The following is a 144179-nucleotide window of genomic DNA, read 5'->3' as shown; positions in this document are numbered from 1 at the left end:
AAGGGGCGACGCGCCTTCTTTACCGTGAGGACTGTGAATTTATGGAACGGTCTACCTCAGGAACTGGTCACAGCAGGAACAATTAACAGCTTTAAAACAGGGTTAGATACATTCCTGGAACAAAATAACATTAATGCTTATGCAGAATTATAAAACTACATCCATTCCCCTTATCCCCTTACACCCTTCACTTCAAATCCCTGGTTGGACTTGATGGACGTATGTCTTTTTTTCAACCATACTATGTAACTATGGTAAGTGAGGCGGCACAGGCACAGAGGTGGAGGGCCAGGAAGTGACGATTGTCATAACGTTTCAGAGCCTTGGGCACCCTTTGAAAAGACTCTTCCAATGAGAGAAATGCATGATGTATTTTGCATGGCACAATGTTCAAAACTGTACATAGATAGCCCTATGAGTGTTTCTAAAAACAGCCGAAGGGTGTTCTGTGCTGTACTAGCTTTGATGTAACCTGTAAATCCCTACCTGTCAGAACTAATAGCTTCTCATATTGATATGCTGTACCTTACTGCAGTGGAAAAGCCTGAAATCTTAAGACAATGTTTCCCAACCAGGGTGCCTCCAGCTGTTGCAAAACTACAACTCCCAGCATGCCCGGACAGCCAACGGCTGTCCGGGCATGCTGGGAGTTGTAGTTTTGCAACAGCTGGAGGCACACTGGTTGAGAAACACTGTCTTAAGATATGGAAAGTATACTACGTTTTGAGGTCCAGTCAGAAAACCGGATACGGGTAAAAAATGAGCCGACCGGAGTAAAACGGTGACTCCAGTCGGCTCATTAAAGTCAATGGATTAGGGCATCGGTCCGGCTGGGATACGGGAGCGCACGGTTTTCCCCTCCCCTAGCCGGATCCGGCACCCGTAGAGTGAAAACGTGGTGTGCATGCACCCTAAAAAAGGTAATGTACAGCCATCACTAATATCTTCCTGTACAAACATCTGAAGTTTTGATGTGTAAAATTCAGGATTTGATACTTTTTTTTTATACATTGATGTCCAAGACCACCTTCTAACAAACGTACCTATTACTAGGAGCCCCTCTCCTTCAGAAATGTTGTGGCCGGGGGCTGGAGGTAATACGTGATCACTCTCCTGTCATGCTGAGCCACATGGCTGTTCACGTGTGCTTGCCTTACACACCAGGGAAAAGAACAGGGCTCAAGTCCTGCAGGAATGCATGGGAACTGAGTTCCTGCACTTTTTCCACAGCAGGAACACCGTTCCCATTAGTAGGAGTCCTGCAAGACCAACCCTTATGTAGAAGAGTTCCCACTCCTTTTTTTTTTTTTCTAGGACTTGACCCTGGAAAGAATGTTCACTCTCAATGATGGATTAAGACTAGAGATGAGCGAACTTACAGTAAATTTGATTCGTAACGAACTTCTCGGCTCGGCAGTTGATGACTTTTCCTGCATGAATTAGTTCAGCTTTCCGGTGCTCCGGTGGGCTGGAAAAGGTGGATACAGTCCTAGGAGACTCTTTCCTAGAAATGTATCCACCTTTTCCAGCCCACCGGAGCACCTGAAGGCTGAACTAATTTACGCAGGAAAAGTGATCAACTGCCGAGCTGAGAAGTTCGTGACGAATCGAATTTACTGTAAGTTCGCTCATCTCTAATTAAGACCTTACTTGTTCTCCTATGTCTCTAGAGGTTTTCTTCTTCAGAAAGACAAGCACCTTCAACAGAAATTTTGAGGAATGTTTTATTTAGCATGTTTGCCTTTTATTTTTGCTTTTATTTGTCGTTTGACTTTATTTCATGTGTCTAATGTAGTTTGTTCCTTACTACAGCTTGTGCCCTATGAACAGTCTTCCCTTCTGGAACTTATCAGAACAGAAAATAAGGTAATAAAAATATATTGCTTGAGGTGAATTCGCCTAGTTATACTGTAATGTTTTACTGGGCAGTATAGCATTTCTTTAGTCAGATAATATAATGCATAGAATGAATAAAATGTGTATAGTGATTTAAAGTGAACCTTTTTTTTGTTTTGTTTATCATCCTTGCCTTTTTTATATATATATCACTCAATGGTATTATTTTAGGGTACCTATAACTCGCTAATTAACATTTATTTATTTGTCGGGAGTGTTTAGTCATTCTGCCATATGTTTTGTGTTTTATACACAGTTGTATGCTGGGCATCATATTTATACATACTACTAGTGCTGTGTTTGTTTATGCCAATGCCAGATATGTATATATATATTTTTTAATGTATTTTACTACATTACATAGTAAAATCATTCTTTATGGCAAACAAAAAGGGCTTTGCCACTTTTTGAGAGCCATACCTTTTTACACATACCATCTCCCTATACATTGTTTAAAGCGTACCCGTCAGATCCAACAAAAAAACATTTTTTTAATATATCACTCAGTACCTAATCCTGACCATGTACATCTCATTTTTATATGTCTAGCACCTTTATTTATTTTTTTATTACACTTATAATTTAGCTCACTAGTCTGAATTCCTCTCAAAGGGAGGGGGTGTGGCCTCACTGTGCAGGTCTCCGCCCCCTCCCTCAGTATGCTGTCTGCTCACATCTCCCTTAGCATTAGCAAAACTACAACTCCCAGCTTGTCCTCACTGACAGTAGTGGGACACAAGCTGACAGTGGGAGGATTTTTCCTCCAGCTATGAGCCCTGCACTCACAGCTGTCAATCAAGGAAGTGTGTCCATGACATAGGTGATGATGCATGGACACAGCAGGACTAGTATGTGTCCAAGCAGGCAGGGGGGCAGTTGTTTGACTGGCTTTTTCAGGATGAAATACTGAAAATTTTCTAATGAAAGCAATTGCAAAACCTATTGGTTTTACATGCTTTACTACATGTCAAAAGTTTTGTATCTGACAGTGCCCATTTAAGACTAAGCACAGCCTTTCCTGATGGCAGTATTTCCTAATAGCAGTGGTAATGCTCCCTGACACACTGCAAAAATTGTTCAGAAATGGTTCAAGACAAAAAGTGACAGTTTTTTCTAAGTGACAGTGACACTGGCATTAAAGTGGCATTAAATGGGCACTGTGTCTCAGAACTTTTGACATGTCACATTTTCTGATCTGTGTGTGGCAGATACCACAGGACACTTTCAGATGTCTTGTAGAGTCCATGTCTCAGAGGATTAGAGTTCCTTTGGTGGCACAAGAAAACCTACAAAATATTAGGCAGGTGGTTTCAATATTATAGCTAATCTTTGTATATTTCAATTGTATATGTGTATGTTATGTATGTGGTTTTAGATTTTTCTTCCCTGACATGTTTGTATTTTTATTCATTAGGTTTTAAATAAAGTAATAACTGTGTATGCCGCCTTGTGCTGTGAGATTAAGAAACTGAAGTATGAGGTAAGTCTTTTTCCTGCCATGACCTATTCTTGTTTTCATTGGTCATCTGTGGCTTGTGTTCTGCCAAGAAACTTTTTTCCTTCCTATATACAGACTGCAGTAACATGATCTTCTCAAGACGGGGGAGTAAACTAAAAACTGCAGAATCTTAAGAACTCCAAACTTGTTTTTAAGATGAAGCAGCCAAACATGCATTTGCTGCCTGCCCTGTCTGAACTCTGTGCGCTAAAACTGTAGGTCTTAAGTTATGGCAGCCAAGCTTTAGATCATCGGAATGTATCATGAAATGCATTTGTGTCTTGTGTGTGCCTCAGGAGAGACTTAAAGCAGAGAGCTGCTAGACTAGTTTTTTCCAACCAGGGTGCCTCCAGCTGTTGCAAAACTATAACCCCCAGTTGGGAATTGTAGTTTTGCAACAGCTGGAGGCACCTTGGTTGGGGAACACTGCCCTCTACAGTCACATAACTATTCTAATGCCAAGTCACAATGAGGATCACAATGTTGTTACATATGCCTGGGGGGGGGGGGGGGTGTGGGTGTAACAGTAAAAAAAATAATAATAAAAAAAAAAAAGGATACCCACCTACCTTGATTCCCGAAGCTACCACGCTGATGCTTTTAGGCATCTAGGCTACTTCCTAATTTCTGATGATGTTTGCCCTGCTCAGACAAGGTGTGACACTGTTGCGGACAGTGAGCTGGGCAGTTCATATGGGGGTGACGTGTCATCAGCAACCAAGAAGTTGCCGAGAGGACAGGGCAACAAGAGTGTCAGCATTGCAGCTTCGGGGAATCCAGGTAGGGGAGTATTCTTTATTTTTTTACTTTTACACTTCAAGGCATTTGCAAAAAAAATAAAAATTTGATCTCTAGACAACCCCCTCTAAAAGGTTTATCTGTTCACTATAGCCGGACTTCCTAGACTCTTTATACTGGGCTTCACCAACCAGAACATGTTGATGCCAAGGGACTTACTAACCATGTTCAAAGTACATAAACATTTGTCGAAACAGGACTCCCATTGAGCCCATTAAATCTGCAATGTCTGATGCAAAAACTTTTGATATATTGTACAGCTTGGCAAAGCATTAACCTTTCTAATATACTTCATAAGAAAATTTTATTTCCTTTTTTATAGAAATCATGGCTTATAAAATCATGGCTTTGTCCAAGCTGACGCACAGGCATAGACAAAGTCCAGTTAGTGAGGTGGGCTAGCAACTCCCCTGTGCTCTCTCCTATCTGATAGCACTCCTCTGTGATCTCTCCTGTCTGATAGGACTCCTCTGTGATCTCTCCTGTCTGATAGCACTCCTCTGTGCTCTCTCCTGTCTGATAGCACTCCTCTGTGCTCTCTCCTGTGTGATAGGACTCCTCTGTGATCTCTCCTGTCTGATAGCACTCCTCTGTGATCTCTCCTATCTGATAGCACTCCTCTATGCTCTCTCCTGTCTGATAGTACTCCACTGTGCTCTCTCCTGTCTGATAGTACTCCACTGTGCTCTCTCCTGTCTGATAGCACTCCTCTGGGCTCTCTCCTGTCTGATAGGACTCCTCTGGGCTCTCTCCTGTCTGATAGGACTCCTCTGGGCTCTCTCCTGTCTGATAGCACTCCCCTGGACTCTCTCCTGTCTGATAGCACTCCTCTGGGCTATCTCTTGTCTGATGGCACTCCTCTGTGCTCTCTCCTGTCTGATGGCACTCCTCTGTGCTCTCTCCTGTCTGATAGGACTCCTCTGTGCTCTCCCCTGTCTGATAGGACTCCTCTGTGCTCTCTCTCCTGTCTGATAGGACTCCTTGGGCACTCTCTCCTGTCTGATAACACTCCTCTGTGCTCTCTTCTGTCCTATCAGACACCCTCACTTACTGGACTTTGTCCATGCCCGTGCTTCAGCTTGGACAAAGCAATTGTTTTATAAGCCATTATTTCAATAAAAAGGAAACAAAATGTTCTTATATTAGAAAGGTTAATGTTTGGCCAAGATGTACAACATATCAAAAGTTTTTTTTTATTATTATGTTACTAAACTAGAAAATGGTGCAGTCAGAGACTGCTTGACTTATAACTGAGGGGCGCTGTACAGTTTTACAAACTGGTCTATGGCCTAGAGTTCTGTTCAGCACTACTATATCAGTCATATATTCTTTTATTGCCAGAGTGTATTGTGATAATTCAGGATATTTTTATCATTTTGTAGCTTGTTCCTTGTGTAATTCTATACATTTTTTTTATTTCTGGAAAATAGGCAGAAACAAAATTCTATAATGGACTTTTATTCTACGGGGAAGGAGGTAAGCCATTCTTTCTTTTAATAGATTTACTAGCAGGCTGTAGATGTACACAGGTAGTTATCCCTTAACATTTCTAGGATGTGACATCCATGTGTGTTCCCTGGAGGTCTGAAAGCTTCTATGCAAAGTTTTTACTGGATTGTATGTTTTGCAAGATACTGACCCTCGCCTGATATTGAGTTTGCAAACGCCTGTGGTACCTGAAGTGCCCGCTGTGGATCTTTGTGCTATCTTACTTGGAGATGTCTGGACGGTGTACCACGTGTGGTGTTCCTCTCTTCTGGTGCCCTACATTACTCTATTTACCCTGATGAGTAACTGTGTGCTGCTATGGGTGGTTCAGGAGGCCGATCCAAACGCAATAAATCAAGAGGTGGGATGGATCGCCCTTCATCGGATGATGATGTCTCCTCTGAGGACAGAGACTCTGTGACTAGCGGACGTCCGCAGGGTGACTCTGTGGCTCAAACGCCTCTCTCTACCAAAGTGGCGGCTAATGCTGCTAAGGCGTTGAGTCAATTCTCCAGATCTGTGGATCCTTCGGGCAATTCCTCGCCTGGTCAGTCCGTGCCCTTGGCGGATCATTCTCCTGGTCCATCACCTCTTCCCTCTGGAGAAAGTATGCCATTTGATGGGGCCACCATAGACCTCCGCTTTACTTATACTTTGTCTACTATAACCTCCTGCCATACTTCCATGATCTCTTAAGTGGTTGAGCTTAGACAGGAATTTGTTATCCTGCGACACAAGACTCAGAAGTTGAGAGAGCGCACCACAGAGGTGGAACACAAAGTTTCTGCAGTAGAGGATACTCTTCGCCTTGTCCCTCAACAAATAGCCGATCTACAGCGTCAGTTTAGAGGAAGGGTGGACAGAGCTGATGACTTTGAAAATAGCCTCCGGTGCAATAATGTTCGGCTGGTGGGCCTTCCTGAAAAGGCGGAAGGCGCTGATCCTGTGGCATTCCTTGAGATCGTGCCTGTGGATACCTTCTTTCCCTTCTTCTCGGTGGAGAGGGTCCATAGGGTTCCTGCCAGACCTCCTGTCCCTGGGGTGCTCCCCGGCCCTTCCTGGCAAAGATTCTACATTTCAAAGACAGGGACTCTATCCTGCGGGCGGTGAGGATTAAAGGTGAAGTTATCTTCGGAGACAGTAGGGTCTCTTTCTACCCAGACTTCTCTGTGGAATTACGTAAACAACGCACCCAATTTACTTAAATTAGAGCCAAACTTCACTCCAAAGGATATAGATATGCCATGCTATACCCGGCTTGTCTGAGGGTGGTGGATGGATGCACCACTAAATTCTTCACTTCACCTACTGAGGCGTTGCAGTGGGCGGAGGCTGCCCCTCGGGCTGCTCAGCCGCTGGACTGATTTCTCTGCTGGACTGCCTGCTCCCTTCTTAGTTAGTGGTTTAGGAATGGATTTGTAGTTGTCCGAGGTACGAGTTTCCCTTAGGTCCTTTCCTTGATAGTGTGATAGGGGGTTGTTACCTTTAGTTCTACTGGGATAGCGGGAGGTGGTGGTTAGGTGGATTGTTTGTAACTCTCGCACTCGCCTTACAGTTTTTTTTGTTTTGTTTGGGGTACAGTTCTGCACTGGTTTAGTTATTGTTAGACAGGGAATTGTTTTACAGTTTTCATCGTTTTTTGTTGTTCTGTGTTGTGATATCCTTGTTGTTTGTCTTTGTTTTATGGGTGTGTGTGTGGTGTGCCTGTGCTAGTTTTAAGCTGTACCATTTTTGTATTGATTGGACTTTTTGATCGCTTTTTATTCATTTTTTTTTTCATGATATAAAAAGTGACCAAAAATATGCAATTTTCGACTTTGGAATTTTTTTGCGTGTACGCCATTGACCGTGCAATTTAATTAATCATATATTTTTATAATTTGGACATTTCCGCACTCGGCGATACCACATTTTTATTTACAGTTTTATTTTTTTATTTTTTTATTGGAAAAGGGGGCGATTCAAACTTTTATTAGGGAATGGGTCAAATGATCTTTATTAACTTTTTTTTTTTTTTTTTTGCAATGTTCTAGCCCCCATAGGGGGCTATAATGCTGCACACACTGATCTTTTACATTGACCAATGGTTTCTCATAGGAAACTATTGATTGATGATTCTGCCGTTTGACTGCTCATGCCTGGACACCAGGAGGCAGGTAAGGGGACCCTCCCCGTGTCCTACAGCCATTTGGTATGCTGCGATTTCACAGCGGCGGTCCCGAACAGCCCCCTGAGCTAGCCTGGGGTAGTTTAGTTTTACTTTAGACGCTGCAATCAACTTTGAACGCCGCGTCTAAAGGATTAATAGCGAGCGGCACCGCGATTAGCCACAAGTCGTTGTTAGAGGTCGGGCCCGACCCGCTATGACGCCGTGGCCCCGCGTTATAGAAAGGGAAAGGACCCAGGACGTACAGGTACGCCCTTGGTCCTTAACAGGTTAAATACTCAGTTGGAATGTCCAAGGCCTTAATTCCAAATTCAAAAGAGCACTGTGCCTAGATTTTGTAAAGAGACATTCTCCACATATCATTTGTTTACAAGAAACTCCCCTTACAGGTCAGAAAGTGTTGTCCCTCAAGAGGGCATGGGTTGCAAGGGGATATCATTCTTCTTATTCGTCATTAGCTAGAGGGGTTTCGGTCCTGGTGTCTAAATCCCTGCCTTTGGTGGTCTCCCAGGTTTCCTATGACCAGTTTGGTAGATATGTGATCTTACACTGTTCGTTGTCCTCCTTTTGTTTCACACTGGTCTCTTTGTATGTGCTTCCTCCTTTTCATGTTGCCTTGTTAGACTCGTTTACGGATAAACTGACTTCTTTCCCTACTGACCCTGTTCTTTTTATAGGAGACTTCAATGTTGTTCCTGATTCCCCGGCTTGATTGCACCAGTGCTGCAGACCCCGGCTCATCTGCATTGGCTTCTTGGTGTCTGGGGCTAGGTCTTACTAAACTCTGGAGATGGAAATATCCGGACCACTATGTTTTCTCCATTTTATTGACATTTTCTCTCATATTGATCTCGCCTTTGCTTCGGCTGACCTATTGCCAGCGGTGAGTGAAGTGTGTTATACCAGTAGAGGGATCTCAGATCATTCTGCCTTGATAGTTACATTGTCTCTGGGTCCTCTTCCCTCCTCTCAGTTGTGGAGAATGCACCCGCTTCAGGTGGAGGAGGTTTCTTCTGCTCTAAAGGTTGCACATACTGATTATTGGACACATAATGCCTCCCATCCGGATGTCTTGATCCAATTGGATGCCTATAAGGCAACTATTCGGGGAGTGTAAGTGGCCGGTGTGGCGGGTAGGAGAGCGGAGTTGGGTGCCCAAGAGAGGAACTTAGTCTGAAAAAGGGGTCCTTGAGGCCGCAGTGGTTAGGGATCCTACACCGGAGGCAGAAAGGGGCGTGGACCAGGGCGCAGCGGTCTCTTCTGATTGTACAGAAGGATCGTGTACACCTGAAAATGGCGGATAAGGAAGCAGCCATTTTTGAATTTGGGGATAAAGATGGTAAACTGTTAGCTTACTTGTCCAGGGAGAGCCGTCCTGTAGCTTCAGTACCCTCTATACGTACTCGGGATGGGACTCTTAGCTCTGACCTGATGATTATTAATGGGATCTTTCACTCCTTTAATAGTTCCCTCTACTCCTCATCCTCTAGGATGTCCCCTGAGACTATACTGTCCTTTCTGGAAGAGTTGCCCTTTAGTCCCTTGACCTCACTTCAGTCCTCAGCCCTTGAGGCCCCTTTGACAGCTGAGGAGGTGTCAAGGGTTATAAAAGACTTACTCTCTGGGAAGACTCTGGGATTAGATGGACTGGTGGGGGATTGGTACAGGGTGAACGAGGAAAGATTGATTCCTATCCTGCTTAATCTCTATGCGAAGGCCTTGGAGTCTGGGGCCCTGCCTGACTCTATGAGAGAGGCCCTTATAGTAGTACTTCTCAAGCCTGGAAACGATCCGACTTTGCTGGACTCTTATCACCCCATATCCCTTCTTAATGTTGATTTTTAAATTCTGGCAAAGTTACTGGCAAACATGCTTAGTGGAGTCATTTCTTCAGTGGTTCACCCTGACGATACTGGGTTTATGCCAGGGAGGGCCACAGGTATTAATGTCAAGAGATTACAGCTAAACATCTCTGCAGCGGAGGAGGACGTTTATCCTGGTTATGTAGTTAGCCTTGATGTATATAAGTTGAATGGCACTATATTTGGTGCCTGCTGTGAGTCCTCTGCTTTGGACCTGTTCTTAGGGCATGGGTTCGCTTACTATATGATACCCCTATGCCCATACGTACCAATTTAGAGATATATCTGACTCATTTCCTTTGGGCAGGGGCACGAGGCAGAGGTGCCCTTTATCTCCCTTTCTCTTTGCTTTGGCCGTTGAGCCTCTGGAGGCAGCTGTTCGTGCCTCCCACTTCCATTAAGGGAATTTCTAGAGGACCCCTGACCGAGAAGATCGTCATGTATGCCGATGACACCCTGGTATATTTAGCTGATCTGGAGGACTCCCTGTGTGCTCTGTTTGATCTTCTGGATAGATTTGGAGAGGTTATGGGCCTTAGAGTTAATTGGGCTAAATCGTCTATTATGTCCTTGTTCTGCCTTCTACATTGCCCAATGGTCTACAGGCTGTATCTCGATTTAGGTATTTGGGATTGGAGGGGTCTTCTTGTAATTCTGAGTTTATGACCCTTAATTTAGACCCTCTTCTGGAAAACACAATTACACGTCTACAGGCATGGGACTCCTTGCCCTTATCGGGTATGATTAATATTTTCAAGATTATATTCCTCCCGAAATTTCTATCTTTTTCATTTGTCATCTATTGTTCCCCCTCGGGTTTTTTTTGTTCAACTGACCGGAGCTCTGAGATCCTTCTATTGGCATGGTAAACCTCCGAGATTGGGACAGGCACTGCTCCAGGCGCCAAAACAGCAGGGAGGCCTTGCTGCTCCTAATATGCATAACTATTTTCTAGCTTCACAGCAGGTGTATGCGGCCTGGTGGATCGACCTGGATCTCTCTAATGCTTTCACGGCCCTGGCAGGGGCTCTCATGGGTTCCTATGAGACACTGACTAATGTAATGTACAGGTATGTTTCCTCTTCATCATTGTTGACTCCTATTAAGACGGTGGTGGCGGTTTGGTCGGTGGTTTCCTAGCGCTTTCCTCAGATGGTAGATTCTCCCCGAGCACCCCTGTGGGGTGACCCTCATTTGGACCACCTGCTGGAGTTGGAGGCAGCCAGGTTTTGGAGCTCCCATGGAATCAAATTCGCTATGCATTTGTTTGGAGATGACTGTGTCTTTCCTTCATTTGCAGACTTGAGAGATCTTTTTCATGTCCCTCAGGATGCCCGTTACAGGTATCTTCAGTTCTGACATGCGATTTCTGCACAGTTTGATTCCTTGGAAATTACCCCTGTGTTTAAAGGGTTACTCCGCTCCCCAGCGTCCGGAACATTGAGTTCCTGAACGCTGTGTGCGGGCTTCCATGTTCACACCCGCCCCCTCGTGACTTCCCGATCTGCCCCCTCAATAAAAGTCTATGGGAAGGGGGCGCGATGGCCTTCACGCCCCCTCCCATAGACTTGCATTGAAGGGGCGGGACGTGATGTCACGAGGGGGTGGGCGTGAACTCGGAGGCCCGCACACAGCCTTCAGGAACTCAATGTTCCGGACGCTGGGGAGCGGAGTAACCCTTTAGTGATTTGGAGTAGCTCCTGGGGACTGTTGACCTGTCTAAGTCCCTCAATTCGATTTATGCCTTGTTGCAATTGGTGGGTCCAGATCCGTTTGCTATTGCGCAACTAAAGTGGGTCAATGATATTCCTAGTCTCTCGGAGGAAATGGGGAAAGAGGTGGTTAAGACATATTATTCTACGGTGGTTAGTGCCCGAGACATGCTCATTCAGTCTAGGTTTGTTCTCCGCTTATATTATACTCCCGTTAGACTACACCGTATGGGGGTCTCGGGTTCGGATGTTTGTTTCAGGTGTGGGAGAGAGAGGCGCACTTTTTTGACTGCGGTGTGGCATTGTTTTTGTGTTATGTCCTTTTGGAGAAAGGTGTTACAATTCCTATCTGATCATCTGGAGTTTCCATTAGTTTTAACACCGGAAGTTTGCTTGTTGGGAGCTATTATTGGTTTAGTGAGGGGCTCTTATAGGCGAGTATTAATTAGTTTTTTCCTGTTTTGTGCATGTAAAGTTATAGTGATGGCCTGGAAGGGCGGGTCTACCCCTCCTATATCCTGATGGATTGTCCTGGCAAATAAATATGTTCCCCTCTATCATGCCCTGTACGTGACTCGTAGATGTCCCAAGAAATTCGTGTGGGTGCCGTGGATAATGTTAGATGTCTCTATAGATCCTCCGATTCGTGAGGCCTTCCAGTCTTAGTGTAATTAATGGGATGAATGGTGAGCTCCTAGGATGTGTTCTGGTGTTTGTGTGTGATCGGTTGTGTCTATGGTTGTGGTGTTGGTTGTTCTCAGAGGGGATACCTCTGAGAACAGACAGGAACAATGCAAGCTATCCTCAGACCTATTGCTAAGTTGTGTTTTTGATTCTTTTACAGCGCCGGAGTCAAGTATTGTGGAGGGAGATTCCCAAATACAAATGGGAAGGTTTGTCTCATTCCTGCAGGTAAAATTTGCTCCAGAGAGGGAATGGTCCATATCACTGTTTTATGCTCTGTGCCATTGTTGTGGATTGTCTAGATCAGTGGTCTCTAAGTTGTGGAAATCTAGATGTTGCAAAACCAAAACTCTCAGCATGCCTGGACCACCGATGGCTGTCCGTGCATCCTGGGAGTTGTAGTTTTGCAACATCTGGAGGTCCATAATTTGGAGAACACTGGTCTACACCATTTAAAGGGGTACTCTGCCCGTAGACATCTTATTCCCTATCCAAAGGATGGGGGATAAGATGTCTGATCGCGGGGGTCCCGCCGCTGGCACCCCAGACCTCGCTCCGTGCCGGATGACTGGCGATGTGGGGCGGAGGCTCGTGACATCATGGCCACGCCACCTATGGGAGGGGTCGTGACGGCCGTTACCCATAGACTTGCATTGAGGGTGTGTGGCCGTGACGTGACGACCCTCCGGCGCTACACTCTAAATGAACTCCGTGTGCAGCAGGGAGATCATGTGGGTCTCCATCGGCGGGACCCACGCTATTAGACATCTTATCCTCTATCCTTTGGATAAGGGATAAGAGGTCTAAGTGCGGAGTACCCCTTTAAGACATTTGGCTCATGTCTGCAACTCAATGGTAAATTATGTATGCACAGAATTTTGGATTGTGGATTCTTTGTAGCACTTTTTGGCATCTGTCACATTATTATTAACCACTTAGGGACCCAGGGCGTACAGGGACGCCCTGGCACTTAAGGACCCAGGGCGTACCTGTACGGGGACCGGACCGTGGTGACTGCTGATATCTATCAACAAGCGCCCTGTGCAAACCCCTGGGGGGGCCCCCATGGACCCCCCCATGTTGGCGATCAGACCGGCGATTTGCGGCGATTTCGGTCAATCTCGTCTCTGGTGACCCGGAAATAAAAGGGTGAATGGGCCTGTCCGACACAGCCCCATTCACACTTACCCAGCAGGAGTGAAGTGTCACGGGTGCCACCTCACGATCACGTGATTGATCGGTCGAAACGACTTACCAATCACTGTCCTGCTGGGCGGTGATCGGGGCAGAGATCGGGGCCGGCGGGGGTCTCTTACCTCTCCCTGGTCCGGCGGGGGTCCCCTCAGGAGCGGCGGCGGCGGTCCTGGTGGCAGGAGCGGTGGCGGTCCCGGCGGCAGAATACAGCAGGAGCTAAGGCCTGTTCACCTCCTGCTGTTGCTTAGCAACAACTCTCAGCATGCTCAGCCAAAGGGCATGCTGGGAGTTGGTTTCGCAACAGCTGGAGTTCCAATTACAACTCCCAGCATACCCTTTGGTAGTCTGTGCATTCTGGGGGTTGTAGTTATGCAACAGCTGGAGGCACATTTTTTTTATGAAAAAGTGTGCATCCAGCTGTTGCATAACTACAACTCCCAGCAGGCACAGACTACCAAAGGGCATGCTGGGAGTTGTTGCAGTGTGTGCCTCCAGCTGTTGCAAAACTACAACTCTGCATGCATTGACAGTCGAAGGGCATGCTGAGAGTGTTGCAGTTTTGCAACAGCTGGAGACACATTGGTTGTGAAACAGAGTTTGTGTCCTAACTCAGTGTTTCGCAATGAGTGTGCCTCCAGCTGTGTCAAAAATACAACTCCCAGCATGCACTGAGAGACTGTACATGCTGGGAGTTCTAGTTTTGCAACAGCTGGAGGCACACTGGTAGCGAAACACTAAGTAACAAACTCTGTTGCGCAACCAATGTGCCTCCAGCTGTTGCATAACTACAACTCCCAGCCTGTATGGCCTGTCAGTGCATGCTGGGAGTTGTAGTTTTGCAACAGCTGGAGGTTTGCCCCCCCCCCCCCCCTATGTGAATGTACAGGGTACATTCACGCGGGTGGGTTTACAGCGAGTTTTCTGCTGCAGGTTTGAGATGCGGCAAATTTTCCGCCGCAGCTCAAACTCCTAGCGAGAAACTCACTGTAAACCCCTGACTGTGTGAATGTACCCTAAAAAACACTACTCTACACTATACAAAATAAAAAGTAAAATACTACATATACACATACCCCTTACAGTGCCCCACGTAAAAAAAAAATAAAAAATCTTGTATGGCACTGTTTCCAAAACGGAGCCTCCAGCTGTTGAAAAACAACAGCTCCAAGTATTACCGGACAGCCACTGAGCACCCTGTTTGGGAAACACTGCTGTAGGGTATTTTGGTGGCGGATGCAAATCCCCAAAATAGGCCTCAAATGCGCATGGCACTCTCTTGCTTTGGAGCCCTGTCTTATTTCAAGGCAACAGTTTAGTGCCACATATGGGTTGTTTCCGTACTCAGGAGAAATTGCGTTACAAATTTTTGGGGGCTTTTTCTCCTTTTACCCCTTAGGAAAAGGTAAAGTTGGGGGCTACACTAATATGCTGGTGTTGCCCCATACTTTTCATTTTCACAAGCGGTAAAAGGTAAAAAAGACCCCCAAAATTTGTAACACAATTTTCTCCTGAGTACGGAAATACCCCATATGTGGGTGTAAAATGCTCTGCGGGCGCACAACAAGGCTCAGGAGTGAGAGCGCACTATGTACATTTGATTTGGTGATTTGCACAGGGGTGGCTGATTTTACAGTGGTTCTGACATAAACGCAAAACAATAAATACCCACATGCGACCCCATTTTGGAAACTACATCCCTCACAGAATGTAACAAGGGGTATAGTGAGCCTTAACACCCCACAGGTGTTTGACAAATTTTCGTTAGTTAGATGTGAAAATGAAGAAAAATTGTTTTTTTTCACTAAAATGCTACTGTTACCCTAAATTTTTCATTTTAACAAGGGAAAATAGGAAAAAAGACCACCAAAATTTGTAACCCCATTTCTTCTGAGTAAGAACATACCCCATATGTGGATGAAACGTGCTCTGCGGGTGAACTACAATGCTCAGAAGAGAAGGAGCGCCATTGAGCTTTTCAGAGAATGTGTCTGGAATTGAAGGTCATGTGTGTTTACAAAGCCCCCATAGTGCCAGAACAAGGGACCCCCACACGTGACCCCATTTTGGAAACTACACCCCTTTATTAAGGGGTACAGTGAGCATTTACACCTTAAAGGTGTCTGACAGATTTTTGGAACAGTGGTCCGTGAAAATAAAAAAATTTATTTTTCATTTGCACAGCCCACTGTTCCAAAGATCTGTAAAACGCCAGTGGGGTGTAAATGCTCACTGCACCCCTTATTAAATTCTGTGAGGGGTGTAGTTTCCAAAATGGGGTCACATGTGGGGGGCTTTGTAAATGCACATGGCCCCCGACTTCTATTCCAATCAAATTCTCTCTCCAAAAGTTCAGTGGCGCTCTTTCTCTTCTGAGCATTGTATTCACCCGCAGAGCACTTTACATACACAAAAGGGGTATTTCCATACTCAGAAGAAATGGGGTTAAAAATGTTGGGAGGCTTTTTCTCCTGTTACCCCTCGTGAAAATGAAAAATTTGGGTTAACACCAGCATTTTAGTGAAAAAAAATAAAAATTTTCGTTTTCACGTCCGACTTTAGCAAAAATTGGTCAAACACCTGTGGGGTGTAAAGGCTCACTGTACCCCCTGTTACGTTCCTTGAGGGGTGTAGTTTCCAAAATAGTATGCCATGTGGGGTTTTTTGCTCTTCTGGCACCATAGGGGCTTCCTAAATGCGACATGCCCCCCAAAAACCATTTCAGAAAAACTCACTCTTCAAAATCCCACTGTCGCTCCTTCCCTTCTGAGCCCTCTAGTGCACCCACAGAGCACTTTACATCCACATATGAGGTATTTCCTTACTGGAGAGAAATTGGGTTACAAATTTCAGGAAGATTTCTCTCCTTTTACCCCTTGTAAAAATTCAAAAACTGGGTCTACAAGAAGATGCGAGTATTAAAAAAAATGTAGATTTTGAATTTTCTCCTTCAATTTGCTGCTATTCCTGTTAAACACCTAAAGGGTTAACACACTTTCTGAATGCCATTTTAAATACTTTGAGGGTTGCAGTTTGTATAATGGGGTCATTTATGGGGTATTTCTAATATGAAGTCCCCTCAAATCCACTTCAAACCTGAACTGGTCCCTGAAAAATTTCGATTTTGAAAATTTTGTGAAAAATTGTAAAATTGCTGCTGAACTTTGAAGCCCTCTGGTGTCTTCCAAAAGTTAAAACATGTCAACTTTATGATGCAAACATAAAGTGGACATATTGTATTTGTGAATCAATATATAATCAATATATGCCGGTGGTCGGATGAATCAGCCAATCACCAGCCGCAGCGCAGTCCGACTCGGTCGGCGATAGGCTGAGCGGCAGTGTGAAAACGCTTCAGGAAACAAAATTCTTCACTACACTGGCACCTGCGGCCGGGGCCGAAAACATCACACTGCCGCTCAGCCTATCGCTGGCCGAGTCGGACTGCGCTGCGGCTGGTGATTAGCTGATTCATCCGACCACCGGTAACCAGGAAGTGGATTGCGGCGGAGACTGGAGCCGGTTACCGGAGGCCCCGGGGGAGTGGAGGAAGGTATGTACATCTTTAATTTTTTTACTGCTGGCACTATGGGGGACAATTTTTATGGTCTGGAGTTCTCCTTTAATTATTTGGGATGTCCATTTTCCTTATAAGCAGAGAGCTTCAAAGTTAAAAATAAATAAAAATGCTAAATTTTTTATTTTTTCATCAAATTTGGAATTTTTCACCAAGAAATGATGCAAGTATCGACAAAAATTTACCACTGACATAACGTAGAATATGTCACCAAAAAACAATCTCGGAATCAGAATGAAAAGTAAAAGCTTCCCAGAGTTATTAATGCTTAAAGTGACAGTGGTCAGATGTGCAAAAAATGGCCGGGTCCTTAACCCCTTAAGGACGCAGCCCTTTTCACCTTAAGGACTGATCCCTTTTTCGCAATTCAGACCCCCGTCACTTTACGAATTAATAACGCGAAAACACTTTTACCGAATATTCTGATTCTGAGATAGTTTTTTTTCGTGCCATATTCTACTTTATTTTGGTGGTAAATTTTCAGCATTAATTGCATCCTTTTTTGGTGAAAAATCCCCAAATTCATGAAAATTTTGAAAATGTTGCATTTTTCTAACTTTGAAGCTCTCTACTTGTAAGGAAAATGGATATTCCAAATAAATTTTATTTTTCTTCACAAATACAATATGTCCACTTTATGTTGGCATCATAAATGGACATATTTTTGCTTTTTGAAAAAATTAGAGGGCTTCAAAGTAGAGCAGCAATTTTCAAAAATTTCATGAAAATTGTTAAATCTGAAGGGACAGATGTTACAGAACTACAACTCCCAGCATGCCTGGGCAGTCGAGGCATGCTGAGAGTTGTAGTTTGGCAACATCTGGAGGGCTACTGTTTGGGCACCACTGTAACAGTGGTCTCCAAACTGTGACCCTCCAGATGTTGCAAAACTACAACTCCCAGCATGCTCAGACAGCCTTTGGCTGTCTGGGCATGCTGGTAGTTGCAGTTTTGCCTTCCTAGTGGTTGCCACAGTAAAGATCGTTTTACTTTCACTTTCAATTACCCCCCAGGTATGGCCTCCATCTTCTTCCCAGATCCCCTCAACATCCAGGGGCGCGCAGAACGGGGGGTTGCCATGGTAACCCCCTGTCCAGCGTTGCCATTGGTCAGAACTCCGTTCTGACTAATGGCAGGGGATAGGAGGCGATCGCAGCTCTGCGACCTCACTCCTATCCCTTAGGCTGATCAGGGCTGTTGCTGACAACTCCGATCAGCCCTATTTTCCGGGTGATCGGGTCACCAGAAACCCGATCAGTCCGGAATTGGAGAAAATCGCATGTCTGAATTGACATGCGATTTTCTCCGATTGCCGACATGGGGTGGTCTCAGGATCCCCCTGGGTGATGTGCCAGGGTGCCTGCTGAATGATTTCAGCAGGCATCCGGCTCCGGTACCCAACTGGCTAGCGGTGGGGACGGGATTTCCCACGGGCGTATGGATACGCCCTCGGTCCTTAAGGACTCAGAATGCGGGGCGTATCCATACGCCCTGTGTCCTGAAGAGGTTAAGGTGAAAATGGGCTGGGTCCTTAAGGGGTTAAAATGCACCATGCTCCAGGTATTGCATTTTTCTCTGTTGGCTTTGTTATAGAACTTCCAAAATGCCAATTAATATGCACATACAAGATGACACCAAAATGCTACCAAACACCACCATATTAAAGCATAGTGTTGTTTTTTTAAAGCAAGCATGTGGTAGGGCCTAAGGGTCCCTTTTGACTTCGCCGAGAAGGTTTTGGTGATCCAATAATTTAGGTTTCCTAGTTGACATATAATAGTTATATGGTTGAAAAAAGGAAAACCTTGGTTAAATGTTCATAGGGACAGAGGGAGTCACTAAGGAGGCCTCCTAGGGTTTGTTTCCACGTGGCATATGTGCTGCAGCCTCTACCTTCTGATTGTACGTGCAGAAAATCTGCGGCACTTACATAAGCGGTAAAGTGAAAGAGTTTAAAAATCTTTACTTTATACTTCCTATAATTTTTAATACATTTCTGCTTTTGGCTTAAAAAAAAATTGAATGAAAAAAAATTGCCGCTAAATCTGCATGTGAAATTTCCCTGTAGCTTAACACGCTCTGGTAAAGTGAAAACGAAACCATCATTGGTTGTTGTGAGAAAATCTCTCCAGTATTCCTCACACATTTAGATAAATCAGGGCCATTTTCTTAGGTTATTATGGACTGTTTTCATCATGGACGGTAGTTTTTCTATGACCGTCCGTTTATCCAGAATATTCGAAAAACCTGTTGAATTCTACTGTATGTCTACATACAATATCACAGATTAATATTGTGTGAAGTAGGATTTAATGTGTTTTCTGCACTGTTGTTATTTTCTTGTAGGAGCTGTCCTGTTTTGTCACAAGGTGCTATGAGGTGGTGATAAATGTTGTACATCAGCTGGCTGCCTTGTATACTAGCAACAGGTAAGAGTCTCATGTGTTTTTACACTTCAAAATCAGAGGCAATTCTGCATAATATAAAGCAGGCCTTGGAATGTATTTTCTGCCATATGAGAATGGTATAGACATGTGTCATCTATTGAGGGTTTTCATGTGAAATCCACACTGAAAAACCTCACAAATTCCACTGTATCTGAACGGAACCTAATGTAACTGTAAACTGTCTAATGAATCACTAACTATTATTTATTCTTATATTTCAGGAATGAATCCAAGATAATTGAGACTTCTGGAGTTCATTTCCTGGTGAGATACTTGTCTGTGTTTTTCTCAATGATTAATTTTATTTGATTTTTTTAATTTTTTATGTGTGAATGCCTCTAACTGTAATGTTAAAACCTGTGTTACTCTTATCTAGACTATGTATGAGCACCTGGGCGAGCTGCTTACTGTTCTGTTAACCTTGGATGAAATCATAGAAAACCATGCCACTCTGAAGGATCATTGGACTATGTATAAAAGGTAGGAAAAGTCAGGATGTGCAAATTGCCTGACATATTTAAGCTGTCTGCATAGACCTGTAATACTCATTCTTTATCATGACACCTGAGAGTCCAGCATCATGCGGTTTCTACATGCCTAGATATCAGATTTTTCCTGTCGTTACTATTAGAGATGAGCGAACTTACAGTAATTCGATTCGCCACAAACTTCTCTGCTCGGCAGTTGCTGACTTTATCCTGCATAAATGAGTTCAGCTTTCAGGTGCACCGGTGGGCTGGAAAAGGTGGATACAGTCTTAGGACAGTCTCCAGCCCACCGGAGCACCTGAAAGCTGAACTAATTTATGCAGGATAAAGTCAGCAACCGCTGAGCCGAGAAGTTTGTAACAAATCGAATCACTGTAAATTCGCTCATCTCTAGTTACTATAAATGTGATGGTGCAGTATGTAAAATATTTACAGTTTTAAGGCATCTTACAAACTTTTTAGCCGTTGTTTACCATTATACTTTACTTCTGTAAAATTTTGGTTTTATTGTACTAGTACAGCTTTTCTTACCAAATGTGTCAATTTATCCTGAAGGTTATTAAAGTCAGTGCATCATAACCCAGGGAAGTTTGGGATTCGAGAAGACAAACTAAAACCCTTTGAGAAGCTGCTTTTAAAACTAGAAAGCCAGTTACTTGATGGCATGCTGTTCCAGGTACTGAGAGAGCAAGGAAACCTGTGGTTGTGTATATATTACATTAAGCATGGTCCTGTAATAGTATTGTGAGTGCATTTACCATGTGTGCAATATTTCTGCAATATTTCCTTCTTCTGCTTTACAGGGTTGTGTTGAACAGCAGTTTGACTCTACCAATGGAGGTGTATCCGTCTCAAAGAATGGGATTTTTGCAGATGAGTTTGCACATAATATTCGCACAATATTTTCTAATGTAGAAGTAAAACTTGGTATGTCAGTTTTATATTATCAGTATAGATTGTCAGCTTCTTGTATGAGTATTGACTATTGTGTGTTCTCTGATCTCAAGGAGAAGCCTCTGAAATTGATCAACGAGAGAGATACGTGGGTCTTTGTGGACTGTTTGTCCTTTACTTCCATATCTTCCGTACAGTGGACAAGAAATTTTATAAATCTCTCCTAGACGTGTGCAAAAAGGTACATACTAGATACTTTGAGATACTTTGTTTGAAAATATAAAGATTTAGGTGACAGGCAGTACTGCCTGACCACAATTCCATCTGAAGCACAGGACAAGGGACCTCTATTCTCACGATCCCTACTGATCTGACACTTATCACCTATCCACAGGATCAGGGATGAGTATTTGTGGGAGAAACTAGCACAGTGGTCAGGCAGGAAAACAATATCCTTATAGTTTTATTCAAAGTCCTAAATTGGGCTACTCTATCAAAGAGTTCTACAAGTATTGCATTGCTTTAATATATGTTGGACTATTGAAAGTGTTAGTCATACTCCTTGCATGGCATCAGAGGATTTCAGATTTCTCACCTTGACTCAAAGGATCTGTCAGTAGACTGCAACACGCTGTTTCTCGGTCGCTCTTCATTGGGGGACACCTATACTGATGGGTATATGCTCTTGCCACTAGGAGGCGCTGACACTAGGAAGAAAAAAAGTCGGCTCCTCCCTGGCAAGATATACCCGCCCTCTGGAAGTGAGGTAATCCGTTTTAGCCAGTAGGAGGCAAGACACATGTCTGGAAGCTCCCCAGACCTGGTATTTTTTCTTATTTTCTAGTAAGGGCTGTATAGTTCGGTTTTTATCTCCTTTATCTTTTGTTTCCCTTTTTCAGTGGGGGTTAAGGAGCATGGCGCTACCTGTTCTCCCATATGCGACAAACCCCCTTATCACCAACGGCCAGTGCCTGGAGGTTGTACCCTGAGTCCGGGTCCCCCACTTGCCCCTGCTCGCCCCGCTATCTTAGCCTGGTATGATGCAGTGTGGCCATAAGTTGGTTGAAGTCTTCAGGGTGAGTATAAGAAGATGGAGCTGGGGGTGAGTATGTACTACACGTTATCTTCCTACCGGCCGGAGACTCTATGCTGATGCCCCAGTTTCAGTCTCTGGGGCAGCGGGTCTCCGGTCCGGCACTGCCATCCACTTCCCCAACGGGGGCATTATCTGCCCGCTTACTACCTTTTGCGGCCAGGCACAGTGTCCTGGCTGCATTCTTTATAGGCTGACCGGAGACCTATAGCTGCAGGCAGCGGGTCTCCCCTCCCACCCGGCTGCCCACGTTCTCAGTGCGGTCACACCAGCCTGCTTACTCCTATCTGCTATGGCCAGGTGCCTGGCCGCGTTCTTACAGGCTGACCGGAGACTTACAGCTGCAGGCAGCGGGTCTCTGGTCCCAGGCTTACTCCTATCCTTTGCGGCCAAGCACAGTGTCCTGGCCGCATTCTTTATGGGCTGACCGGAGACCTACAGCCGCAGGCAGCGGGTCTCCGGTCCCACGTGGCCGACTGCCCTCAGTGCTCCCATGCGGCCTGGCGCTTCCCCCAAGGGAGCAACCAGCTGCGTCTTTCACGCAGTTCCCCAGCCCCCTTGCTGTAATGGGCGCAGATCATGCGGCCGGCGCCCCGTTCATGCAGCCGGGTGCCGCATCTTACCACAAGTGCCCCTCGTGCTTCTAGTCTGAGGCCGGCTTCAGGGGGCGGTGTTCTTCTAGCGCGCCCTCCCTTCCCGGTGGGCTGCGCTGTCTGTTAAAGTTAAAAATAAATAAAAATACACCACTGGTCTTTCAGACCATTTGGTGGTGTTTGGAGCTCTCTTGCGGCCATCAATTGTTTTGCGTTATGGATTTTTCATTACTTCTTGAGCTCCCCCTTTTATCAGTTTAGGGTCCTTTTTCTAGGGACAAAATCAGGGGCCCACTTTATTCCTTCAGTCACCCTGTATGGTGGCCTGCCTTAGACTATTTACATTGCCAGTTGAGGTATGCTTCTGACTTATCTATTTTCTGCAGGGTTCTCACTCTGAACATATGCGCACCGACATGGCGGGTTACTGCCAGGGATTTCTCGATCCCTTGGAAACTGTCGGGGATATATTGTGTCTACCACTGAGTGCCATGCCATATCATGCCCGTCGTGCCCACGGCTGAATTCCAGTCCCTTCCTACCGAGGCAAGACACTGGTCGGGTGCCCTTGCAAGAGTTTTCTTCTTTTTTTTTTTTTCATTCCTGGCGGACGCTAAGGGCTCTCTGTCAGGTCTGCCGGTCACCCATCAAGGGAGTGTTCTGGCGTGTCATACAATATGATTCCCTCCTCTACAGGCTGCCGCATCCACGACTAGGGCTCTGGATCTGCGCCTTTTAATGCAAGGCCTCCGTGGAAGTGTCCCTGTGTGGGTATGGATTGGTCCTGATGTCGATATGCCGGACAGTAGTCTCACCTGTCACTCATCTCTCAGCTGCCGCGGCTGCCACTTCGGTTCTCCACTGCTGATGCAAGGTTCTTTGGGCCTTAGTGATGGTTGTGATCTCGGGCAGGTTAGCTCTCCTGCCCCGACTTTTCTGCGGTCCCGTTTGTAAGGTGGTCTTTCAGTACCACACTTCTTCTTGTCTTGGCGTGGAAATTTGTCACCTGGAGCGTTTCGTGGACGTTTGGTTTACAGCTATATGTCTTCCAGGGGACTTGGGAACCTCAGTTTCCCATGTCGGCTGCTCCAGTGTTCCAGGATGCTCCTTTTCGCCATTTATTTTTACATGTACGTCTTCCAGGTGATCTGGGTACCTCCAGTTCCCATGTCTGATGCTCCGGTGTTCCGGGATGCCCCTTTTCAGGGCATTGTGCTCCTTTTTGGCCTTATTCCTTCCGTCTCCTCCTTCGTGGGTCAATGTACTCCCAGGGCGATGGTTGTTCCGGTCATCCGGATTACTCTACTCAAGCTTATTTTGTCTGCCAGGTGCTCGCGGCGAGCCCCTGGGACGGAGGTTTTTGATCTGCAGCTGTTCTAGTCATCGATTTTCTGCACCAGGCCTCTCCAGTCTCTATCCTTCTGTCTTTTTTCCAGTGTTTTTCTGTTCTCCTCCTTCCGTACTCACCTTCTGCTCAGGCATACGCTGCTCTCACCTTCTGTTCAGGCATTCCGCCATGTTCTATTGACATGGTTGACTCTGGATGGGGTTCTCTTGTTTGTGCCTTTTCCATTTTTGTTTCCCAGCCGGGTTAGCCCTCTGTCTGGTTCTGTATTCCTTGGGGTTGATTCCTACCTCCTCCCGCGATGGTTCCGGCCCTTCTGGTTCCTAGTCTACCTTTTCTTGTCTCTCTTTATGGACCATGGCTTTGGAGTCTCTACATAGGACAGTCTCTTCCTTAGCATCCTAGTCCTTCTCCATGGACAGGGGTTCTGCTGGGAGCTCAGTTTGTGGGCCTCGGTTGTCTCTGCCCTGGATCTCATCCGCAGGCCTTACGGTTGAGTGGGTTCGGTCTCTGGACTGATTCCTCTTTTGCTGTTTGTTTTTCTCTCACTAGGGGACTACTTTGGTATGTCCCATCAGTATAGGTCCCCCCCCAAAAAGAGTGACCGAGAAAAGGTGATTTCTTTGTTCTCACCGTAATAACTCTTTCTTGTAGGCTTCATTGGGGGACACCGCACCCACCCATTTCTTCATTCTTTGTCCGGATTTTCTTTTCCGGTTTTAATTTTTTTTTTATCTGGGATTCCTTTCTAGGGTCCTTTGGACATATTCCTTTGTTGCCTTCTCCTACTGCTTGGTGAAGAAACTGATTACCTCACTTCCAGTGGGCGGGTATATCCTGCTAGGGAGGAGCCGACTTTTTCTTTACCTAGTGTCAGCGCCACCTAGTGGCAAGAGCATATAACCATCAGTATAGGTGTCCCCCAATGAAGGCTATGAGAAAGAGATTTTACTGTGAGTACAAAAAATCTCCTTTTTCTTATGGTTTTTCTTTTATCTGTGTTGCAGGTACCAGCAATCACATTAACAGCCAATGTAATTTGGTATGCCGACAGTTTTCTGATCCAAAAGGTCCCGGCTGCTGCCAAATTAATTGACCGGAAGAGTTTACATTCCATAAAAAGTCAGAGGGAAAGTTACCTTCAAACCAAGGCCCAGTCTTTAACCAAGTAGGTCTACTTAAACACCAAAAAGTATTTAATTTATAAAAGCATGTGTTGTGTTCTAGCCTTTATCAGTAGACCTTGTCCTATGTTCCTTTACCATAAGTTTCATTGTGTTCATGTTACCATTTTCTATTGTCTAAACCTGTTCAGGACGCAGGGCGTATCCATACGCCCTGCATCCCGAGTCCTTAAGGACTGAGGGCGTATGGATACTCCCGTGGGAATTCCGGTCCCCGCTGCTAGCCGGTTGGGGACCGGATCAGGGTGTCTGCTGAAATCATTCAGCAGGCACCCCGGCACATCGCCCAGGGGGGTCCTGAGACCCCCCCCCATGTCGGCGATTGGAGAAAATCGCATGTCAATTCAGACATGCGATTTTCTCCAATTCCGGGCTGATCGGGTCTCTGTTGACCCGATCACCCGTAAAATAGGGATGATCGGAGTTGTCAGAGACAGCCTCGATCAGCCCTAAGGGATAGGAGTGAGGTCGCAGTGCTGCGATCTCCTCCTATCCCCTGCCATTAGTCAGAACTGAGTTCTGACCAATGGCAGCGCAGGACAGGGGGTTGCCATGAAAACCCGCCGTTCTGCCCCTGGATGTCGGGTAGAACGGGGGGGGGGGGGGGAGAAGATGGAGGCCTTTACCTGAGGAGAAGATGCCTGGAGCCCGGCGATCATCGGAGACATCAGCAGAGATCACGGCTCAGGTAGGGAATCCTCGTTGGGGGAGAGAAATGAAAGTGAAAGTAATGTGATCTTTACTGTGGCAACCACTAGGAAGGCCGGACTGCAACTCCCAGCATGCCCAGACAGCCAAAGACTGCAACATCTGGAGGGTCTCAGTTTGGAGACCGCTGTTACAGTGGTGCCCAAACGGTAGCCCTCCAGATGTTGCCAAACTACAACTCTCAGCATGCTGGGAGTTGTAGTTTTGTAACATCTGTCCCTTCAGATTTAGCAATTTTCATGACATTTTTGAAAATTGATGCTCTACTTTGAAGCCCTCTAATTTTTTCAAAAAGCTAAAATATGTCCATTTTATGATGCCAACATAAAGTAGACATATTATATTTGTGAATAAAAATAAAATTTATTGTGAATATCCATTTTCCTTACAAGCAGAGAGCTTCAAAGTTAGAAAAATAAATTTTCAAAATTTTCATGACATTTTGGGATTTTTCACCAAAAAAGGACGCAAGTAACGCCGAAAATTTACCACCAAAATAAAGTAGAATATGTCACGAAAAAACAGTCTCAGAATCAGAATATTCAGTAAAAGCGTTTTCGCGTTAATTCGTAAAGCGACGGTGGTCAGAATTGCGAAAAAGGGCTCAGTCCTTAAGGTGAAAAGGGGCTGCGTCCTTAAGGGGTTAAAGGGGTAGTCCAGTGGTGAAAAACTTATCCCCTATCCTAAGGATACGGGATAAGTTTCAGATGGGGGGGTCCGACCGCTGGGGCCCCCGTGATCTCTCTGTACGGGGCCCCAGCTCGCTGGCCAGATAGCGCGTGTTGCCCACTGCACGAAGTGGCGGCCAACACGCCCCCTAAATACATCGCTATGGCAGAGCCGGAGATTGCCGAAGGCAGTGCTCCGGCTCTGCCATAGGGCTGTATTGAGGGGCGTGTCAGCCGCCGCTTTGTGCGGTGGTCAACACGCCCCCTTCCTGCGACCTGTCGGAGCCCCGTACAGGAGATCGCGGGGGCCCCAGTGGTCGAACCCCCTGTGATCTGAAACTTATCCCCTATCCTTAGAATAGGGGATACGTTTTTCACCACTGGATATCTCCTTTAACTACAATCTATAGGTTACTGAGAAAGTGTATATATTGATATAGCCCTATTCATTTGGATAGGAATGAGCTGTAACATCGGACAGTTCTTTTCTAATCCTAGACCGTATTGATATTCTCATCAGGAACATTTATGGCATGCATGTAACTGCTATAAAAACACCTTGCATTAAAGGCATTGTGTCAAGGTGCCTTAAAAAATATACATATTCTCCTGCCCGATCCCTTCCTGCTGGGACCCAAGTCCTGTTGCTCAATGTTTTCTGGTGATGTTTTGACATGTAGAAAGTGCCTGCTAAGCCAACAACTGAGCACAGCAATAATCGCGTCAGTCATTGACTGGCAGAGAATGCATTTCCTCCTTGTCAAATTGTCACCAGAAAACAGTGAGCAGGGGGATCTTGGCACCATTGGAACAATAGAGGATTGTGCAGACTATCCCTTATTTTTTATTTGTAAGGCACCCTGACCCTGTCTGTCTTTCATGACCCCTTCAAATAAACATATACACTTGGAAGGAGTGACCATGGCAAGTGATAGATAGATGGATGGATTGATACGTATAGATAGAGATAAGATCAGAAACCACAAGGAAAAAATAGTTATTTTTATGAAGAAAAAATAACTATATACCACTTTTCCAACATTAAAAAGTTATTTTATTGTTAATCCTTAAAAAATTATTTAAAAAATGCTGTCAACATAAGTTCCATACAGTGTTTGAGAAAGGTATCCTGTCTCCATGACCCTTGGAGGCGCCTTTTCAGGGCCTTGAATAAACATAGGATTTTGGGTTTAGAGTCTTTTACTTGTTTGTGTCGCTTTATGGTACTAATATAGAAATGTCTGCTTCCCTTTAGAGACGTGCAGTCATACTACGTTTTTGTAAGTTCTTGGATGATGAAAATGGAAGCCATTCTGTCAAAAGAGCAAAAAGCTGAAAAATTTGCAGAAGATCTGACCAACAGATGTAACATATTTGTACAGGTATTTACTAGTAGCTTATTGTTTAAGTGTACTGCAAAATTATCTTAGACTGAGGCCACAGCTGTATTGTGAAAAGTATTTTACATCAGAATTTTTAGGACAAAAACAGGTGGGAAACCTGATGATAGAAATAATATGGGAAGAAATACATTGAAATGATGTCTTGGTTTCACCTACATCCTTCTGTGTGTGACTACATTGGAACCGTTTAATGCCATACTTGACTGTTGATCTTGGGTATGTATGTGATCTGCTCGGGCTTAGCCGCACCGTATTATTGCTTTCAGGTATCTGGAGGGGTTTCATCTCTTCGATGCGGTCTTGCTATATAGAATGGATAAATCATCCCTTTTTGAATCTCATCTATGAAATGAAAATTGATATATCTCTTAAAATCTACCTTTCCTTTATGTGCCTGTGTGTTTTTCAGGGTTTTCTATATGCCTGTGGCCTTAGCAACATCATTAGAACAACAATGAACTTGTATATGTCTATGCAGAAACCAATGACAAAGACATCAGTTAAAGCACTGTGCAGACTCGTAGAGCTTCTCAAGGTTAGCTTTTTTTTCTTATATTTTTTCTTTGCATTTTGTTGTTCAGTGTAGTGTTCTTTACAAAGGTGATATGGGGGTAATGAGTTTGTCCATTTCGGACCATCCCTTATTGTTAGGTTTCCTTAAAAATAAACTGATCACAGATTCTTCTGCTGTTGGAGCGGTCCTCTCATCAAGTGTCCAGCTACTTTGTAAGGAAAAGCAAGGTAATTCTGCTCAACCCTCCATACGATGTACATCAAGTCAGATCCAGCCAGATCCACGAGAGCATTGCAGCCGATTGCAGGAATTCTATAGCACGCAGCAAACCTTGGACAAGGTAAAAATCCCCAGCACTTCAAACAGGATATTCCATAAAACACACAATTTTATTTCAGCTTCTTAAAAATCCATAAAAACAAACAGACAACCAACGATGTTTCGGGGGTTAACCTTTTTTCAAGGTCTTGATACAAACACCATTATGAATAAATACAAAAGTATCAAAAGGTCCCTTCCACAGTTCATTGCCAACTGCTAACAAATTAACTCATTCACCACTGAAGTTAACACACAGTGTGAACGTGTACATAGATAAGACACAATAGCAGGATCCACAAAATAGGAAAAATACAAATAAGGGATACAAATCCCAATAAAGAATTTTTTGGCCTGCCTAAAAGAATAACATAATATCTGTTCTATAATTTAATCCTTGTGGGGAACGCAATCTCATTGTAATATAACAATTGGGACAACACACATGGAAGATTCACTCCCATTGTGTGTGTCCCGAAAATGCCTCGACGTGCCAGAAAGCGTTCTAGTCTGAAACTCTAGCACCAGCTACATGTTCTGCAATTTTGTTTCAATTTCGTTGTTGTGGATCCCACATATTGTTTTTTACAAATTGAAGATGATGCAATAGACCACAAAATCTGTCTCTCATGATATAGAAGTATTGATTTAAAAAAAATTGACCATTAGATTCTGATCTAACGTCATTGGTCTTCACCATAAATTTGAATACTGAACATCTTGTACCTCCTCACTGTAGTGAACCTCTATATTTAAGCCAGGTAGATTTATTTCTGTTATTATTTCTATTAGTACTGTCAAAAAAGCTAGGTGACATCATGTTACCCACTGTACGATTCCGCTTTGCCACATAACGACACCCAGACCGTAGAATGCTATCCAGCACACAATCCTGTTTCAAAATATTAAGATAATGGGTAACATAATAATGTTCTTAATCTGTGAAAACGGTACTCTAAACCCTGTTGTGGAATCCTTATGAGAATTAGGTTTGCCAGTGTAGAGATCGTCAGATCCACCCTTAGATCTGACAATGCCCTCCGCTCTAGATACAAGGTGATGCTTATTACATTTTATCAGTAGAGCATGACCTCCTAGAATCAATTCACCTATGGGAAGATTGTTTTATGGTGCGTTTCTCGTGGCAACTATCCGCATGCAATAAAGAATTGCCTAAAAAATAGCTTTCCTCTGTAACTTGGACTGAATACATCCTTAAAAAGGATCTGACCTGAAATGAACATCCAAGAACACCATTTCTGTTGTGCTATAATTGAACGTAAAAACGAAATCCTCATCATTGGAATTCAAATACTGCGGAAATGAAAACCTGTATTGCTCGTGAATGGGTCCCTGCCACACCGCCGAAATGTCATCAATATAAAGTCTATACCAGGCGATGTGGCAGAGAAATGGGTAGATGGATCTTTCCTCCCACTAGGCCATGTATAGGCTGACTCCACGTTCCATGTCATATTTTATACAGAATTCAAAAGCTCCTTGGTATCCTTTATGTAACCTGGGATAGAAGTTACTAGAGATTGTAGAAGATTGTCCAGCCACATGGAGATTGTCTTACATACAGACCTTATTCCCGCCACAATTGGTCACAAAAGGAGCTTTTGAACTCTTTACAAAATATGACATGGAACTCTGAGTCAGCCTGGGTGTCGTGAGATGTCATGTCTTTATACAGCATTATTTCTCATGGGTGGCTCTCGAGTCCCTTCTCACAAAGTACAGTCATTACTCTCCTATTTTGATACAGTACATGTTGGATGTTACCCGGTTTCTGTTGTCCCACAATTATTTTTCATGTAATAGATCTTTCCTACTCCAGGTATATGGTTGTCCAATGGGGGGTGAAACTCTCTCCCTCATTGGCCATCCTATACATGGCCTAGTAGGAGGAAAGATCCATCTACACTTCCGGTAAACCATTTCTCTGCCACATCGCCTGGTATGGTCTTCATATTGATAACATTAGCAGGGACCCATTGATGAGCAATACATGTTTTTGTTTTCGCAGTATTTGAATTCCAATGATATTGAATTAGTTTTTAAGTTCACTTACAGCACAACAGAAACGGTGTTATTGGATCTTCATTTCGTGTCAGACTCTCTTAAGGGATGTATTCAGTCCAAGTTACACAGGAAAGCTTTTTCAGGCAATTCTTTATTGCATGCAGATAGTTGCCACAAGAAACGCAACGTAAAAAATCTTCCTGTAGGGGAATTGATGAGTGCTAGGAGGCCATGCTCAACTGATAAAATGTTTTAATAATGAGTGTTGCATCATAAGGAGGAGATTACATAACAGAGGTCAGAAGCATCACCCTGTATCTAGAGCGGAGGGCATTGTCAGATCTAAGGGTGGATCAGACTATATCTACACTGGCAAACCTAATTCTCATAAGGATTCCACAACAGGGTTTCGAGTACCGTTTTCTAGACAGTATGTTTTCTAGACAGTTTTCACAGATTAAGAACATTATTATGAATAATCTTAATATTTTGAAACAGGATTGTATGCTGGATAGCATTCCACGGTCTGGGTGTTATGTGGCAAAGCTGAATCGTACAGTGGGTAACATGCTGTCGCCTAGCTTTTTTGACAGTACAGTGGTCCCTCAAGTTACAATATTAATTGGTTCTGGGATGACCATTGTATGTTGAGACCAGAACTCTATGGAAACCTGGTAATTGGTTCTAAAGATCCAAAATGTCATTCAAAAATAGGAAAAAGTGAGAATTAAAGAAAAATAAGTAGATAACTAATATAGATAAAGCAAATCCTAACATATAAAAGTAAGAAAGATCTGCTGGGAGCTGTAAATCACTGTTTGTCAGTGTTTCCCAAGCAGGGAGCCTCCAGCTGTTGCAAAACTACAACTCCCAGCATGCCCGGACAGCCGAAGGCTGTCCGAGCATGCTGGGAGTTGTAGTTTTGCAACAGCTGGGGGCACTCTGCTTGGGAAACACTGGTCTATGTAGAGGACAGGAGCTTCTTCAGGGTCCTGTAAAATACATGCAATGTCCTAAAAAAAGTAACATGGAGTCGCCCTCACCTGGTGTCCAGAGGAGCAGGTAACCCTGGTACAGGTAAAGTGTACAGAACATGTAATACCTCCCTGTACTCTATGGGGTGCTACCAGACACCAGTCAGTGCAAACGCTTCAGGTGTTTTCCAGTAAATTGCCCATTCTGATTGGTCACGTCTTCTGGCCATTGACACATTTCACAGATCTGGACTGTCTGTACATTGTATGTTGAGTCTGGTTTCAACTTACAATGGTCCAGAAAAGACCATTGTATGTTGAAACTATTGTATGTTGAGGCCATTGTAAGTTGAGGGATCGCTGTACTAAAAGAAATAATGACAGAAAGAAATCTACCTGGCTTATAAATATAGAGGTTCACTACAGTGTGGAGGTTCGGTATGCAAATTTATGGTGAAGACCAATGACGTTAGATCAGAATCTAATGGTCAATTTTTTCAAATCAATACTTATTTATCACGTGAGACAGATTGTGTGGTCTATTGTATCAAGTTCAATTTGTAAGAAACAATATGTGGGATCCACAACAAGGACATTGAAACAAAGAATTGCAGAACATGTAGCTGGTGCTAGAGTTTCAGACCTTGTTCAGACTAGAACGCTTTCTTGCATGTCGAGGCATTTTCGGGACGCACACAATGGGATTGTATCTTCCGTGTGTGTTGTCACAATTGAACAAGTTTCCAAACTTCTCCGAGGTGGGGGACACGCAAAGAAAACTGAAGCTTTTTGCATTATTGAAATGGAATCATGTTTCCCACAAGGATTAAATTATACAACCGATATTATGTTACTCTATTAGGCAGGCCAAAAAATTCTTAATTGGGATATGTATCCCTTATTATTTGTATTTTTCCTATTTTGTGGATCCTGCTTTTGTGTCTCATCTATGTACATGTTCAGACTCTGTGTTTTTTGCATATTAAAGGGGTATTCCAGGAAAAAACTTTTTTTTTTTTTTATATATCAACTGGCTCCAGAAAGTTAAACAGATTTGTAAATTACTTCTATTAAAAAATCTTAATCCTTTCAGTACTTATGAGCTTCTGAAGTTAAGGTTGTTCTTTTCTGTCTAAGTAATCTCTGATGACACGTGTCTCGGGAAACGCCCAGTCTAGAAGCAAATTCCCATAGCAAACCTCTTCTAAACTGGGCGGTTCCCGAGACACGTGTCATCAGAGATTACTTAGACAGAAAAAAACAACCTAAACTTCAGAAGCTCATAAGTACTGAAAAGATTAAGATTTTTTAATAGAAGTAATTTACAAATCTGTTTAACTTTCTGGAGCCAGTTGATAGATATATATATATATATATATATATATATATATAATATATATATAATATAATTCCTGGATAACCCCTTTAAGTTCAGTGGTGAATGGGTTAATTTGTTAGCAGGTGGCAATAAACTGTGGGAGGGACCTTTTGATATTTTTGTATTTATTCGGTGAAGAATGGCACAAGACCTTGAAGAAGGGTAACCCTGGAACGTCATTGCTTTTCTGTTTGTTTTTATTGATTCTCCCCCTTTATGGATTTTTAAGAAGCTTAAATAAAATTGGGTGTTTTACGGAATATCCTGCTTGAAGTTCTGGGGATTTTTACCTTGTCCAAGGTTTCCTTAGCACCATCAAACAGTAAACATTGCATGTCCCCCCAATAAAAAAAATAAATCAATGGACTATATGATGTTCTTTGTTTCTGCTGTTTGTAATTTATGGGGATTATGAAAGGGGAACTCCATCCTAATAGGCCACTTCCACATCAGCATATTTGGCGTCTGTATTATATCCATATTTTGTGGACTCACAGAGCTAATGTTTTCCTGTAGTGCTAAACTAATCTGATCTACTGCATTTACTCACCGCTCTGTGCCCTACATAATGGACACTGGGTATTGGGGTCATTGGTCAAGTTATGAAATGGGCCAGTTATGATATTTCTGTGTTGAGTTTTTCTGAAATATAATTTTTATTATTTACTGACTTACATAGCTTCTTTGGTTGCACCCTTCTTAGCTTGTAGTATGATTCTCTTTATCATGCATTCTAGAATTATTCTTATCACTCTCGGCTGCACTGTCTTTATTCCAGGCTATAGAGCACACATTCCATAGAAGAAGTATGGTGGTCGCTGATTCTGTATCTCACATTGCTCAGCACCTTCAGTATCAAGCACTTACTGCCATCGCTGTTGCAAAGGTAAAAACTTCAAAACTCCTCTTTCCTAAGGCTGCTTTATATGTCCGCTCCTTGGCAGTCTTTTTCTGTGTAGTTACTTTGTAGCTTATAGTAGCCTGTATGTGCTGCAAAATAAATCTGCTGACAATGCACTAACTTTCTGGTGAGTCCAGGTCCCTGAGGCCTCACACTCAGGCCCATGATATGAAGGGTCACCAGAAGTGTTCCAACGCTGTTCTTAGCTCCCTTCAATGCCGAATACAGCTGAACACAAAGTTTACTGGCTGCCAACGGTGATTGGTTATACATTACCTTCGCTGCACCTTATTCCCACCCAGATAGTGGTGATTGACAGCTTGAGTGCAGGGAAAAACTCCATGCTTATACTGTCAATTAAAGGGGTACTCCGCCCCTAGACATCTTATCCCCTATCCAAAGGATAGGGAATAAGATGTCTGATCACAGGGGTCCCACTGCTGGGGACCCCCGCGAACTCTGCTGCATCACCCCAGACATCCGGTGCACGGAGCAAAGTTTGCTCTGTGCCAGATGACTGGCGATGCGAGACAGAGGGTCGTGACATCACAGTCACACCCTGCTTGTGTTGTCATGGCCATGCCCCCTCAGAGCAAGTATATGCATTGAGGGGGTGGCCATGACGTCACAAGTGGGCCGCGGCCGTGACAGCATAAGCCAACGGAGCTGAACCTGAACGCTTTAAACGAATACCAGATGCAGCAGGGAGATCGTGTGGGTCCCCAGTGGCGGGGCCCCCGCAATCAGCCATCTTATCCCCTAACTTTTGGATGAAGGATAAGATGTTTAGGGGCGGAGTACCCCTTTAAGCCTGATTTTAGGGTGGGGGGGGCATGGTAAGCTGACTATATCTGCTCGCCATAACTATACATTCAGTCACGACTGTTGTCAATTAAAGTTTAGCTTTCAGCTCTTTGGGGTATTGCAGAGGACTAAGTCATGTGATGACCACAAGTGCACTTTATATAACATTTTTAATGTACCTCTGACTCGGAGGCCAGATCTCCGGCAGTTAGTAAGAGGATTTACCTGTGGTTGGTATTGCATTCTTCAATTATTGTTGGGATCATTATTTTCTAGCAATAATACATATTTCTCACAATGCTCACTTGACATGTATCCGTATTTCTTGTGTTTTGTAAATGTAGAAGAGAGTTATATCTGACAAGAAATACAGCGAACAACGCCTGGATGTTCTATCGGCCCTGGTCTTAGCTGAGAACACCTTAAATGGTCCTAGTACAAGGCAGAGGAGACTTGTAGTGGCCCTGGCATTGAGCGTTGGCACACAGATGGTAAGAGTCCTGTGCTTCAATAGTACACGTAATCCTGGAATGAGCTTGTCTCTCATGATAAAGCTGTATTACTTGTTTTCTCTTATAGAAAACCTTTAAGGATGAGGAGCTTTTACCTCTGCAACTTGTGATGAAGAAGCTCGACCTCATAAGTGAACTGAGAGAAAGGTATTTGCCATTCTTTGTGTTTTCCGTAGCTGTGCTACCATAACAGGTTTGCATTACCAGTACAGGAGTGATGGATGCCGAGTCTATGAAATACAGCTGTCTGATGGTTGTTTATTTCTCTGTTTTATAGAGTCCGAGCCCAGTGTGACTGCTGTTTCCTTTATTGGCATAGAGCAGTGTTTCCAATTTATCTAGATGATGTGTACGAAAATGCAGTAGATGCATCCAGGTTACATGTGAGTACCTACTTACTATAGCTTTATTACAGTATACTGTCAGTAGAGCATGGCATAGACCAGTGGTCTTCAACCTCCAGACCTCCAGATGTTGCAAAACTACAGCTCCCAGCATGCCCGGACAGCCGTTGGCTGTCCGGGCATGCTGGGAGTTGTAGTTTTGCAACATCTGGAGGTCCGCAGGTTGAAGACCACTGGCATAGACAGTGAAGTATTATCACAGGTTTTTTTGTTATCCATAAATCTTTGTCATAAAAAGTGACTCAACACATCCTATGTCTTAAATGCATTTATCTTCATCACAAAGAGTCGACCATAGTTATCTCATAATACTAAAAAGGATTTCCTATGACATCCTCTACTATATCCCCTTGCCCCCAACCAAAATAAATAAATACATCTATATCTATATATATATATATATACAGCAACAGGAGAATACCGCTGCACACTGCTAGCACAAAGATATAGATGAAACATGAGTATATAGATGTTACATGAGTATATAGATAGAAAATGAAAAGCTATACAGCTGTAATGCAATAAATGAAGATATGAAACTATGAAATTATGAGGTACTTAGCTTGCAAATTTGGCGCCAAATAGCGTGGACCGTCCCACCACGGTAAGGTGACCTCATTCTGGGACGGACCCTACACTGTGAATATGCCTCTGTGTGAACAGTACAGCAGGCATGCAAGGTCTGAAACATCCAAGGCACCTTATATACACCTAATAGAGGTGGGTGGGGTGCAGGAGCCAACATGAAGGTAGCCACTCCCTCGTATGTGTAATACAACCAAAGAATAAGTTGGCCAGCACTATTAATTCCAAACTATTGTAAAAACCTGGCCTACAGGTGCAAGCCGCTGGGCTAAATATACAGCAACAGGAGAATACAACAGCACACTGCTAGCACAAAGATACAGATGAAACATGAGTATATAGATAAAACATGAGTATATAGATAGAACATGAAAAATATACAGCTGTAATGCAATAAATGAAGATATGAAACTATGAAATTATTTGGTTGTGTATATATATATACATACAGGTTCTTCTAAAAAAAATTAGCATATTGTGCTAAAGTTCATTATTTTCCATAATGTAATGATAAAAATTAAACTTTCATATATTTTAGATTCATTGCACACCAACTGAAATATTTCAGGTCTTTTATTGTCTTAATACTGATGATTTTGGCATACAGCTCATGAAAACCCAAAATTACTATCTCAAAAAATTTGCATATTTCATCCGACCAATAAAAGAAAAGTGTTTTTAATACAAAAAAAGTCAACCTTGAAATAATGATGTTCAGTTATGCATTCAATACTTGGTCAGGAATCCTTTTGCAGAAATGACTGCTTCAATGCGGCGTGGCATGGAGGCAATAAGCCTGTGGCACTGCTGAGGTGTTATGGAGGCCCAGGATGCTTCGATAGCGGCCTTAAGCTCATCCAGAGTGTTGGGTCTTGCGTCTCTAGACTTTCTCTTCACAATATCCCACAGATTCTCTATGGGGTTCGGGTCAGGAGAGTTGGCAGGCCAATTGAGCACAGTAATACCATGGTCAGTAAACCATTTACCAGTGGTTTTGGCACTGTGAGCAGGTGCCAGGTCGTGCTAAAAAATGAAATCATCTCCATAAAGCTTTTCAGCAGATGGAAGCATGAAGTGCTCCATAATCTCCTGATAGCAGCTGCATTGACCCTGCCCTTAATAAAACACAGTGGACCAACACCAGCAGCTGACATGGCATGTTCACAAGTGGCAGCTGACATGTTTCTGGTTCACAAGTGGCAGCTGACATGTTTCTGGTTCACAAGTGGCAGCTGACATGTTTCTGGTTCAAAAGTGGCTTGACCTGGGGAATGCGGCCCCTGTAGCCCATTTCCTGCACACGCCTGTGCACGGTGGCTCTGGATGTTTCTACTCTAGACTCAGTCCACTGCTTCTGCAGGTCCCCCAAGGTCTGGAATCGGTCCTTCTCCACAATCTTCCTCAGGGTCCGGTCACCTCTTCTCGTTGTGGAGCGTTTTCTGCCACATTTTTTCCTTCCCACAGACTTCCCACTGAGGTGCCTTGATACAGCACTCTGGGAACAGCCTATTTGTTCAGAAATGTCTTTCTGTGTCTTGAGGGTGTCAATGATGGCCTTCTGGACAGCAGTCAGGTCGGCAGTCTTACCCATGATTGCGGTTTTGAGTAATGAACCAGGTTGGGAGTTTTTAAAAGCCTCAGGAATCTTTTTCAGTTGTTTAAAGTTAATTACCGTATTTATCGGGGTATACCACGCACCGGCCTATAACACGCACCCTCATTTTACCACGGATATTTGGGTAAAAAAAGTTTTTTACCCAAATATCCATGAAAAAATGAGGGTGCGTGTGTGCGCGTGTATACCCCGATATACCCCCAGGAAAGGCAGGGGGAGAGAGGCCGTCGCTGCCCGCTTCTCTCCCCCTGCCTTTCCTGGGGTCTAGAGCGCTGCTGTCGGCCCTTCTCACCCCCTGGTTATCGGCGCCGCTGCCCGTTCTGTCCCCCTGACTATCGGTGCCGGCGCCGATAGCCAGGGAGAGAGAAGCGGCGCCGACAGCCAGGGGGAGAGAAGGGGCAGCGGCACCCATTGCCGGCGCCGCTGCCCCGTTGCCTCCCCCCATCCCCGGTGGCATAATTACCTGAGTCCGGTCCGCGCTGCTCCAGGCCTCCGTCGTGCGTCCCCGGCGTCATTGCTATGCACGGCGCGGCGCATGACGTCAGAGCGCCGCGCCGTTCAGCGCATAGCAATGACGCCGGGGACGCACGACGGAGGCCTGGAGCAGCGGAGCAGCGTGGACCGGACTCAGGTAATTATGCCACCGGGGATGGGGGGAGGCAACGGGGCAGCGGCGCCGGCAATGGGTGCCGCTGCCCCTTCTCTCCCCCTGGCTGTCGGCGCCGCTTCTCTCTCCCTGGCTATCGGCGCCGGCACCAATAGTCAGGGGGACAGAACGGGCAGCGGCGCCGATAACCAGGGGGTGAAAAGGGCCGACAGCAGCGCTCTAGACCCCAGGAAAGGCAGGGGGAGAGAAGCGGGCAGCGACGGCCTCTCTCCCCCTGCCTTTCCTGGGGGTGTATCGGCGTATAACACGCACACAGACTTTAGGCTAAAAATTTTAGCCTAAAAAGTGCGTGTTATACGCCGATAAATACGGTAGTTGATTGAGATGATTAGGTTAATAGTTCGTTTAGAGAACCTTTTCATGATATGCTAATTTTTTGAGATAGGAATTTTGGGTTTTCATGAGCTGTATGCCAAAATCATCAGCATTAAAACAATAAAAGACCTGAAATATTTCAGTTGGTGTGCAATGAATCTAAAATATATGAAAGTTTAATCTTTATCATTACATTATGGAAAATAGTGAACTTTAGCACAATATGCTAATTTTTTGAGAAGAACCTGTGTGTGTGTGTGTGTGTGTGTGTGTGTATGTATATATGTGTATATATATATATAAACAATTATTCCCCAGTGTGTCTGAAAAACTGTAGACTGGAGCAAGTATGTGATGCCTTGTTCCAATAACGTATTTACACTCTCTTCATCTTTCGTTCAGTATATGTTCAGTGCATTATGGAGCTGTGTTCCGGCAATGATGCATGCTAGACACTTGGAGTCTTATGACATATTACTGAAGTGCTATGACAAGGAAATTATGGAGGTTTTGACAGAGGTATGTATGTACAGCTCACATAGTGAAATTTGGTTGTTGTTTGTTTTTTTAGGGGCAACACTGTTATTTTTGTCGGACAATTTAAGATGAATTGATATTTTCTATTCTAGTTTGGTTATCCCAGTGTGAAATGTTATGGAGAATGCTTTCAGGGGTTTTCTGGCTTCATAAAAAATTTGTAAGGACAGGTAGTGGTAAAATAATAAAAGAGCTTACAACGCGCTCCAGGGACTGATTTTAACGGGGTGCGGCGTGCAAGATCACGGGGGTCCCCAGCGGCGGAACCCTCGCGATCAGGCATCTTATCCCCTATCCTTTGGATAAGCGCCGGAGTACACCTTTAAGTTTCTCACAGTGGCTGCATATGTGTTTATTACATATTGCACGTTGTATGTAGACATGAAGGCACAGATAGGGTATGTGGTCTTGTTATTATGGCATGATTCTTTAAAGTAAGACTGTCATCTCTGTACAGGGTAATGAGATGAAGACACCATCAGTAAGGGCATTAGTAGAAGCAACATAAGGTACTTTTACTTACTTTGCCCGAGGTTTGTAAACTTATATTCAGGCTGTTGAAGGGGCCAGTCGACTCTTCCAGTGGCACGCCTCCTTTCCACATGATTTACATACAGGGCTCCAACAAGTTGGCCGCCCCTTCCGATTGTTTACCTGAATCCCCAGACAGCCTAAATGTAAGTTCACAAACAATGGCAAAGTAAGTAAAAGTGCCTGCACCCTCTATACCTCGTATGGCGGCAACAGTTGCACTTTAAGTTGCGTTTCCAAAATTGTTAAGGGTTTTGCTAGATGTGAAAAATTCCCCTTTTTATTGATTTCTTCTTTTACATTTTTTAGCATTTGTTAGACAAGCTATGTAAAGAAATAGAGAAGGACCTCCGTCTGTCCGTTCACACTCACCTTCAGTTGGATGAAAGAAATCCATTTAAAACTGGTATGAAGGACTTGGCCCATTTCTTCTCTCTGACACCCATCCGTTTCTTTGACCGATGTATTGACATCAAAGGTAATGTCTTGTTAACCCAATGTATTAAACACTAGTGATATCATGATACGTTTTAACTTTGCTGAAAAGATTAGTTGTGCACTTACATATAGTTGGCTTTTGTTCATAAATTCCCCTTTAAGGTAGGGTCACTCGTAACGGATCCGCAGCGTATTTCACGCAGCAGATCCACCAGGGACCCGACCCATTTTATGCCTCCAGCTGTTGCCACCCCCCCTTCCCCTGCCCTGCTAGCAGCGACAATCTGCCGCTACGAGCAGCCACACAGGGGGCCTTTGAGTCACTTAGTCCACTCTGCCATTGGGGAGCAGCTGTGATGTTTGAGTAAACAGCACATGCGCAGTGCACTCAGACATTGCGGCTGCTCCGTGATGTCAGATTGGACTCACAGGCCCCCTGTGTGGCTGCTCGTAGCGGCGGATTGTCGCTGCGAGCAGGCCAGGGGTGGGGGAGGGGGGGTGGCAACAGCTGGAGGCACAAAATGGGTCTGGTCCCTGGCAGATCTGCAGCGTATTTCTGTTACGTGTGACCCTACCCTTATAGTAACCACTTATATACCTTCAGGCAATGAACAGAAATGTACAGTTGACAAAGACCTTTGTAAAAATTTAAAGGATCGATCTGTTTGGTTGCTATGGGCAACTGGTGAACTTTTCCTCTTCACAGGTTTTGATAAATCTCCCCCCCCCCCCCCCCCCCCCCCCACTGTATCTTTGCACCGTGCCAGTTACATGCAGCATTGCAGAATAACAGAAGTTTGTCCCTTATTTTCCAGCCTTCGTGACACATTATCTAGATAAAACTTTCTATAATTTGACAACAGTAGCACTTCATGACTGGGCCACATATAGTGAGATGCGCAATTTGGCCACCCAGCGCTACGGTTTAACTATGACTGAACCTCATTTACCAAGCCAGACATTGGAACAGGTAAGTGTGTGTTGATAATTGTGAGCCTCATGACGTCATAGAAGACCATAATATAAGTAGCTTGTATAATAGACATAGTTAAGAAAATGAAATATTTACCCCTGTTCTTTTTAAGAACGGAGTAGATCTCAGAATGGAGTCAGCCCCAGCATGCATCACTGCACAGTGAAGAGCCAAAATTTTACACCGGGCGATTATCGGCTGAATGGGCTGATCATTGTTATTTGGATGCACTTCTCCCAGTGTAAATGGGATGTGCAGTTGACAAATATGGAAGTGAAGGACCCCACAAATTATTAGCTAATGCGGCCCTGTGCTGACAAAAATGTAGTCATATGAAAGCTACTGTTATCAAGTGCACTCTGCCAGTCTAAGGGTATGTTCACACTACGGATTGTGAACGGAATTTCCGCTTGCAGAATTCTGCGAGCAGAGATTCCATTCTGACGGCCGCCTCCAAAATGCGCTGTTACCATTGACAGCTATGCAGTGTTCACGGACTTCCACGCAAAGAATAAACATGTTCTTTCTTTGCGCGGAGCAATTTCAGCGGCGGAATTGTCCACCGCTGAAATTCCGCAGTGTGAACGGGTCTCGCGGAAACCCATTTACACTGATGTTTATGTTCTCAGCACGTAATTCCGGGAATTACGTCGTGTGAACATCCCCTTAGAGGAGACTTCCTGCATTAGAGCTGGGAACAGACTGTGTCGGGGAGCCTTTCTTGTAAGGCAGCAGACCGGTCATCACTGGGACTTTCTACAGTTATGTGGACACAGGCTTAGACTTAGCTTAAGGGCAGGTAGTGTTACCTGAGCACCAGATAACATTGTTAGACAAAATCTTATGTTCTTATATGTCCCGATTCCTATGTTAATCTGAGAAGTGATAGGTACTCTTTAGCTGTCCAAAATTGCTATCTCTGGATATTGACCTGTTTCTTTAATTGTAGGGTTTGGATGTTTTGGAGATCATGAGGAACATTCATGTGTTTGTATCACGCTACCTGTACAACCTCAATAACCAGGTATGAGGGATTCCTGGGTGTTATTTTTATTTTTTTTTACATTTTTATTTACTTAATAGACATAACTATTTATAATTGCATAACTATTCTGGTATCTGAAAATGTTATTCAAATAATTTATTCACTCCAAGATATATAACTTACTGATATTACTAATTGTTATTACTAATTATTGTACTGGCTTCTGCATGATTTACCCCTGACAAAAGGTTGTGTAGTCCTTTCATTTTTAGTGGCGTATTGTCTCCAGCTCCCTTGCTCCTTCCTCTCTCCCAAGGCAATGCCTCATCCTCTGCTGTCTCAGGAAGTGTGGCTGGATCTTAAATCTGAGCTCTAGCACACCTCCTCTGTCACCACCTCTGATCAGTCCCTACATCACCATCTCCCTGTCAAATACACGTATACATATAGATCTTTTGGGACATTTAGGGGAGAATGAGGTGTATTTATGCAATGGTACCTTGTGCTGAATAATGCCACAGGCAAAGGAGCAGACAGGGAATGAGCATGACGGGTTCTGTTCTGCAGACTGTTGGATTCTGATTTAAGAACTATCCCAATACTACTCTGCTAAGCTGTAAGTCATTTGTTTGACAATAAATGTCTCAACTACTATTATTAGTATCTGCCATCATTTTGGGTTCTGCTGTGGGCTGTAATACAGAAGCAATAAAGTAAGGGTTATTTTGTGGAATTTAAGATTTTAAATAGACTTATTCTTCTTATAAATTGTAAAATGTTCATTAGTGAATGTACACATATAGAACTTTACATGATAATTAAGACTTCTCTTCTTCTTGTACCATTTTCTTTGCAGATCTTTGTAGAGCGGACCAGTAACAATAAACACCTGAACACTATAAATATCCGGCACATTGCTAACTCTATTCGAACACATGGCACTGGGATCATGAGTACGACGGTAAGAATTTTTATAGTCCGCTTTAGCATTATTATGTATTATGGTGGCAAACTTTAGCTCTTTGACATAGCTTCAAAATACCATTATGTACCCTGAGGTGATGGAAATCTACTCTAGATTACATGATATTTTCTGTGATATTTAATTGTATTGTGCACTGAGAAAAGCAGGTCAGATTAATAAGGGCCAGAAAAGAATCTGCCAGAGAAGTCCCGTTTGTTTGCTGCAGGATTCAGGCAGTCTCGGCCGATATGTACAATCACCCCTGTTCGGTGAACTGCTAAGGGACTTCCATACATTGCCCTAATTTAAAATCTCCTGCTGCTTGCACCTGAATACCAATCTCAGCCGCTGACCCTCTGCAGGGCCTCTCAGATGTATGCCAATAGCCATCCTCCCTGAGGCTGCCAGCGAATGATGATGGTGGTGGTAATGCATGCTGAGGACAGCTCTCGGCATGGATCTGAAGTGACCTGCAGAGGTTCAGCGGCTCTTATTGGCATGGGGCAGCAGGAGAATTTAGCCAAGATGGTAGCCACCGTAGTGGTTCACCAGACAGGTGTTATTGTAGATGCTGGCTCAGATTGCCTGGAAGACTGCAGCAATCACCCCCATTTGCTGGTTATCTCTGGGAGCTGCTCGACATCATTCAGGATTTAAATCTCCAACACCCGGCATTCCTGCCGACAAGCTGTTTGCCAGGGCCGCGGTGCCTGCATACACCGTAAATAGAGCAGAAAGCAGTCAGCTCTGTATATTTTGCAGTGGAAACAGGTATCAAGTTTTGATCAGTGGGGGTCTCTGTGCTGGGACGAGTGAATCCTAGGTAAGGTGCGGGGCAGCACGCTTCATTCCCTGGCTCGGTGGCGGTGGTCAATGCAGGAGACGGGCTTATTATAGGCTATGGAGTCCGTCACTTGCAACGACTCTTAGCCAGGGAGAAAAGCATGCTTCCTCACACTTAACTCAGCTGTATCTAGCGATCGTAAAAGGGGGGGGGGGGGGGGGGGGCGGGGGCGTTGGTGTCTCAGCATCAAAATGTTTAACATGTCTGTATGACATGTCAATACTTTTTGTATAATGACCGTAACACTTTAGGGCGCCTAAGTTATTCATCATCTACATTTACTTGAGACCTAAATTCAAAATTTACATTGAACTGACATTTTTTTTTTTTTTTTAATTTAAATGTAATTGTTGGGTTAAGACAATGTGGACCGCTTGGCTTTAAAAATTTATTCCAACATACTGATAAATGGAAAGGACAGAGTGTGCTATTGAGTGCCACAGTCTATAAGATTATATACTCAATGGGGGAGATTTATCAAAACCTGTCCAGAGAAAAAGTTGCCCATAGCAACCAATCAGCTCGCTTCTTTCATTTTTAACAAGGCCTCTGCAAAATGAAAGAAGTGATCTGATTGGTTGCTATGGGTAACTCAGCAACTTTTCCTCTGGACAGGTTTTGATAAATCTCCCCCAATGTTTTTACTTTGGCTGCAGCTCAATAGTTGCAATTAGTTATCACTGCCAAATGCCACATTGTAGCCCTGACCATAAAGAAGCATTTTATGTAAAATGTATACACTGTACATACCTAGTGTATGAATTGTGGGTGCAATAAGTGAACCCTGAACAGAGCATCCGTATGTCATGCATTGTCCTTTAGGGCTCTGCACTAGATGTATCTGTGTCTTAGTTTTGCCCAGTATGTTTCTTTTGAAGTCATCAGCTTTTTTGGCTCCTTTCAGGTAAATTTTACATACCAGTTTCTACGGAAGAAGTTTTATATATTTAGCCAGTTTATGTACGATGAGCACATCAAGTCCAGATTGATCAAAGATATTCGCTATTTCAGAGAAGTTAAGGACCAAAATGATCAGAAGGTAGGAGGTCCTGCAGTAGGACATCTGTTCCTGCTATTCTATGAAGAGAGATTCTATTGTCCAGCTTATGTTGATTATTTGCAGCTAGTTTTCCTGAGTTCTTTTTGTGATCTGCTTTCTAACAGTATCCTTTCGAGAGGGCAGAAAAGTTTAACCGTGGGATCCGAAAGCTTGGCCTCACTCCGGATGGACAAAGCTACCTGGACCAGTTTAGGCAACTTATTAGCCAGATCGGTGAGCTAGAATGTTTAACAACAAACTGAAATACAACTCAGTGGAATAGTATATGTTTATTTCTGCTGTTTGGATCATTTTTATTATCAAACAAAAAATGTTGAGTATTGTTGATTTCTAGCTCCTGGATAGTGGCAGCAGTGCTTTCTTGTCTTGCTTTTTCCTTGGCTGCTTGATGCTGATCAATACTATTTTGTTTTCAGGGAATGCAATGGGCTATGTCAGGATGATACGGTCAGGTGGCCTTCACTGCTGTAGTAATGCCATCAGGTATATATACTAATGTTCAGTTCCTGGAAATGTAGCATTTAGTAAGATTACTTTCTAGTCAGTAGGCAGGTGTAATGCACATAAATCTGTACAGAACATGAAAGGTTCCACTGTATGTAGACCATTTGCAACCTCCAATGCAACTTTGCAAATGGTCTCAAACACTATATATAATTTATTATTATTTTTTTTTTTTACTTTGTTCTGCTCTGCACTCCTCCTTTACCCATACTGCAGAACACTGTGGCCTTAGTATGTGCATTGGCATTACTTGTTCCATAAGTACATGCTTGTGTAATGTACTTTTGTGTGTGTGTGAGGCCAGACTTTCCGTGCCGGATTCTGCTGCAGCAGAGTCCCGTTGAATTCTACTGTGTTGTACACATGCAGGAATTTTATGCAGGCGTTGGCAGTTTGTGTTGTGTGAACATAGCCTATGTGATCTTTATTATTTTGTTTTTCTTTTTTTTTTCCTTAGATTTGTACCAGATTTAGAAGACATAGTCAATTTTGAAGAACTGGTAAAAGAGGAGGGTTTGTCAGAAGAAACTCTGAAGGCTGCAAGGTGCGTTTTTCCTATGACCACTTTCAGTAAAATAACTTCAAATCACACTATGTGAATACGTTTTGTTATATTAGTATTATTGAGCTAAAAGCTGAAATGTATTTAATACTTAATGTTCCTTTTATAGGCAGCTCGATTTTGTGCTTGGTGACCTAACCAGAAATTCAGCAGAAGGAACAGAATACTTCAAAATGTTGGTGGATGTGTTTTCTCCTGAATTCCGTAGTGCAAAGAATATTCACCTCCGAAACTTCTACATAATCGTCCCCCCTTTGGTATGTTACAGCTCTTACTCTACTTTTTCTGTACAGCTGCATGGAAGTTGTTGCCGTTGTGCACAGTTATTTACTTTTCTACCATTTACTGAAAAGTAACAAATTTTCTTTTTTTTATTTCTTTTTTCTAGTACAATTTTTGGTGGGCCTACACGGCATATACTGTACTAGCAATTCCTAATATTCTTCTATGATAAAAAAAAATTCCCTGCTTGAAAAATCTAAAAATAGAACAGTAAGGTCGTAGGGAAAAATTATCCACAGCAGCGGGCAAGAGCTCTGCAATTTGCTATTGCTGTCTGTCTTTGGATCACACCTACTGTTAAAAGGGGTTCTGCCCGCTTAACACTCCCTACTCCATCATGAAGTGTAAAATCAGCAACTTGAGACTCCCTTCTGTTAAGCTGCATTCACACTTTGTTTTTACATTACGGGTGCCGGATCCAGCTGGGGGAGGGTCAAACCGGGCTCTCCTGTACCCCAGCCGGACCAGCGCTGAAATCCATTTACTTTAAAGAGCCGACCGGAGTCAAACGGTGACTCCGATCGGCTCATTATTGACCTGTATGCGGTTTCCTGACTGTCCGGTGACAAAACCAGATACGGGTCAAAAATGAGTTGACTAGAGTCACCGTTTGACTCCGGTTGGCTCATTAAAGTAAATGGATTTCAGCGCTGGTGCGGCTGGGGTACGGGAGAGCACGGTTTGACCCTCCCCCAGCCGGATCCGGCACCCATAATGTAAAAACGAAGTGTGAATGCAGCCTTAGTCAAAGTGGAGAGCATTTTAACAGAGTGGCTTCTGCTTTGTTGGATCTAGCTGGACTACATTTCTGTACAGAAGTATTTTAGAGTCTAGAAAGGACTTTGGAGGTTTGCACAGTTTCTTACTAGATTTTCCCTTTTATTATCCTAGGCACTAAACTTTGTTGAGCATTCTATCAACTGCAAAGAGAAGTTGAACAAGAAAAATAAAGTTGGTGCTGCTTTTACTGATGATGGGTTTGCAATGGGTTAGTTACTTTTGCCTAATTTTTCTGATAAAACTGCTTAGAATGTTTACACTGACCCTTGTTGCTGTTTTGGTTCCACTTTCTTCTAACCTAGTGCTCTTTATCCGGGAAAAATTCCTATTATTTTCGAGCAATACTTATTTTTAATATAGCATAAAGCTGTCAGAGAGGAGAAAATCATAGCTTGGGATTCCTGTCCATAAATCAGAAGTTAGAACCATTCTCTGATCCGCTGCGGGGGGATTTTGTAACCTACATGGCTGCTTTGAATTATTTAAGCTGAACCAGTAGTGATCAGCGTCTCTTCTTAAGAAAACCTCTTTAACGTCAGCCGATTCTTAGCATTTTCAAAAGTTTTTCCTTTCTATCTTGTTGCTTACAGGTGTTGCATATATCCTCAAGCTGTTGGACCAGTACCAAGAATTTGACTCACTGCATTGGTTTCAGTCTGTAAGAGAAAAGTACATGAAGGAGAAAAGAGCAGTCTCCAAGCAGCAGAATGTGCAGTCTAACAATCAGGATGAGAAGCTGCTTCAGACAATGAACCTTACACAGAAGAGATTGGACATCTATCTGCAGGTGAAGAAGCTTTTTATTTTGGCTTTCATAGTTTTCCAAAACTAAGGGAAGAAATTGCTTGTTCAGCATAATGGATTTTCTGGTAACAATAAGGTTTTTATCTCCCTTAATGATCTTGCATGTCATTGCCAGGCTGACAGTCTGTTAGTGGCATTACCTGACTCCCATGGCCCAATCTTGCTTGAACCTCAAGCTTATAACATTGGTCTTCTGTTTCTGTTTATGATTAAATCTGAAGAACAATGCATACAAGGAGCTATACCGGCTCCTGTATGTAATGTATGGCTGTTATACAGGCTCAGTGAGGCGCTGTATGTCCTCTCTAGAAGCAGTACAAAGTCTGGCAAAGCATGTTTTTCAGTCTGGATTAGCAATCCGCCACATCGGGGGCATGCGAGTCGCTGAGTGCACTCCGACATCACAGTGTAGCTGCAATGTCTGAGTACACGGCGCATGGGCATACTCTGCTGCTCCACAATGTCTGAGTGCTCTCAGCGACCCGCAAGCCCCCATTGTGGCTGCTCGGAGTGGCGGATTGCTGCTGCGAGCAGGCCAGGGGGCTGGTGGGTGGTTTCTGCAACAGCTGGATGCACAATATGCATTTGACCCTACCCTATGACTGTACAAAGCTGTCCCATAAAACAGCCATGTGTAGGAGCCCGTACATGCTGCTTGTTTGATCTGTTACTTTCTCATTGCTGTACTTGTACTATTAATTACACTTTATTTTATCTTTACTTGCTGTCTAGGAATTTGAATTCCTTTACTTTTCACTGAGCAGTGCAAGAATCTTCTTTAGAGCAGACAAAACTGCAGCAGAAGAAAATTTGGAGAAGAAGGAAAAGGAAGGTCTGTATAACACAGGAACGTATGTAAGTGTTAGGGCCCGTCCACACTGCTGAAGCTGCGCCCGGACATATTTTTTGGTAGAAGGACCACGCGGACGTGTGTCATTTACATAGATGGTAATGCAGTCCATCAGAATTCTGACAAAAGAATGGACATGTTTATTCTTTTGATGTACGTCTGTTCCACCAGTGGAATTCCGCAGTGTGCACACAGCAGCAGAACCCGACTGAAAATAATGGGACTCTGCAGCAAGAGAGAATTCCCCAGCTGGATTTCAGCAGTGTGGACGGGCCCTAGAAGCCTAATCCGATTTTGCTACAGTAAATAACAAAGCTTGTTCCCCTCTGACCTTCCCTCCACATTAAAATAAACACCCACAAGCTTGGGTCTGTATAGAATTCATTCTACATGGACCAAGTACATGTCAGCCGGAAACACTGCACACCCCCTTCCCTGCAAGTGCACAGGATAGACAGATTAAGACACAACTAACAGACTTATTTATGGTCCGGATGGCGCTCACATTTGATCTCTAATGGTATCCAGTGTTTACAAGACTGGTACATTGGTTTCTAGAGATTATGTAATTAGGGGGACTGATTTAATGACTAACTGGTGGTCACCTGGGTTGTTTGATAGCTCACATTCTGTATTTACACACCCTATATATCTCCTGATGGGGTTTTGCTAAATGATAGACTGGAATGTGGTGGTGTGGGATATCGTACTCATATGCTTATTGTTTAATTACTAACATTCATTTTTATTTATTTTTTTTGTTAAGAAACTTCTAAAGCAAACAACGACAGTCTTTCAGTCAATTCTGCTTCAGACTCAGTCATGAAATGAAGTACTTGCAAGAAATTGTACTGTCCAGAAAATGTCTCATCTGTCAGCGTGAAGAGCTGTTTGCCCACAACGGTAAATTGAAGAGACTGAACACGGACAATGGGAATCGCCCAAAACAGCAGTCATGCCAGATGCCAAATATTTTTAGAGCCATGGCAGCAGATGCATAGAAAATGAGCACACCTGGATATCTCACATGGTGACCGCTACTGATGAGGAACTGAAAGCCATTAGATGTAAAGAACATGAGATTTTCTATACTTTGTGCAGTTTAACATAATGGATAACAGATCTAACAGAGCAGCCTCTCCAGATCCAGCACTTTTAGCAAGCCCCCAGGGTTTCACTACAGAAGGACCTAAAATAAACATTACTGTGAAGAAATTGGTAATAACTTCTTAATGTATATGAAGAAGCTTTCAAGTTTATATGAGCAGGATGCAAAGGTGTATATGTGTAAATGCACACTTTTTGTACATCAAATGTGTATTGTAAATGTCATATCTTCAGATGTAAAAATGTATAAAATATATATACACAGCTGCTACCTGTCAGTTGTCTTCACTCCTCCATTTCATTTAACTTGATCACAATTTAGTTCCTCTGGGAAGGGGAGTCTCGCAGAGGTTCTTGCCACACAATAAAAAGGGGGTATGGAATTGCTCCAAGGGCCCCACAGCAAACACTTGGTCTACCCTTAAAAGGAAACTATATAAACTAAAGTGAAATGTTACATTGAGACAATAATGCAAAAAGTACAGTGAAAATGGTCTTTTTAGGTGTGAAGTAGAGATGAGCGAACTTACAGTAATTCGAGTCGTCACGAACTTCTCGGCTCGGCAGTTGATGACTTTAGTCTGCATAAATGAGTTCAGCTTTCAGGTGCTCTGGTGGGCTGGAGACTCTTTCCTAGGACTGTATCCACCTTTTCCAGCCCACTGGAGCACCTGAAAGCTGAACTCATTTATGTAGGCTGAAGTCAGCAACTGCCGAGCCGAGAAGTTTGTGACGTATCGAATCACTGTAACTTCACTCATCTCTAGTGTGAAGGTGGTCTTAAAGAAATATGCAGCTCAAGTTATCCTTGCAGACACCCTTAGTTCACATTATAGGCATAACTTATGTACCAATGCTGGCAAAGCCATGAGTAAAGAAGAAATAATGCCTTTTATCCATGCAGCTGACGTGTCAGAGGTGTGTGGCCTCTGACCTGCTTAAGAGCTGCAACACTGCTTGTGCCCTTGCTTTACCTCCTCTCTCTGCCCTGTATAACTAATAAATGCCTACAACATTGAGAGGAAAGAGGTTAACGGACCTGTAGCCATTGCAAGAATGGTAGAACAACAAATGAGTAGAATTTTGAAAAAAAACAAAACTCTGAGATGCAGTGAACCGATTACTTAGGGCTGGGCAGTATACCGGTTCATACCGAATACTGAAATTTTCCCCCTGCACGATATGAATTTTTCCCATACAGCAATACCGGTCGGGCCCCTCCCCCTCAAATGAATTAATTATTAGCCACAGCGGCTGTCCCCACATCGGGGAAATAATCATCATCATATTCCTGTGAGCCGCCAGCGCTTTAAATTAATGAATACCCGCCGCGGTGCTATAAATGGTTAAGATGCCGGCTGCATGCGCTATTAATGATTAAGTTGCGGCCCCGGCGCTTTAAATGAATAAGATACGGCCGCGGTGCTATAAATAGTTTAGATTGCGGCCACAGATAAATTAATGAGATGCGGCCGCGGCAAATTGTCACCTCCCCCTGCAAGCGCTAAAAGCCTGGCTTTTAGCGCTTGCATGGGGAGCTGACAGCTTTCCGCTCGCAACTTAAAGGAAAACTGTCAGATATTTTCTGGTATTACTGGTGGATGGTGCAGGAGACGCTGATTAAAACGAGCCCTACCTTACCTGGATCCACCTGGCCATTCACCCGCAAGTGTAGTTTTATTCTATGTGTATATCCTGCTGTAACTGGCATGGGCAGGGCTTCTGCAGGTTAACTGGCACTGATGTCAGCGCCGCTCATCCCCCCTCCCTCCAGTTCTCCCGCTCTTTACCGCTCCTAACTGGAGGGAGGGGGATAAATATTCATAAGCGGCTCTGAAGTCAGTGCCAGTTAACCTGCAGAAGCCCCGCCTGTGCCAGTTACAGCAAGATATACACATAGAATAAAACTACAATTGCAGGTGAACGGCTCCCTCCCTATCCACCAGTACTGTGGATAGAGTGGGAGAAAATATCTGAAGTTTTTCTTCATTCGTTTCCAGCGCCGCGGCCTGCATCTTAACCATTTATAGCGCATGCGGCCTGCATCTTAACCATTTATAGCGCATGCGGCCGGCATCTTAACCATTTATAGCGCATGCGGCCTGCATCTTAACCATTTATAGCGCATGCGGCCTGCATCTTAACCATTTATAGCGCATGCGGCCGGCATCTTAACCATTTATAGCGCATGTGGCTGCCATCTTAACCATTAATAGCGCAGCGGCTGGCATCTCAGAGCAGCGCCAGAGTCACACATGATTAGTTCCCCAAGGAGGGGGGGGGGGAATACCGTTAAATACTGTGGAACCGTCATAACTTAAAAAAATACCATGATATGCATTTTTGGTCATACCGCCCAGCACTACGATTACTACAATGTAAGAATCCCTGACCAACCCCACTACTGGGGAGGGCATATGCAAACATTTTAAATAGTGGAGGTGTGGTGCCCTAGTTGAATCATCACCCCTTAAAGGGTACTCCACTGCTCAGCGTTTGGAACGAACTGTTCCGAATGCTGGAGCCGGGAGCTTGTGACGTCATAGCTACGCCCCCTCATGACATCCCGTCCCACCCCCTCAATGCAAGTCTATGGGAGGGGGCGTAACAGCATGAGGAGCTATGACGTCACTAGCACCTGGCTCCAGCATTTGGAACAGTTTGTTCCAAACGCTAAGCAGCGGAGTACCCCTTTAAGCTTGCTATAATCTCTGTGGGGACTGCTCAACAATCTGATGTGTATGGTGTCCTTCTGCCTCTTAAGACCCTGATACACAGGCTGAGTATTAGCAAAAGACAGTTCCCAGGAGCCAAAGAACTTGTTTGTAATCTGATCGCATCTTTTGTGTGTTCATCTAAATTATTGCTGTTGGCCTCACATTGCCTTGTGTAAGCAGTGGACGTGTGGCTGACATTGACTAATTTAATGGATTACACATGATCCAGTGTATTTTTTTTTTTTTGTGTGCTGCCCGGCCACACGACTGGTTCTACATTGTGAAGGCTCATCAAATGAGCGCTGATCAGCAAGATGAGTGCTCATTGCCTGTGAAAGGCTAGGTTTCCATAGTTTTTTTAATTTTTTTTCTTTTTTCTGGCATTTTTTGAAAATCTACTACTGCAGTTTTTGAGCCAAAGCCAGAAATGTTTTCAAAAGGAATGGGAAATATAAAGGAAGGACTTATACTACTCCCTCCTGCTGGATCCACTTCTGACTTTAGCTCAAAAACTGCAGTGGTAGTTTTCCAAAAAAGGCCAGAAAAAAAAACAAGTGGAAACTAAAAGGGCTCTCAGTATTAGGCCGCTGAAATGGAAAATGCCCAACCCTTTGTTTTTAGAAGATAAAGGTCTCTTTCTCTTGCAGATTCAAGATAGCTGTTGGCAAAACAAGTGTTAAGCTGACCCCTATTTTATGTCTGACTGCAAAGTGATCCAACAACATAAAATAGATTGCATTGTTTTATTGGTCATAGATATATAATTACAATTAAACGTATTCATATTTTAGTGCAGAAATGACACCGTACTCCCCAATTGTCTCGCTAACTGAGACATGAATCATTTTGGTAGTGATTATTATTCCACATTGTATGAAAAACTAGTAGTAGTGTAAGTTCTGTAAACAATAGTGCTAGTAAACTTTTGTATAAGCTTTATCCAGTCTTCAGAATGGAAGTACATTCACATTACAAGCATATAGGGGAATGTTATAAAATAAAACCACTTTCTATACAAGAACACATGATTTAGAATACTACCCCTAAAGAAACTTGATGATGTCCCATCCTGTAGGCTACCAATGATCACACAATGCAGCTAATCTGACATATTAGGGTTGGATCACACTGTATTTTTGCCTTCATTTCACTGTTTGTGTACATTTTTTCAATTCTATAAAACTTATACGCTAAACAGAAACAGAAACGCTGTGTGAACCCAGGTCAAGGAAATCTTACTTAACCATTGGCACAAACTGCATTCACCTGCCTACTGATGTGCATTTGCTGGCATCGGAATGTATGTCTCAGGAATATATAAAATATACTGTATGCATCAACAAATGTTGTAAGGCTTAAGGACATTGGAAAACAAAACAGTGGTCTTTGGGTTAATTTGTCTGATTAAAGAAGCACTCCGGGCTTTATTATTTTTTTTAAATTGTCCATATCATTCATAGTCACTAGTCGTACAGCGCCATTTGTCTTATTCCAGCACAGCTGCATCTGTGTTTAATTACGCTATCCTGGTCATGTGATTACCAGCGTGACCCACAGAAGATCACATTGCTTAATGTGTCAGAGGAAGTGGTCAGTTCTGGGTCAGCTGACTACATATGAACTATGGGATGACATTACCTACCAGATCAATCCTGTTCGTTCTAATACCCCTCTCTGTATACTACTGCTAACTCTATGAAATGAGGATATATATATATATATATATCTATCTATCTATCTATCTATCTATCTATCTATCTATCTAATATAGTAGTTTTAATCTGCATTTTTTGCAGTGATTTGAAAAGGGATTTTATCGCAATTGTGCAAATCTAAAGACATTGCCATTTTACCACAAATAGAAAAAAAAAAAATAATTGTGTAAGAACCCATCAGTGTCAAAACAACCTCAATTGTCATTATAGGTTAAATTACTTTTGCTTAATGGCAAAGTTTCTGTAAAAAATAACAGAAAAAAATCAAACACAACAAAACTGCAGTGTGAAATAACTTCAGCCCTAATGAAATGACCAGATACAGTCATAAAACTCCATCCCTTCTCTCCAAAGCTAGAAGATTCATGGAAAATGTAGGCAGCATTAAAAAAAATTTTTGTGGAATTGTGACCCACAATTGAGCCAAAATCATGCCTGCAACATCAGCCAAAACAGGTAAGCACAAGGCATACACAAGAACCTCTACGTTTTTCTCTAATAAGAGACTGTACTGCACTATATAAGCAAAAATTTAAAAAATAAATAAATCCTACAAGGAGGTACCTGTAAGCTAATACAGTCTGGCCCCAGGGAAGTTTTCTTAAAGTACACCTTCCTATACATGTGTAATGTTATTGGCCAAAAGTACTTTTTTAAACAATTTCCATCTTCAGGCTATGGCTAGCTTTAGAAAGAGACTAGACTGTCTCCAATATGGAGACATTCTAATAGAAATAGAGGATGAAGCAATACATTAAAGGGGTACTTCGGTGGAAAACTTTTCTTTCTTTTTTTTTTTTTTTTTTTCCAAATCAAACTGGTGCCAGAAAGTTAAACAGATTTGTAAATTACTTCTATTAAAACATCTTACTCCTTCCAGTACTTATTAGCTGCTGAATACTACAAAGGAAATTCTATTCTGTTTGGAACCTAGTGCTCTCTGCTGACATCTCTGTCCATTTTAGGAACTGTCCAGAGCAGCATATGTTTGCTATGGGGATTTTCTCCTACTCTGGACAGTTCTTAAAATGGACAGAGATGTCAGCAGAGGTCATGATGTCAGCAGAGAGCTCTGTGTTCCAAAAATAAAAGAATTTAAGTATTGTAGTATGATTTAAGAAAAAAAAGTTGATTTAAAAAAAAAAAAAATTCCACCAGAGTACCCCCTTTAACATTCAAAAAGGTGAAGAGGGAGACCCAAAACTCTTGTACTCTAGGACAGGAAAATAGACCATGTAACGGGTCCATCAGGGGTAGATTGTAATTCGGGCACACCTCTATACACTCAGGCCTCGCCTTGGTTCTTAGGAGAGTAAAACCGTACAGTGCATGGTATATTATTTTAAACTGGGTCTCCCTCCACACCTTGTTAGTAACTGCCCTGCGAACTTTAGTTCAGCCTCCAAGATCAGTTTGAGAAGGTCAGTTTTGCCCAATTTACCCTCCCAGTAGCAAAACATAGAAGTAGTAAGGGGGTAGAAGCAAGCCTCGATGTTTAATTTTCCAAAAAAAGGTAAGAGAATGAACGAGTGGCAGATTCGGTACCTTGAAAATCGTCAAAGGAGATATGACTAATTTTCCTGAGACACAGTTAGTAAACGTGGACAGAGGAGGGACATTAGGTGAGAGTATTGAAGAATGTGGTGAGGTCCCAGGCCATATTCCTTTTCCAGTTCAGGTAACGTATAGTAATGATCCTCAGTGGGATGGAACAGGTGTTTTACTAAAGTGATACCCTCAGCCCTCCAGTCATTATACAGTCTATTCTGTCTGCCCATTGGGAACTCCGGATACGACCAGAGAGGCATCCACTTACTAAGAAGGAAGGGAAGGTTGAGCCCGCCTCTACAGGCCTTCCAGGCTGCGACCGTAAGTAAGCTTCCTTTTACATCTTTAGGTAAAGCTGAGTATTTAGTGTGTAATAAAGCCGACAATGACCAAGGCCATACTACATCTGCTTCCAACTAATTGTTAGAATACATACTGGACCCCTTAACCCAGTCTACTCCGTGTCTCAGTAAGCACACCAAACTATAATGATGGATATTAGGGAAATTAAGGCCACCTTCAATTTGCATAGCGCTATTCTGGGGCGCTTGTTGGCCTATATAAATTTAGTGAAAGCAGTAGTAAGACGGTTGACATCCTGGTGTTTCAAGAGAAGTGGGATAGTCTGCATAGGATATAAGAGTTTAGAGAAGCTCATCATTTTCAGTAAGTGACATCTAGCTGGAAAAGGAAGAAGTAAAGATGACCACCAACGTAGCGCTTCAAGAATCCGAGCTATAAGAGGGGGATAATTTAGAGTATACAGAGAGGAGGGAGTAAGACCAATTAGAATCCCCAGATATTTGACAGAAGTGGAGGAGACAGAGACAGGAACATTAACAGTAGAAGGGAGACCCACCCGTAAAACACCTTTAAGGTGAAGGGTACTTTTGGACACAACTTTTTTTTTTTTTTTTTTCCATTAATAATTTTTATTAAAGAGTTTTGAATGGTTACAATCAATGCACACCAACGGGTGTGGGAACAATGCAGGGTATGACATCATGTTAATACGCTGACATTGGGAAGTCAGCCATTAGCTTCATATTTAACAGTTACAAATAGTCAACAAATAACCTTAACCTAGGTGTCATTTTAAGAGAACTATTGGATACCTCAGGCATATAAGACAATAGTTCTACAGTATTACTGATAGGAATATATGGAAGTGTTCATAACTGTGTGCTCGGTGAATTACATGTCTCAGCATTGGTTATCGACTCGGATGTCGAGTATAATGAACGGCAAATGCTAGGGGAAAGGAAAATGGGTGTAAGATGTTATCCATAGGAGGATTATTTTTGGACACAACTTTAAAACCAGGCGACCCACCAAAATCCTGCAATAAGAAAAAAAAAAAAAAAACCCTGTCCAAGTCAGCCAAGGGATTGGATAAGAAGAGTAATAGATCATCTGCAAACAGTACAGACTTGAGCTCTGTGGAACCCACCTTTGTACCCTACACAGCTAGGTTAGATTGAAGAAAATGAGACAGGGGTTCTATGGCCAGGTTAAACAGTAGGGGGGACAGTGGGCACCCCTGTCGGCTGCCCCTCTGAGGAGAGAAGGGAGCCGACAGGAACCCCGGCAGAGAAATTCTAGCTAATAGGTTGGAGTAAAGAGTCCGGAGTTAGGATAGAAAAGCACCAGAAAAGCCCATTTTTGGTAAGACAGCCCAGAGCCACTGCCATCGCACACTGTCGAATGCTTTTCCAGCATCAATGGAAAGGACAGCGGGTGAAGGTTGCAGGTCCGGGTGCATGTGAATATCATCAAGGACAGTGCGGACATTAGTAACAGCAGACCGTCCCTTGAAAAAGCCAACCTGAGCGGGAGATATCCAACGGGGAAGGAGCTGGGCCAAACGGTCAGCCATGATTTTGGAAATTAGCTTCAGATCAGCATTGATCAGCGAGATCGGGCGGAAGCCATCCGGAATAGAATGGTCTTTGTCCGGTTTATGGAGAAAATGGATATAAGCTGTGTTCATCATTGACAAGATAGACGCTCCTGAGAGAAAGAAACTATGCAATGTCAGTAGAGTAGGGACAACGTCATGTAGTAATAGTTTGTAAAAATGACCAGAGAAGCCGTCAGGCCCTGTCGCCTTCCCCGAGGAGAGATTCTTGATAGCCCCAGTCAGTTCCTCAGTTGTCTGCATTAAGGCCACAATGGTAATCATCTGATAAAATAGGTAGGTCAACTGCAGATGCAGAACCAATCAATAGAGGAGGGAACATTAGGGGTGGAGGAAGAGTACAGAGAGGAAAAGTAGTCACGCAGGATCTCAACTATCTTATGAGAATGACCCACTCTGGAGATATCTTTCATTATAGCTATATGGATAGGGGGAAAGGACCCCTTTGAGAACCTAACCAACAGCTTTCCAGATTTATTACCATAACAAAACAGTAAGGCATCAAAATGTGATTTATGTAAATTCTACCTCCTCTCCAGCCAGGCCTCATAATTGATCCTTGCCTGTTTGTATCCAGCCGTTGAGGTCTCAGAAGGATTAGATAGAAAGAGGGAATATGCCTTCCTCAATTGATCTCCTTTTTCAGACAAACATTTCATTATTTTCCGTTTGAAAGAGGTGACATAAGCCATAATTTGCCCCCTATGTACCGCCATGGCTGCATCCCAATATAAAGAGGGGTTCTAAACATGGTCAGAATTGGTAGAGGCATACTCCATCCACCACCCTCTGAGTAGATCCTTGAACTTCTCCTCTCTATCCAGCCCCATTGGGAACCTCCATATATAGTCAGAACCCTTGGGGACCATGTCCGTAAGCTATAAGACTACAGGGGCGTGATCGGATATCACAAGATCTTCAATTCAGTGATGAGAAATATATCTCGATAAAGGGGGAGAAGTAAAGAAGTAGTCTATCCTGGACCATGAGTCCTGAGAGTGGGAATAATGCGAATACTCTCTGGAATCAGGGTGCAAGAGTCTCCTCAAATCCACCAGACAGACCTGCGTGGGACAATGTGCCAGCCGAAGATCACGCCTTCTAGGTAGAGTAGAGCAAAGTCTGTTAGGTCTTCAATCTTCATCGGAGCACATCACTGCATTTAAATCTCCACCAATTATCACGGAGGAAGCCACAGAGTTCTGGACCTGAACAGCCAAGGAGTCAAAAAAAGAAGCGTTATCACCCTTTGGACCATAAGCAGAGAAGAGAATAAGCGTATCGGACGCAAGTTTCACCACAAATTCGCACCACCTCCCCTCATCATCATTTTCTACTGAGACCACTTCCCCCACACACTGCTTACCCACCTGGAAGAGCCACTTCCTCATTCTAACATAATCTGTAGCATAAAGATGCGTTTCCTGTAGCATCACTACATCTGGGGAGAACCGTTTCAGGTGGCGAAGAATCATATTACCTTTGTGAGGTGAGCTAAGACCCTTTACATTCCACAAGATAATTTGCATATTTAACGTACGTCAGGTGGGAAAAATAAGATGACCAGTAGTAGGAGAGAAAAGCACATGACCAAAGCGAGCAGATCAAATAAAGAAACACAGTAAACATCCCTTACACACCCTCTTAACGCAAAACAAACCCTTCCCCATACTGAATCCCCAGGGATCTCCCTACAAAATAAAGACCCCCAGGAGGGAGAATATCTCCTTCAAACTTCACTTCCCAGTACTGTGAGAACCCATACATGGAAAAAGAACAATAACTCCATCATATATAAAGGAAGCAGTCCCTCTTCCAGCTACCCCTATCTAAAATGAAAATACAGAGGCATAACAATAATCCCCCACCACCACTGCAAAAGGCAGGATAACCCAATAACTTTGGTCATTCATCTGGGAAAGACCTTTAAAATAAACAGTTGCCAGTTCCCCTCTGCAACAGATACCAGTGTACCAGGGTCCCCAAAGAGCACAAAAAGGACAGGAGGAAAACAGTGCACAGTTTAATACCAATGAAACGAGAGGGCAAATAACTTTTTTTTTTCCTAATTTTGCATTTGTTAACATTCCCCACCTAGGCCCTCCTATCCTTCCCCGCCCCCCACTATCCCCCTGTCAAGAAATCGCTATTTCAGGCTAGTAAAGGATGGCTATACTGCTCATTCCCCCCAGGTAAACATTACCCCTAACTATCACACCTCAGAACATGGAACTGTGCATGAAAGTCTCGCAAAGAACTCAAGTCCTCTCAGTGTCACTGGAGAGCATCTTCAAGGCCCTAGAAGGCAATGGGCTAGGCGCCAGCTGCGGAGCCTCAGGAACCGGAGAGGAGCAGGAGAAACCGATCAGCAGGAAAGTGTCTCTGAAGACCATCAATCATCCGGTGGCAAAACGGAGCAGTGCCGCTGTTCCTTTGGAGAGGCCATAATCCAGGTGGACAGGTGCATATCTCCAAGTCCCGGGGTAGATGACTGTGGCTGGGTGGTGCTCCGCAAAGGGGAACGAGTCACCTCATCAGGAACCGTGCAGGGAGAGTGAAGCTTCGTGGAATAATATTGCGCCAGCTTCTCATTTGCCTCCTCCGGTGATGTGATCATGGACATAGAACCATTAGGAAGGTAGACCCTAAGGACAGCAGGATACACCATGGCAAAATGTATCTGTTTCCTATGCAAGGTAGTGCAGATTGGGGAAAACAGAGTGCAGTGGCGAGACACTTCGGCCAAAAAGTCCCCAAAAATAAGCAAGCATCCTCCTTCAAACATAAGGCCATCTCTCTTTTGGCGGAAAGCCTGTAGTAGAGCAACTTTATCCTTAAAGTCTAGGTATTTTACAATAACTTGCCTCTGTCTAGTGCGGGTCATAAGGGCAGGCGGTGTTTCAGGTTCTGGCGTGGGACGGAGGTCCCGACCTAGGCGATGGGCTCGTTCAACCCGGGAGCGGTGGGGGAGGCCCAGTAGTTGAGGTACAATCTGTCCGCACAGCCTGTAGAGGTCTCGTGTCAGGATCGATTGAGGGACTCCAACGACCCGCAAGTTGTTTCTGCGGGATCTGTTCTCGAGATCCTCCACTTTACCCCAGAGACGCTTGTTGTTAGCATCCAGAGCCGCCATGCGGGGTTAACTGCACCTGAGGCCTCCTCCAGGGTCTGGAGTCTGCCGCCATGTTCTGCCACTGTCTGGCCCTGTTTCTGCACGTCCACTTGCAGCTGCTGTAATGTGGACTGCAAAGTGGTGGTGAGAGCAGCCTGAACACTCGGGGCGATTCTGCTTGCCACAGCAGCTGCCAATCTATCATAGTCCAGGCAGAATAGGTTCTGATCATCGCCTCCATCTAAGCACTCACGGTCAGAAAAGGTAGGGGAGGGAGCATGGCTGGAGGCCCGGGAGTCTGCCATGCAGTTGGAGCCGGCCTTTCACTTGGGGGTCTGTCCAGAGCCCTGGGAGTGTTTGCGGTGGCCCTTGGGGGGTGGGCAGGTAGCAGGGTACAATAACAGGGTAGCTGCGGCAGAGCTGGTGTTCCATGTGTCCTCACAGCATGGCGCTGGAACCAGAAGTCGCAATTCTTTTTATTGTATTCTTCCATTCCAGTCAAATACATTTAGACCATGTTCTCACTCAGTTTTTGAAGCCATTTTTATTCTTTTGGTCCTTTTTTTTCCCAACTGTTTTCTGCTCAAAAAATGGCCCAAAATACTGTGTGTGAACATAGCTTTAGTCTTTATTATCCTCCCATCATGTGATTGCAGATATCACCAATTCATTATACTCAGATAAAATTTGTTCACATCCTATCAGTCTCTTGATCCTACTGTGACTGTAACTTATACCTTTCTAACTTACTAAAGCCCAGGGTTTGACATATGTGTTTGCATACTGTGAAGGAAAAGTCCAGATCTCAAGACATTTGCTTTGATGCAGATGAAAATGAGCTTTTACATTAGTGCAGAGAGGCAAATGACTGACATATACTGCTAGATATTTGCTTACCTTGTGAGTAAAGTTTTCATATGGTGGAAACTGAGCCAGTCTTTATATAATGGGTAAAGGGCTACTACAGTCACAGTGGTGTATGATGAAACAAACTTTTTTTTTAGAATACATATTTGATCTCACGTATGAGTGCATAGTAATGTTTGGGTTTTTAAAGATCAGTTTAATCTTTAAAGTAGGGATTGCAATCTTTTTCTTATTTCCCACCGTCCGGAATATGGTAATGGAGGAAAAAGGGGGAGAAAAAGCTAGGAAGACAGCTCACACAAGCTGAGGAAAGAGAAGGGAGTACAGTAAAGGTAGTTTGCAAGGGAGAGTCATGTGGACTGTTAAGTATAGAAAAAGAATAGTGTTTGCAGTAGCAAGAGCGAGCATAATTGTTAATTAAGACCTACAGGGAATAACTTTTTTTTTACTCCATAGTAAGTATGTAAGAATAAAAAAATATTTCTTCAAAAGTGTCCTTAGCCTTTAACCCATTCAGGACATCGGGCATAAATGTACGCCCTAGTCATGCTCCCATTGTGTGAAGTGCGCTTAACAACCGGAGGATCCTGGATGCTATAAGTGGCCAGGCCCATGGCTAATGCTGGACATCTCTAATCAAGATGATGTCCAGCACTAACCCTTTTGTCTAAACCGGTTAAAAAGCATTCCCGGCTAGCTCAGGGAGCTGATCGGGACCACCTCGGCAAAACTGCAGGGTGCCGATCAGCTGAAAGGATGGGCGAAGGGTCCCTACCTCCCTCTGTCCTGTTTAATCAGCATTTTAACTGTGCAGGCAGCCTCAGCAGCCTGCACTAATGGATCGCCAATAACTCTGGTCCAGCATTGTTCAGTGTTTGCAAATGATAGGTCTCCTTTGGGGAATAAAAAATAGTGAATAAAATGTAAAAATAAATGTGAATAAGCCCCTTCCCTAATAGAAGTTTAAATCACTTCACTTTTCCCAATTATAACGTAAACAAAAATAAACATAAATATATGTAATATTGCCACATGCATAAATTGTTTAATTATTAAAATATGTTAATGAAACTGTACTGTCCATGGCATAAATGCAAAAATACCAAATGCCAGAATTGTAGTACGGATTAAAACAACAGATTGTGGTGCAAAAAAATTAGCTCTCATACATCCCAGTATATGAAAAAATAAAAGTGTTACAGGGATCAGAAGACGACATACACATTTTTTAAATGTAGTAACATAAAAAAAATCCTATGTAAACTGGGTATCGTAATTGTATGGACCTACTGAATAAAGAGCACATTCAATAAAGAGCACATTCAATTTTTACCAAAAAGTGCACTGCGTAGAAACAAAATTTGCAAAATGATGAGGGTTTTTTTACGGTACATTTTGTGGTAAAATGAGGGATGTCATTACAAAGTACAATTGGTGGTGTAAAAAACACAAGCCCTCGTAGGGTCTATTCACACTGCAGAAAGTGGAAATTCAGAAGTGTGAATGGGAGTGCGGAATCCGCAAGCGAAAATTCTGCCGTGTGAATAGAACCATATGAGTCTGTAGGTGGAAAATTGAAAGCATTCTGGCTATTAGAAGGCGAGGGAGGGGGGGGGGCTAAATGGCAAAAATGATAAATCCTGATGGGGTACTCCACTAGAAAACATTTTTTTTAATCAACTGGTGCCAGAAAGTTAAACAGATTTGTAAATTACTTCTATTAAAAAATCTTAATCCTTCCCGTACTTATCAACTGCTGTATGAGCCACAGGAAGTGCTTTTCTTTTTGAATTTCCTTTCTGTCTGACCACAGTGACACCTCTGTCCATATCAGGAACTGTCCAAATTCTATGGGAATTTGCTCCTACTCTGGACATTTCCTAAAATGGACACAGGTGTCGGCAGAGAGCACTGTGGTCAGACAGAATGGAAATTCAAAAAGAAAAGAACTTCCTGTGGATCATACAGCAGCTGATAAGTACAGGAAGAATTAAAGGAGTACTCCGGCGCGCACTTTTTTCCTTTTATCCCGTCCGGGCTGCAAAATAAAAGAAAACACACTTTATCTTACCTGCCAACGAGCCCCCGGAGCTCCGGTACACTCCGTTACAGGTGTTCGGTCCCCGGGCTGTATTCTTCTTACTTCCTGTTAGCCCGGCACGTCACACGGAGCTTCAGCCTATTACCGGCCGCAGCGATGTCACGTCTCGGCCGGTGATAGGCTGAAGCTCCCTGTGACGTGCCGGGCTAACAGGAAGTAAGAAGAATACAGCCCAGGGGACCGAACACCTGTACCGGAGCTCCGGGGGCCCGTTGGCAGGTAAGAGAAAGTGTGCTTTCTTTTATTTTGCAGCCCGGACGGGATAAAAGGAAAAAAGTGCGCGCCGGAGTACTCCTTTAAGATTTTTAACAGGAGTCCTTTACAAATGTGTTTAACTTTCTGGTCCCATTTGATTTAAAAAAAAGTTTTCCAGTGGAGTACCCCTTTCAGACAGTGTTTCCGAACCAGGGTGCCTCCAGGTGTAGCAAAACTACAACTCCCAGAATGCCTGGACAGCCAACGGCTGTCCAGGCATGCTGGGAGTTGTAGTTTTGCAACATTTGGAAGGACCCTGGATGGAAAACATTGCCTTAGGGGGTTTAGTGCAGTCAGTGCAGGCTGTATTCAAAAAGAAATGACTGGCACAGCCTACCCAAACAAGTGTGAATTTCCCCTTAGGATTCAAAAGAATGGTGGTGCACTCTCAGGGCAAGGAGTAGTCCAATCCAAGAACCATAACATTTATTTTCTATTGAAATTGCAGGTCAGTGTGTCGGAGTCTATTGTCAGGGGTATATGTCAGTAAGATATCTATAACCATACATCTACCAACTGTATAAAGATGTACAGCATGCACAATACATTTATTTGCAGTTGCCCTCTGGATAGGAAATCCCAGCTTGCTGGAGGTAAAATAAAGGTATGCAGTCATATACTGGCATGATAAAGGCCAACGTGTGAATAGAGTTCTCTGTACATGTTTGACGGAATGTGCCAGGAGGTATTCCCAATGTATAATCCAAACATAGGGCTCAGAAGCAGTATGCACAAAGCCTGATGTTGCTGAACCAGAGATTGCTGTAATGATAGAAAACACTATGCAGAATACAATGATTTCGGTCAAGGCTGTCACATCTCACAAAGCACTGATCTATGCATTATGATCTTGTACTGGATCATCACAATAGAACTGGAGTAACATTTTGTAGACAACAGACATTTCTAGAACAATTTCCCATTAATCTTAAAAGCTCATCATTAGAATGTATGAAAACAACCACCTCAACATTTCACCGATCAGGCATTGAATTTAAAGTACTTGCAAATGGAATCAAAAAGGTCAGTTCTGTTATGCTTCAGACTCCAGGCCGTCCGTGCACGTCACACTATCGTGATCATCCTCTGACTGGACATTGAGAAGGACAAACTTGCCGTCATTTGATAGCGGAACTGAAGACATGAGTTGGGCCAGTGCATCTGGATCCTGCAAACCAAAATGTTACGCCATTTATTATAACGACAAATTCTCAAGGCAGCCACAGCCTAATGCAGTCCTACAGTTGTGCTCACACACATCAGTGACTCCAGTTTGGGTGGGGTACATGCAATGTGGGGAATTGTATATAAGAAGTACATCTGAATGAACCAGATATTCCTCATATCTTTACTGTATGATGCATACATCAGGGCATTATTATTCAATATAACCCTGAAGACATAGGAAATCATAAGAGTCATAATGGAGATTGGCGGCTACTTTTTAAAGGGGTATTCCAGGCAAAAACTTTTTTTTATATATCAACTGGCTCCGGAAAGTTAAACAGATTTGTAAATTACTTCTATTAAAAAATCTTAATCCTTCCAATAGTTATTAGCTTCTGAAGTTGAGTTGTTGTTTTCTGTCTAACTGCTCAATGATGACTCACGTCCCGGGAGCTGTGCAGTTCCTATGGGGATATTTTCCCATCATGCACAGCTCCCGGGACGTGACATCATCATAGAGCAGTTAGACAGAAAACTTCAGAAGCTAATAACTATTGGGAGGATTAAGATTTTTTAATAGAAGTCATTTACAAATCTGTTTAACTTTCTGGAGCCAGTTGATATATATAAGAAAGTTTTTGCCTGGAATACCCCTTTAACCCCTTAAGGACTCAGCCCATTTTGGACTCAGACAATTAAATTTTTACGTTTTCATTTTTTCCTCCTCGCCTTCTAAAAATCATAACTCTTTTATATTTTCATCCACAGACTAGTATGAGGGCTTGTTTTTTGCGCGACCAGTTGTCCTTTGTAATGACATCACTCATTATATCATAAAATGTATGGCGCAACCAAAAAACACTATTTTTGTGGGGAAATTAAAACGAAAAACGCAATTTTGCTAATTTTGGAAGGTTTTGTTTTCACGCCGTACAATTTATGGTAAAAATTACGTGTGTTCTTTATTCTGAGGGTCAATACGATTAAAATGATACCCATTATTATATACTTTTATATTATTGTTGCGCTTAAAAAAAATCACAAACTTTTTAACCAAATTAGTACGTTTATAATCCCTTTATTTTGATGACCTCTAACTTTTTTATTTTTCCGTATAAGTGGCGGTATGGGGGCTCATTTTTTGCGCCATGATCTGTACTTTTTTTTTATACCACATTTGCATATAAAAAACTTTTAATACATTTTTTATAATTTTTTTTTAAATAAAATGTATTAAAAAAGTAGGAATTTTGGACTTTTTTAATTTTTTTTTCACGCCGTTCACCGTACGGGATCATTAACATTTTATTTTAATAGTTCGGACATTTACGCACGCGGCGATACCAAATATGTCTATAAAAAAAGTTTTTTACGCTTTTTGGGGGTAAAATAGGAAAAAACGGACGTTTTACTTTTTTATTGGGGGAGGGGATTTTTCACTTTTTTTTAACTTTTACTTTTACATTTTTTTTTACACTTGAATAGTCCCCATAGGGGACTATTCATAGCAATACCATGATTGCTAATACTGATCTGTTCTATGTATAGGACATAGAACAGATCAGTATTATCGGTCATCTCCTGCTCTGGTCTGCTCGATCACAGACCAGAGCAGGAGACGCCGGGAGCCGCACGGAGGAAGGTGAGGGGACCTCCGTGCAGCGTTATGAATGATCGGATCCCCGCAGCAGCGCTGCGGGCGATCCGATCGTTCATTTAAATCGCGAACTGCCGCAGATGCCGGGATCTGTATTGATCCCGGCACCTGAGGGGTTAATGGCGGACGCCCGCGAGATCGCGGGCGTCGGCCATTGCCGGCGGGTCCCTGGCTGCGATCAGCAGCCGGGATCAGCCGCGCATGACACGGGCATCGCTCCGATGCCCGCGGTTATGCATAGGACGTAAATGTACGTCCTGGTGCGTTAAGTACCACCTCACCAGGACGTACATTTACGTCCTGCGTCCTTAAGGGGTTAAACTAGTTTCACTATTCATACTATACCCAATTCAGAAAAAAATAAAACTAATGATTTTACCAGTAGCTTTTTATCAGCAGATAAAAATGTATCACTAAGATTATTTTTACCGATTACAGCCAGATACTTAACTTTGTCTAATGAGGTGATGGCGAACCTTTTTGAGCCAGAGTGCCCAAACCGTTATGCACGCTAACTTTTTTCCCCTCAAAGTGCCAGCACAAAAATGTTATTAGAATACTGAGGTTTAAGTTTAGAAAAAACAACTCATACAGTTGCCATAACTAATTACCATCTTTTGTTTTAAAAGAAGAACAACAGAGTTCAATGATCCAAACTTGTTTTTTTTTTTTTATTGAAAAAACGTCAAATCTAGTGAAGAAAACACACTGGTGGTTGGTGGTGCATCACCTAAATAAGCCTTCGTTTTCGTTAAAGTTATATTTTAAAGGAAAACTGTCAGCTTTCTCCTGGCTGGTAGTGCAGGGGATGCTGATCAGTTTGAGCCTTACCATGCCCGGATCCACCACTGTTTCTGCCGTAATCTTCTATTTTCACTATATGCAAATGAGGTGCTAACTTGCACCAACCGGGCTAGCTGGCACTGTGATGTCAGCGTTTCTGGCCGCAGCACCACTTAGCTCATCAATATTCCTCCCCTGCCTCTTCATTACAGAGTAGGGAGAAGAGGGAGAGGCGGAGGGAGGGGAGGAATATTGATAAGCTGGGCGGCGCTGCGGCCAGAAACGCTGACGTGACAGTGCCAGTTAGCACCTCATTTGCATATAGCGAAAATAGAAGATGACGGCAGAACGGCGTGGCGGATCTGGGCACAGTAAGGCTCAAACTGATCAGCATCCCCGCACTACCAGCCAGTACCACTGGTTAGTGCGGGGGGAGAAAGCGGACAGTTTTCCTTTAATCATTAGGACATTTACGCATGCAGCGATTCCAAATATGTTTGTTTATCTTTGGTGACATTATTTTATATAGAAATGGGGAAAAAGAGGGTCGATTTAACCTTTTATTGGGGGTGGGGGGGGCTTTAAACATTATTTTACATTTTACAAATTTTTGTTTGGTCCCCATAGGGCAGAGTATTCTAAACAGTGTGTCTCCAGTTGTTGCAATACTACAACTCCCAGCATGCCCGGACATCCAAAGGCTGTCCAGGCAAGCTGGGAATTGTAGTTTTGCAACAGCTGGAGGCAACCTGTTAGGAAAAAAACTGCCATGGGGACTGTTCTACTACTTAGGGTACGTTCACATGAGCGTATTACCTGCAGAATTCCCGCAGCGGATTTGATGTGGAAAATCCACAGCAGATTTTGATACCATTGACTTCAATAAATCCAAAAGGAAAATCTGCAAATCTGCCTCTATAGCGGATTTTCTGCTGACTCATTGAATTCAAATGGTAGCAAAATCTACTGCAGATTTTCTGCGGCAAATATGCTGTGGAAATTCTGCAGTTAATCTGCCCATGTGAACATACCCTTAGGGTCTATTCACATGTAAAGTATCCTGCACAGATTTTCTGCGCAGAATTTGAAGTTGTATTTAGTCATTTAGTTTACATTGAAATCTGCAGCATAAAATCCTGCGCATCAAATCTGCGCAGGATACCGTACGTGTGAATAGACCCTTATGGTACGATTATACGTACAGTATCCTACGCAGACTTGATGTGCAGGATTTTCTGCTGCAGATCTTAATGTAAACTAAATGACTGAGCACAGCTTCTAATCTGCAGTTTCAGGATACTGTACGTGTGAATAGACCCATAGGGCTCGTTCACACAGGCAGATCCACAGCGTATTTTACGTTGCGGATCTGCCGACAATGGAACCCTACAGTTTTATCTTAGATGTGCCGCTACGAGCAGACACACTGCTGCGAGTCGCCACGTGCATGCGCAGTATACTCGCACACATTGCGGCCGCTCCCCCTGCCCCTGAGCTAGGCCGAGAGCAGCCACGTGTGCGAGTATACTGTGCATGCATGCGGCAACTCACGCAATTCAGTGTGTCTGCTCTTAGCGGCAGATTGCCGCTCCTAGCAGGAACATCTGAGACACACTATAGGGGTCCATCATTGGCGGATGCGCAGAATAAAATACGCTGTAGATCCACCCGTGTGAACGAGCCCATAAGCTGTGTTCACACGTACGTATTTTCTGCTGCAGATTTGAGTCAGCAGATCAGCTGTGGAAAATCAGCATAAAAATCCACTCATGTGAATGAGCCCTAAAGGTGTGTTCAAATGTGCTTATTTTCTTCTGCAGATCTGCTTCAGCAGATTTTACTGCCCACTTAAGTGACTAGGCAGCAAAATCTGCAGCAGATTTGTGAATGTACATGTGTGAATGTACCCTTTAGATTTGCTGCTGAAAATTCTGCTGGCCAGTGACTTCAATGGGCAGTAAAATCTGTGTGAACGCACCCTTAGGGCTCGTTCACACGAGTGAATTTTTCTGCTGCCTTTTTTTATCATTGAATTACCAGTAGCAGAAAAGAAGCTGTAGAAAATAAGCAGTTGAAAATCCGCAGCAAAATCCGCTCGTGTGAACGAGCCCTTTGGGTAGAGTCATACATGACGTCTTTTGCTGCATATTTTCTGCGGCTGTTTTTGTTACCCATTGACTTCAATGAGTAGAAAAATATGCAGTAGGAAAATACAGCACAAAATACCCTTAGTGTCACACCTATGTGACAAAAAAAAAAATCCAGCTACTTCAGCATTCCTACGGCTAGCTTCACACTGCTGTTTAGGGTCCGTTCAGCACAATTTTTTTGCATTGAACAGACCCTGAGTCGGAGCACAAGCTCACCGCCAGGTCCCGATTGATCTGATTGACTTGGGGTCGGCAGGGGTCCAGTATTTAAGCGGAGAAAAAAAAGATTAGACATTGCATATTTTTTCTCTCCGCTAAATTACCGTCCTTCCAACGGTGGAGCCCCCTTTAGTGGAGCACAGCAGTCATGTAAAAATAACCTTAAGGAGGTCAGTTTGGAAATTGTTCTTCAATTCTCTGGTCAAAATAAGCTGAAAGAAGCCCTGCTATTTATGTCCTGTCAGTCTGTACTGTGTTATACAAAGAAGCTTCAGACACAGGATCTTGTTGGAAATGATATTTGTTTCTTTAGCTAAACCGTGATAATGCTAAAATCAACTCCAGGGGCTAAGATATTTGCCTAAATTTCCCCCCAGAAGCACACAACATAAGTGTCAATGAATGAACACTGATGTTATGTCTCATGAAGAGGTCATAAACTATGGGTCTAAAGAACACTTGCCTTCTCCGCAGCAGCAATTTCTTTTCCCAGGCTGATGGCAAAACATATCTGTGGAGAGAAGAAATGAAACATTGTCAGAGAACCACAATGGGTCATTATAGAAAGTTACTACAAGTAATGTTAAAGGGGTTTGTTTCGAACGCTTGGAGCAGGCGGAGGGGGTTGTGGCGTCACGCTACGCCCCTCGTGATGACACGCCACACCCCCTCAATGCAAGTGTCTATGGGAAGGGACGTGGCGGCCACCACGCCCCCTCCCATAGACTTGCATTGAGGGGTGTGGCCTGATGTTACGAGGGGCGTGGCTGTGACGGTACGACCCCTGCCGCCGGCACCCAGCATTCTAAATGAACGCTGGGTGCTGCACAGAGATCGCTGGGGTCCCAACTGCGGGACCCCTGCGATCAGATATCTTATCCCCTATCCGATGGATAGGGGATAAGATGTCTAGGGGCGGAGTACCCCTTTAAGAGGTACAAACAAAGGCCATGTGCACCAATCATCCAGAAGATTAAAACCACTGGCAGCTGAAGCTAGTAACACTTAACTTGTGACATTGGGGGAATATAATAGGAAGCAAGTGAACGATCACAGCTTAGCATTATAGTGCTGTAGCACTGGGATGTGGAGTAGGAAAATCTCAAAACCTGTAGGTTAGTTTCCTAGTATGCAGTGGTGCAGTACCCACCCACAGGTACAGTTGCACATACAGTCATGGCCGTAAATGTTGGCACCCCTGAAATTTTTTAAGAAAATGAAGAATTTCTCACAGAAAAGGATTGCAGTAACACATGTTTTGCTATACACATGTTTATTCCCTTTGTGTGTATTGGAACTAAACCAAAAAAGGGAGGAAAAAATGCAAATTGGACATAATGTCACTCCAAACTCCAAAAATGGACTAGACTAAATTATTGGCACCCTTTCAAAATTGTGAAAAAATAGGATTGTTTCAAGCATGTGATGCTCATTTAAACTCACCTGGGGCAAGTAACAGGTGTGGGCATTATAAAAATCACATCTGAAAGCAAATAAAAAGGAGAGAAGTTCACTTAGTCTTTGCATTGTGTGTCTGTGTGTGTCACACTAAGCATGGACAACAGAAAGGGGAGAAGAGAACTGTCTGAGAACTTGACAACCATAATTGTGGAAAAATATCAACGATCTCCAGAGATCTAAATTTGCCTTTCTCCACAGTGTGCAACATTATAAAGAGGTTTTTAACTCATGGCACTGTAGCTAATCTCCATGGGTGTGGACGGAAGAGAAAAATTAAAAGTCTGGATAGTGGATAAGCAGCCCAAAACAAGTTCCAAAGATATTCAAGCTGTTCTGGAGGCTCAGGGAGCATCAGTGTCAGTGCAAACTATCAGTTGACATTTAAATGAAATGAGACGCTATGGCAGGAGATCAAGGAGGATCCCACTGCTGACACAGAGACATAAAAAAGCAAGACTACATATTGCCAAAATGAACTTGAGTAAGCCAAAATCCTTCTAAAGCACATCATTCTACTGTTTACCGAAAACGGAATGAGGCCTACAAAGAAAAGAACACAGTACCTACAGTGAAATATGGTGGAGGTTCAATGATGTTTTGGGGTTGTTTTGCTGCCTCTGGCACTGGGTGCCTTCAATGTGTGCAATATGCAGAAAAAATTGGAAACACAAAAGGGAAGCGCAACAATGTGCCGTAAAAGTTTTCAGATATAACAAAGACAAAGAGGTGAAAAAAACTTGCTCACCTTCTGGTGTTGTGCAGTGGGCACAACACCATATCGCGCTTGTATCCCGTTGCAAAGGGAATAGTGAAATCAGGGGGTGCAGCTCACACCGTGGCGTCCTGGGATTCCTGGACGTCTGGAGAATGCAAGAGGTGAAGATCCCCGGGGCTCCGGTTCACGTGTAAAAAAGGTGTGTTCGAGCGCTCACTCCTGTAGAATAGCTTGGCTGGGATCGTGGCAGTAAGAAGTAGCCGGACACGGTTAAAGATATAATAACCGGATTTTATTTGTATAGATCACAGATAACGCGTTTCGAGGGGTGGGACCCCCTCTTCGTCAGATCAATGATGTGGCAGATGTGGGAGACCACTAATTTATGCAAAAAAAGCCCGCGAAATTTAACAGCAATTACCGGGTACAGATTAAAATACAAATATGCATCTGTGCAATACAATTTCCACAGTGTTGAAGATGTCTCAAATCCAAAGCAAAACATAAATTTAAATTTAACACATATTACAATTAACATGAATGGTGCTTGGATGGCAGATCAAATAAGGTATTACTGCTATTAGCCTGGCCTTCCGTTCGGGGAGCTGAGCAAGTAGAAAAATCAAAGCGCCGCTCTCCATGTTGCGGCGTCATCTCAAAGATAGAGGCACAACTGGACCCTGGTCTTCCCCTGTATGGGAGACCCCTCATCCAGGTGCTCGGGAGGAAATGTCCCAAATTACAAAAAAGTTCATAGTAGAAGCGCATATCCTGCGCTGGACCGATTTAACAAACACAGGCATCGGCATTGTAATAGAGCATATTCTATGCAGTAGTGCCGTAGTGTATATTGATGTCATTGATACATACATTATATATATATATATATATATATATATATATATATACACACATGCGCAGTTGTATTGGATTTACAGACTCGAATCGCTCCAACCCCATGGGCTGAATGAGGCTACAGAGCTCATTCACTGAATGTGTCATCCTGCCCTCTTACCAATAACCAGCAATCAACCAAAGAAGAATATATGGGAGGATGTGTGTACAACTGCGCATGTGTATATATATATATATATATAAATGTATGTATCAATGACATCAATATACACTACGGCACTACTGCATAGAATATGCTCTATTACAATGCCGATGCCTGTGTTTGTTAAATCGGTCCAGCGCAGGATATGCGCTTCTACTATGAACTTTTTTGTAATTTGGGACATTTCCTCCCGAGCACCTGGATGAGGGGTCTCCCATACAGGGGAAGACCAGGGTCCAGTTGTGCCTCTATCTTTGAGATGACGCCGCAACATGGAGAGCGGCGCTTTGATTTTTCTACTTGCTCAGCTCCCCGAACGGAAGGCCAGGCTAATAGCAGTAATACCTTATTTGATCTGCCATCCAAGCACCATTCATGTTAATTGTAATATGTGTTAAATTTAAATTTATGTTTTGCTTTGGATTTGAGACATCTTCAACACTGTGGAAATTGTATTGCACAGATGCATATTTGTATTTTAATCTGTACCCGGTAATTGCTGTTAAATTTCGCGGGCTTTTTTTGCATAAATTAGTGGCCTCCCACATCTGCCACATCATTGATCTGACGAAGAGGGGGTCCCACCCCTCGAAACGCGTTATCTGTGATCTATACAAATAAAATCCGGTTATTATATCTTTAACCGTGTCCGGCTACTTCTTACTGCCACGATCCCAGCCAAGCTATTCTACAGGAGTGAGCGCTCGAACACACCTTTTTTACACGTGAACCGGAGCCCCGGGGATCTTCACCTCTTTCAATGTGTGCAAGGCATCATGAAATCTGAGGATTTCCAATGGATTTTGGGTCGCATTGTACAGCCCAGTGTCAGAAAGCTGGGTTTGCGTCCGAGATCTTGGGTCTTCCAGCAGGACAATGACCCCAAACAAACGACAAAAAGCACCCAGAAATGGATGGCAACAAAGCACTGGAGAGTTCTGAAGTAGCCAGCAATGAGTCCAGATCTAAATCCCAATGAACACCTGTGGAGAGATCTTAAAATTGCTGTTGGGAAAAGGCGCCCTTCCAATAAGAGAGACCAGGAGCAGTTTGCAAAGGAAGAGTGGTCCAACATTCCGTCTGAGAGGTGCATGAAGCTTATTGATGGTTATAGGAAGTGACTGATTTCAGTTATTTTTTTCCAAAGGGTGTGCAACCAAATATTAAGTTAAGGGTGCCAATAGTTGTGTCCAGACCATTTTTGGAGTTTGGTGTGACATTATGTCCAGTTTACTTTTTTCCTCCCTTTTCTGGTTTAGTTCCAATACACACAAAGGGAATAAACGTGTGTAGCAAAACGTGTTACTGCAATCCTTTTCTGTGAGAAATACTTCATTTTCACCTACCCTTTCTTACAGCCAGCAATTCGACATGGTAAGCCGGCAAATACACATACTCCGGTACGCTGCAGTGTGAGAAGAACTGCGCATTCTGAATCAAAAGAGGAAACGGCCTGCAGGACATATACCGTGCCAATAAGCAAAAACAAGAGAACATCCAGCCTATATAGGTGGGGCTGCCATTCAAAAACTATTGATTTCTGATAATTACTTGTATTTGTTTTATTTCACATAATGCAGCAGTTTAGACCTATCTATCTTTGTGATAAAGATCCCACCATAACAGAGAGGATCCACAAACAAACTAATGTGGAACAGCCAGGAAATCAAGACAGTGAGACATTATTGGTTCTTAACCCCTTAAGGACTAAGCCAATTTTCACCTTAAGGGCCAGGCCATTTTTCGTTTTTGCAATTTTATTTTTCCCACCTCTCCTTCAAAAAATCATAACACTTTCAATTTTACACCTACAGACCCATATAAGGGCTTGTTTTTTTGCACCACCAATTGTACTTTGTAATGACACCAATCATTTAATAACAAAATCTACCACAAAACCAAAAAAATATATATTTGTGGGGGGAAATTGAAAAAAAAAAACCCACCAATTTGTAACTTTTGGGGGTTTCCGTTTCTACACAGTGCAATTTCCAGTGAAAACTACACCTGATCTTTAATCTTTAGGTCCATACGGTCACAAGGATACCCAATTATGTAGGTTTTATTTTATTTTACTACTTTAATAAAATCCTAACTACATGCACCAACATTTGTATGTTTAAAATTGTCATCTTCTTTTGTTTGACAAATTGTAAAACTTCAATAAACATTTACAGTTGAAAAAAAAAAAAAAATTGTCATCTTCTGACCCCTATAAAACTTTTTTATTTTTCCACATACAGGGCTATCTGAGAGCTCATTTTTTGAGCTGTGGTCTGTAGTTTTTATCGGTACCATTTTTTAAAAACATTTTTATGGTATATTAAGCGACCAAAAATGCGCAATTTTGGACTTACGTATTTTTTTTTCGTGTACGCCATCGACCGTGCAATTTAGCATTATATATTAATAGTTTGGACATTTACCCACGCGGCGGTACCACATATGATTATTTTTATTTTTTACTACATTATTTTATTTTATAAATGGGAAAAGGAGGGTGATTTGAACTTTTATTAGGGAAGGGGTTAATTCACTTTTATAAACTTTTTTTTTTTAGCCCCCACAATCTTCTGATTACATATACTGATCAGTGCTATGCCATAGCAAAGCACTGATCAGTGTAACCGGGGCTCTGCTGCTCTAGCCTGAAGCGCCGGCTAGGAGCAGCAGATCGACGAACTGACGACTAAGAGGCAGGTGAGGACCCTCTCGTCGCCAGTAAGCTGATCGGGACATCTCGATTATGTCGCGATAGCCCTGATCAGCTCCGCTGAGCTGCCGGGACACTTTTACTTTCTTTTTAGACGCCGGGATCAACTCTGATTGCAGCGTCTTAAGGGTTAAATCCGGGCACCGGCCCGATCGACTGTGCTCGGCATTAGCCGTGTGTCCTGGCTGCCCGCAGCAACCGGGACCCATGGGGATTAACCCGTTCTCCGCTGGTGAGAACGGTTTAATACCCGTTAACGGGACAGGTACGTCCTTGGTCCTTAAGTACCAGGGTCCGAGGGGGTACCTGTACGTCCTTGGTCCTTAAGGGGTTAAAGGAAAACATTTTTGTTTTGTTTTTTTAATCAACTGGTGCCAGAAAGTTAAACAGATTTGTAAATTACTTCTGTTAAAAAATCTTAATCCTTCAGTACTTATCAGCTGCTGTATACTACAGAGGAAGTTCTTTTCTTTTTGAATTTCCTTTCTGTCTGACCAAAGTGTTATCTGCTGACATCTCTGTCCATTTTAGGAACTGTCTAGAGTAGGAGTAAGTCCCCATAGAAAACCTATCCTGCCCTGGACAGTTCCTGACATGGACAGAGGTGTCAGCAGAGAGGACTGTGTTCAGACAAAATAAATTCAAAAAGAAAATAACTTCCTCTGTTGTATACAGCAGCTAATAAGTACTGGAAGGATTAAGATTTTTTAACAGAAGTAATTTACACATCTGTTTAACTCTCTGCCACCAGTTGATTTAAAAAATAAATAAATCCAGGAACAGAAAAATAGAGCTACTTTCTTTTAAAAACTGTCTCCAGGTTGGGTGTAGTTCTGTAGCTCAGTTCCATTGAAGCAGATTGAGCATAGTTGTACAGTTGCACAGATCAAAAAAGAAAAGAAGCTTGCTTTTGATATACTGTCTTTGCTCACACACAACATAGGGTATTCTAATACCTGTTACATTATAATTTACATTGCATCTGGAATCATCTTACAATAGATTTGTAGAACATTATCACACACAGAGGTACAGAGGAAAATATAATGTATGCTCAGACCTTTTCACCCTCTGTGTTACTTTCCAGGATGTAAGCACTCAAGGATTCCTCTCCAGATGCTTCAGGGGTGCAAACAACAAATCCCACCAAACGCTTGTTCTCTAGATGGGCAGCAAATTGGGTTATATTTTCAAGGTCAAACTAGTGAAACAAAAATAAAAATCAGTCAGCATGACATCTTTTATTAGTTTACAGAATGATAAATGGTTGAATGGCTTCTTTAAAGCTGCATTCACATCCCGTTTGCAGCCTATGGTTGCCGGATTCGGCTGGGGGATGGAAAAACCAGCGCTCCTGTACCCGGCTGGGGTACAGGAGCGCCCGATTTCCTAACCCCAGCTGGATGCTGCAAACGTGATGTGAATGCAGCCTAAGATCATGTTTCATTGGTAATAAAACTATGATAAAAAGTCTGTCCTATCTATGAGAAACACCTGCTAGGTAAAGTCGGGTAAATGTCTAGGAATATGATATTCAGCAGAAGCAGTCATTTGGATAAGCAAAGTGTCAACAGTTTAAAATACACTTTATTTGAATAGAAAGTATTACTAGAAAGTATTATTAGTTTTACACATTTTTACGCTGTAGATGGGTTTCTAAGACAAAAGACCCAAGGCAGCATTATTGTACTCAGAAGAACTACACACATTACATGTTTGTAAGACTCAGTTAAAGGGGAAATCGGCAAGGTTGAAAATGTATTTTAGTGAGAAGATACCACCCAAAGGTCTTTTTTTTACTTTAGTGGGTGAACAAAATGAAAAAAAAAAAAAAAAAAGCGTACACATATTTGAAGAGAAAAAGAAAACCTATTACTGTAAGGGAAAGAGGACGCAAATTAAAATACTATTTCGGTATCACTGTGCTATAAATCAAAAAAATTAACGATACACGTATTCTCCCTCTACTTCTCCCTCTTTAAAAAAAAAAATTAATAAATAAAATAAAAATCCTGATGTATAACAGAAAAAAAAATGATGCGAAAATTATTTGAGAAACAGAGAGAAGATGCATTATAGCTTTTAAATCTGCATGTACTAAAAAAAAAAAAATTTTTAATAATTAAAATAAAATCGAAAATGTGTCTGGTCAGGAGAGGAGGGTAACAAGCCCAGTTTAAAAGCAATTAAAGAGAATGGGCAAACTTTTACACAAATATCAAAGTTCATAGTTTCACTTTAAATAATAAACATGCTGGACAAGTACTTTAAACACACAACAAAGAATTCTAAAGCCACCACATATAACACAGCTATTTCTGTAAGTTGGCATCAAAGCCCCCCCCCCCCTAAAAAGATCTACTTACACTTATTCTGATAACTTGAGTTTGGGGATCTATTAATCTGAAATGCAAAATAATGAAAACAATCCTTTAATATATAAGAGAACCCACACTTTGAGCGAAGTGTTCAAAAGATAGTGATTTACAATTTACATCGCGCTGCCTGCTATCTGGTAAGAGCTACCACCAAATCCTTACAGACTTGATACACTAAAAATGGAGTCTGCAAGTTTCCATACTTGTAATCAATTATACTAAAAACTCTTATATAATCTTATACAATATAGAAAAGAACTTTTGTGTTTCCATGAATTTCATTTTAAAATAAAATAAAAAATAAAAATGTACCTTATGCTTTTAGTAGTTACCATCAAGTGGGATTCTGCCATTCGAAATATGTTATGAATGGCTCTTGCAGCCAAGACTTGTCTCATCGCTTCAAAGATAACCTGGTTGGTATGGTCGGTTTTTACTGCCATTGAGCCCAAAAAACGAACTACAAACATCTGCTGCAAAAGTAAACCTTAAAAAAATTGAATACAACAAAAAAAAGAATACAATAAATGTATACAAGCACACAAACAAATTATATATATACACACACACACACACACACTGGTCCCTCAAGTCAGGGCTGGAATTTCGGGGCCCCCATATAGCTGAAGAGTCTGGGTCCCCCAACCCCTTACCAAAAGCTATATCCCAAAAGATTCTATTTAGCTTTAGGAGGTTTTTGGCTTTTTACAGCCCAAATTATGTACCCAAAATATGTACCAGAATACATCCACATTTTGCTAATAAAATGGACAAAATAGTGTACCTCAACTTATACACAGCTTCTGGTACGTAATAACAACATGTCAAAAGTTATAATAGGTGGGGGTCCAGCTGTTGAGACTGCCATGATCATTAGAACGAAGGATCATAAGAACTCAGCTGAGCATGGTGTCCCTTTGTTTCTGCTCTGCTTGCCTTGTAAGGGTACGTTCAACACTATGGAATTGCCGCGGAATTTCCGGGCGGAATTCCGTGGGCGCAATTCTGCGGTGTGAACTTTAACATTAGTGTGAATGGGTCTCCGCGATACCCGTTCACACTGCGGAATTTCAGCGGCGGACATTTCCGCCGCTGAAAGTGTTTCGCGCAAAGAAAGAACATGTTCATTCTTTGTGCGGAATCCGCGAGCAGACCATAGCCGTCAATGGTGACGGCTCAGTGCCCTGTGGCCCTAGCGCTGAAGTATTCGGCCAGGCAGAATCTCTGCTCGCTGAATTCAGCGAGCAGAGATTCTGCAGTGTGAAAGTATGGACACCATGACAGTCTCATCTAGATGCATAGACACTGTCATGACATCTGTAATCCGTGTGCTCAGCTTTCTGAGGACAGCAGAGCAAAAAAAGGGTAACAAAGCATCAAGCTGAGACATGTAAGCACACACACACACACACACACACTGTGACAGGACCAGGGGTAAAGTGGTAGAAGGAGTGTGTACATTTCACCTAGGTTCCTGTCCTACATATTCAAAAAGCAGTCAACGAGCAGGAAAGTGTATTTCCCTGCTCCGCTTGGAAACTCCAAGTATCTGGGATCATTGCGGCTAATTCACCGGCAATGCTCAGTTGTGTTATAAAAGGGAAGACAGCTCACTGTCAAGCACTGTGAGAAACCACAGGAAATCTGAGCATTAGAGGGAGGCTGCCAGGTTCCACAGGCGAAGCAGCAGCGCAAGTAGTCACTCTCCTCCCAGCCACTCCTGCTTCATTGACCCTCATTGCATGAGGTTTCTGGTACTCGGAGTATCAATCAAGCACCACATTTTTAGTTGCCCTTGCAACCTGGCGTCTGGAATGCCTCGAAGCCTGGTGTAAAATAATCCCATCAATAGGTAGTACAAAGTTCAAAAGTGTCTAAAGACCCAGCAATTTATCATACAGCATGAGTCACTATAATAAATTTGGTGCCTCTTCAAGCTGCCTGGTCCAAGTTTATGCTGCCTACATATTAGTCAGGATTAGTAACTGCCTTACTGTTCAAGAAAAATTAATGGAGCCCCCCAGATTTGGTATCCAATGGAGCAGCCCATCCTAGAAGAGGTAAATAGTACAGGACACGTAGTATAATACCTTAGCGTAGAAAGGCACTGCTAGACAGCCAATCAGAGCATAGACTCCAAGTGAATTACCAGTGGCAGGGGCGTATCTATAGGGGATGCTGAGGTAGCAGTCAAATCAGTGGCCTGAGGGGGCCCCAAGGCACCTCTGCCCCATAAGAAGATACCAGTATTATACAAGTAACACATGGCAGGCATGGGCCCCTGTCACAGATTTAGCATTGGGGCCAAGAAGCTAAAAGTTACACCTCTGACCAGTGTTATTCTAATCTCACATGCTGGTGTGGTACTATACAGTGACCCCCCCGACCTACAATGGCCCCGACATATGATCATTTCAACATACGATGGCCTTTCAGAGGCCATCGCATGTTGAAGGCAGCATCAACATACGATGCTTTTGTATCTCAGGGCCATCGCATAAACGGCTATGCGGCAGCACAGACTGCTTCAGCTGCGGCGACAGCTACGGAAGGCGACATCCAGGGCAGCGGTGACGGTCCGGAGCGGTGGGGACACGTGAGTATAACCTCCAATACCAGTGGTCTTCAACCTGCGGACCTTCAGATGTTGCAAAACTAAGTTGACCCAGCATGCCCAGACAGCCAATGGCTGAATGTTGTAGTTTTGCAACATCTGGAGGTCCGCAGGTTGTAGACCACTGTCCTATACCTTACATTGCACAGATCCCTCAACATACGATGGTTTCAACAAACGACAGTCCATTTGGAACGGATTACCATCGTATGTTGAGGGACCACTGTACATTAAATTAAATTTAAAGTTAGAATGGTTTAGGAAAAAACATTCTACATTGAAAATAATTTGAGGGACCTTGAGGGACCACTGTATTAACTTTTATAGTGTTACCTTCATCAGCAGACTTGTCAAGTTTATCATCCGATTCTCCAAATGGATTTGTACGTCTGAAAAGAACAGTGATGGAAAAGTTTATGAGTTCAGTTCACTTAACTACCAGCAATAACAGATGCCGAACACGTCTATAAGGATGGGTTCACACTGTGTTTTTCTTTCCATTTATCGTATACGTTATCTAAAAGGGGTACACCGGCCCTAGGTGTCTTCTCCCCCTATCCAAAAGGATGGGGGATAAGATGTCTGATCGCAGGGGTTCCCAATGATCTCCCTGCTGCACCCGGCGTTCGTTTAGAGTGTCGGAGGCTCGTGATGTCACAGCTGCACCCCACTCGTGACGTTACCGCCACAATGCAAGTCTATGGGAGGGGGCGTGGCCGTGATGCCATGAGCCTCTGCCCTGCATCGCCAGTCATCCGGCACGGAGAGAAGTTTGCTCCGTGCATCGGATGTCTTGGGTGCCACAGCCAAGATCGCAGGGGTCCCCAGTAGCGGGACCCCCACGATCAGACATCTAATTCCCTATCCTTTGGATAGGATATAAGATGTCTAGGGGGGAATACCCCTTTAACAGATGCTAAAAATTAATGCTGCTGTATGCCATACAACAGAATCTGTTTCCCACTGAATTACATTATGAAAAATAAATGGATTGTAACGTATACTTATTTTTTTTTTTTGCTATATACAATTGCGTAGGTGAGTACGTTTTTGCATACAGCAAAATTAAACGTAGTGTGAACCCACCGTAAGATACCTGTTGCTTCTATTCTGGTCCTGGAACTCAGTTGCTGGTAGAACAATGTCAAACTGTATGGGGGTTCCAGGTGCTATTAACTGTTCCAGCTCTGGTTCCCGGGAAGCTTTCTCAGACGATTCATTCTGTGATGCAGCCGGCATGACACTTTCACTGTTAAGACTGAATGTATAAACAGGAATTTTATTGTACATTTCCAGGTTCTTTTAGAATTAAAACTATCAGTATTATATTTTGTAAGTACCTTTGTGGTATATTTTCAAGTTTTCTATCAAAACTGGTGATGGGAGTTACTGCCTGCTGAGCGGTTTGATTAAGTCTTATGGCTACAGCCTATTGCGAAGAGAGAAAAAATTAAAGCCTCCTTCACATTTACAAAACAACAAACTATCTTAAAATAAATGTATAAAAAGTACCTCAGGATTATCCGATAGGTAGATTTGCCTTGAAATATTATTGATTGCCGAAATCCACTGCAAATGAAGGAGATGAAAATCTTTACGCAATAAATGCTTAAAGAGGAACCACGACCTGTGTGTTTTAGTAAATCCTGGTATTCCCCAGAAAACAACAATTCTGGAATATATTTACTTTCATCTCTGTATTGTGCAATTCATCTGTTAAGTCTTACTAGAAATAGATGCTGAATAGCAAACTAGGCGTTATCAGCTGGGGGATGTCTGGTACTGTCTACTTTGACTAGAGAGTGTCAGAGCGTAGGGACACATCCTCAAATAGTAATACTAAGTTGACAATTTAGACGTTAAACATACACTTTCTTTTGCACTTTTGAAGTTTTTTAACTGTACTTTTTGCTTCTTAAAGAGTATGAAAAAAAAAAAACAGAAGATTTCTGCATTGACATTAAAGGAAATCTGTCATCAGAATCACCCGCACTAAACCTGTTACACAGGCTTGTAGTGCGGGTGATCCTGATTAAAACGCTCCTTACCTGGTTAAAAATGGTTCAGCGGTTCTTCAGATATCTATATTTTTTGTTTTCTGTTATTCCCTGGCTTGGGACTCAGTGGGAGGTGTTATCATCTGGGACTCGGCCACACGTCATTATAGCCGAGCGGAGCTGCCGCCCGGCTCATGAATATTCATGAACTTATCCTCATAGTCTAACTCCTTTTTCTAGGTCTGGTGGGGAGGGCAGCGAGGATAAGTTCATGAATATTCATGAGCCGGGCGGCAGCTCCGCCCAGCTAGAATGACGTGTGGCCGAGTCCCAGATGATAACACCTCCCACTGAGTCCCAAGCCAGGGAATAACAGAAAACTAAAGATAAAGATATCTGAAGAACCGCTGAACCATTTTTAACCAGGTTAGAAGCGTTTTAATCATGATCACCCGCACTACAAGCCTGTGTAACAGGTTTAGTGCGGGTGATTCTGATGACAGATTTCCTTTAAGGATAACTATTTATGAAAGGATTAGGAATTATGCAATATTCACAATGTTATTCTATATTTTTACAATTATATGTTCTGACATTCCATACAGTTCCATTTGAAAATGTTATTGAACGCAAGGAATGACTGTATATATAGATAATAATTACCTCTTCATATTCCCGCTTTCCTTCTGCTTGGAGAATTAGACTCCTGGAGAAAGAAGCAGGGGATAAACTTTACTTTGCTAAGAAAAAAAAGACCAGTCAAAAAATAATAAAAAAAAAAAAAAAAGAACAAGTAAATCAGGCCTAAATATTAGGATTCTGTAGTAGAGTAGCATTCATCAGTATAAGTGATCCAATGTATGCTTATGCTATTCCCCTATGGAGACTTCAAGAAATCCAATAAAAAATAATTTTAAATAAAAAGTGTGGAAAAAATATTAAAAAACAGATATAAATAAGCCGCTTCTCTAATAAAATTTCAAAACACATCGCCTTGTGCGGAATTGTCTGGAATAATAAAAATATGTTTATCATCCAGTACAAAAACAAACAATAGAATTGCTGATTTTTTGTCACATCACTTATCCCAAAAATGTTTTATAAAAAGTGATCAAAAAGTTTCATCTAAACAAAAATAGTACCAATAAAAAAGTATAGATCATGGTCATAAGGAAGTCCGTGCAGGGTCCAGCAGATGTGTGCACAAACTTAGGAAAGCTCAGGAGCAGGTAGGCAGCCGGCAAACAATAACCTCAACTTACATGAAGAACAAGAGATTCTATTATCATGAAAAATACCCATTGCCTAAACTGAAAGCCCCAATCAAGTTTGTATATAAATATCCACAAAAGATAAAAAGTAAAACTTAATTAACTACATAACCTTAGCATAACAAGAAATGTATAATTATCAGTTCTGGTGAATTAAGGGAAATTATAGAGGTCATAGGACGAAATTACATAAAATGGCTGAAGGGTTAATAACTGAAGCACTTACGATTTGCCATTGGGAGAGGTGATTTGAAAGCAATATCGTCTGTCCTCACAGTCCACTGCCATGACTGAACAATTGTCTAGGTCCTGAATCAGACCCCCAGCCACTTCACCACGGTGCTGGCACATTAGGTTACCTCCTTGTGTAAAGAAATACAGTCTCTCCCATGTTGTGGTAACCAAACCAGTTTTGCTGAAGGACAAAAACAACGACTTGTAAAATACATTCACTAATTTAGTATTTATACTAGAAAATATTAGACATCCAGAAATTACATTGCGATACATCTCTATTGCCCCTAATGTTAAATCTCATGTTCCCTTCTTGAAGGAGTTATCCAGGATATAAAAATAAATAAAATAGATGCTTTCCTTAAACAATTGTGCTACACCTATCCTTGGGATGTGTGTGGTATTACAACTTGGCTCCATTAATTTCAATGAAACTGCACTAACACACATAAACTGAGAACAAGATTGGTGCTGTTTTTGGAAGAAAGCAACTACATTTTTGTAATCCTGGATAACCCCTTTAGGCTATGTTCACACAGCAGAATTTCCATGAAGAATCTAGAAGAAAAATTCAGCTCGGAAATTCTGCTACATTAAGTGAATGTGGTGAAGTGAATTCCCGCTGTCCCATTCACATGGCAGATTTCCGCTGCAGAAATTCTGCATTCTGGATTCTGCAAAAACATTGACCCTGTCTTTAAATTTAGCGGAATTCTGCAGCAGATTCCATTGAAGTCAATGGGACTCTTAATTCTGTCTGGAATATGTGTGTTGAGTAAAGCTGCCAACTTGGCAGAAATAAAACGAAAGGCAGACAGCGCTCCATAGTGTGATACCGTTGTTGCACAGAAAAATTAATGTAGGTGGATGTTGCTCTTACCACAGTGGGTTACACTCCACCAAGTGCAACAATGGAACAAGGTGTAGAAAATGATTAAGGTGTCAGCAGCCACACCTCCTCTCGTCAAATATACCCAAAACAACAGTAGAACTCCAAGGTGTGGACGGGATACACGGGCGCTCGACAACCAGGTAGTAGGATAAAATGTTTATTCACCCATAATGCAACGTGTTGCATTATGGGTGAATAAACATTTTATCCTACTACCTGGTTGTCGAGCGCCCGTGAATCCCGTCCACACCTTGGAGTACTACTTTTGTTTTGGCTAAACTGGGCAGAAAGGAATCTGAGCAAAAGCACAGAAATTCCACCGTGTGAACATATCCTTAACCCCTTAAGGACCCAGGACGTACCTGTATGCCTGGGGGAATTCCGGTCCCCGCCGCACACCGGACGGGGACCGGAATGCCTGGTGAAATTGTTCAGCAGGCACCCCGTGCAAACCCCTGGAGGGGGGCGTGGGGGGTCCTGAGTCCACCCCCCCATGTCAGAAGAGAAGGATACATATAGCCGGGAATAGCACTTAAAAGTTCCTTTTTATCTCAATTTTCATTCAATACAAAAATGTAGTGAGAATTAGAACATATTCACCCAGTGCATAGAAACTGTCCAGAGATCTATCATACGGTGTCTTCAGAACTATCCATCCGGAGCTTGATGTCTGTAGGATGGTATGTTCCTGGCCGCATGACCGCTGATTCTGAGGGGGTGAAGACAAGATCGCTGGGTGCAAGCAGCTGGAGAACGTTTCAGGAGTCTCCTCCCTTTCTCAACTCAGAGCTTGTCTTCAGCTCGTCTTCAGAATCAGCGGTCATGCGGCCAGGAACATACCGTCCTACAGACAGCAAGCTCCGGATGGATAGTTCTGAAGACACCGTATGATAGATCTCTGGACAGTTTCTATGCACTGTGTGAATATGTTCTAATTCTCACTACATTTTTGTATTGAATGAAAATTGAGATAAAAAGGAACTTTTAAGTGCAATTCCCGGCTATATGTCTTTTTTGTGATTAATACGGTTGAATATGCTCAGGTGATGGAGCCCCGAGACAGACATTGGGAAGCCACCCTATATGTGCACACCTAGGTCCAAATATGTGTTTGAATCAATACTAGAAGAGAAGGAGCACCATTGGTGTTTTGGAGATAGAATTTGGCTGGAATTCAAGTCGGGCACCATGTGCTTTTACAAAGTCCCATGGTGCCAGAACAGTGGACTCCCCCACATGTGACCCCATTTTGGAAACTACACCCCTCACGGAATGTAATAGGGGTGCAGTGAGCATTTACGCCCCACAGGTGTCTGACAGATTTTTGGAACAGTGGTCCATGAAAATGAGAAATTAAATTTTTCATTTGCACAGCCCACTTTTCCAAAAGTATGTCAAACGTCAGTGGGGTTTAAATGCTCACTGCCCAGATAGTTACATTCTGTGAAGGGTGTAGTTTCCAAAATAGGGTCACATGTAGGGGTGTCCACTGTTCTGGCATCACAGGGGCTTTGTAAACACACATGGCCCCCGACTTGAATTCCAGCCAAATTCCTTCTCTCTCGCTCCTTCTCTTCTGAGCATTGTAGTTTGCCTGCAGAGCCCTCTACATCCACACATGGATATTTCCATACTCAGAAGAAACGGGGTTACAAAATTTGGGGGGCATTTTCTCCTTTTACCTCTTATAAAAATGTTAAATTTGGGGAAAAAACTGCATTTGAGTGAAAAAAAAAATAATTAATTTACACATCCAAATTTAACAAAAAGTCGACAAACAACTGTGGGGTGTTAAGGCTCACTGTACCAATTGTTACGTTCCTTGAGGGGTATAGTTTCCAAAATAGTATGCCATGTGGGTTTTTTCTTTTGCTGTTCTGGCACCATAGGGGCTTCCTAAATGTGACATGCCCCCCAAAAACCATTTCAGAAAAACTCACTCTCCAAAATCCCATTGTCGTTCGTTCCCTTCTGAGCCCTCTAGTGCACCCACAGAGCACTTGACATGCACATATGAGGTATTTCCTTACTTGAGAGAAATTGGGTTACAAATTTTAGGGAGATTTCTCTCCTTTTACCCCTTGTAAAAATTCAAAAACCGGGTCTACAAGAAAATGCGAGTGTAAAAAATGAAGCTTTTGAATTTTCTCCTTCACTTTGCTGCTATTCCTGTAAAACACCTAAAGGGTTAACACACTTTCTGAATGTCATTTTGAATACTTTGAGGGGTGCAGTTTTTATAATGGGGTAATTTATGGGGTATTTTTTAATATGAAGGCCCTTCAAATCCACTTCAAAACTGAACATTTTGTGAAAAATTGGAAAATTGCTGCTGAACTTTGAAGCCCTCTGATGTCTTCCAAAAGTAAAAATATGTCAACTTTATGCTTCAAACATAAAGCAGACCTATTGTTTATGTGAATCAATATATAATTTATTTGGTATGTCCATTTTCCTTATAAGCAGAGAGCTTCAAAGCTAAAAAAAAAAAAAAGTTATTAATGCTTAAAGTGACAGTGGTCAGATGTGCAAAAAATGCCTGGGTCCTTAAGGTGAAAATAGGCTGGGTCATTATGGGGTTAAAGAGTACCTCTCATGATCATGTTAAAATTTATAATCCTCCCAGTTCACTGCCCCCATCATGGTAAACCACCCCCTGCCTTTATTTATATACTTTTTTTAGTTTTCTACCTTGATATTGCTCTGTATTTTGTGCTCAGTCTGAGTCAGATTCACAGACTGGGAAGGGGCGTTACCCAGCAGGCGTGACATCATCTGAAGCCATACAGGGGAGAACTTCCTCCCTCACTCTGCTACACACAGCCCAAAGCAGTTCAGTGTGTGAGATGAGCTATGATTGGCTCACACCCCTTAGCACTCCAGACTGCATTTTCTGATTCTGGACTTCTGCCAGGCCAGCAGGAGTCCAAAAAGTCTGTGCAAGAGATGGGGGGGAATGTGTTCTAGTGGCAGCTTTTTTTAAAAACAAATAAAACATAGAAAAATTAATTTTTTTTAACATAGTACATTAGAAAGACTTTTTATTTAATATAAGGAGTGCAATAGCAAAAATTTTTTTAATGAGAGTGCCCATTTAAACGGTTAAACCACTAGCTTCATTCCCCTGTCTGATTGCAGGGGAATGTGACCCCTGGACTGAACCAGACTGACTGGCCACAGCTTGAGAGAAGCAATGGTAGTACATGGAAAGTATAATCTACTATTAGACATGGCGGGCTATTTCACACAAAAACTCAAAATAGTCGGGAGGGTACTAAGCATATGCTCCGCAATCTTTGTTTTAAGGTTACAATCAAAGCAGAATGAAAGGTTGACCTATGAGAAATTATTGTACCTTCTCATGTTTAGATAGCCAGCCTTTTGGATGAGGTTTCGGTTGATAACTGGGGATGACACATCAGAATCTGGTGTATATATGGCATCACTTCCAGAGAGTAGTTCCTGTTGCGTAATCCTCATAGCCTCTGCTTCAGTATCCAACTCTCCTTGTACCCTAAAAGAACAGATGGCAGTCCTCAGTTTAAATTGTACAATATTCCAATAAAATAAAAAAGCTGGAAATAGAGGACACAAATAAAAAGAAATAGAAGACAAATAAAATGTTTCCCAGACAGTTGATTCTCAGCTGTCTCCATTTTGGAAGTATTAAATTAATCAGTACTTTATGTTCTGTTGGGCATATGGTACATTAAGCCATTGCATACATATATAAAACACCAGCTTATAAACTTTCTAGTTAATTTTTACAATTCTACAAGTCTCTTACAGGCTTACCGTTGAATCATGCTAGACACCGATTCTAGAAAATTATCCATTTTTTTGGAAAACATTTTATATCCTTTTTTCAAAAAAGCAATCTGCAACAGAAATAAATAAATAAATACATAAATGAATGAATAAAAATAGTTTATTATGTTCTAATGCTCTGTAATAAAATTATTGTGTTAAATAAATAAGACATTAATCATCACCTGTCCTTGTGTGTACCCAAGAATGGGATCCAGCATTGCTGTCCTCTTTCTGTACTGCAGAGCATTTAAGGCACAGTAGTACTGCAAGGATGAGAGGTGTTGCTTCCTTCTGGCTCCAGCAACTTCTTTTGCGATCTCAGCTTTCAGCTTTATAAAATCAATTAGCTAAAAGTTACAACAATGTTGCATAATAAAGGGGTCTGGTCATTCCCACACACACATATATATATATATATATATATATATATATATATATATATATATATATATATATATATATATATATATATTAATGGCCCTGATTTACTATTGTAAAAGTATATGGGACTTCCAGTACATTACTCCAAAAGCTCCGCTCTGCATCTCCTGCTGAGTGCGTCAGTTTGGCTTGCAGGCCATACTCCTTTCACATGCCACACCACATCCCGCAAAGCCACATCCACCATTCTAGCCACACCCCTTTTATTTTCTACCCTTTTTGTTCATTGCTCCAGTTTGCAAGTCACGCCCTTTCCCACAAAGCCACGCACCCTTCTATTTTCGGCCTACAATCTCTTCATCACAACTCAGCCCCACCTGAGGATGGGAAATGAGGATGAGATATGAGGATGGGGTATGAGGATGGGGTATGAGGATGGGGTATGAGGATGGGGTATGAGGATGGGGTATGAGGATGGGGTATGAGGATGGGGTATGAGGATGGGGTATGAGGATGGGGTATGAGGTTGAGGTATGAGGTTGAGGTAGGAGGATGGGATATGAGGTTGAGGTAGGAGGATGGGATATGAGGACAAAATCTGAAGATGGGATAGGAGGTCAGAATATAAGAACCAAATATGAGGATGGGATATCAGGAAGGAATATGAAGACAAGATCTGAGGACAGGATAGGAGATATCGGAACAAAATATAAGGTCATAAGGTTGGGATATGAGGAGGTAATATGTGGACAGGATATGAGGACAAAATCTTCCTCCCATTTTGCTTTTCCTCCCCCACAAGGATTAGGTAGGAAAAAACGGGCAATACTGGGTAATTAGCTAGTTCTCTATGAAAAGTGGAAGGTCATACACATCTGTAATAATTCTGAAAGGATTAGTCTTTAATCCAAAATATGAGCAAGAGTTGTGAATCTTTACAAACCACAATTTAAACATAGAGCTACTTTATTTGCGGATGTTAAAGTTAGGAACAGGTTTTTGTCTCTTTCTTTCTCCTCTCCTGAACAATAGTCTAAGCTGCTTTATGCCCAATTCAGAGCTTACCTATGAAATCGCCTTAGAATATCATTCAGAAAAAGAGAGATTAGGGCTGGAGACAGAGTAGACAGGTTATTGTGACTGAACATTACACTGCAGCCTGCCCTATACAAGAAAACAAGGCTCTGTAGAGGGAAAAAAGGGAACTTTTTATATTGGGACTAATGGAGAAAAAAAAAATTTGTACCATTAGTACAAAACAATGCATTAAAATGGCGTCATTAGCTTTTAAAGATTATTATGGCAATTAAGAATGAAAAAATTAGTGGGAAAGGTCATAATTCCCACGCAGCCACCGCTGTCTGGTGTAGCGAGGCAAAGCACTCACCCCGGCAGACATTTGCACTTTTATTAGGCTAGGTTTCCACTTTGGTTTTTTTCTGGCAGTTTTTGGAAAACTGCTACCTCAGTTTTTGAGCCAAAGTCAGAAGTAGATCCATAAGGGAGGAGAAGTGTAAGTCCTTCCTTTATATGTCCTATTCCTTTTGAATACACTTCTGGCTTTGGCTCAAAAACTGCAGTGGCAGTATTCCAAAAACTGCCAGGAAAAAAACCAAGAGGAAACTTAGCCGTACAGGTGCGAGTTGGACAGGGAATATTAAAGAAGGAATGGGAGCCCATGAGCTGGCTCCCTGCCTCCATTGTGCATAGCTGTTCACCTGCACTATAACCCAGTATATTGAGTTTAGTGCAGGTGAACAGCCTGTCAGTTTCACTTAAGGATATTTTCACGTAAGCTAATATATATTCATACACTGTTAAATATGTATTTTATTCTGTTCTGTTCAAAAGATTTATTAAACATTAATAACATATAAAACATCCGCCCCAGGGCGGTAGAAACAGACAATCGAATACAGATAGCTGGTATCAGGGTTCCATGCAATCAGTACTGGAACATAAACAGTCTCCGTCAGGTGCTGGATGGCACTAAATAGACAGGCTAGTAAGACCTAGTCAGTGCAATACACGGTACAATGACGCAAGCTATTAGACCACAAGTGAGGGCCAGATAGAGTCCGCAGGGAGAACATATAACTAGCAAGGTCGGGGAAACCTTTGACAATGAGAAAACAAAGAAACAATCAATTAATCAAGGACATCTAGCCAAAGTGATGGGGAACGATGTCACATCAGAATAACCATTTAGGAATCTAGAGTAAGCAATCGCTGGAACCCGTTTCATCCAAACCGGGCCCCAACCACTCAAACTAATGTATTACAACCTAAGTCTTAAATATGTATTTTGTTTCTTACTTTACTATAACACTTCACTCTTATAAAAACTTATCTTCTTGCTTACTTTTTCATTCTCTTTTTTTTTGGGCAGCCTGCTGTACTTTGCCATCGACAGGTCATGCTCTAAAACGAAATAAGTGCAACATTCCATGAATAAACAGTTAAGTAACACATAAGTGAATGTCATGGGACAACTATTAGTCATTTCATGAAAGAATATCTGTACTTCAAAACAAACATACCATTGCTAGCAAGAAGAAAAAGATCTTTTAATGTGCTTACTTCTGTAAAACAAAATAATAAAGAAATTAATATAAAAAATCTAAGTAAAAAACAGATTTGGTAAACTACAAACTGATATCAAATATATTGTTCTTAAAATAATAAACCTTTACAAAAGTTTAGGTACTATCTATATAAAAAGCAAAACAGGCACCAATAACGGTAATGTTATCACTGACATAATTCCTCTTTTTTTTTTTTAAGAACTTTACAGTCAAAAGAACACATGGACGTGTAGAATTGTATTTAATATAGGACTTCGCTTAAAAGGAACCTCTGACAAGTTATGATGCCCTTGCAGCAGAATACAGCGGCAGACACACTGTTTTCAGCCGTCGGTAGTTCATTACAATACATGGAGTCATTTATAAGAATTGGCATGCAAGTTTCTCCCTATTACTATGCACAGAGGGAACCTGTCAATTATTAGAGGGTAGGGCCAGAAGCCCAGTGAATATCTGAAAACATTTTTTTTTTGGTTATTTTTTTTTTAATATCCTATATAACAGAAACAAGCAATAACCCAAAATCCTCATCAATATCATAACAAATAGGCTACAGTGCAATATAAAAAGTGTCACTTTTCACATCACTAAAACATCAGTCCTACAAAAAAATCTTGTGTAATCATAGAATATAGTAAAAATGATAGTATGTTTACTGAAAAATGATGTTTACTGAAAAACATAATTTACCAATACATTAAAAGGGGTACTCTGCTGTAAACATCTTATCCCCTATCCAAAGCTGTCACACACCCTCTCATAGACATGAATGGAGGGGGCATGACATGGCGTCACGAACGCAGAAGCTGCAAGCTTCCATGTTCTGGATGCCGCCGCTGCCGACCAGGAGATCATGGGGGTCCCCAGCTGCGGGACCCGCATGATCTAAGATCTTATCCGTTTACTAAGTCTCTATAAGTAAACTAAGTAAAGTCATTTGGGCACAGAAAAGGTGAGGACATGTCTAATTTCTAAAAATCATAGGTTAGTCTTATTTTGTCCTATGTTTTAAACTTAAAAGGGGTAGTCCAGGAAAAAAAAAAAAAGTTAAACAGATTTGTAAATTACTTCTATTAAAAAATCTTAATCCTTCCAGAAGTTATCAGCAGCTGTCAACTGTGCTCTGCTGACACCTCTGCTTTACAAATCCCCATAGCAAACCTCTAATGCTTCAGACAGTTCTTGAGACAAGCAGAGGTGTCAGCAGAGAGCACTGTTGTCAGAAAGAAAACAACAACTCAACTAAAGTAATGTATTAATCTGTTTAACTTTCTGGAGCCAGTTGATATTAAAAAAAAAAAAAAAAAAAAAGGTTTTCCCTGGAATACCCCTTTAACATGGATGCCACAAATTGTTGTCCTGACATGGTTTTCAGTTTTGTATAATGTTTTCTTTCCAAGTTTTAATTTTTTTATTGTTGTGTTTAGTGCTTTTATTATATCAAACATATAAATTTCTATAAAGCAGAGCAGTTTCACTGAACACTGAAATTCAAGAGATATTGTACACGGTATACTTAAAGGACATGTCCGGTGCTCACTTTTCTTATTGTATCAGTTCTGGGCTGCAAAAAAAAAAGAGAAAATAAGCTTTCTCTTGCCTGCCTAGGCTCCCCCGGTGCTTCAGTACAGGTGTTCGGTCCCCGGGCTGTATTCTTCTTACTTCCTGTAAGCCCGGCACATCACACGGAGCTTCAGCCTATCACTGGCCGAGGCGGGACATCGCTGCGGCCGGTGATAGGTTGAAGCTCCGTGTGATGTGCCGGGCTAACAGGAAGTAAGAAGAATACAGCCCGAGGACCGAACAGCTGTACCGGAGCACCGGGGGAGAGTAGGCAGGCAAGAGAAAATTTGTTTTCTTTTATTTTTCAGCCCAGAACAGATAAAATAAGAAAAGTGAGCACCGGACATCTCCTATAATATTCAGGGGTGTCAATCATGTTGGCCACAACTGTAAATAAACAAAAAAGGGTAATTTGACCATGAGCAAGTAATGTACTTAAAAAAAAAATATATATATATATATTATATATATATATATTGAGGGGAAAAAATCTTCAGTGTAACATAAAAAAAGGCGAATCAAATTTATCTAGATTTTTTTTAGCGTTATTATTTAGCGACACTATTTTGTACTTGGTAAAAGCTAAAACCAGGAATAATGATCATTTACCTGTAAGATCCTTTTCACGAAACTGTATCAAGGGCAACACCATGCTGTCTGCCAGCTGCTTTGCTAGTTCTGTATGAAGCGCATTAAGCTGGAAAAAACAAGAAAAATATTTACTGCCATCTAACAGCAGCTGGCCTTTGTTGTAAGTACATGTCTGAAAGATCTGTACTATCTATTGTCAATCCAATGAAATACCATAAAGTATAGGTAGAGGGCAGAATTCTATACTGCTTTCATAGAGTTTTATTGGCTTTTTTATCTAGATAAACATACGGTAATCTAAATGACACTTAAAAATGCTTATTTTTTGCACTCAACAAATGTCTCATCCATTATGAATTTCTGAACACTATGCATGGTCTTATCAGTTTCCTTATAAAACTACATTAATAGTTAAAAACAGGGGTGTATAGAAGATAGGGCAAGTCATGATCTTTGTGGGCATCCTTTTTTAATTTATTTGAACAGTCCTCTCCATTGGTGAGATATAAACCTTTTTATTAATATGCAAAACAAATTTTAAAGACATGGGGACATTCCCAAACAAGAGCCTAAGTAAGTGCAGCCTAGGTCTTCTATATCAATGCCCCAGGGCCCACTTGCCTCCACTTACTCTGTTTAAAGGGGTACTTCACTGCCCCAGTGTTTGGAACATTTTGTTCCAAACGCTGGGTGCGGGCTGCAGGGGTCGTGACGTCATGGCCATGCCCCCTCAATGCAAGTCTATGGGCGGGAACTTGGCGGCTGCCCTACCCCCTCCCATAGACTTGCATTGAGGGGGCATTGCTGTGACGTCACGACCCCTGCAGCCCCCTTTAACTGACAGACACTAGATAAAGAGGACATGGGCTGGACTTCGATCGTCTCTTGCTGTGCTAGGGGAACGCTCCTGGGCTTTTGAATACCATTTGCATAATAATAAAAAGGCTTATATGTCGATACTGGAAAGTACTATAGAAATAAAAAGATATGCTCTATCTAGGCATAGGCTTATTTACACCCGTTTAACTGCTGACAGCTCAGCTTTAACAACAATTGTCACATCCAGTACAGTTTTCAGTGTAGTTAGCATGAAATAATTGATCAGGTGGCACTTAATGTGAATGTGACTGCAAAATAATCTCTACAGACATATAATTTACTAATCCGTGATATTGATCAAGAATGCCCAGCTCAGAGACTCCTCTATCGCCTGTTTTATGTAGAACTATGACCTGTGGACCACTTCTGAGCTAGAAAAAGACTTAAAAGAATTTCCTGGACAACAACTTTTGTCCAGGAAATTTTGTCCAGGAAATGCTATTTTCCTTTTAAACTCGCTTTATTAAAAATAACAGAGGTACATAGAGAAACAGAGGATCACTGACATTATATAACAGTGGTATATGAATTAGACCATTTACCAAGGAATTGTAAAGAAAAGTATGTAAAATTCCCAAGATAAAGCAGAATAAACAGATGCAAACTACAAAAAATGCTTACATGTCTCATTACATGAAGCAGCTAAACTGAATATAGCAGGGGAATAGAAGGACTAAAGAGAAGAGAAGGGCAGGGAAAGAAGTGTTTAAATGGGCACTGTCACCAACTTTATTTTTTGATATGTTGTAGTACTTATGTACTACAACTTATCTCTAATATACTTTTATTATTTTTTTTTAAATTAAAATTGTTTAATTTACATTTGAAAACCAGCCACTAGGGGTCTCCCTCCTAGTGGCCGGCTGCAGCCTGGCGTGTCGTCACGCCTGAAAAAGGACTGATGCGGCTGTCAATCAGACAGGCAGGGAGCGAGCGCATTGGCTCCCCGGCCACTGGCTGGGAGGCCACTCCTCCCGCACATCGCCACCGCCGCTGTCCCTGCACGCCCGCTGCCGGACTCTGCAGTAAGTGTAATGAGGAAACGGGGTATGCGAGGGGGAGGGAGACGGAGGGGACGGGCTAGCGCCGCATGTAACTAACTAATAGTTTATCTACACAGGGTGCCTCCAGCTGTTTCAATGCTACAACTCCCAGCATGTCCTGACAACCAATAGATGTCAGGGCAAGCTGGGAGTTGTAGTGATGAAACAGCTGGAGGCACCCTGTGTAGATGAACTAAGGGCGGAAGTCCCCCCCAGCAGGCATCAGTGACATTGTGCCTGCTGGGGAAGTCTGCCTGGTAGTGAGCACACTGCCAGGCAGACAAAAGGCATTTTTAATATAGTAAAAATAAAAATAAAAAACAGGGAGGGGGTTAGGGATAGATTGGCAATAGGCAGGGACAGAAAAAAAATAGAATGGTGGGAGCTACCCTTTAAACAAACAGGTTAGTCTCCTAAATCATCAAATCGAAGCCTGAAGCTGAGACAAAGAAGTATGCAGGGAGGGGGCAGTGTAACCTGTGAGAGGTGAAATATACAACCTGCCCCATACCTTATGATATAAACCACATATTCATATGAAACAGCAGTGTTAATTAACCTTTTCCACTCTGTCACCCTTGGGGGACACTCAACCATTCCTTACAATGCAAAAAAAGGGTCTCAAAAGAAAATGATCTTATGATTTCTACATTATTCCTCGTCTTGAACCCTAAACAGCCAATATTTAGGTATGTGACCAACTGGGCGAGTCATGAGTGCACACAATAGATCCAACACAAAGTAAGGGTGCTCAAAGAGTGACATTTGTCAGTGAGTATAGGAACCAGAGGGGCAATGTAGAAAAATGATACACTTCCCTGGGTTCACAGGTAATAATCCCTAAATATTTAAATCTGTCTACCACTGCAAGGTCGTGAATGTCAAGGCCATCACTGAGAGGAGCATTAGAACAGATTTAGTCCAGTTGATCTTTTACCCTGAATATTCTCCAAATGTGTTCATAAGATCTATAGCCCTGGGAAGTGAGGAAGTGCTACTTAGCAGAATGGACACCACTGGAATAGCAGAGGTGGGGGATCAGGAGTACACATATTTAATTGTTTTTACTCCAGCTCAGCCACATTTAATAGTAAAAATAATTCACCTAACAACCCTATTAAGCCACTTTCACAAAGCAATAATCTTTGCACTTGTATTTCAAAGCCAAAACCATGAGTGAAACCTACAGACCTATTTTTTTTTTGCCAATGCTGATTACAGAATGAGAAGTGCAGTTATGAAGGATTTGATTTGCCTGGAAAGAAATTCCTGGTAGCAAATTGCCATGAAAAACAAATTGCATTCACAGTTCACACATCTTAAAATTACATTAAAAAAATATGGCCATAAAATAGGAATTTAAAGCGTTACTGTCGTTAGAAACAGTATTCCCATTTAATATTTCCTTAAAACTAAGCATTTTCCTAATATACTTCATAAAAAAATTTGATTGCTAAAGATGTGAAAAAAGGGCTTCCGGTTATGTTGCGGCAGATGTAGGATGCAGCTCAGACGGGCTCCTGCTCTCCCCAGCTAGTATCTGCTGCTTACCGGCCCCACATTGTCCAGCGGACGTCCCGTCAGCTCCTCCATGCCTCCGCTAACCTGTAGGGATGGAGCGGTATCTTTAGCGCAGCAGCGTGCCTGCTTCACAGCCGCAGACAGACTGATGGCAACATATCAATCTGCAAATCTCCTGAGGAAGCAACGTCATCTCTGGATCATCTCCTGGGCACCTCTTCTCAACGTTCTTCCTGATGGGCTGGTCACAAATCCCACTCCCCTAGGGAGCTACACTGCTCCAGATCCGCTACTCAGAACACAGCTCACTCTCCAGATCCACGAGATTGTCGCTAGCGTCTTCGCTCTCTACATCGTGGCTATGGCAATGACCGCCACTCCTGTCCAGACTGAACACCTCCGGGACTTGTAACGAGCCTTTCAGCAGGACTTCTATGGTGTTCGTAACTGACAGCTGACTCTTCTCAGGTCATATGTCCTATTCTAGTGCCTTATGTTGTTGATGTTGTTTTTTATGATCTACCATGCACTGTATACCCTCCTCTCAGTTGTTCCCCATCCCTGTTGTGGTTTGCAATGTAGGGTGTACTTTCTATTTTTGTTTTTGAGCCTGGGACGCTCACACTTCTTCACAAATCATTCCAATTAAGTTTAGTGTCCCATTCCACAGATACTGATGTCAGACTGTCCCATCTTCTCTTAGAACTCCTCAGTATTTCTAACATATATGCTCCTAATGGTGACAACACTTTGTTTTTCAGGGACTTAGCGGACAGAGTACAGACTGATACCACCTCCGGTAAGGTATTGGGGGGGCGACTAATCGACTAATCAGTATTAGACCCTCTGGTTGACCGTAAAAGCCCACTCCCTCTCTTGACACCAGTTAGACCTAGGGACTATGTACTCCCCTCGTTTCTCGACTAACCAAACATACAAGATGCATGGCGCCCGAGTCATCCTGATGACCGTGAGTTTACCCATTTCTCCCATGCCCACCACTCCTGGTCTAGAATAGATTAGTCATCGGGTGCAGTCCATGGACGTTGGTGATCTGGCACTCTCGGACCATACTCTGGTGACTTGTCGCTTCAACCCTCTTTCCCCAAGGGCACTGACATTTTATGGAGGTTCCCTTCTTTACTGACAAGAGATGAATCCTTAGTAGATCAGCTTAAAGGGGTACTCCAGTGATACATTTTTTTTGACTATATGGCATCTTCTTTGTAAGCTTTTTTTTTGTTGCAATATACATGTGTTATATGTTTTGGCGGCATGTGTGTGTTTTTCTTACCTGTTTGTTGGGCAGGAAGTTCTGTAGTTCAGAGGGTTTTCTTTTACTCTTGTCCACAGTTCTGAGTCTGTTGTGGACAAGATGTCACAGCTTTTTTTTTCTCTGTCTGCATGAGAGGAATAAGCCACGCCCCTCATCTCATCCAGCTGAGTACATAGCTCCTCCCCTCCCCCCTGCTCTGTATTCTAATGACGCAGGTCTGTACAGGAGAAGGACCTCACAGAGAAGATAAGGGTTATCTGAAGGGGAGGATGAGAAGGTGCACGGGCTGGGGATGTATGGACTGCAGGGGAATAAATCTCTATGGAGGAGATTTATCAAAACCCGTGCAGAGGAAAACTTGCCCAGTTGCCCATAGCAACCAATCAGATTGCTTCTTTCATTTTTCACAGGCCTTCATAAAAATGAAAGCAGCAAGCTGATTGGTTGCTATGGGCAACTGGGCAAGTTTTCCTCTGCACAGGTTTTGATCAATCTCCCCTATATGTGAAGGGGCAGGGGGGGGACTCCTGAATGACACATGCTGGGAGTTGTAGTCCCTGTTGTGTGTGTGTGTGTATGCTAGTGTTTAAAAAACAGTGTGCCTCCAGCTGTTGCAAAACTACAACTCCCAGCATGCCCTGACAGACTTTGGGCATGCTGGGAGTTGTAGATTTGCAACAGCTGGAGGCACACTGGTTGGGAAACACTGTTCTAGCCTATTCAGCATACACATCATGTTACACCAGTGTTTCACAACCAGTGTGCCTCCAGCTGTTGCAAAACTACAACTCCTGCCAGGGCATGCAGGGAGTTGTAGTTTTGCAACACCTGGATGCACCCTGGTTGGCGTATGCCCTATAGAGGTGTGGTGAACTACAACCCCCAGGACACTAAGAGGCAGCATGCTGGTGTTATTACACAGACTGAAGACTCCTGAATGACGCATGCTGGGAGTTGTAGTCCCTTTTGTGCGTGTGTATGACAGTGTATCCCAACCAAGGCTGATTATATTAGTGTGCTGTATATAAGGGGGCTGACCCTGGAAAACAGTAGGATGGGTAAAGGGCGGAACAAACAAACAAACAAACAAAAAAGGAGCCGCCCCAAACCAGCAAGGCATGTGGCATGCTGGGATTTGTAGTTTTCAGCACAGCAAGAAACAGGAAATAGAAGCAAAGATAGGAAAACAAAGTGGGGGATAAAAAGAAAACAAAGAATGGAAATAGAGTAGGCTAAACAACAAGAATAGAAATGAAACAAAACAAATAAGGTAAGTCAAAAACGGAAAAACACGTTGACCACCGGAGTACTCCTTTAAGGCTTGGTGGCTGGAATTTTCAGTCCAAAATTATGCTCATAGATCAGACCCGAAACTATTCTGGGAGACTGGGAAGGCAGTGCTGTGGGGTTGATTGATCGCCCATATGACCCCGCTGAAACGAGAATCTCATACAACTGAGTTCTGACCAATGGCAGCGCAGGACAGGGGGTTGCCATGGAAACCCCCTGTTCTGCCCACCCCTGGATGTCGGGCAGAACGGCGGGGGGGGGGAGATGGAGGCCTGTGCCTGAGGAGAAGATGCGTGGGGCCCGGCGATCATCGCAGACATCCAGCGGAGATCACGGCTCAGGTAGGGAATCGACGGTGGGGGGGGGGAGAAATGAAAGTGAAAGTAAAGTGATCTTTACTGTGGCAACCACTATGAAGGCCGGACTGCAACTCCCAGCATGCCCAGACATCCAAAGGCTGTCTGGGCATGCTGGGAGTTGTAGTTTTGCAACATCTGGAGGGTCACAGTTTGGTGACCACTGTTACAGTTGTGCCCAAACGGTAGCCCTCCAGATATTGCCAAACTACAACTCTCAGTATGCCTAGACCACCCAGGCATGCTGGGAGTTGTAGTTCTGTAACATCTGTCCCTTCAGATTTTGCATTTTTCATGAAATTTTTGAAAGTTGCTGCTCTACTTTGAAGCCCTCAAAACTTTTTCAAAAAGTAAAAATATGTCCATTTTATGATGCCAACATAAAGTGGACATATTGTATATGTGAATAAAAATAAAATTTATTTGGAATATCCCTTTTCCTTACAAGCAGAGAGCTTCAAAGTTAGAAAAATTAAAAATTTTCATGAAATTTGGGGATTTCTCACCAAGAAAGGATGCAAGTAACGCCGAAAATTTACCACCAAAATAAAGTAGAATGTCACGAAAAAACAACCTCAGAATCAGAATAATCGGTAAAAGCGTTTTAGAGTTATTTACGCTTAAAGTGATGGTGGTCAGAATTGCGAAAAAGGGCTCAGTCCTTAAGGTGAAAAAGGGCTCAGTCCTTAAGGGGTTAAGCGCACATGCAACAATACTTCCGTCAAATATAAGCAAAATAAATTTATCCCCCATAGTCTTTAGTTAGGAAACCAACAACATTACTGTTCAGAACATATTATATTACATATGGGTCATCTGTGGATAACTATGCTGACCTTATGTAACAAAAAAAAAAGATTTACTCCTAGCTGTTATACAGACAAAAGAACTAAAACTGTTCAATTATTTCACATTTTATTTCTCATAGATTTCCTTTAAATCAGAAACCTCTAACTTGAAGCTGTACCAAGCCGCTTTTGAGTTTTTCATCTCCAGCTGAGGTGCAAAAAGCATTTTGACATTTACTAGTACTGAATAACACTTCTCAGCATACAAGTTGTCCTGTAAATGATCAACAACGTTACATAAAACCCTATCAATAGCCCAACAACTGCTATCCCACTATCTCTATGTAACCACTGCAGCTCTGCCTGTGGAGGTGCTTACAGACCTTAGGGGACTAGGATTGCAGTCTACAGTTTAAAATTGGTTCTACTTTTAAATCATATATAGAATCATCTTACAACTTCAAAATATTATTTCTCCCAAAGCTGGAGAAACACACGCAATTGATGGAATCTTACAGGCCAATTTCTCTGCTAACAGCAGACCTTCGGCTCGCAAAGATGCAGGACAGAAGATTGGTTGGTGTCACATTCAAGGCAGTGCACAAGGATCTGTCTGCAATCCTTTTCCTCGCCATTGCAAACCTTTTAAGCAGTGATCAGTGACTGGCTGAGCGGACATTCGACATGTAACAGGAACCAGGTAGCAGCGGGGACTGGAAGATGTCAGAACAGCAACTGCAGGGGGGATTGGGACAGGTGACTGTTTAATTTCTATATAACCCTGAATTACTTTGGAATTAATTTCTAGGGTGGAATACCACTTTAAATTTTAAATAAAGTTCAGGCCAGGGTATCTACTGTAATACTGTACCATCATAGGCCATGTATTTTCATGATTATATACCTAAAGCTTTAATTGTTTTTCTACACTGTACAAAACTGACTCGGTTTATTGTTGGAATTGTTTTATTGGTTCTATATATTGGTTCAAAAAGGTTTAACAAAAATATTTTGAACCACAAAATTAAGAGTACCTGTCACTAAGTAATCTATCCCTGATTTACTACTATACCTGTCTGATGCTAAGAAGCATCCTGCTCTTAATTTGCAAAAAAAAAAAAAAAAACTTTCATTAATACCTTATATGTTGCCAGTAATCCTGCTCACTGTATGAACTCCGTTAGGAAGGAAGGGCTGTTCCCCATCAGTCATGATGTCACCTGAAACCTGGCGGGGTTCACTTCTGCCCTCTCTCTTATCTATGCTGTGCTCAGTCTCAGAAGCAAACATAGATAAGCCAGCCTATGGCGCTGATGGCCGAGGATACCCTACAGTAGGCAATGACAGGAGGCTGGGGCATGCTAATGAGGTGTGCTGTGCCCTCGCTTCCACTTGTCTGATTCACAGGCAAAGAGCGAGGGCTGTCAGTTTCCTGAGTTTGGTCTCATGCCAGTCCAGCATGAGACCAAACAATTCTTTCGCTTAGATGCCGAATGCGGCCAGGACCGCAAGTGAGAACCCTAATGTCCAAAACTTTACAGACAAATGACATAGGGAAATAAACCTATTTATAGCTGCAAATACATTAGGCAATTACTTATTATCCTATTAGGAACATAATATAAAAAGTAAAATTTTATGACAGTGACCGTTTAAATAATCTCATTTTGCCAACCAGCAGAAAGAATGCAAAAACACTAACCTCATTTGTTACATTTGCAAAATATTGTAGAGTTGATATAACTTCTTCATCGCCTTTCCCCAGGGCAAAATTCTGGAAATAAAAAGCAAATAACAAACATTAGAGGAGTGATATAACAAGACCAAACAGACAGAAAAATAAGATTTTTTTGTACTCACGGTAAAATCTCTTTCTCGTAACTTTCATTGGGGGACACAGACACTGATGGGGTATATGCTCTTGCCACTAGTCAAAAAATTTGGCTCCTCCCTGGCAGGATATACCTGCCCACTGGAAGGGAGGAAATCAGTTTTGTCACAAAGCAGTAGGAGAAGCCAAAAAGAAAGGAGTCCCGGATAAAAATCCATGAACCGGAAAGATTATCCAGACCAAAAATGAAAAAATGGGTGGGTGCGGTTTCCCCCAATAAAATCTACGAGAAAGAGATTTTACGGTGAGTACAAAAAAAATCTCCTTTTCTCAGTCATTGGGGGACACAGACACTGATGGGACATACCAAAGCAGTCCCTGGGGTGGGAAATACACACCAGAGAAGGGAACACAGTCCAGAGACTGAACCCCATCCACCTGCAAGGTTTGCTGGCGAGACCCTCAGACGAGAGATAACTGGGGCCCGAAAACTGAGCATCTGGAAGCTCCACCACCCATGGAGAAGGGCCAGGAAGCCAAAAGGAAGAGACCGGAAGTCGATCCAAACTACGGAACCAGAAAGAGGACTAGCCCGACTGATAAACTCAGAGAAAAAGGGGGGCAACAAGAGAACCCATCCAGCCAATTGAAGAGAATATCGCAAGAAAACGCCAGGGAGATCAACACACGCCAGGAAGAAAGCGAGCACGGGAAATGGAGACCAGAAACCTCTGGAATAGAAAAAAAGAAAGAGAGACGAAACCGTCTCAAGAGACAGGATGCATCTAACCGATGACCCGATCACTGTCTCAGTGTTACTGCGAGAACTGTGGAGGAAGGGCCCGAAACCCGGCTGATCTGGAGTACATGGATCCCGAAGGAGAAGGAAGTAAAGCGGCAAGACAAGGACCTGAACGTCCTGAGAAGAGCATTTCGGAATACCGGAGGGACCGGACATGGGAACTGGAGGCTCTCAGGTCTCCTGAAAGCCACACACCTGTAAAGTGTGAGCACTCCCATCTTCAGCGGAAAGCTCCAGGAGACGTACTGCCATGTCAGGAAAACACTTAATGTGGCTGAGAGAGACCGCCCCACAAAGGGGATCGCGGAGTTAAACTGGACAGGAGTGTCACACATGCCCGAGACCACCACATTACGAAGGCCCCATGAAAAGGGAAAACCGTCCCAGAGATCAAGGCACGCCACTGCCACCTAGGAGGGGTACCAACACAAAAAATAATAAAAAAAAAAACTCCCTGCACTCGCAAACACGAGCGAAGAGGGGATGGACAAGGAGAACAAACCTTGGACCCAGCGAACCAAACAGATCAGAAGACTCCAAAACAACAGCCCATCAGGACAGGAATAGAGAGGGAGACAGAGGGAACCCAGCTGAGACTCCCAGGGTCAGGGCACATGAAGGTCACCCCAGAAGACTGCTGCGTCAGTGCCGCGCAACTGACATCGTTAAATGGAAGGATGGACACACCCACCCAGGGAGTCCCCACCAGGAAAGAGGAGAGCAAAGGCAGGAACCATACAACAGATGGTGGCCAGACCGGCTATGGCCGAATCACACAAGACTTACAGTCATGGCCGTAAATGTTGGCACCCAATACATTTTTTTAGAAAATGAAGTATTTTTTCTATACACGTGTTTTGCTATACACGTGTTTTTTTGTTTTGGTGTAGTTCCATTACACACAAAGGGAATAGAGAGGAAAAATAGCAAATTGGACATAATGTCACACCAAAATAGGCTGGACAAAATTATTGCCACCCTTAACTTATTTGGTTGCACACCCTTTGGAAAAAAAAAAACTGAAATCAGTGGCTTCCTATAACCATCAATAAGCTTCTTACACCTCTCAGCCAGAATGTTGGACCACTCTTCCTTTGCAAACTGCTCCAGGTCTCTCTTATTGGAAGGGCGCCTTTTCACAACAGCAATTTTAAGATCTCTCCACAGGTGTTCAATGGGATTTAGATCTGGACTCATTGCTGGCCACTTCAGAACTCTCCAGCGCTTTGTTGCCATCCATTTCTGGGTGCTTTTTGACATATGTTTGGGGTCATTGTCCTACTGGAAGACCCAAGATCTTGGACGCAGACCCAGCTTTCAGACACTGGGCTGTACAGTTCGACCCAAAATCTGTTAGTAATGTTCAAATATCATGATGCTTTGCACACATTCAAGGCACCCAGTGTCAGAGGCAGCAAAACAAGGCCAAAACATTGTTGGACCTCCAACATATTTCACTGTAGGTACTGTGTTCTTTTCTTTGTAGTCCTCATTCCGTTTTCTGTAAACTGTAGAATGATGTCATGGGTGACTCCGGCACTGTCCATGTCGAGCCCCCTGATGGCTGCACCCCCCCCACCCACCCAGTTAATACGAATGCAAGTAAGGTGCAAGTTGTCACGTATGGGCAGGGAAGGAGTGCTCGCTAAGCTTACCCGCGCCCCTGTCCCTGCCTACTTGTCCGCTTATCCTAAATGATAGGCCGGCAACTGGTTGACAATCCCTTCCTAAATAAATGAGGGGAGTCAAATGTCAACACAATAAATTACAATCCTGTCTGTTGTCAGGAGCAACAGGGAAACAAGCAACTAACAAAGACAAACTAAACATACACACATAAAGTCGATGTCAGTCAAACAGAGTCAAGCCAGGAGTGGGAAGAGGTGCCGAATCGCTATAACCAAAGAGAAGTCAGATATGAAGCCAGAAGTCAAGTTACAAGGAAATAAGGGAACGCTAGCTACTCAGGTAATGACCGCTTTCACAGGCATCTTCCCAGTGTCTGATGCCTGGTAATATAGGGAGATGCACATGTGGTCAATCAGTAGCTAGCCACTCAGACAGCAGGGCGTAACCCGGCAACCTTGCAACAACACCTTGTCAGCACCTGTTAACCCTGCTGGTGCTGACACAAGTAAGGTGCAAGAGGTACATCCCCAATGGGATGAAACCTTAGAACAGAAGCTGTTGAACACACCGTGTCACTCTATAATACCCCATTGTTAAATAGAGGCAGCCAGCCGCAGCAGAAGTGTGGAATGCGACCCAATGAAGGCCTCATGTACACCCCCTGAAAAGGGGGAAGGTGGGTTCCATACGAGCAGAGTGTCCACAGCATATGTAGGGACCCAGAGACTGGTACCTCACAATGGCTGTGGGGAACAAGGAAGCAGCTACGCAAAACAGCAGACGTAGAACAGGTGGCCGGAGGTAGTGAAACAGAGAGCAGCTACCGGTGTGCCAGAACGATGCTGGTAGCAGACCAACGGCACGCCTTCTGTGAAAGGGGAACAGTGATAGCCGCTGTTTCTGCAAAGGCCCAACGAACTTGCAGAAAACGCCTACAGATGGCATGCCGTAGAAAGCACCCGAGCTACAGACACAGATGACTGATGTAGGAGGCACGTGGTGCAGGAAAACATGCAGACGCAGTCTGGCTTACTTGGAAAAGGACAAGGAAAACAGAAAGTCCCCTTTTAAGGACCGCACACTGAATTCGGGTTACCGGACTTCAGCCACGGGAAGCCTTGCAGACAACCGTCTGGCTTACTGGTATAGTAATTCCTGGAACACATAAGGTGACTCATCCAGACACCTCACATCGATAGTGGAATACCAGAACCTTAGCTGTGGTATGGCAGGTATGAAGTGGGTGAACTGAATGTGGTAGGTGACCTGGTGGAGTGAGAAACCATCCAGACCATGGTCTGGCTGACTGGAATAGGGTCCCATGAAACCAACAAGTCCACCCCTGCGGGTACCTCACACTGGAGGTGGGGCACTGGACTGTGGCAGATATACGATGGATGGCGTATCGGTGTAGGAAACCATGCAGACCAATGGTTAGCTAACTGGCGTAGGGTCCAGTGCATGCAGGGACATCCCTTTAGAGACCTCACATAATAAGTGAGGTACAGGAACTCCAGCCCTGTACGCAGCAGCCTCATGATGGGAGAACAGCAGCTGAAGAACCCTGCAGAACACTGTCTGGCTTACTGGTATAGGGTCCGTTGTATATGCTGGAGACCACACTGACCAGTGTCTGGTTAACTGGTATGGGGTCCATTGGATATGCTGGAAACCACAGACTATTGTCTGGCTTAGTGGCATAAAGTCCATAGTATATGCTGGAGACCACACAGACCACCGTCTGGCTTACTGGTACAGGGTCCATTGTATATGCTGGAAACCACACAGGGCACTGTCTGGCTTACTGGCAAAAAGTCCATAGCATATGCTGGAGACCACACAGACCACCGTCTGGCTTACTGGTATAGGGCCACACAGCCCACTGGTTGGCCAACTGGAATAGAGGCCATGCACATGCAGGGTCACTCCTTCGGAAACCGAGAACTAGTAGTGGCGTACCGGAATCCAGCCGCGGATGAGACATGTGAATGTGATTGGTGGTGGGGGGGAAATACCCAGACCATGGTCTGGCCTATTGGTATAGGGGTCCTGGCACCCACAAATGTCACCCAACCATGGGATACTGGGATACTAGCAGCAGGTGCGGCGTACATGTAATGGGTGACCGGCGGTGGCAGAAACCCAACTGAATGGATTTCAAATACCCTCCCGGGAATGAGACGCTGCGTGGCGGAATCTTCTGCTGGTGATTGAACATAAGGCACAGGGGTGGCAAAGAAGGCTCAGGCATGGAGGAGGGGAACAGTTCGGAAGGGTCCCTCTGCTAGAAATGTATTGGCACCGGCTGGGGCACTCCATCAGTGGTCTGCTCTCATATGGAGGGACTGGAAATCGGCTGCAGGTGCAGCGGGCATGGCATGGTCATAGAATGTATCCCCATTATGTCCCTAGGGAACATGCATCCTTGGCAATGAACTGCCACGGCGGGTAGCATAAGGTCCCCCACAGAGGGAAAATGGAGGGATAGGGGCACAAGAAGTCCCAATGCTCAGAAACAGAGGGAAGGACCATAACTCCGTCCCTAAGGGGGTAACCCAGGGGAACCTTGCGGACCCGAGGTAAAAGTCACGCAGAGTACAAAAGTACTACCAAAATTGTGCCAAGATTAAATCGACCCCCAACTTCAGTTGGAAGGGTCCCCTCCTACATATAGGGAGAAGAGACTGCAGGGATGCAATTCATAAAAAAGTGACACCAGAGGGAGCTCATTGGTTGGAAAAAAACCAGGAGCTGTAATACATGTGATGACCACAAGGGGGCAAAGATTTTAAATAAATATATATCCGGCACTGTGTTCGGACTCTAGGTCCTGGGGGTCCTCTGCTTCTCAGGGCAAGACTCAATGTCCCATGAAAATGCAATTCCAAGGAAGAAGCGGCACTCCAATGTGGCATACAAAAAAGTTGTTTATTCACCCATCCAGTCACAAGTGCTACGTTTCTGTCTGCTTGAGAAAGGTCTCATTGAGCAGACCAAAACGTAGCACCAGTGACTGGATTAGTGAATAAACCACTTTTTTGTATGCCCCATTGGAGTGCCGCTTCTATATATATATATATATATATATATATATATATATATATATATATACACACACACACACACACATTTTATTTCCATGGCTACAAGAAGATCTGTGCTGAAGACAGCATCAGCAGGTCTGCTCCTCCCCTATACACTCCCACTTGCCCCGCTGCCGGAAGGTGTGTGTCAGGGCTGAGACCCTTGTAGCGCGCGCACACAGGGGGATTAGCAGGAGGGAGGGAACAGATTGAGACCCCCGTTCCCGAGCTGCGGAAGAAGAGAGGGAGAAGAAGAATTGAGACCCCCTTTCCCGCGCTGTGGAGAGAGGAGGGGGCGGAGCAATGTGTCTACTCCCCCTCAGCCAAAATGGCAGCTGGCTGGGAGAGGAATATTCCCCCTTAGTTCCCGCTCTACGGCAGAGGGGAAGGAAGGCGGGGCTATGCATGCAATAATGGCCGCCGGCTTACAATATAAGTCTGACGGCGGAGAAGCGGGAAGGAATTACCCCAGCTAGCAAGAGAAGCACCGGTGGACAGCGTGAGAGAGAGAACGCGCAGGGGGGACGCTGGAAAGGGTCGGCGGCTGCACATCGAGCAGACGCAGTGTGCTGATTAATACTGCGGTAGAAGCCGGGGATAAGACTATGGCAGTCCGCGCTGTTTGGCACTATAGCTGTAGGGGAAGAGCAGCACTGCTGTCCCTCCAGCAAAGTAACCGCTTGCAAAGACTGCAGCAGGGCCGGATCATCATTGGCGCTCATGGAGCGCCTGCTCCGGGCCTCGTGCCCGCAGGGGGCCCCCCGTCACATTCGGGATATCCCTGTGTCCCGAAAAATCTTTTCAGGACACAAGGATATTACCTCTCTGTGGCGGCCCCCACTTTAACTTTAAAAATGCAGGGGCTGCCGGGAGGTAGCGCACGTAGGGACATCACTGACATCCCGTGCGTGCGCCCATGGTAAAAGCAGAGAGGAGCAGAGCAGAGATGAGGACGCGCGTGCATGGTAAGTATCCAGCACCAGCTGGCAGCACGTCATCTTCAGTGTTCCGACCTCCGGTCCCGGGACCTACTGCTATGGCCCATAGGCCATAGCAGTAGATCGTGACCCCGGCCAGGAGGAGTAGTGGTCGGAACACTGAAGTGGGGCAATAAACATGCATCCAGCCTCCAGCCATACACTGTATATGGCTGAAGGCTGTATGTCTGTGGGGGAACTGTACTGCACATAATGTGGGGAATTATACTGCACCTAATGTGGGGAACTATTCTACACCTAATGTGGGGGAACTATACTGCACCTAATGAGGGGGAACTATACTGCACCTAATGAGGGGGAACTATACTGCACCTAATGTGGGGGAACTATACTGCACCTAATGTGGGGAACTATACTGCATCTAATGTGGGGAACTATACCACACCTAATGTGGGGAACTGTACTGCACCTAATGTGGGGGAACTATACTGCACCTAATGTGGGGGAACTATACTGCACCAAATGTGGGGGAACTATACTGCACCTAATGTGGGGGAACTATACTGCACCTAATGTGGGGGAACTATACTGCACCTAATGTGGGGGAACTATACTGCCAGCCTAATGTGGGGGAACTGTACTGCACCTAATGTGGGGGAACTGTACTGAACCTAATGTGGGGGAACTACAACCTAATGTGAGGAAACTATACTGCACCTAATGTGGGGAACTGTCAGAGGGGAGGGGGCCCATCATAATGAAATGCTCCGTCTTCCAGGCAGCTTTAATCTGGCCCTGGACTGCAGGGATGGGTACCGGAGAAGAGGAGCTGCACAGGTAACCCCTTACAATGCAAAACCCCTTTATAGGTAACCCCTTTATAAGCAAAATTTCCACATGGAAATTCTGTGTTTACAATAGCAGTAAAGTGAATAAATAAGACATATCATACATGCTTTGCTTAAAAAAATCTTCAGGCAAAAATTAACCAGCGGTGTGGATTTAAATCTCCATAGAATGTAAATTTATGCTTTATCAATGCAAATTAGATGTGTTTTATCAAATTACAAAGAACGTAAAGATGGCAAATCTTTTGCGATAAATCTAATAACACAGACAAGTCTTGTATTTCAAACTTTACTATTAAAATGACCCCATTAGGAATGCAGCAAAGTCAGGAAAGTAACAATATATCTGTACCTGTTTTTCATACTCAAGGAGTTGGCTGGACAACTGTTGGGTAGCCAAGCACATTTCATTCTTCAAAAGGAAAACAAATACTTAAGTTAACTCATTAAACATTTTTGAGATAAAGAAAATTTTTAATATTAAATAAACTCCAACCTTGCTATAGATTGGAAGAAATAATTGCAATAAGGAGGGGGACATCCCTTGGTTTTTACCGCAAATGGGCAAAGTGGCTAACTTACCATTCGATTAGGGATGCTGTAATACCATATCCATATCTATAAAACAGTCGATACGGTGGTATTTGCACTTTTTAGCTACCTTGACAGACTAAAGTAGGAATGATGAAAAATTGTTATATATGATATAGGAATGATGATAGATTTTTATATATTATATTGAGCACCACTGAGACACCTGACATTTGTGTTTGCTTTTCTATTTCTTTTAGTGCAATTCAAGTGTACATATGATGCTTGCTGTGTAAAGCTATTGTACTTTTCTTCAAAGCCTAAATAAAACTCATTTGAAACGAAAAATATACATTTCACTACATAATCAGTTAGGCTACTTTCACATTATCATAGTGCTCCTACCCGTTAAGGGTCCATTTGGTGCCCAAAAAAAAGGAGTAGAACAAACCCTTTGCACAACAAACACTGACTTATCGGACATGCAGAATTTTTTTTTTTCAACTTCCGTGTTTTTTTTAACTGAAGCTCTCTTTAGCAGAGTACAACAGTAAAGTGAACATAGCCTTATCTTACACAATGGTCTTAAGAACGAAATTAAACAAATTTATTTTTTTACCCTTGATGTGAAGATTGTGTAGCATGTAAAGAAATTCTGTTTTCCGTGTCTGCAGAAAGAAGTAACCGGTTCATTCTTTCTGCGGACACTGCACGGAATGTATAGCCGTCTATGAGACAGCGCATTCCTGTGCGGAGCGCCGGCGCCTGCAGTTTGCGGAATGACATTCTGTTGTGTGAACATAGCCTTACAGTTGAAAATAGAAATTTTGTGTTTAGCAGATACATTAATTGCATTACAGTTACAAATCTTTCAGCCTTTTTATCTAGCTGCGTTTCTTTTATATAACTATATTTTATCTTTTCAAGGCTGTTTCAGACTAAAGTATGCATATTGTGTCCCTATGTGTGCTATAACAGTCTGGGAGACTTCTTGCTTCACTATGGGACTTGCATGGGAAGTTCCCGAACAAGTCCTATAAACCAGGTTCTGGCAGATCCAGCATGAAAACCTAAGTAAGTTGTTAACGGGGTACTCCGGCCCTAGACATCTTATTCCCTATCCAAAGGATAGGGGATCCTTTGGACAGGATCCAAAGGATAGGGGATCCTTTGGACAAGCGCCACGCCTCCTCCCATAGGCTTGCATTGAGGGGGTGGGGCGGGGGGGTGATGAGGGGGCGGAGTTGTGACATCATGATACTCCAGCCCATGTATGATGAGTCATCAGTCACACAGGAAAAATAAAAGCAAATAAATAAAGCAAAGTAACTATGCATCAGGACATAACTTTACATGCATGGTCGTTAATGGTTTAACAAACAAAAAGTAAAAATAAAAAAACAAAAAAAATAATGGAAATGAAAGCCAAGATAATAAAAATAAAAAATAAAAAATGTAATATAAAAAGCTACTAAGGGGACAAAGTGACAGGATTTTCAAAAAACCCACATGTTTTAACAGATTCCCCACACCTCAAAGCAGTCGAGTTTTCAGGTTTAGTATTTCACTATTTTTCTGGTGGGTTTTTAAATACAACTGTTGGGTTTTCAGGAAAATGTCGGGAACACGCCCCTAATTATGCAAACCACGCCCCTTTAGTCAGGTTAAAAAAACACTCTGAGAAATTAGAAAACCGTCGGGTTTTTAGCAGTAAAATGTGTCACACAAAGTGTCACATAGCCCAATATAAAGAGTCAGGATCATGTTAGTAAATCAGGGCCAATGTCTTTAAATGTGTAATAAGGCTTGTTACACTTAAAATGTAAAACAAAAAAATAACTACAATGTCTGTACATTATTGATCTCCTGGATAACTAATAATAACGCAATATTCATGTGAAATCATATCCCATCACCATTTGTCTATACTGAATCCCCCTAAGGCAGAGCAATACATAGGAAGCATTTTGTATCACAGAGTATAACATGCAGCTTATTTTACAGGCAACATTGCAAAAACTAAATATGTAAACCAGTTTGCTCACCTGAGCCCCATAAACTCTTTGCATAGTCTGAAGCAGCTGATTTGTATATTCTGTTAGTGTTCCAGCATCTTCCTCAAAAACACTCAAAAGGGAGCGGGTCTATCGTAAAAAAAAAAAAAACAAAAGCATGGCTGTAAATCAGTATTGGCACAATACATGGAATAACAGGTACACATACTGTAGAGTTAAAGTTCGGTGTGGCAATTTACAATGGCACAAAACAAATAAATCCTAGCTTTCTTAGAGACATTAAGGAAATTAATATTAAAGGGGTACTCTGGTGGAAAACTGGTGCCAGAAAGTTAAACAGATTTGTAAATTACTTCTATTAAAAAATCTTAACCCTTTCAGTACTTATTAGCTGCTGACTACTACAGAGGAAATTCTTTTCTTTTTGGAACACAGAGCTCTTTGCTGACATCATGACCACAGTGCTCTCTGCTGACACCTCTGTCCATTTTAAGAACTGTCCAGAGTAGGAGAAAATCCCCATAGAAAACATATGCTGCTCTGAACAGTTCCTAAAATGGACAGAGATGTCAGCAGAGAGCACTGTGGTCATGATGTCAGCAGAGAGCACTGTGTTACAAAAAGAAAAGAATTTCCACTGTAGTACTGGAAGGATGAAGATTTTTTAATAGAAGTAATTTACAAATCTGTTTAACTTTCTGGCACCAGTTGATAAAAAAATAAATAAAAATATTTTCACCGGAGTACCCCTTTAAAGTGTCACTGCCATTTGTAAAAGCTTTTGACATGTTGTTCAGACATGTAATGTAAAAATCTAGGATCTGCAGCAGATTTTCTGCAATGGAAATCCCACTGCCAAAAATCAGCCATAGCAAGCCCATCCCCATTCAAACTCGAAGCCCACCCACGTGAACAAGCCCTAAGGGTACAATGACATGTGCACGTTTTGCTGCAGATTTTTTGCAGCGGGTTTTGCTATCCAAAGGGAAGTTAATGAGTAGCAACATACCGTGATCCACTTGTGGAAACTCTGCTTGCAGATATTTTGCAGCATGAAGACCCGCAAGCAGAAATTCAACTGCAGGAATTCGGCAGTGGATTGTTTTCGTGTTAACATACCCTTATGTGCATATTTTTTCTGCAGATTTGCTGAAGCAGGTTTTACTACCTATTAAAGTCAATGGGCAGCAAAATCTGCAGCAAAAATACACCAGAGGTGTGGAAATTTAATAAAAAAACTACTTGTCCACGGGACTAAAACGGATCAAAATCTACTTGTCCCTCATGACGATCCACTTGTCCGGGCCAATTTTCACTTTCACACTCTCGTTTTTTCCTCCTCGCCCTATAATAGCCATAACTACCTACTATAATGATACTTTTTAATTTTTCAATAACATTCTCCAAAACAAACAATAAAAAAAATAATAATAAAAAAATATATATATTCGGTGAAATGAAATTGAAATAGTAAAAGATAAGTTTGCTAATTTGGTGGTTTTCTTTTCTACACTATTTACCTTGTGGTGGAGCTAACATGTTGTTTTGATAATTTAGGCTGGCCTGATTACAGTAATACTAGATTTGTATAGTTTGTCATGTTTTACAAATTTTTTTAAAAAATTCTGAATTTTTCCAATTTTTTAATTGCCATTTTTGACCCCTGTAGCTTTTAAAAAAAACTTTTTTCGCATAGGAGGCTGTATGAGGGCTCATTGTTTTGGGCAATAATCTGTTACCATTGGGTATTGATCTGACTTTTTAATCTCTTTTTAACTTATTTTTCTGGGATATTAAAAAAATTGCAATTCTGTGGTTTGGTATTTTTTTTTCATTTACGTCATTAACCGTATGGGATACATAATATTATATTTTAATAGTTCGTACAATTACGCATGCAGCGATACTAAATATGTTTATTATTATGTTTACATGTTTTTATATAGGAAAAGGGGGTGATTTGCACTTTTATCATGTAAGGGGTTAATGTGCATCTTTTAAACTTTTATTAAAACTTTTTTTTTTTTCTTGTTTTGTTTTGTTTTACACTTTATTAGACTTTTAGGAGGGATCATTAGATTCCTCATTAGATTCCTCATACAGATCAATAGAGTTCTACTGAACTCCATTGATCTGTGTGCTCTGTGATCCATTGATAGAGCCTGGTCCAGCCAGGATCTATTAATGACAGAGCCACAGGACAACAGGGAACAGAGGTAAGCCTTCCGGCTATCTCTATAGTGGATCGCCCCCCCTTTGATCACGCTGCGGGGGGGCGATCCACCCCACTAGCCCATCAGAAATCATTCACATGTCCCTTTAGATGCCGCTGTCGGCTTTGCCAGCGGCGATCTAAAGGGTTAATAGCCAGCCGCTGCAATCGCCGCATGCTGGCTATTAGGGGTGCCCCCCGGCTACTGAAATCAGCTGGGGGCTGCAGAGTATGGAGCGAGCATGAGTCGGGAGCCCACTCCATACAGACTTCTGAGCGCCGCCGCGCTTGTCAGGTCCAGCCCTTCTTGCCTGAAGTCGGGCTAAGGGCCGGAAAAATTCACCTGCCCGGCGCCCGGAACTGCATGTCCCGGGCGTCCGGCGATAGGAATTCCACATCGCTGTACGCATGTGTGAACGCACCCTTAAAGGGGTACTCCGGTGGAAAACTTTTTATTTATTTAAATCAAGCCAAGTGGTTGACCGTGGGTTCACCAATGTAATTTTAAAGCTTATCTTTTATGCAATATGAAATATGCAGAAATGAAATAATTATTTTCACATTGCTTTTATAATGGAACTGCATTCCTGGCATTTGCCTATTCAGAATTGTTTCCTTTATAAGCAGGAGTGATTGTGATAGCAGACAAAGGAAACACTTGTTGCTATGCCAGCCTGTGCCTGCTACACCATAGAAAACCGGCTGGCAATCATGGTGGGCTAGAGTTGTCTAAAGAAATGTTAAGGATATGATTTACCTTCCTCTATTATCTTGAAAGAAGCAATTTGCCTACAGCAGCTTAACATAATATTGAAAAACAATAAGACTCTGTATGCACGCTCTTTTTTGCAGTATTATATTACCACAAATTACATGAAGAATTGCATAGCTACCAGCTTTTATGTGTTAAAACACCATGTAAATACAAGAAAGCAGCGCAGGCTTAGTTCAAACACTAATCCCATCTACTCCTAGGAGACAGAACATGCACAATACCCTTTCAAACTACTGTTATCCTCCTGTAAAAACCTTCGACATGAACTCCAGTCAAAAAGTCCATAAAACGGGCGTCAAAAAATCCCATTCACGTCACGTCATAGGCTTACATTGAGATGGAGGGGAGTGATGTCAAAAGTGAGCGGAGTTGTGACGTCACAATACTCCGGCCCTGTAGTGGTGACCCTTCAGACATGGACCGATCGTCGCTCTGTGCATCAGACACAGGTAGGTGCTGCATGACAGATTGCGGGGGTCCCCCAGCGGCGGGAACCCCCGCGATTAGACATCTTATGCCCTATCCTTTGGATAGGGGTTAAGATGTCTAGGGCCAGAGTACCCCTTTAAGGAGCCCTCCTGTTCTCCACTCATTACCTGTATTTACTGCACCTGTTTGAACTCATGACACCTGTCCACACACACAAAAACTCCAATCTCTCCACAATGGCCAAGACCAGAGAGCTGTGTAAGGACATCAGGGATAAAATTGTAGACCTGCACAAGGCTGGGATGGGCTACAGGACAATAGGCAAGCAGCTTGGTGAGAAGGCAACAACTGTTGGCGCAATTATCTGGGATCAGGCCAAAACTACACGGCAGGACCTTGTCAGTGACCTGAAGAGAGCTGGGACCACAGTTTCCAAGAAAACCATTAGTAACACACTAGACCGTCATGGATTAAAATCCTGCAGTGCACGTTAAGTCCCCCTACTCAAGCCAGCGCATGTCCAGGACCGTCTGACGTTTGCCAATGACCATATGAATGATCCAGAGGAGGGAGAAGGTCATGTGGTCTGATGAGACAAAAAAAAAAAAAAAAAGAGCTTTTAGGTCTAAACTCCACTCACCGTGTTTGGAGTAAGAAGACGGATGAGTACAACCTCAATAACACCATGCCAACCGTGAAGCATGGAAACATCCTTCTTTGGGGCTGCTTTTCTGCAAAGGCGACAGGATGACTGCACCGTATTGAGGTGAGGATGTATGGGGCCCATGAATCGAAATGAGAACTTGGCCAACAACCTCCTTCCCTAAGAGCATTGAAGATGGGGTCTACCAGCATGACAACGACCCGAAACACACAGCCAGGACAACTAAATAGTGGCTCTGTAAGAAGCATCTCAAGGTCCTGGAGTGGCCCAGCCAGTCTCCAGACCTAAACCCAATAGAAACTCTTTGGAGGGAGCAGAAAGTCTGTATTGCCCAGCAACAGCCCTGAAACCTGAAGCATCTGGAGAAGGTCTGTATGAAGGAGTGGGCCAAAATCCCTGCTGCAGTGTGTGCAAACCTGGTCAAGAACTACAGGAAACGTATGATCTCTGTAATTGCAAACAAAGGTTTCTGTACCAAAGATAGATTTTTCTACTTACCGTAAAATCTGCTTCACGGAGGATCCATTGGGGGACACAGGAACTGTGTGGCACCAGAATGGGTCTCCTGCCTTTCCCAGTCCATTTGCGAGACCGACAGAAAGGGGACCTGTCCCAAGTCGGTGACTCTGGGGAGGAGTTAGATGACAGGACCTTAGGGCATTTGTGGAAACGCTTGGAAGAGGGATCAGGAGAGACTGAGTGGTCGTCCGGGAGAGAAGATCGCAAAGAGGATCATTCCAAAAGCAGTAACACTGACCTTGAGACCCATGCCAGGTTGGAAGTGTACTGGGAAAGGGAGGAGACCCATTCTGGTGCCACACGGTTCCTGTGTCCCCCAATGGATCCGACCGTGAAATTATGCTTTTCTGATGTATCAAATACTTATGTCATGCAATAAATGCAAACTAACTTTTTTAAATTATACAACGTGTTTTCGTTTTAGATTCCATCTCTCACAGTTGAACAGTACCTATGATAAAAATTACAGACCTCTCATGCTTTCTAAATAGGAAAACCTGCTAAATTGGCAGTGTATCAAATACTTGTTCTCCCCACTGTATGCAATTTCATCAAGAGAAAATACTGGCAAATCCAAGAGACCGCCACTTCTGTAACGCAAGGTCAAATCTCAGCGGAATATTTCCCCAGAAGATTCCACTGCAAATACACAGCAAAAGCCATATGTGTAATGTGTATAATGGCAAATGTCAATTTTTATGCAGAAAAAGTCTGCAGCTTGTGAACGCGATCTCATGCACTTGCCTGGTGTTGTATTCCACATCCTTCCTGTGTAAAGTTACCCTTAGGCTGGGTTCACACACAGTATTTTGGTCAATATTTGATCAGAATAAAACCAACACATAAAAACATTAAACTATAGCTGTCCTGTGTTATCTTGACAATTACATTGACGTGATCTAAGGTGATACAAGGTGCTCAACCCCAAGTGCAGTTGTGTTATCTTGGCCTATAAGATTTTAGTAAGGCTTTTAAAGGAAAACAGCCTGTTCACCCACACTATTGCAGTGGATCTTCGGTGGGACACATTTTTGGACCTAAGCTACGTATTTTAGTCAGTGACCCTTCATCGGACTCCTGTTTACCCACACTATAACTCAGTGTATTGGGTTTGGTGTGGGTGAACAGGGTGACCATTTTTCTTTAATGGGGTTTTGCCAATACACACTGTTATGGCATGTTATGCAGGAATATACAAAAAACAAGATAGCGGGAATCCAACTCAATCACAGGCCTATCCTTCAATGGAAAGGTTGCCACATGTGCAAGGGCAACCTCAGAGAGGAAAATATCCTTGGTGAATTGCTCGGTGGATCTGGGATCTTATTGTTCCAGCAGAAATTATCTGGAGTTGGCTCTTATGCCACGGACAAAGGTGGCATCCCTTTGGCAAACTGGACTTTTCTGATGCATTCCGGCAGATGAACATGTTCAATCCCCTGCCAGAATCAAAATCCTTGTTGTAGGTTACATTGTAGAATTCCAAAGTTTGAACCAGCGGTTAAAGTGCCCATTCACCTCTCAGACTAGGTTTCCACACAGAATTTTTTGGCAATTTTTGGGAAAACTGCCACTGCAGTTTTTGCACCAAAGTCAGAAGTGGATCCAGTAGGAAGGAGCAGTGTAAGTCCTTCCTTTATATTTCCATTCATTTCAAAAGACTTCTGACTTTGGCTCAAAAACTGCAGTGGCAGTTTTCCCAAAAATTGCCCCCAAGAAAACCTGACAGCCTCCTGAATCTCCAATACAAGGGCTGGATGGGATGAATTTTTGCTGATTGACCCTTTTGTTCTAGGAGGGATAAGCTGGTGCCAAAGTTGTCTGGCTACAGCTTGCCCCACCCCTCCCCACCTAACTAGTGCTATTCATATTGCTGGTGTTTTCTTATATGGCAGTGGGGTTCTTCAGGGTCCCAGGACAGGGGATAAGTGTCTAATTGTGATGGTCTGACTGCTGGGACCACCTATGATCTTGAGAACAGGGATTGTAATCTCCTGTCCAAAAAGGGCAGTGGGTTGTGCATTGAATATGGAAGCAGCCAGACATATACTCTCTTAGCTTACATTCACACAAAAATATTTGCTACTGATTAATTCCAATGGTTGGCAGAATCTGCTGAACATACCGTTAGACTACGCTGACAAGGAGGATCTTTGCGTAATGTCTGGCCGGTACTAGCACCGCTCAGGAATGCGTTGTCTTCATATGTCCATTATTTCTGCAGAGGCCAGAATCGTGATTTTCAGGATTCCGCTGTGTGCACAGTGTAGCAGAATCCTATGGAAATCAATGGGACTCTGCTGTAGCGGAATTTCCAAGTGGAATTTTTATGGCAAATTCTTCTCTGAAATTCCGCCGTGTGAACATGGCCTTAGAGTTCTCTCATAGACAATAAATAGACAGACCATGCACAACCCGCAGCTCCATTTGGACGGGAGACTCCAGTCCCTACTCTAGAGACCATGTGGGGCCCAGTGGTCAGACTCCCCACAATCAGACGTTTCCTAGCCTGCTGCGGATTTTACAAGGGTGATTTAGGGTGTAGTTGTACGTACAGTATTTTGCACATATTTGAAGCACAGGATTTAGAGCTGCAGATTTCAATGTAAACTAAATGACTGCACATAGCATTACATTCTGCCCAGGATACTGTACGTGGGAATAGACCCTTAAAGGGGTACTCCGGTGGAAAACTATTTTTTTTTTTAAATCAACTGGTGAAGCACATTTGTAAATTGCTTCTATTTAAAAATCTTACTCCTTCCAGTACTTATCAGCTTCTGTATGCTCCACAGGAAGTTTTTTTTAATTTTTTTTTTTTTCCTTTCTGTCTGACTACAGTGCTCTCTGCTGACACCTCTGTCTATGTTAGGAACTGTCCAGAGTAGAAGCAAATCCCCATAGAAAATCTATCCTGCTCTGGACAGTTCCTGACACAGACAGAGGCGTCAGCAGAGAGCACTGTGGTCAATCAGAAAGGAAATTCAAAAAGAAAAGAACTTCCTGTGAAGCATACAGCAGCTGATAAATACTGGAAGGATTAAGATATTTTAAATAGAAGTAATTTACAAATCTGTATAACTTTCTAGCATCAGTTCATTTAAAAGAAATTGTTTTCCACCGGAGTACCCCTTTAAGTCCTCATTCCAGGTACACTAACAGCTCAGCGCTACATTGATTTGGTGGTGGTATGGCCATTTCTCCAAAGTGACCCACGACCCCTTTTACAACATAACACCGGGCCGCATATTGCTTGTGTTACTGCAAGCAGCCTGCGTGGCCTAAACATGAAACCAAGGCCTGCAGTGTCTCCAGACTAGTCTCCCATTCGCAACGTCATTGGTCAACAATTGCAAAGAGGCTGGCAGCAGTGGATCGTGATAAATAGTGTGCCCAAGGGCATTCAGCGTGGCAGAACATTCCTCAGACAACCAGTAATAACCTCATTGATAGCAGTGTAAGTATTTCTGCACGTGGCGCTTATACTCGATACTGAATAAACAGATGTTTTGAATATTTTGTTTCCATTTTTTCCATTATTTCCATATCATTAACATGTCCATCAAGTCTGTGATTTCCATAATTCCACGACTTTACCTTCACCATAGAGGGGTTGATTATTTACTTACTGGATACCAAGCCTGGTATCCTTATTATTAGAGGAGATCTGTAGTGCAATATAACTTATCCCCTATCCGAAGGTTATTGATCGCGGGGGGGGATCCGGGCGTTGGGGCCCCCCGGGATCTCCTGGACGGGGCCAGGGCAGTAAGCTGGAAAGGGGGTGTTCTAGCCCCACATGATGCGGTGGCCGACACGCCCCCTTCATGTACCCCATAGATACACATGGAGGGGGCATGTCTGCCGCGGCTTTCTGCTGGGGACGAAACTGCACTTCCTGCAGACTGCCGCGACCCCATCCAGATCCTGGAGGGCCCCAGTGCTCGGACCCCCCCCTCGCGATCTATAACTTGTCCCCTATCCTTTGGATAAGGGATAAGTTATGTTGCACTGGAGTACTCCTTTAAAGGAAAACTGTCAGCTTTCTCGACCCCCCCACCCTCACTAACCAGCGGTACTGGCTGGTAGTGCGGGGGACGCTGATCAGTTTGATGCTTACCGTACCCGGATCCACTGCGCCATTCGGCCCTAAGCTTCTATTTTCCGGATATGCTAATGAGGTGCTAACTGGCACTCCGTCGTCAGTGCTGCCGGCCGCAGCACCGCCAGCTCATCAATATTCCTCCCCACCCTCTGCATCTCCCTCTTCTCCCCACTCTATAATGAAGAGAGAGGGGAGGAATATTGATGAGCTGGGCGGCGCTGCGGCCGGCAGCACTGACGTCAGAGTGCCAGTTAGCATTTCATTAGCAAATCCCGAAAATAGAAGATTAGGGCCAAACGGCGCGGTGGATCCGGGCACGGTAAACATCAAACTGATCAGTGTCCCCCGCACTACCAGTTTTCCTTTAACCCCCTAGATCAGTGTTTTCCAAACAGTGTGTCTCTAGCTGTTGCAAAACTACAACTCCCAGCATGCCCGGACAGCCAAAGGCTGTCCGGGCATGCTGGGAGTTGTAGTTTTGCAACAGCTGGAGGCCCAGTGTTTTAAAACTTCCCTGGATACCAGTGCCTTTCTTATATACCACATGCCAGTGTTAAGGTTTACCCACTTGAAGCAGGGGGCTTTGGTAGGAGACTAGTGGCAGGGGGTGGGCACTGAGGAAAGTTGTCGGTGCAGCCATGTCCACCCAGTGTAGCGGCCCTCAGTCACCTCACAACAAGCCGCCCGGTCTCCTACCCGCAGGCCTCACCCCCGCCCGCCACAGTGCCAATGCCCGGGGTCAGAACCCACGGCCCGACACCCCCTCCCCCAAGAGCCAGACAGTCACGTGACCCGCTCAGGTGACCCGGCGGATGCGCAGCTATGACAGGCTGCCACAACAACAATAACAACAAAGTTTTCCTGCATCCGGGTCTGTTCCACGTAGTGTCCGCAGCCCGTGCCCCTTATTACCACATCCGACGGACTTTGCGCCCTGAGTTACACGATAACTTCCAGCAGGAGCCGGGTGATGTAGATAGTGTGAACAGCGTCACTGTGCCATCTGCGCCCCCGATGCACGACGGAAAGCGCCCTTACCTGGGGGCTGTCCTGCAAGGCCTCCTCCAGCAGCAGCTTATCCACGGCGGGCATGTTGTCCTCGGCAGGGAGAGCACTGAATTATTTAGCTGGATTTAATTATCTGCCCTTCCTCCCGGAGCTCAGCAACACGTATTGATCGGACTGCTACTCCGCCCGCCGCCGCTAGTTGGCAGCAAAGAGCGTCCTGTGATGAGGAATGGCACCGTCTGCAGCCTGTAGACTCCTCTGGAATAGATACAGCACATAATGGGTTAACAGGCGGACGTGTTGATGCAACGAAAACACAAAGGCGGATATTTTCATGTAAATAAAGCTCAGGCTCCATTCAGTGTGAAGTCATAATGTGTCATGGGTCCTGGGTATAGTCTGCCTGGAAAAGAAAACCTGATGGACACATATGAGGCTGGGTTCACATCACGTTTTTGCAATACAGTTCCCCTTATCAGGTCTTTAATAAAAAAACGGATTCCTCAAAACCTGACTAAATTCTATCAAAATGTGTGTATAAATTTGAATCCGTATTCGGTTGAAAACCGTACATGGTTTGAAAAATTATGTCCGGTTGCATCCGTTTTTTAAGAAAAAAAAACGTTATATAACTTTTACTTATAACATATACGTTTTTAACTTTTCACTCCATTATGAATAAAGTTTCACTTGTTTGATTGAAATTCCAAGAAAAAAACTGTGCAAAGTCAAAAACCGGATGGTGAAAACCGGATGGAACCGTACACACATACAGTTCTGTACGGTTCCCATTGACTCCCATGTGAAAAATAAATATATGTTTCAATACAGTTGTTCACTCAGACCAAAAACCGTGGTAGGCTATGGTTTTGAGTACGGGTAAAAAAACTGACAAAACCGTACGGGATGCAAAACGGACACAACCTGATGCATCTTTTGGCGTACGGTTTTCACTGGAGAGTCAATGCATATGGTTTTCAAGACCATTATATCCATCTTGGATCCTTTAGGCCCTGTTCACATCTGTGTTAGGAATTTTTGTTGCTCTGCTCAGTCACAATAGCAGGGCCGTGAAAATAAAGACAGTGCTGGATCCCTTAGGCCCTGTTCATACTACAGAAATTCCACATGGAAATTCCCGGGAGATCCAGCTTACAGCAGCCTCCTCCAGAATAGGTGCTTAAAGGGGCTGTCCAGCCAAAACTAACTTATCCCTTATCCACAAGATAGGAAATAAGTAGCTGAGACCCTGTGATCTCCAGAACGCAGCCCTGGCTCTCAGAAAGAGTGCATGCAGTAGACGGCATATGTTCCATTAATTTCTTTGGGAGCACTGGAGATACTCAAGTGTTGTACTTGAGTCTCTTTGGCACTCCCATAGAAATGAATAGAGTGCTCACGCGCTCCTCACTGAGAGCCGGGGTCTTGTTCGGAGATTGCCGGGGAGTCCCAGCAGTCGGCCCCACTGTGATCAGCTTTTTATCTCCTAATAACCGGATAGGGGATAAGTTAGTTTTGCCTGGACAACCCCTATAATGAGATTCTGTCACCTAAATTGCACAGTACCAACTCACCTTATAAAGACATCCTCATTAAAGGGGTTATCTGGTGGAAGGGGTGTGGGGGTTTCAAAACCATGTCCATTTGTGGGATATAAAAAATAAACTTGTACTCACCTCCAGCGATCCTGTGGTGCCTGCAGTGTCTTGCTACCATTCCCAGTGTTATCCTCCTCCTGAGTGTCTTCCTGACACATTAGGCTTTGGTGCGTCCTGGGGATGACACGTCATGCTGCAACTCAGGAAGAATATTGCACTGGGGACCAGAGCTGGACACCAGAGGCACTGTGGATGTGCTGGAGGTGAGAATATCCAACACAATGGCCATAGTTTTGAAACCCCCACCTCCTGCCAGATAACCCCTTTAATGTCCCCTTTTTCCTTATATACCTTTATTATTCTGTTTCATGGCTGAAAAATATTTAAAAAAGACTTTGTAAATCGCTTGAGACTCTCAGCAACATGTCACAGCGTGGTTGACATCTCACACTATCCAGAAGCTTTATTTATGCAGTCTACTTGTTTCTGGTGCACGTGCAGACTGCACAGATGGAGCTGCTGGTAGCCAGATAGTGTGGTATGTCCTATAGCGGAAAAGGGTTAATTGGGTCCCAAATAAGGGTGTGTTCACACGCTAGTAGCTAGCAGTGAGTTTCCCACTGCGGAAAACTCGCTGCGAGTTACACTACCATTGATTTAACCTCTTAAGGATGCAGGGCGTACCTGTATGCCCTGCGCCCGGTCCCAGTGTTTAAAACGTGGTCACACCGTGACCCTGCATCACACCAGGTCGGTCCCGGCTATCAATAGCCGGGACCCTGGGCTAATAGTGCGGGGCACAGATCGTGCCGCGTGCTATTAACCCTTCAGACGCAGCGATCAAAGTTGATCGCCTCAAAAGTAAAAGCTTCCCGGCAGCTCAGTTGGGCTGATCGGGACTATCGCGATAAAATCGCGATGTCCCGATCAGCTAGGACGCGAGCAGAGGCCCCCTGAACTTGCTCCGTCGCGTCCGATCGGCGTTTGATTGCTCCAAGCCTGAGCTACAGGCTTGAGCAATCAACCCCCTATTACGCTGATCCATGCAAAGCTATGGCTTTGCAGGGATCAGTGTAAAAGATCAGTGTGTGCGGTGTTATAGCCCCCTTTGGGAGCTATAACACAGCAAAAAAAAGTTAATAATAAGATCATTTACCCCCTTCCCTAATAAAAGTTTTTCCCATAAAAAAAAACTGTGTAAATAAAAATAAACATATGTGGTATCGCCGCGTGCGGTCAATGGCGTGTGCGCAAAAAAAAATTCCAAAGTCCAAAATAGTGTATTTTTGGTCACTTTTTTTATATCATAAAAAAAATTAATAAAAAGCGATCAAAAAGTCCGATCAATGCAAACATGGTACCGCTAAAAACTTCAGAACACAGCGCAAAAAATTAGCCCTGATACCGGCCCGTATGCAGAAAAAAAAAAATCTATAGGGGTCAGAAGATGACAATTTTAAACATATACATTTTACTGCATGTAGTTATGATTTTTTTCCAGAAGTACGACAAAATAAAACCTATATAAGTAGGGTATCATTTTTACCATATGGACCTACACAATAAAGATAAGGTGTCATTTTTACCGAAATATGCACTGCGTAGAAACGGAAGCCACCAAAATTTACAAAATGGCCTTTTTTCTTCAATTTTGTTGCACAATGAATTTTTTTTCCGTTTCACCGTGGATTTTTTGGTAAAATGACTAATGTCACTGCAAAGTAGAATTGGTGGTGCAAAAAATAAGCCATCATATGAAATTTTATGTGCAAAATTGAAAGCATTGTGATTTTTAAGGGGTTAAATGGGTCAGCGGACAGTCCGCAAATCTGACACTAATGCGGACTGTCAGTGGACCCATTCAAATCAATGGTAGTGTAATTCGCAGCGGGTTTCCTGCAGCGGGCAACCCGCTGCTAGTAATAGCGTGTGAACGCACCCTGAAGATGGAAAGGGATGTGAAAAAACTGAAATATTGGTAAAATAAAAACAGTATTTTTCCAAAGCCATCTTTTGTTCTTGGGGAAATTGAAAAATAAAATAAAAAAGGAGTATAGAATATGCTTTTATGTCTCTAGGGGCGCTGCATGGAAAAGGTTTCAGCTTAGTATGGTTGAGGCTGGAATTCCTATTAAAGGGGTACTCTGGTGAAAAACTTTTTTTTTTTTTTTTTAAATCAACTGGTGCCAGAAAGTTAAACAGATTTGTAAATTACTTCTATTAAAAATCTTAATCCTTCTTGTACTTATTAGCTGCTGAATACTACAGTGGAAATTATTTTCCGTTTGAAACTCAGAGCTCTCTGCTGACATCATGAGCACAGTGCTCTCTGCTGACATCATGAGCACAGTGCTCTCTGCTGACACCTCTGTCCATTTTAGGAACTGTCCAGGGTAAAAGGAAATCCCCATAGCAAACATATGCTGTTCTGGACAGTTCATAAAATGGACAGAGATGTCAGCAGAGAGCACTGTGCTCATGATGTCAGCAGAGAGCACCAAAAAGAAAATAAGCTTCACCTCCACCAGGATTTCACCCACCATTGCATTCTGAAATTCGAGTATCCACTGCTAGTAACTTAAAGGGGTACTCCGGTGGGAAAAATTTTTTTTTAAATCAACTGGTGCCAGAAAGTTAAATAGATTTGTAAATTCCTTCTATTTAAAAATCTTAACCCTTCCAGTACTTATCAGCTGCTGTATTCTACAGATAACTACAGAGACATTTGTGAAGTTCTTTCCAGTCTGACCACAGTGCTCTCTGTTGACACCTCTGTCTGTGTCAGGAACTGTCCAGAACAGGGAAGGTTTTCTATGGGGATTTGCTTCTAATCTGGACAGCTCCTGACATGGACAGAGGTGTCAGCAGAGAGAGAGAGCACTGTTGTCAGACTGGAAAGAACTGCACAATTTTCTCTGGAGCATACAGCAGCTGATAAGTGCTGGAAGGCTTCAGATTTTGAAATAGAAGTAATTTACAAATCTGTTTAACTTCATGGCACCAGTTGATTTAAAAGAAAATGTTTAAATAGGAGTGGGCTGCCACAGACGCCAAGATGACATCTAACTTGATGTTGCAGTAGGGAGTGGAGCTATGCGGTGTATAAAGTATGAGAGAATGACACATACCGGAGTCCATGAAACAGCTGTAGAACTTTTTTGAAAAATAGCAATAAGCTGTAGCAAGCCGGGAAGCAGAAAAAGGAGGGGGAGCCTTGTTAGGGACCAGGAATGACAAAAGAAGCAATCCATGCTGGTTCTTGTTTTTCTTTTTTTTTTTTTTTTTGCATGTCATTTGCAGTTTTTGTAGACGGAACACTGATAGAAGTTGATGTAGGATTATTTTCTTCATTGTTGACAGCTTGAAATTGATTCCACATACATTATTGAGTACTCCTGCCATATGAGCAGGGACTGCTTGTTCTGTATTTCTAATATCACTTCCTAGGGCCATGTTGACCCATAGACGTGTATAAGGGTCCCTGATAGAACACGATACAGTGGTCCCATGTTGAGGGATCCGTGCAATGTAAAGTATAGGACAGTGGTCTCCAACCTGCGGACCTTAAGATATTGCAAAACTACAACTCCCAGCATCCGTTGGCTGTCCGGGCATGCTGGGAGTTGTAGTTTTGCAACATCTGGAGGTCCGCAGGTTGAAGACCACTGGTATAGGAGGTTATACAGTACTCACCTGGCCCTGCCGCTCACCGCTGCCCTGGATGTCGTCCTCCATTGCTGTCGCCGCGTCCCCGGACCATCTCTGCTGCGTCTCTTCATCGCCGTCATCACGTCGCTGCGCACCCCGCTCCAATTGGATAATGGGACGGCGTGTGCGATGACGACGATGCCAGGGATCCCGACGATACAGGGGAGCACCGGCAATGCAGGGTATCCCGAAGAGGACGGTCCGGAGCGCCGTTACAGGTGAGTGACACCCACCGGACCACATGGGGCACCTTAAATGGCTATCCGGCAGCAGCTGAAGCCGTTTATGCGATGGCCCCAGGGGCGTACCTAGAGCATTTGGCACCTGGGGCGGACCCTTTGTTTGGCACCCCCCCCACACACACACACACACACACACGCACCCCCCCTTATTACACCCCCTCCCTCCCCTCCCCCCAGGAGCGGACTGACAACACTCGGGGCCCCCGGACCAAAAAAAGGCAAGGGCCCCTGCTAGGCTCTGCAGCTCGTCAATCTTCTGCCACACTCCTATTCCACCCAAATCCCACACACAATAAACTAAAATTTATATATATAAGAAACACTTTAACGTAGGTAAATTTCCATGACCAATAATACTGGTATACAAGGAGTAAATATATACCACCACACAACAACTGGAAAATACCGCCATACTGTACTGAATAATACCACTATACACAGACCAGTATGCTATAAAGGATCTGTATACAATATAAGTGATTATATACAGGACTATATGGCAGTAGATATCAGCTGTACACAGGATGTATATACCATATAAGTGATTACAGTTACATTTTGGGACTCACAATTACATCTTTTCTGATCAGCGGCGTCCTCTTTCCTTTTCTTCTCCGTCCGGATAAGACGTCCATGTGGATCTCTTAACATCTGCAGGAAAAACAAGTCAGACTCTGCATATATTCAGTGCCCTCCTCTACACAATCTTCCCATCTATAGGCCCACAAACTGTAATAATGCCCTCCTTGGAGTCCTGCACAGTAAAAGGGCAGGTAGGTAGGTAGACAGGTAACCCCCTCTTTCCCATAGGTATATGAAGAGTTACACCCCCCCCCCTCTTTCCCATAGGTATATGCAGAGTTACACCCCCCTCTTTCCCATAGGTATATGCAGAGCTACACCCCCCCCCTCTTTCCCATAGGTATATGCAGAGCTACACCCCCCCCCCCTCTTTCCCATAGGTATATTTAGGGCTGGGCGGTATCCGGGTTCATACCGAATACCAGATTTTTTGGGCTGCACGATATGGATTTTCCCCCATACCGCAATACCGGTTGGGCCCCTCCCCCTCGGGAATGTATTATCAGCCTAGCACAGCGCTGTCCCCACATCGGGGAACTAATCCTATGTGACCCGCCAGCACTGTTCTGCTCCCCCCAATTAATGATCAGCCCAACGGGGTACTACTCACATATGTCAAGCACTGCCCTCCTCCTCTTTGTTGGGGGCCGCCGGGCGCCGGAACTCTATACTGTACGCCAGTGGTCTCCAACCTGCAGACCTCCAGATGTTGCAAAACTACAACTCCCAGCATTCCCGGACAGCCGGCGATGGAACTCTCTGTACGCGAGTGGTCTCCAACCTGCGGACCTCCAGTTGTTGCAAAACTACAACTCCCAGCATGCCTGGACAGCCAACGGCTGTCCGGGCATGAGTTGTAGTTTTGCAACAGCTGGAGGTCCGCAGGTTTGAGACCACTGCTGTACGCTGTATACCTATGCCCGGGCTGCAAAAGATACAGAAAATAAACTTAACTCACCCACGTCGGCCGCACGCTGGGGACGGGAACGCCGGACAGCCGTCAGCCTATCACCGGCCAGAGCGATGCCCCGCCCTGGCCAGTGATAGCCTGAGCCCACTGTCATGTAAGAAGCCGACGTGGGTGAGTTAAGTTTATTTTCTGTATCTTTTGCATCCCGGGCATAGGTATACAGCGTACAGCAGTGGTCTCAAACCTGCGGACCTCCAGCTGTTGCAAAACTACAACTCCCAGCATGCCCGGACAGCCATGCTGGGAGTTGTAGTTTTGCAACAACTGGAGGTCCGCAGGTTGGAGACCACTGGCGTACAGTGAGTTCCATCGCCGGAGGCCCCCAACAAAGAGGAGGAGGGCAGTGCTTGACATATGTGAATAGTACCCCGCTGGGCTGATCATTAATTGGGGGGAGCAGAATAGCGCTGGCGGGTCACATGATTTTGGGGGGGGGGGAATACCGTTATATACCGTGGAACCGCCGTAAGTTAAAAAAAATACCGTGATACACATATATGGTCATACCGCCCAGCCCTAGGTATACGCAGAGCACCCCCCCTCTCCCCCTTCCCTATAGGTAAATGCACAGCACCCCCCCCTCTCCCCTATAGGTAAATGGAGAGCACCCCCCCTCTCCCCCCCTTCCCTTTAGGTAAATGCAGAGCACCCCCCTCTCCCCCCCTTCCCTATTGGTAAATACAGAGCACCCCCCCCCTCCCTATAGGTAAATGCAGAGCACCCCCCCTCCCCCTTCCCTATAGGTATATGCAGAGCACCCCCCTTCCCTATAGGTAAATGCAGAGCACCCCCCCCCCCCTCCCTCTAGGTAAATGGAGAGCACCCCCCCTCCCCCCCTTCCCTTTATGTAAATGCACAGCACCCCCCCTCCCCCCCTTCCCTATAGGTAAATGCAGAGCACCACCCTCCCTCTCCCCCCCCTTCCCTATAGGTAAATGCAGAGCACCCCCCCCCTCTCCCCCCCTTCCCTATAGGTAAATACAGAGCACCCCCCCCTCTCCCCCCTTCCCTATAGGTAAATTCAGAGCACCCCCCCCTCTCCCCCCTTTCCTATAGGTAAATGCAGAGCACCCCCCTCTCCCCCCCCTTCCCTATAGGTAAATGCAGAGCACCCCCCCCCCCTTCCCTGTAGGTATATGCAAAGAAAAAAAAAAAGGATGCTCACCTGACGTCCCACGCAGCAATCTCCTCAGCTGCAGGGCCCGCATCTTCTCCCCGCCACAGTACAGGCGTGCTGCGTGGGGGCGGAGGTCACGTCTCCTCTGTGTAGCTGCAGATGCGGCTCACACAGAGGGGACGTCTTCTCCTGTATGTGCGTGTATCGCGCATACAGGAGAATGTAGCGCTGTCAGCTGGGGATCTGGGACGAGTGTCCCGGACCTCAGCAGCGGCGATGGCGGGTCAGTCCGCCCCTGGCGCCCCCCTTGAGAGTGGCACCCGGGGCGAACCCCCCCCCCCCCGCCCCCCCTTGGTACGCCACTGGATGGCCCCGACATAAAAAAGCATCGTATATTGATGCTGCCTTCAACATGCGATGGCCTCTGAGAGGCCAATGCATGTTGAAATTATCGTATGTCGGGCCATCGTAGGTCAGGGGGTGGCGTCACTGTACTAATATCTCATATTCTCATTATGGGTGATTTGCCTTTTTCTGATGGAATTTTTAGGGAGTTAAAATTGTCATAACTTGGTAATTTTGGCGCAAAATGGGAAAAACTGACATATTTTCATTGCAACTTAACTATGAAAAAAAAGTGATTAATATTACAATAACATGAATGACACAGCTTTATGAATATGTCCTCTATTGTTTCAAAAACAGCAGTAATTCTAGTGTTGGAATTACTGCAGTTTTATACTATGTGTGCCACCTTTCCATAGACTTTAATAGAACACATTATTAGATTTTAATAAACTGACACTTTTTATATCTATTTTACTGCAATATTACTGTGTGTGAATCTATGGTGGGTGATGGTAAATATGCACTTACCTCTCCACTGCAAACTATGGACAAATGCGTATCATGTATCATCCCTACTAATCCTTATGATTTAAAAAAAAATCGAAATAAGAACAGTACCGCTCTGTTTTCCCCTCTTTAACAAAATTCATATTCCATAAATGCATATGAAGAGTTTACTGTTGAGGTACATTATTAACCCTGTGAAGGAGGAGAGTGGCAAGAACTTACAACACCAAATAGTTGCATGACCTGGGGAACAGAATATGCAAAACAAGTCAATTCTGTTTGTACTGTTTTTTTGAACTCAAGCCCAAAATAATATTGTTCATTTTGCATGGAATTTTTATCAAATACACTGACATTGCCTCCAGATGTTTCTTCCACTAACCATTTCCCACTGCATTGTTTACTATATTATGAATACTAAAGGTTATCTGATGAAAACTTCCACTAATGCCTTTCCATCTTATGTTTCCACCAATTCCTGGCCGTATCTTTATCTCTTCTCTTGACTACTGTACCGTAGACATAGGATAACTTTCAGCTAGACCACCAGTCCCAATTCCTATATAAATATGGCACTTTAAGTTGGCTGAAAATGTGTGAAATTACAATAAAGCAGAGAAGGTTGAGTGCCTGCCTTGCACAATAGGATCTAGGAAGGTGAAAATCTATTTGTATAATACATGTTTCCTTCAACAATGGGATTGATGACACTGTCTGCCAAATACATTACATTTTTGGCAGGTTCCACTAAAAAAATCTAGTCCATTGAAAGCAGTTCATCTGAATATATTCCAACTTGGGTGCCTTTCAAATTTCATATGTTCTAAATGGTTCCATTGTGGTAGAGTGTTACTCCTTAGATTTAGCCTCTAGCATTTTTAACTGTATTATAGCTTTATATTTAATATTTAATCAGTCTTTATACTAATTTTACATTTCTCACTGAATGTTTATTTATGTTTTTTTCTTACTTACCTTTATTATCAAGGTGTGCATTTTGTCTCCTACAGGTATTTATCACAAAGCAAGAACTGTCCACCACTTTTTCTACCTTTTAAGCTGCCCATCTTAGACTAAAGTTGGCTGAACCCGCCGACTTCAACTTTGAAGGTGCATAGTAGCCTCCCAACTGTTGATGGAGAGAAAGGTCAGGCATATTGGATTTTTCTGACTTTCTGACATCACTCACTGACATCGCTTTCTGACATCACTCACTGACATCACTTTCTGACATCACTCACTGACATCACTCACTGACATCACTCACTGACATCACTCACTGACATCACTTTCTGACATCACTTTCTGATATCACTCACTGACGTCACTTTCTGACATCACTCACTGACATCACTTTCTGACATCACTCACTGACATCACTTTCTGATATCACTCACTGACATCACTTTCTGATATCACTCACTGACATCACTTTCTGACATCACTCACTGACATCACTTTCTGACATCACTCACTGACATCACTTTCTGACATCACTCACTGACATCACTCACTGACATCACTCACTGACATCACTTTCTGACATCACTTTCTGACATCACTCACTGACATCACTCACTGACATCACTCACTGACATCACTCACTGACATCACTCACTGACATCACTCACTGACATCACTTTCTGACATCACTTTCTGACATCACTTTCTGACATCACTTTCTGACATCACTCACTGACATCACCACTGAGTGCTTACTAACATAACACTTCATTTTTGTAACTAACCGGCAACCAGCATGAAGGACCAGAAATGGAGTCTGTTGTGTTCACTGCAGAAGATGAAAGAGGCAGAGGTGTATTCTCCTCTGCGCTCCTCTCTGGTGGGTCACTGACGTCTTCCTGCTTTTTAGCAGATATGCCTGCGCAAGGTACACAGTACAGGATCAGTTCAGGATAGTAATGTAATGTATGTACACAATGGGGGACATTTATCATTGACTTTACACCACTTCAATGTTCTAAATGTCCCTGCAATTGCATTTTTTGCACAATTTTCGGTAGAACATCTTTCAAAGTTGTCTACTGTTTGGTGCACAGTACCCCCCTTTTTGCACTGGAGCTGCATTTATTATTTGTGCAAATTAAATTTTGAAGTGTTTTTTTTTTTTTTGCGCAAAGCATACTTTTTTTTCCGAAAACTACACTACCTAATAGGACACTTACAAAAATGCAGCTCTGGAGTATAATACAGGCTACAACTCAGGATCAGTACAGGATAAGTAATGTATGTATACAGTGACCCCACCAGCAGAATAGTGAGTACAGCTCTGGAGTATAATACAGGACATAACTCAAGATCAGTACAGGATAAGTAATGTATGTATACAGTGACCCCACCAGCAGAATAGTGAGTACAGCTCTGGAATATAATACAGGATATAACTCAGGATCAGTACAGGATAAGTAATGTAATGTATGTACTCAGAGACCTCACCAGCAGAATAGTAAGTACAGCCCTGGAGTATACCAAATGTTGCTCCTGACCCTCAGGAGTAACATCTGGTATTGTCCAGAGCTGCACTCTGCTGGTGGGGTCATTGGGGGAGATTTATCAAAACCTGTCCAGAGGAAAAGTTGCCCATAGCAACCAATCAAATTGCTTCTTTCATTTTGCAGAGGCCTTGTTAAAGCACAACTGTCATGATTTTTAAGCCCTCCCAGACTACTACAATGTTGTTACAGATGTCCATAATGTGAGTGTGGAGTCTAAGAGCATGCCGCAAGGCAGGATGGGTTTGCTGCAGCAGGCAACACCCAGGTCGCTACCCCCGACACGGCTCGACCACACAGGTAGCCTGGCTAGGTAAGGTCCCGAAGGATAAGGCAGAAGTGTAGTCAAACGTAGCAGAAGGTCAAGGCAAGCAGCAAAGGTGCGAAGTCAAATAACGTAGCGGAAGGTCTGGATACACTGGTAAGGCAACAGGCAATATGGAACGCTTAATCTCAGGCTAGAGGCACTGAAGATCTGGCAGGGAAGTGTGGGAGGTGCAGGGACTTTATAATGTAATGTCAGGTGTAACAACTAATTATGGGCGTACTGGCCCTTTAAATTTCAGAGTTCCGCTGCGCGTGCGCCCTAGGGGACGAGGATGCACGTGTCGGAGCTGAGACACAGAGAAGGAGGTGGCAGTGGAGCATGGTGAATGACGGGCTGGGATTCGCATGCGGGCCCCACTGGTAGTCGGGGACTCAGGGACCATGCACGCTCGGCCGGTGCTTGCAGTCGGAGCGCAGTGTGTGACAATTACACTCACGCTATGGACATATGTAACAACATTGTAGAAGTCTGGGGGGCTAAAAAAACATGGCATTTGCGCTATAAAAATGAACGACGCAAGCTGATTGGTTGCTATGGGCGACTGGGAAACTTTTCCTCTAGACAGGTTTTGATAAATCTCCCCCACTGTATACAGTGACTCCACATACACAGAGCAGTAGCTGCAGCCCTGGGAGCATTATTCATGAAGCTCTCACCAGGGTTATTCTCTCCTGCTGCTCCTCATAACAGGTCCTCAGCCAGAATAATTACTGAGCTCCGCCCACTCCTGTCACATGATCCTCACAGGTCCTTCAGTCAAAATCCCCTCTCTCCTTCTGCCCCCCACCCCCCACCCCCCCACATACATTGATCACCACAGGTCCTTCCCCGTAGGTCCTGGTCGAGCAGTCATTGCTGTTGTGACATGTGTGGAGATCTCTGCTCCTCAGTAGCCACCCGATCAGGATCTGCACGATTGGAAGATTAAAAAAGAAAAACTTTCGCCAGCTGCTCCCATTAAAGTCACTGAGGTCCATCCTGTCAAGGATCCAGCACTGCCATTAGTTTTGTGTATTCGTTTCTATGACAGAACAGAAAGAGTTAATATAAATGCAAATGGGAACAGCCCAATACCATCTACAATACAACTAATACCATATCAGTAATTCAATGATCAGCACTGTATAAACAAAACTGGATGACCAGTCCAACTCAGGGCATCCAATTCACAACAAAGAAGAATTAGCACTCAAAAAAATATCCAGTAAAAGGGTAAGATGAATTTATTGACCAGTATGTCAAGGAGACATTTCAGATCTGCACTGGAGTCTTTTTAAGCAAACAAGTATATGTGGATCCTCCAATAATACATAAATAACTGACATATTATGTCATCACAAATATCAACAATGATGCAACATGCAATCTAGTTACATTTATAAAAATGTGTCTGTGCAATATTTTCGTATTGTTTGACACTAGATAAATTGTACATGTTGATTGTTGATATTTGTGATGTCACTGATGACCCGATAGGATGTCATTGACTTGTGTTTGGGGAGTACTTATATATACTTGCATTGTTGCACTCGTTATTTGCTTGAAAAAGACTCAGATGAGGAGTTAAAGGGGTTATCCCCATAAGGTAATTTTAGTACGTACCTGCCAGGCAGTAATGGACATGCTTAGGAAGAATCTGTGCTTGTCTTGAGGCTAAATGGGTATGTCATTAGTCAACCAAAACACTGTGGCTATCTCTTTGTGAACTGGCTATTTCCTGTTGGAGTTTTCATCTACAAGTTCCATAGTTCCTTGTTTGTAAGTGTGAGGTCACTTTCCTCCCTCCCACACGTCAGCCGCCCCACCCATTGAAACACAAATGAGCTGCATTCTATGCACAGGACCAGTGTTTTCTAACCAGTTGCAGAATGATCTGTCTCCCACCCGCTAGGTTTCATCACCTGACTAGTGATGTAATGTTTGGGCCACACTGCAACCTGGGAAAACCTGAGACACCAGTAATTTTTGATATGCTGTTAAAAACAAACTTTGGGGCAAAAATCACAAAAGAATTGTGAGACCACCATGAAACACAGGTACAGACACTAAATTATGAACTACACTAACATTACAGTTCCTGAAGCATAGTCAAATAAAAATAAAAATCCCACAATACCCCTTTACATATGGCATTCAACTATGGGTCAATAAATTCCCCTTTACATTTTACTGGATATTTTTAGAGGGCCACTTTTTATTGCTTTTTCTGCAATACAACTTATAACTTTGAGTCTGGCAATATCATAAAAAAGTAGCTCAGAAATACAAACCTAAATAACTCCACCTGTATAAAGTCGGCATTGACAAAACCCAATAATGGCTTTCTGAATGATCATTTCTAATTATTTACTAAAAATTAAGTCATTAATCATCTCAATGTCACTATTTAGCAGCAAACACAGATGTCAGCCGGTCCATTATGCCCAGACGTACTTCCTTACATGGAGAACTGAAACCTTAACAACATTTGTGTCTCTTGGAGTCTCCTGAAAAAGTGGGCAAGCAGTTTATTTCTCTGCACTCTTAACCCCTTATAACTGCCAAAAAGAACAAAGACATATCAGAATGCTAAAAAGCTAAACTATGAATAGAGTTCAGGCAAGCAAAGTGTAAGACTAGTGGATTTCATGCAATGCTGGATATTTTATGACTTCTAGGTTTATTACACCTGAAACTTTTGTGGATATGTCACTCCAGTCCATCTATAGTGTATCTATAGAGCCGTAAATGTTGTTTCTTAGACACGGATTTAGTACACCTAAAACTTTTGTGGATTATGGTAAATGAACAATCAGTTTCTTTCTTAGAGGACCAAGCAGAATTCATGGACAAAATATGGGGGGATTTATCAAAATCTGTGCAGAGGAAAAGTGGAGCAGTTGCCCATAACGACCAAGCAGATTTAAAAATTAAAGAAGCAATCCAATCGGTTACTATGGGCAACTGCTCCACTTTTCCTCTTCAGAGATTTTGATACATTTCCCTTATAGTCTGTATTGAGATTGTGCAACTGAAGCTCACTGACTGTGGGAGACAGTTCCAGTCAATCAGACTCTAATTTCTTTGTTCTTTTGTTATAGCTTATACTATTGTAGGTATCAGGGTATGTTCACACTGCAGAATTCCCACAGAATTCTGCTCATGGAATTCTGCAGTGTGAACGTACCCTAAGTGGAAGTGGGAGTGGAATTTCGCGCAGTAAACATTACCATCAGTGTGAACGGGTCTTCCGTGATGGACAATTGTCAGTGATGGACAATTCCGCCACTGAAATTGTTCTGCGCAAAGAAAGAACATGTTCATTCTTTGCGAGAAAGTCCACGAACACTGCATATCCATCAATGGTGATGGCACAGTGCCACGCGGTCCTACTGCCGAAGTATTTTTTTGGTGGCAGCCACCAGACAGAGATTCCGCAGTGTGAACATACCCTTACTGCTGCCAGTCGACGCTTCCCCCTGTCCTTCCCTACCCTTTGTCTTTTGCTGCCTTCCTACTTGTTGGTGTTTTGTTAGAGTTCTTCTGAAATTATCATGGTACCAGGAAAGGCAATCAAATGTTCGATAATACCAAAATCTCTGTGATAATAACTTTGTACTTCTAGAATTGTAGGCTTGATAATGAAAGGATATTCATCTTTCCTCATCTCTTTGACTGTTGATGCATTGCAACACTACTACATTATTTTGGTTGTTTCTCCTTTAACAAGTTGATTTAATTAAATTCACATATATACATTTTATAATGTCCTATATTAAACATAATATTTGTTTTGGAAATTAAAAGGTCTTTATTATGCTTCTCTATGCCCAATCAATGCTTCCCACTGCTCATATGTCACCTCAATGCTTTAAAGGGGTATCCTAACTAAAAACACTTTTCCCCTATCCACAGAATATGGGTCAGATCACTGGTGGTCAAACCACTGGGACCCCCTGCTATCTTGAGAACAGACCCCCAATTACACCTTGGAATAGAGCAGTGAATCCCACGTGTCCCACTAATTCATTCATTGTTTATGGCGTTGGTGGAGAGAGCCATGAAAACCTTTTGACATGTCTTTCAGTCAAAAAAATAGATCTCATTGGATCTGAGACTTAAGATCTGCTTGGATCATGAGCAGCGCTCTTAACTCCCTTGTTGGCCACGCTGTCCATCTCATTCTCAGCATAGACTTAAGCAGTAAATGACAGCCTCTGAGTTATGCATGGTGCAATCTTGACGACATGTAAAATGTTTTTTTTAAAGGGTACTACGGCAAAAAACGTCTTATCCCCTATCCAAAGGATAGGGAATAAGATGTCTGATTGCGGGGGTCCCGGCACTGGGGCCCCCGTGATCTCCAGGCTGGCAGCGGCGGCGTCTGGAACACCGAAGCTTGGAGCTTCCATGTGTGTGATGCCATGCCACGCCCCTTCCATTCATTTCTATGGGAGGGGGTGTGACGGCTAGTACGTAGCCATCACGCCTCCTACCATAGACATGAATGGAGGGGGCGTGGCGGCTGTAGTCGCCAGTCATCCAGCACAGAGTGGAGTTCGCTCCGTGCATGGATGACAGGGGTGTCACAGCGGGGATCCCCAGCGACGGGACCCCCACAATCAGACACCTTATCCCCTATCCTTCGGATAGTGTATAAGATGTTTTTTTGCCAGAGTATCCCTTTAAATTACAGTAATTCTTTAAGTTGCATTTACTGAATTACATTTCTCTGAAGTCTGAGTGAGTATATGGCTATATGATAGTTCCAAACTTGCCACAACTGACCTACTTCCTGGAATCATCTAAAGGCAGCCATACATATTAGATAGAAGTACGATCATCTGGTATTCTGTCATAGTTGTTTAAATGGGCACTGTCAGATTCAAAATCGATATCAATATAGAAATCACGACATACCATACCATCCAGAACACATACTGTCTGGCTGCAGCATCATCTTTTTCCAAGCTGAAGCACAGGCATGGACAAAGTAAGGGTAAGGCTAGCACTCTTCTGTGCTCATTCCTGTCCTATCAGACTGCAGCATAAAAAGGGGAGGGGGTTACAGAGCAGCCTGCAGTGATTGGATGAAGAGACCCAGCACAGCAGACTCAAGGAGGAAGAGGAGTCATACAGAGTGAGGACACACTTCCTCCAAAGCAGAGAATGACAAAGAGTGGAACATGACAGGTATGCTTTAAAATTGGTCACACCTGATCAGTGACACCAGGTAAAGGATGAATGAGCTATTTAGGAATGTTCTAGAAACACTCTCGTCTGAAAGACTGTTTATGGACTGACAACTGTCAGAATAAAATTTCAAACCCAGCTACCTGATCGTTTTGGTTGGGATTGGTTGTTTCCATCTCAAGTAAATTAATACCTTAGAAAAGGAAGAACAAGGCAGCAGTGTAAGAAAGTACAACTGAGTATTGATTTCTACACAAAGATGTACTTTAAAGGACAATAATAACTGCCGAAGAAACCGTAACCTCGGTACTAACCATCCTGTCTAGGTGCCATATATTCTCCAAATAAAATATTCACAGCAGAATGCCCTCAAACCTGCATTACATAGTTCAAATCAGTAATAGCACCTTGCAGCTATTTCCCATTGTTGTGCATAAAAATCTAGGTCAAACTGTAGTGTAAAAACATCAATATATTTTCCCATGCCATTGTGTCCTCTACAGAATAGAACATTAAAAGAGATTTCTGGGCAGAATTTTTTTATGCTCCTAGGTGGTGAAAAAAAAAAAAGCCATATCAATCTGCTTTTGTCCATTTTAATGGTGTTCTAGCCACAGTTCTCTCTGCTTTTTCTTGCTTCAGATGATACTTTTTTTAATGCAGAAGGCGCCCACAATCACTTTGCAGCACCCAAGGGCATTTAAAAGCAAAATATCCTTATGCCTCAAAAACTCCTTTAACTATGCCAACCAGAGCAGTGCAGAGCAGAAAATGGGTCAGGCACTTTTGGTGCACAAGCAACATTGTGGTTATCGGATTATCCACAGTGGGGAGGAGATGTATGGATTGAAGGTAAGGAAAGTGAAGTGCATGTCCATCTAAATCCTATGGTAGGTACAGAAGGAGCCTAGTCAGCATTCCAAGAACCCAATTTCTAATCACTATGGACTGTCCAATTTTGGCCCTTTAGGACCAACAGGTTTGTTTTGTTTTTCAAATTTTGTCATAGTCACAATCTAAGAGCTATAGCTATTTATTTATTTGTTTATTTATATTGCATGATGCTATATAGTGGGATCAAATTGAGTGTGAGGGAATGGAAAAATCAGCTATTCTGCCATAGGGCTTTTTTCGCCCATTTTTTTTCTATACATCATACATTGTGCAGTATGCACTACATGTTAATTTTATTCTGTGTTGTAACAATTGTGATGGGAGGATAAAAAAAATCTATTTGTTTTATGTTTTTGTAGTTTTGTTGAATAAAAATGTTTTTTGGCATCAGTTTTTTTTTGTTTTTGTTTTTTCCTCCAAAAATTTGGTGACATGTTTTATTTTATACTTGCATTTTCGGCTGAAAATATGGTACTACATTTTTACACTGTGTGTGCACCAATTGGAGGCTCCATGTTTAGGTAGACATTGCATTATGGGCTCTCTCCCCTGCGGAGAGTGCAAAAAATGACCTAACCCATTTTTTTGTGTTTTTTCTTTGTTCTCGTTTCAGATCCTTGTATGCAGAGGATTGCGGCGGATTCGATGGATTATGACGGATGAACTGGATTTTAAAAATTTCAATAAAATGGTTAACTAGGGCTGTGGGGGAGTGTTTTTTTTTATATAAAATAATTTTTCCAATGTGTTGTGTTTTTTTTATTGAATTTTCAGGCTTAGTAATGGAGGCTGTCTAATAGACGGAATCCATTACCAAGCCGGGGCTTAGCGTTAGCCCCAAAAACAGTTAGTGCTAACCCCCAATTATTACCCCGGTACCCACCGCCACAGGGGTGTCGGGAAGAGCCGGTACCAACAGGCCTGGAGCGTCAAAAATGGCGCTCCTGGGCTTAGGCGGTAACAGGCTGGTGTTATGTAGGCTGGGGAGGTCCAGTAACAATGGTCCTCCCCCACCCTGATAACATCAGGCTGTTGCTGCTTGGTTGGTATCTGGCTGATACTGAAAATAGGGGGAACCCTATGCGTTTTTTTATTTATTTATGAAAAAAAAACTAAAACGCATAGGGTTCCCTGTATATTCAGTATCAGCCAGATACCAACAAAGCAGCTAGAGATGAGCGAACTTACAGTAAATTCGATTCGTCACGAACTTCTCGGCTCGGCAGTTGATGACTTTTCCTGCATAAATTAGTTCAGCTTTTAGGTGCTCCGGTGGGCTGGAAAGGTGGATACAGTCCTAGGAGACTCTTTCCTAGGAATGTATCCACCTTTTCCAGCCCAATGGAGCACCTGAAGGCAGAACTAATTAAGCAGGATAAGTCATCAACTGCCGAGCCAAGAAGTTCGTGACGAATCGAATTTACTGTAAGTTCGCTCATCTCTAAAAGCAGCAACAGCCTGACGTTACCAGGGTGGGCGAGGACCATTGTTACTGGCCCTCCCCAGCCTAAATAACGCCAGCCTGTTACTGCCTAGCCATTTTTGGCTCTTCCCGGCACCCCTGTGGCGGTGGGTACCGGGGTAATAATTGGGGGCTAGCGCTAGCTGTTTTTGGGGCTAACGCTAAGCCCCAGCTTAGTAATGGATTCCAACTATTAGACAGCCTCCATTACTAAGCCTAAAAATTCAATAAAAAAAAAAACACAACACATTGGAAAAATTATTTTATTTTAAAAAACACTCCCCCACAGCCCTTGTTAACCATTTTATTAAAATAAAAAAATCCAGTTAATCCTTCGTAATCCATAGAATCCGCCGTAATCCTCTGCATACACGGATCTGAAACGAGAAGGAAGAAAAAACAAAAAAAAATGGGTTAGGACTAGAGGTGCACCGAAATGGAAATTTCAGAACCGAAACGAAACCGAAATAAAAAAAAATGTCCGGCCGAAACCGATACCGAAAATGACTTCTCCCCGTCCTCTGGTAAAATGCAGCGCTCCGCTCATTAGATTAGATTCCCCCACATTAGATTGCCAGCTCCCCCACATTAGGTCGGTAGTTCCCCCACATTAATAGGCAGCTCCCCCACAATAGTAGGCAGCTCCCCCACATTAATAGGCAGCTCCCCCACAATAGTAGGCAGCTCCCCCACATTAGGTCAGCATTTCCCCCACAATAGTAGGCAGGTTCCCCACAATAGTAGGCAGTTCCCCCACAATATTAGGCAGCTCCCCCCAACAATATTAGGCAGCTCCCCCCACAATAGTAGGCAGTTCCCCCACAATATTAGGCAGCTCCCCCAAACAATATTAGGCAGCTCCCCCAAACAATATTAGGCAGCTCCCCCCCACATTTGTAGTCAGCTCCCCCCCACAATATTAGACAGCTCCCCCCACATTTGTAGGCAGCTCCCCCCCACATTAGGTCAGCAGTTCCCCCCACAATAGTAGGCAGGTTCCCCACAATAGTAGGCAGTTCCCCCACAATATTAGGCAGCTCCCCCCAACAATATTAGGCAGCTCCCCCCACAATAGTAGGGAGTTCCCCCACAATATTAGGCAGCTCCCCCCCCCCCCCAACAATATTAGGCAGCTCCCCCCCCCATTTGTAGGCAGCTCCCCCCTTCCACAATATTAGGCAGCTCCCCCCCACAATATTAGGCAGCTCCCCCCCAACAATATTAGGCAGCTCCCCCCACAATAGTAGGCAGGTTCCCCACAATAGTAGGCAGTTCCCCCACAATATTAGGCAGCTTCCCCCAACAATATTAGGCAGCTCCCCCCACATTTGTAGGCAGCTTCCCCCCACAATAGTAGGCAGTTCCCCCACAATATTAGGCAGCTCCCCCCAACAATATTAGGCAGCTTCCCCCACATTTGTAGGCAGCCCCCCCCCCACAATATTAGGCAGCTCCCCCCCAACAATATTAGGCAGCTCCCCCCACATTTGTAGGCAACTCCCCCCCACATTAGGTCAGCAGTTCCCCCACAATAGTAGGCAGCTTCCCCCCACCCCACAGACATACAGCTTCCAGCCATATACAGTGTATGGCTGGAGGCTGTATGTCTGTACTGCTGCCCCCACAGTGTTCCGATCACCGCTCCTCCGGCCCGGGGTCACATCTACTGCTATGGCCTATGCACCATAGCAGTAGGTGCCGGGACTGGGGGAGCGGTGACCGGAACACTGAAGAAGATGACGCGCCGCCGGTCACTTACCAGGCCCCGGCCAGCGTGCGTTCTCCTGCGACGATCC

General features: G+C 43.3%; 2 protein-coding genes and 1 long non-coding RNA gene across 7 annotated transcripts in view; 1 reads left to right on the top strand and 2 right to left on the bottom strand.

Moving 5' to 3' along the window:
* The window catches only part of WASHC4 (WASH complex subunit 4), a 63762-nt gene extending 13543 nt beyond the window's left edge, over positions 1–50219 (top strand). Inside the window, exons 3-33 of the mRNA XM_056574498.1 lie at positions 1813–1866; positions 3311–3376; positions 5623–5668; positions 12266–12333; positions 19220–19302; positions 19542–19584; positions 19697–19800; positions 20364–20484; positions 20612–20735; positions 20816–20943; positions 24741–24901; positions 27549–27675; positions 28106–28231; positions 33684–33791; positions 34955–35101; positions 35190–35269; positions 35400–35505; positions 39111–39227; positions 40086–40254; positions 41030–41184; positions 42137–42211; positions 43029–43133; positions 44885–45019; positions 45145–45253; positions 45457–45523; positions 46002–46088; positions 46216–46363; positions 47280–47376; positions 47759–47955; positions 48705–48804; positions 49589–50219. Coding sequence (XP_056430473.1) covers positions 1813–1866; positions 3311–3376; positions 5623–5668; positions 12266–12333; positions 19220–19302; positions 19542–19584; positions 19697–19800; positions 20364–20484; positions 20612–20735; positions 20816–20943; positions 24741–24901; positions 27549–27675; positions 28106–28231; positions 33684–33791; positions 34955–35101; positions 35190–35269; positions 35400–35505; positions 39111–39227; positions 40086–40254; positions 41030–41184; positions 42137–42211; positions 43029–43133; positions 44885–45019; positions 45145–45253; positions 45457–45523; positions 46002–46088; positions 46216–46363; positions 47280–47376; positions 47759–47955; positions 48705–48804; positions 49589–49653 — 3318 coding nt within the window. The 3' untranslated portion in view covers positions 49654–50219. The remainder of the gene's footprint in view (positions 1–1812; positions 1867–3310; positions 3377–5622; positions 5669–12265; positions 12334–19219; positions 19303–19541; positions 19585–19696; positions 19801–20363; positions 20485–20611; positions 20736–20815; positions 20944–24740; positions 24902–27548; positions 27676–28105; positions 28232–33683; positions 33792–34954; positions 35102–35189; positions 35270–35399; positions 35506–39110; positions 39228–40085; positions 40255–41029; positions 41185–42136; positions 42212–43028; positions 43134–44884; positions 45020–45144; positions 45254–45456; positions 45524–46001; positions 46089–46215; positions 46364–47279; positions 47377–47758; positions 47956–48704; positions 48805–49588) is intronic.
* Positions 50220–64235: 14016 nt separating this feature from the next.
* APPL2 (adaptor protein, phosphotyrosine interacting with PH domain and leucine zipper 2) lies at positions 64236–123443 on the bottom strand. Of its 5 annotated transcripts, none has more exons than XM_056574493.1 (21): positions 122503–123443; positions 113261–113359; positions 111037–111096; positions 103256–103327; positions 94419–94506; positions 92202–92243; positions 92024–92082; positions 89463–89609; positions 89266–89348; positions 88826–88984; positions 84571–84759; positions 83737–83779; positions 82589–82645; positions 82417–82505; positions 82173–82334; positions 81410–81465; positions 78775–78949; positions 78451–78487; positions 77145–77285; positions 70602–70649; positions 64236–65330 (listed from the first exon to the last, which is right to left on the bottom strand). In XM_056574493.1, exons 1-21 carry the CDS (start codon positions 122572–122574, stop codon positions 65196–65198), a joined length of 2013 nt encoding a protein of 670 aa, XP_056430468.1. In that variant the 5' UTR covers positions 122575–123443; the 3' UTR covers positions 64236–65195. The 5 variants fall into 5 exon arrangements, with proteins under 5 accessions (XP_056430468.1, XP_056430471.1, XP_056430469.1 ...); XM_056574496.1 differs by having other exon boundaries at positions 122847–123443; XM_056574494.1 differs by having other exon boundaries at positions 122973–123443.
* A 9554-nt stretch (positions 123444–132997) lies between these two features.
* Positions 132998–135585, bottom strand: LOC130367030 (uncharacterized). Its single transcript, XR_008892044.1, has 3 exons — positions 135512–135585; positions 133763–133896; positions 132998–133143 (listed from the first exon to the last, which is right to left on the bottom strand). It is a non-coding gene; the product is annotated as an uncharacterized LOC130367030 (long non-coding RNA).
* Positions 135586–144179: the final 8594 nt, after the last annotated feature.

The sequence above is a fragment of the Hyla sarda genome, chromosome 4 (assembly GCF_029499605.1).
Source record: "Hyla sarda isolate aHylSar1 chromosome 4, aHylSar1.hap1, whole genome shotgun sequence".
NCBI classification, from domain to species: Eukaryota; Metazoa; Chordata; class Amphibia; order Anura; family Hylidae; genus Hyla; species Hyla sarda.
The sequence above is the reverse complement of the archived record's forward strand: the minus strand, read 5'-3'. Positions and strand labels throughout refer to the sequence as shown.

What these genes read in the sequence shown, in the direction of transcription:
- APPL2 (XM_056574493.1), bottom strand. Translation starts at nt 122,574, where the DNA reads ATGGCTGCACCGACAACTTTCCTCAGTGCCCACCCCCTGCCACTAGTC. An exon ending in TCCTTGAGTATGAAAAACAG is followed by an intron (nt 103,328 to 111,036) that starts GTACAGATATAT and finishes TTTTATTTCCAG; the next exon opens with AATTTTGCCCTGGGGAAAGG. An exon ending in TCGTGAAAAGGATCTTACAG is followed by an intron (nt 92,244 to 94,418) that starts GTAAATGATCAT and finishes TTTGTTTTACAG; the next exon opens with AAGTAAGCACATTAAAAGAT.